The 121,896-nt window shown below is 46.8% G+C and overlaps 1 protein-coding gene and 2 pseudogenes across 8 annotated transcripts; 2 read left to right on the top strand and 1 right to left on the bottom strand.

The window, feature by feature from the left end:
- Positions 1-7,873: 7,873 nt before the first annotated feature.
- Positions 7,874-106,228, bottom strand: Smarca4 (SWI/SNF related, matrix associated, actin dependent regulator of chromatin, subfamily a, member 4). 8 transcript variants are annotated; one of them, XM_041657702.1, is made up of 35 exons: positions 105,951-106,228; positions 85,184-85,436; positions 83,105-83,237; positions 81,828-82,232; positions 81,490-81,588; positions 80,118-80,376; positions 78,916-79,042; positions 78,260-78,433; positions 75,622-75,795; positions 74,261-74,428; positions 74,106-74,156; positions 67,281-67,411; positions 67,086-67,143; positions 60,326-60,447; positions 56,529-56,679; positions 52,814-52,977; positions 46,249-46,315; positions 45,194-45,304; positions 43,576-43,818; positions 41,511-41,624; positions 40,871-40,978; positions 39,778-39,864; positions 38,336-38,382; positions 36,894-37,060; positions 35,104-35,267; positions 32,406-32,633; positions 32,002-32,100; positions 31,655-31,732; positions 31,058-31,276; positions 24,640-24,902; positions 11,800-11,908; positions 11,579-11,680; positions 10,733-10,865; positions 10,489-10,631; positions 7,874-8,217 (listed from the first exon to the last, which is right to left on the bottom strand). In XM_041657702.1, exons 2-35 carry the CDS (start codon positions 85,403-85,405, stop codon positions 8,185-8,187), a joined length of 4,953 nt encoding a protein of 1,650 aa, XP_041513636.1. In that variant the 5' UTR covers positions 85,406-85,436; positions 105,951-106,228; the 3' UTR covers positions 7,874-8,184. The 8 variants fall into 8 exon arrangements, with proteins under 8 accessions (XP_041513636.1, XP_041513634.1, XP_041513637.1 ...); XM_041657700.1 differs by having other exon boundaries at positions 85,184-85,433; XM_041657703.1 differs by having other exon boundaries at positions 11,800-11,905; positions 85,184-85,433.
- LOC121451357 lies at positions 94,778-95,768 on the top strand (annotated as a pseudogene).
- Positions 101,828-102,901, top strand: LOC121451902 (annotated as a pseudogene).
- Positions 106,229-121,896: the final 15,668 nt, after the last annotated feature.

Genomic DNA, 121,896 nt, shown 5'->3' with positions numbered 1-121,896 from the left:
AAACCACCTTTGCTGCTCCAGTAAAATAGCCACAACTTCCTGGTGGCTGTGTGGTGTGTGTATGGTGTGTGTGTGTGGTATGTGTGCGTGTGTGGTGTGTGTCGTCTGTATGTGTGTGGGTGGGTGTGTGTATATGTGGTGTGTGTGTGTCTGTGTATGTGGTGTGTGTATGGTGTATTGTGTGGTGTGTATGTGTGTGTGTGTGTCCCAGTGACCCCGCACTGTTCGGATAAAGCAGTCTCAGCCTGTTGGGCTCACTTTTCTAGTACGTGGTTCCTGTGGTTGTCTCCTGAGCTGCCCTGGACAGCAGAGTTTGCTCCTGTAAGTTTTTGCCCAGTGTCTTGTCCTTCCATTTGCCCTCCCATCACCAGATTGAGAGAATTATTGAACTTGACCTGAAAAGTGTTTGCCGCCAGCCTCCACCCAGAAGTCATGCCAGCAATGGAGCACTGCTATATGATCTGACCTCTTCTCCCATCTTGCATCTCCTTCCCCTCCATCCCATCCCATCCTTCCCTTCCCCCTCACTACTCCCCTCTTCCTCCTGACTCCCCTCCCCCCTTCTTTTCAGTGCTAGAGAACACTACCTAATTCTACCCAAAGGAAGAAATGCACATCATTTTGATCTCAATTATTTGTTTAAAATGTTTGTGTTTGGGGGTGTAAGCCTGTGTATGTGTGCCAGAATAGTGCACCAAGTGTCTTCCTTGATGTCTATCCACCTTATCTTGAGAGCTGGTTTGAATCCAGCACTCACTGACTAGATAAACTGGCTGAGGAGTCACAGGGATGCCCTGGTCTCCCTGCAGGGACCTGCAGGCACATACCCCCCCCCCCACCACATATACCCTCACACACATATACACACAGCACACACACATACCACATATACCTCCACATATACACACAGTACACATACACCACACACACCCACACACATACACATACCCCCATACACACATATACCCTCCCCCCGCACCAGCCAGTCTCACCCCAGGGATCTACCTACCAGTGTGCCGCCACAGCTCGGGGCTTTCTGCACATTTTGTGGATCAGATCAAGTCCAACTGCTTGCACAATTATACTACACTGAACTGTTCCCAGAATTCCTTGTTGGGTTTTTCTGAGAAAGGAGGACCTTCGTGTGCTGTGTAAAATGTGTGTGAGGTGCACATGCGTGTGTATGTGAGGGTGCACACACCCATGTAAACAGAGGCCAAAAGAAGTTACCAAGTAAGTGGGCCTCTCTGCCTGCTCTACAAGAACGAGTTCCAGGAGAGCTGGGGCTACATAGCAAATCCCTGTCTCTCTTTTTTTTTTTTTTGGTTTTTCGAGACAGGGTTTCTCTGTGATTTTGGAGCCTGTCCTGGAACTAGCTCTTGTAGACCAGGCTGGTCTCGAACTCACAGAGATCTGCCTACCTCTGCCTCCTGAGTGCTGGGATTAAAGGCGTGTGCCACCACCGCCCGGCTAGCAAATCCCTGTCTCAAAATAAAAAACAGTGACCAGCTGGGTGGTGGGGCACACCTTTAATTCCAGCAGAGGCAGGTGGATCTCTGTGAGTTTGAGGTCAGCCTGGTCTACAGAGAGAGTTCCAGGACTGGCTCCAAAGCTACAGAGAAACCCTGTCTCAACACCCCTCCCCCCAAACTATCTCTGCTGTTTCCCCCATATTCTCTTGAGACAGATCATTCACTGAACCTGGGACTCAGCTAATAGTAAGCAAGTCCCAGCAACCCTACCTCAGCTGCCCCCAGTGCCAGGGTTACAGGTGTGTGGGCGGCTGTCTGCCTGGTTGCAGGCGTGTGGGAGGCTGTGTGCAGTCTGCAGAATGCAGGTGTGTAGATGGGTGGCTGTCTGTGGGGTTAACAGCTGTATATGTGGCTGTCTGGCTTTTTTGCGTGGGTGCTGGGTATTTGAACTCAGATCTTCATGATTGCACAGCAAGCTCTCTGACCCACTGAGCCATCTATCTACCTAGCCCAAGACTTGATCTATGTAGCTCAAGATGGTATCAAAATCCACAATCCTCCTGCCTTAACCTTTCTAGTACTGGGGTAACAGGTGTGTGTATCAAAAATAAGTTAATGAATACCTTCTTCCTCCTCTTTTTCTTTTCTTTTTTCTTTTTTTGGTTTTTTTCGAGACAGGGTTTCGACAGGGTTTCTCTGTAGCTTTGGAGCTAGCTCTTGTAGACCAGGCTGGTCTCGAACTCACAGAGATCCCCCTGCCTCTGCTTCCCGAGTGCTGGGATTAAAGGCGTGCGCCACCACCACCCGGCTCCTCTTTTTCTTTCCCAGATGGGGTTTCTCTGTGTAACAGCCCATGCTGTACTGAAACTCGCTTTGTAGACTAGGCTGGCCTTGAACTCACAGAGATCCACCTGCCTCTACCTCCTGAGTGCTGGGATTAAAGGCGTGCACCACCATGCATTACTGATTTTTTTTTCCTTTCCTCTTTCTCTGACAAGGTTTCTCTGTATAGCCCTAGTTGTACTGAAACTCACTCTGTAGACCAGGCTGGCCTTGAACTGAGGGAGATCTGCCCGTCTCTCTCACCCGAGTGCTGGGATTAAAGGTGTCTGCCACCACCGTTTGTCAATTCTTATTTTAAAAAATCTTTATGTGTATGATTATCTTGCCTGATGTAGATGTGTGTGCTGAGTGTTTGCCTGGTACCCTCAGAGGTCAGAAGGTATTGGATCTCCTGGAGCTGGAGTTATAGACAATTGTGAGTTGCCAAGTGAATGCTGGGAAGAGCAGCCAGTGCAATTAACTGCTGAGCCATCTCTCCAGTCTTTTTTTTTTTTTTTTCAAATTAATGTGGGCTTTTGCTACATAGCCCAGCCTGGCCTTGAATTCCTCAGCTGAAGCAGTACTTTTGCCTCAGACTCCTGAGCAGCTGAACTAGTTGGCTGTACATCAAAAGTTGCTTATGGTTATTATTGTGAGCACACAAATACCACAGCATGTGGGTGGAGCTCAGGGGACAACTTGGTGCAGCTGGTTCTCTCCCTTCACCAATACACGGGCCCCAGGCTTGTGTGGGGGCATCTTAGCCTGTGGAACCCAGTGAGATGAGGGGCTGGCCTCAGGGAGCTGAGATCAAAGGAGGTGATTCAGGGCCATGTGAAGGTCACAGTCCTGGCTTTCTTCTGCATTCCTGCCTCTCAGGTGATAAGGACACTTACTCAGGGTATAGGGGCAGGGAGGGTACCCAGAAGACCTCTGTGACCTGTGAGGTCAGGGAGCTTTTGCTCAGCTTTACAGAGAGCTGAGGGAACTCTTGCTGCCTGGATGCAGAGGGCTATTTAGGAAGGTTTTGTTTTAGTGTGCCATTGAGGGGACACGGGCCATCATGGGAGGAGGACACGATGGCAGGAGCATGAGGCAGGGATGAGCTGCTTCTCAGCCACTTTCTCCTTTCTAGTCAGTCTAGAACCTCAGCCTATGGGATGGTACCACCCACGTAAGTGTTAGGTCACCTAGAAACTATCACGCCCAGCCCAGAGATTTGTCCTCAAGGTGATTTTTTTTTTTTTTTGGTTTTTTTGAGACAGGGTTTCTCTGTAGCTTTGGTGCCTGTCCTGGAACTAGCTCTTGTAGACCAGGCTGGCCTCGAACTCACAGAGATCCGCCTGCCTCTGCCTCCCAAGTACTGGGATTAAAGGCCTGCGCCACCACCGCCCGGCCTCAAGGTGATGTTTAGACTGTCAAGTTGCCTGCTTCGATGAAAAAGGCTGAAGGGAAAAGACAAGCCTGCCAATTTTCCCTCTGTTTTAAAATACGATGTCCAGAGTGGGGTGTCCTAAGTCCTAACATATACCTTGCTGTATGACTTTTCCTGGGGAAGAGGTGAATAAATTGTATTCCCCCCAGCTGGAGAACTGGTGCTACCTACGCCCACCTTAGTAAACCATGGCAGGAAGTGGGGCAGGTGTTGGCTCCTGTCCAGACTGAGGTGGGTGCCATAGAGGATTCCTGAGCTGAAGAGAAACCTGCTGTGACTCGGGTGTCTCCTGTGGTTTCTGGGGAATGTAGTAATACGAGCGGCGGGGCTGTGTCCCTGGCACCTGGCCGCCCACATGGCTAGCTCTAGCTTATGCCCCGAAATAATTACACGGAATCTGTATTCATTTAATCACTGCTTGGCCCATTTCTATCTAGCCTCTTCTAGGCTAATTCTCACATATTAATTTAGCCCATTTCTAATCATCTGTGTAGCGCCCCTAGGTGTGCTTACCGGGAAGATTCTAGCCTATGTCCATCCTGGGTCGGAGCTTCATCGCCTGGGAGCTGGGAGCATGGTATCTCTGAGGTGTCTGCTCCCGAGAGGAGAGCTGTGGAGTCTGAGCTCACTTCCTCTTCCTCCCAGCATTCTGTTCTGTTTACTCCTCCCACCTATCTTCTAACCAATGAGGGCCAAGCAGTTTCTTTTTATTTAACCAATGACCTTCCTCCATCAGGGGAACATACTAGCTGGGGTGAGAGCAGGAGCAGGGTCTAAGGAAGAAGCGAATGGGCTGATTAGGTGGGAGATGCTGGGGTAGGAAGAGGAAGGAATAGGAACTCAGACACCAGTAGGGGCTATTAGGTCAGGGTCAGATACTGCTTTACTGTCTCCATGGACTGGGATGGTCTGGGCTGGAACACTCTGGAACCCTAGGGATGGACATGTGTATGTTCTTGAGCCATGTGGCTACAGGGCCGGAAGGCCATTGGCCCATGCAGTTCCATCCAGGGCTGGATATGGCCACAGTGCAACGTTGGTGTAGTGGCTTCTACCCACCTTGCTGCTTTGCTAGCCCAGGGGTGAGCCCCCTTGAGCATGTCGGTGCAGTGCTGGTCTCCAGCAGACCTTCAAACACTAGTGGTCAAAGCCTCAGCTCTTATCTAGAGTCCCCTGAAAGAAGTGAGTGCAAAAGAGAAGAACAGGAGAGGAAGTGGGGGGAAGGGAGAGGAGGAAAGGGGGGGTAGAGATCCCCAGAGGAGCATGAAGGTCATCAGAGCCTAAACCTCAGAATCCCTGGTGGGTTGCCACTTTGCGTGTTTTAGATTTTTTGAGACAGGATTTCTCTCTGTGGCTCTAGCTGTTTTGGAACTTGCTCTGTGACCAGGCTGGCCTCAAAACTCACAGAGAGCCACCTGCCTATAAGGCGTGAGCCACCACTACCCAGCCTTGTTTGTGGTTTTAAAGACTTGATTTTTCTGTCTCTGTGTGCGTCCTTGTTGAGTCCAGAGAGGGCATCTAATTCCTTGAATCTGGAGTTACCAACCTGATGTAGTACTGGGAACTGGGCTCTACGAACATTCTAGAAAAGAGCAGCAAACGCTCCAGACCCTTGTTTAGGGTTTTAATAAAGGGCTTTAGGGCCTGTGAGATAACTCAGTGGGGAAAGGCAACCAACCCTGACAACCTGAACTTGACCCCCAGGACCCACATGGTAGGAAAGGAGCAATTCCCACAAGTTTTCCTCTGATCCTTTGTGCACACTATAGTACATAGCATTTGGGAGGCAGAGGCAGGTGGATCTCTATGAGTTCGAGGTCAACTTGATTTACAGAGCTAGTTCTAGGACAAATGAGGCTACACAGAGAAAATCCTGTTTAGAAAAACCAAATAAATAAATAAAAAGAATCCAACTATTTTTAATTTTTTTTTTTTTTTTTTGGAGACAGGGTTTATCTGCGCATTGACTGTCCTGGAACTCACTTTGTAATCCCAAATGCTGGGATTAAAGGTGTGCACCACAACTGCCTGGCTAGGAACTTTGCTTTAAAGAAAGATTGTCGGGTGTGTGCACGAAGGTGCCCTTGGATGTCCGAAGACAAGGTTATGCAAGGCTTGAGTGGAGACCAGGCCTTCAGGAAGGAAAGGTGAGTGCTCTACCCACTAGGTGACACAGGGCTCCTTGTGTGGAGGGGGAGTTTCACAGTGGACATGAACACCAACTGCCCATCACTGCTGCTATTTTTCTAGCAATTGGCCTGGTGTGCTTTATTGTATCAACAAATGGTTACATGCTCACTGTGTAAGTCACACCTCTTCCTAAGACATTTCCACCTTCCAGATTCAGTACCCCTCCTCCAGAACCCAGAGGCACTCCAACCCCTAGCGCTCCTGAAATACAGGCCTGGATCTCGTAATCATGGAGAAGTATTACCTGTGAATGAAGACTCCCTTACACGCTGGAATCTGGACAGCTCAGGCACTGAGTGGGACTAGCAGGGGAGGGGCCTGAAGGGGCTGTCGCCAACCTCAGGCAGAGGGCAGCTTGGGACTAGGCAGGCCTGCCACTCTGACCTCGTCCTACATGACCCATGTCCCCATGACACCTGGCAGTGCACATGATGTGTCTGTACCAGGTCATTTCCCTTATAAATCTAATACTAGTTTATTGGCTCTCAGATGAGAAGAGGCAGGTACCAGCCTCATAAAATGGCTATTTCAATTATGTAGTCAACATCATAGAAAAATGACGTATACAGTTACAACAAAAGAGGACTGCTCATCTCTGTAAACAGCTGGAATACGGCCTAAACAGTTGGGACGATGGCAGCAATTTCCGACCACAAGGTAGCTGGATGTGTGGGTGCTGGTGCTGGTTCTGACACTGAAGAGGGGCCAGCTCCAGACTTCTGCTGGGAGAAACACAAGGTCACACAGAACCTGTCAGGCTCACTTTGGATTTGCTGCTGTTTAAAATGAACGGTATTATCATACTCATGTGTTGGTGTGTTATGTACATTATTTTTTTGAGACAGGCTTTAGTTATTTATTTATTTGAGCTAGCTGTTGTGGAACTTGTTTTGTAGATCAGGCTGACTTCAAATTCAGAGATCCACCTGTCTTTGCCTCCTGGGAATAAACAGATTCTATTCTATTCTATTCATTCATTTATTTTTGGTTTTTTTTTTTTGAGACAGAGTTCTAGCTGTCCTGGAACTCACCATGTAGACCAGGCTGGCCTTAAAGGCCTGAGTATCCAGGTCCAGCAAGACCCAGATTTTAAATGCCATTAAAAAACTGTGTTTATGGGCTGGAGAAATGGCTCAGTGGTTAAGAGCACTGACTGCTCTTCCGAAGGTCCTGAGTTCAATTCCCAGCAACCACATGGTGGCTCACAACCATCTGTAATGAGATCTGGCGCCCTCTTCATGCAGGCAGAATGTTGTATACATAATAAATAAAATCTTTAAAAAAAAAAAAAACTGTGTTTATGCCGGGCGGTGGTGGCGCACGCCTTTAATCCCAGCAGAGGCAGGCGGATCTCTGTGAGTTCGAGGCCAGCCTGGTCTACAAGAGCTAGTTCCAGGACAGGCACCAAAGCCACAGAGAAACCCTGTCTCGAAAAACAAAAACAAAACAAAACAAAACTGTGTTTAGCCAGGTGGTTGTGGCACATGCCTGAAGGAGCATGGAGGCTCTTCTCCATGACTGTCTTAGAGCACAGTATGCTGGACTGGATTGGGGCCTGGCCTGTGGCTTTGAAGATACAGGGACTTTGTGCTGCAGACACTTTTACCTATAGTGCCATCTATCCAGCCCAAACGTGAGACTGCCCATGTGGATGTGTATATGAGCAGCATGTGCATGCATGTGCACATGGCTAGTGTGTGTTCATATGCACATGCAGGCCAGAGACGGACACTGGACATCTTCTGTGATTCATTTCCACCGTATACATTGAGATGAAGGCTTTCACTTGAACCCAAAGCTCACTCATTTGGCTTGCTTGGCATGTGTGGGTGGTAAGGATGCACCTTTGACATGGCCAGTACTTTGCCCACGAGCTAGTCCCAGCTACCAAAGGTCTTTGTTCTCTGTGGTCCAGACCCTACTGTAACAACAAAGAGTACAGAGAGGCCAGCAGTGGTTTGTCATTGGTTTAATTTATTACGTCTGACTCCAGTGACACTGACATACCCGCGGGGCCTGCGGACCTCCCGGAGCGTCGGCTCTGTCCAGTAAGATACAGTACAGTTAATGCTGGTAGAGACTCAAGGCCAGACCAGGGCCGACAGACAGGCCTATTCTTCTCTGCCTATAAATGTGGAAGATTGCATGTGTACAGTTCTCCAAGTCCGAAACTACATCTGGTGCTACCCATCACTGCTAAGGGCTACTCCATCTCGGCTGGGACGTTCGCCTCGGGGTCAGGACTCCGGAATGGGAATGTCTGCTTCAGTCCTCCTCGCTGCCACTTCCTGAGCGGTCCTGGAGGAAGAGGGGACAGGGTCTCAGTGGCCACCACCTAGGCACTCTCCTGAGTGCTGGGGAAGAGCCTGTGGATCTCAGATCCCAAGGAATAAAATACCTTGACACAGCAGAAAGAAAACATTAAAACTTGGGCCCTGCCCTGCAATATGGCAGCCCTGTTACGAGTAGGCCTGTTGCATAGGAGAGAAACTGGCTTGGGGGTGTAGGACAGACCACTATGGAATGCTCCAAGAGGCAACTGGCCCATTACAGCTATTCTGAGTATGAACATTTGTCCTGTTTTCTGACGGCCATTTTGGTGTTTGTCTAATGCAGCTCAGACCAGCCTCAAATTTGCTATGCAGCCAAGGATAACCACGAGCTCCTGATCCTCCTGCCTCTACCTCCCAAGTCCGGGGATCACAGGCCTGTACCACTATGTCTGCAGTCATTTTTATTTAGTTATGTCTTTTGGAGACATGGTTCCTCTGTAGCTTTGGAGCCTGTCTTTGTCGACCAGGCTGGCCTTGAACTCACAGAGATCTGTCTGCTTCTGCCTCCTGAGTGCTCGATTAAAGGCATGTGCCACCACAGCCAGACTGCAGTCACAATTTTATTAAGATTTATTTTTAGGGCTGGAAAGATAGCTCAGTGGTTAAGAACTATCTACTCCTACAGAGGACCTGAGTTCAGTTTCCAGAACCTATATAACGGCTCACAACATTTTCTAACTCTAATTCCAGGGGACCTAATGCCTTCCTCCTAACCTCCATGATCACCATGGATACTCATCGTACACACACGCAGGCAAAATACACATAAGAACGAACAAACAGATAAGAAAGACTTGGGTTTTGTTTTCTTTTGAGCTAGGGTCTCTATCTTGGCTGCTTGCCTCTGTCTCTTTATTGCTGGGATTGAAGATACAGCACCACAGCCGGCTTGTTTTCACTATGTAATATTCAGGTGTGTGTCTGTGTGTGGGCACGAGTATGTGCACTCAGGCTAGAGGCCTGGGATCCCCTGGCACTTGAGTCACCCCCGAGTGCTGGAAACTGAATTCTGGGTTTTCTTTTTTTTTTTTTAATATTTTTATGGTTTATTTAACTTTATTTTATGTGCATTGGTGTGAAGCTGTCAGATCCCCTGCATCTGGATCTTCAGACAGTTGTGAGCTGCCATGTGGGTGCTGGGAAATGAACCCAGGTCACTGTGGAAGAGCAGTCAGTGCTCTTAACCACTGAGCCATCTCTCCAGCCCCCGAATTCTGGGTTTTCTACACAAGCAGTTAATACTTTTTTTTTTTTTGATTTTCGAGACAGGGTTTCTCCGTAGCTTTTGGTTCCTGTCCTGGACCTAGCTCTTGTAGACCAGGCTGGCCTCGAACTCACAGAGATCCGCCTGCCTCTGCCTCCCGAGTGCTGGGATTAAAGGCGTGCGCCACCACCGCCCGGCAGCAGTTAACACTCTTAATCTCTGAGCCATCTTTGCAGAACTTCCCCATTTTATTGGTTTTTCCAGACTGGGTTTATCTCTGAAGCCCCGGCTGTCCTGGAACTCACTCTGTAGATCAGGCTGGCCTCAAACTCAGAGATCCCACCTGCTTCTGCCTCTCGGAGTGCTGGGATTAAAGGCAGGTGTCACCATTGCGTGGCTCCATTTTAATTTTTAAAATATGTGTATGAGTGTTTTATTCACATGCATGTCTGTATATCATGTGTTCCTCATGGCTACATAAGCTGTAAGAGGACATGGGATCTCTGGGGACTGGAATTATAGATGGTTATAAGCCCCTGCATGGGTGCAGGGAATTGAATCTGATTTTTCTGGAATAGCACCCACCTTTCCAGTCCTCTTTATTTTTAACTCACTGGTCCTATGTGGAAACTGTCCCATATAAGCCAAGGCAGAAGCTGAGGACCCAGCCTGTGTCCCATAGAAGGCTTCACCAAACAGGAAGACTTCCAATGTGTTGGCACCTGTCTGGTGGTTCCAGTAATTCTAGTGATCCTGGCTCTCCTCAGACATAGACTTGTCTTGTCCTATCTAGCTGCTCTGCAGGCTTCACCATAAACCCAAAGTCCCCTGCTCTGGAGCCTGTGTGCTACCAGAACTAAGCACACCGCTGCTGCCTGGCTATGGGCCTGGGTCTGCACTGTAAGCTGCTAGACATGGCTGTGAGAACATTCGAGGTTATAGAATGCTGAGCCTGAGTTTACCCATCTGCAGAGTGGCCTGGACTTGGGACTGGCCGGGGTGTGGCTTAACTAAGGGCTGCAGTGCCCTCACCTCTTCCTGTTCCTCCTCACTGTCGTCGTCGCTTACAACGGGCTTGGCCCGGGACCCCCGGCTTGGCCGCCGCCGACCCCCCTTCAGTCGATCCTGGGCCTTCTCCTTCCGGCCCAGTTTGATCTTTACCTTGACAGAGCGGGCTGAGGGGACATAAGGAAGTAAGCTGTTAATTGAGGCAACAGCTGGCACCTCAGGTCATCTGTGAGCCGCTGCAGCAGCTCTGCCCCTTTCCCTCACTCACACTCAGACTCGGAGCCTTCCTCCTCGCCCTCTTCTTCCTCCTCACTTTCTTCGCCTTCACTGTCATCCTCCTTCTCAATTTTCTGCCGCACACTGGTGAAGACAGACTGCAGGACGATGGAGTCCTCGTAGATCTGTGGGGACACAGGGCTCATGTCACTTTCTACTGGAGCTCTGCTGTTCAGCAAGGCCACACCACAACCCTTCCCTGGACGACAAAATGCCAGGGCTGGGAGGCTTGTGCACTGGCCAGTTTCTCCCTCACTGACTCTACTTTTCAAGGCCCTGATGTCTAAAAGATGAATTATATCAGAAATACACAATCCTATTGGCATGGTATTTCCATGATCTACAAAGCAAAACCCATCTCCTGGAAGCCACCTCTCCCTACCAGAGGCAGATTGGAACCACTGTCGGGGCATTTCCCTACAGAAAAGACTCACGGCACAGTATGCCTTTCAAGAGAGTAAACAGGAGTAAATATAAAACTGCAACACAGGCTGGAGAGATGACTTAGGGTTAAGAGCACCATGCTCTGGCAGAGGACTCAGGCTCAGTCTCTAGCAGTCACTGTGTGGCTCACAACTGCATGGAGCAGTGGATCTGATTCTCTCTTCTGCAGGCGCCAGTGTAGTGCACGGACACCCTCACAGGCAAAACACCCATATGTAAAATAAAAATAAAACTGCAAGACAGACAACAAGGCTGGGAGGCAGCTGCATGTGACCCCTTTACTACCGAGAAAAAGGACACTGCTTTCAGTAACAGGAGCAGACCAAACTGTTCAAACCCCATTATTTGCAGGGGGATGAAGGGCAGGTGGCACAATGGCCATGCGGGTGCTCACCAAGGAACCCTCGAGGTTGAACGTCTGAGCATTCTGGCAGAGCAGCATCACATCCTTCTCCAGGTCATTGAGGCTGCGATACTTGTGGTTGCGGATGCGTTCCTATGGGGAGCGAGGGAGGCCTTACTCTGGGCAGCCATGACTTCCTGTCTGCCCATGCTGTGACTGCTGGGCTGACCTGGCTGTCCTCCCAGAGCCCCAGATTCTTGGCACCCACATACCTTGATCTTCTTGAAGTCCACAGGTTTTCGGATGAGCTCATAGTACTCAGGAAGCTCCTTGCGCGAGGGAAGCTGGATGAACACCTCGCTGAGCTGTCTTCCACTACTGCTGCAAGGTGACACGGTGTGTGTCACTCCCGGGCGTTGGCCCATCACCCGAGAGAGACTTTACACCATCACACAAGGACAGAAGAGGAGGATTTAAAGACCGGGGAGTTCTTTTATCTTTTTGGGACAGTGTCTCATCATGCAGACAAGGCTGGATTTAAACTCAGAAATCACAGCCTGCCTCCTCCCCAGTGCTGCGACTGAAGGTGAGCACCCCCTCCATTTAACCTGGCAGCTATTTAAGTGTTTGAGGCCTTCTGAATGCTCAAACATTCCTGATGGATAACCAGGTCCAGTGGCAGGACGCAGTCTGGTACCGTCTCTAAGCCTAGCTCTGGAAGGAGTGTCACACCTCCGAGCACTCTCATCCCCATCAGTAGTCTCACTCTGTAGACCAGGCTGGCCTTTAACTCACAGAGCTCCGACAGCCTCCTGAGTGCTGAGAGTAAAGTGTGCACCACCACACCCATTTCACCTTAATTTCCATTCTATGCTTGAGCACGGAGAGCATTACAGGAACCTTCCAGAGGCCACAATTCCCACATGCATCTCTCCTGCGGGTAGCACCAAGCCAGAGGCCTTCAGAGTACATGGCACAAACCCCAGGACGAAAGAGGAAGAGCGCAGCTGTGTCCTGGGTTCTCCAAAGGGACAAGTGCTGCTTCATACAAGGATGAGCTGCAGCTTAGCATCACCCTGACTGCTGTCCTGAAGTACTAACCTTAGTAGCCCCTACAGCAAGTGGTGTGAGCAGGCTGTGCAGAGAGCCTAAGGGGGCACATGGGGTCATGCTCACTAGCAGAGGGAGGGAACCAGACTCCCTAGGGTCTCTGTGTGGCTGGTGTAAAGGGCCAGAATGCACCTGCCCCTCATCAATCACCTGACAGTTGCCCAGCCCTTCAGAGTTCCCAAGTGGCAGATAAGCCACTGAGTGAGGCAGAGGAAACCATGCCCCCCAGGGCCAAGAGGGTGGTATTTGTAGGGAGGAGAGAGTCCCTGTGGCACTGAGCTCCACGACCACCTCTCCAGCACCCCTCTATCCTTCATTATCTTTCTTCTTCTCAAATAGCCAGGGTGGCCCTCCAACTTGCTGCGTTGCCAACAATGACCCTGAACTTTACTCTTTTAAAAAACCCTAAATTCAAAATAGGCTGGGGTGGTGGTGCACACCTTTAATCCCAGTGCTCAACAGGCATAGGCAAGAGGATCTCTGAGTTGAGGCCAGCCAGGGCTACACGGTGAGAACCTATCTCAAAAAACTAACCAACAAACTGAATGCCATGCTCCAGTGGATGCCCCATACCTATAAGACGATGGGCAGCACAAATGGGACTTGGTGGGTTATAAAAGGAAGATAATGAGTTAGGGTGTGGGGTAGGAAGTGAAAATGATCAGAATACAAAAAGTTTTTGTTTTGTTTTAGAAAATTCTAAATGGCTATGCCTGATGGAACTCACTGGTAGAGCGTCTGCCTAGCATGCAGAAGATCCCGGATTCCATCCCAGCACCACAAGAAGAAGAAGAAAAAAATCTCAGTGCATGGAGATCACAACCCCTGATACAGGCACAAGAGTCCCTAGAATACAATAGACAGGAGGATGCTTTGTCCCTGCATGGCACATGCTCTACAGAGCAACTGCCCCTGTACCACAACATCAATTCAAATTATGCTCCTGCTGGGAAAGCAAGCATGAGAAGTTCCAGCTTTGTTCCCTTTGTTCCTCCATCCAGCATGGAGTGGGGTGGGGGTATAGGGAGGGAGGGGAGGGGAGAGAAGGGAAGGGTACATATAGGACTAGCATCTTCCATCTCCTTCAGGGCTACATCTTCAGTACTAGCCCGTGTATGGGCCTCAAGGAGGCTATGGCACATGCCCTCCAGCCAAGACAGAGCTGTCTGTAGTCTCCAGACAAAGGATGCAGTTAGCCTAGTTTCCTGCACTAGCATATATGCCTGCTGTGGGAGCTTCTTCTTTGCAACGGCAGAGCACTGGCCAGGTTTCCTCAACTGACCCTGCTGTGCAATTTCCTAAGCAGAGCCTTCTTGATGCAGCAAGGATTCATTTAACTCTGTTCCTTAGCAAGAACTGTTTCACACTAACACAAGACAGGTAGGCAAAGACACAAATAGGAGTTGTCAAGTTGGTGGGGCCCAGGAATTCAAGGCCAGCCTGGACAGCTCAGCAAACCGTCTCCATAAAAAGATGTCCCCAGTGTGGCAGGCTGGCTGAAGAACGGTGCCACTGTTCCCTCTATCCTCTGCCCCTTCTTTTTTTTGAGACAGGGTTTCTCTGTCCTGTAACTCGTTTGTAGACCAGGCTGGCCTTGGTTCTCTGCCTCCCGGTGCTGGGATTAAAGGTGTGCGCGCCTTCCTTCATCTTTAAATCTAGTGACTCAAACGCAGAAGGAAGAGTCTTGAGCATTTGGAAACAGTTCATTTCCCCTTCAGCTCTGCTCAGTGCCACTTCCATAATTCTGAAGAGACTCCTGCCTCCAATTCCCCATGATGATGATTCATGGGCATGCATGCCTATGAGGGAGGGATTGCCTTGACTGTGCTATTCGATGTAGGAAGCCCCAGCCTAAAGTGGGCAGCATCATTCCCTGGGTGAAAGTCCTGAACTGAGCAGGAATGGAGAAGCAGAACAGAGGACATGTGTTTATTTCTCTCTGTTCTTGACTGTGCTTGTGATGGGACTAGTTCCTGTCTTGATTTCCTTCTCAACAATGACAGATTGCCCTGAACCATGATCTAAGGACACCCTTTCTTCCTTAGTTACTTCTTGTCATGGCATTTTATCACATTAACAGAAATGAAACTAGGCTAGGTGACAAAAGCTGTTGCAGCCATTCTCCTGTGGTCTGAAGATGGTACTCCCAGAGAGTAGCTGTCCCTCTAGAGCACTGGTGCTCATCTTCCTAGAGCTGACCTTTAATACAGTTCTTAATGCTGTGGTGACCCCCCAACCATGCAAGCATTCTGTTGCTACTTCATAACTGTAATTCTGCCACTGTTATGAATCATACTATAAATATGCGACCCCAAAGGAGTCGGAACCCACAGGCTGGGAACCACTAGCTAGAGACTGGCAAATTGTCTTTTTTGTTTCTGAGGTCCCTTCACCTACATACCCTGGGTGGCCTGCAACTCACTATGTAGCCCAGGCTGGTCTCAAAATCACAGAGATCTCCCCATTATGCCACCTCTTCTAGAAATCTTCAAAGCACCCATCTGAGCTCTCTGTGCTCTGATACTGCTGACGGTGCATTCCATGCTATCCTGCCAGCGCTGTCTATCACACAGCAGCTGGCAGCACAGCTCAAGGCCACCTTTCATCCTGATGAGCAGCGAAGGATGCTGATAGCAGCTCTATGTGGATAGAAAACTCGGCTTTGAGCAAGTTAAGTCACGCAGCTCACCAGGCAAGCAGACACTTCCCTTTGTGCAGGAACCTCACATGGTGATACTACGCCTTAGATGCAAGCCAGGTGGATGATGGTCCTCTGCTATAAATCCATTTGGAAGATTGACAACTGTGATCAGACAGACTATGGATGGTACAAGACTCTTCCTGGGAAGGAAACATAGGTGCATGTCCCAAGAACCCAAGGAACAACAGCACCCTTGAGGAATAAGGGCCCACACAGCTCCCTTCCCTTTTCAGAAACATGAGTGAACCCTAGGACTGTGCACAGGTAAGGCAAGGCACTTGCTGTGAGGACCTCTCGGATTGTCAATGCCATCATACTTTGGGGGCTAAAACTTCACAACTGTGATACAGTACCATGCTGGATCCTTCTCCATTCCCGGGCCCACTTGCCAAGCTTCCTAGCCAGTGAGAGGTGAACATACTGTAGTTTGTCACACACTTGAATAGCCTTCCAAGCTCTTTAAGACTGCCCACTGACATGGGCACTGAATGCCCCTCCCCAGGAAAGCCTATCACACACCTCACCTTGATGCAAATGTAACCTCTGGCCCAAGGTGCTGGCTCCATCCACACATTTCTCACGATGCTGGTATTCAACCAGCTTTACACATTCTAATCAAATGCTCGGCCATGGAGCTACACCCAGAGGCCTATGATCATGCCATCCCTGTGTCCTGGAGTGGTTCTGAGGGTGGGGGTGGAATTAGCTGAGTCTATTCTCCTTATGTTGATGTAGCATCATGCTGAGAGTCACAAGTGACAAATCTTGCTACTGCTAACAGGCACTGGGGCGCATCACTGGGTATTAAGAAGCCAGCAGCTGGACTGGGTGGCAGTGGTGCATTAGGGAGTCAGAGGCAGGCAAATCTGAGTGTGAGGCCAGCATGGTCTATAGAGAGTGTTCTAGCACACTCAGGGTTACAAAGAGAAATCCTGTCTCAACAAATCAACACAGAAAAACAAAAATAAACAAAAAAGAAGTCAGCAGCTGCTAGGGTGGTGGCAGCACACATCTTTAATCCAAGTACTCGGGAGGCAGAGGCAGGTGGATCTCTGAGTTTGAGGCTCTTCTGATCTACAGAATGAGTTCCAGGACAGTGAGGGGTACAAAGAGATGAAACCCTGTCTTGAAAAAACCAAACCAAACCAAACCAAACCAACAGCTGTCTGGATTGGGTTGGCTGGTGGGCATGTCTGTGGAAAACTCTTGACTGTGTTAACAGAGTGGTTGGACCCTTCCATTGCAGAAAATTTCCTAGACTGTAAGCATGCAGAGAGTGAGCACATGTGCATTCGGAGACCTGCTCATGACCAGATGTAATGGAATTGGATGTCAGAAGTAAATGGTCTTGACGTCCCTGTTCTGATGAGCTGTGACCTGGAACTGTGAGATACAAAACCGCTTTCTCCTTAAGCTGTATCTTCAGGGTGTTTTATCACAGCAACAGGAATAAAATGAGGACACATATTGGAAAAGGAAGCGCTTGGTCATAGGAAACCCTCCCGGGCAGTAAGTTGGCAGCAGATGGATGGCCTGGGGCTATGACTGCTTTTTCTTCCGTAGCCATTCTGCAGTGAGGCTTATGACCTGGCATCTCTATGGTCCGACTCATGTTTCTGGGTGCACAGTGAAGCTGAGCACCATATTGAAGGCTGCTAGCACTCTGCAACCTTTCTAGACACTGTCAGAACCTGGATTTGTTCATCTATCTGGGAAGGGGACTTGAACTCGCTTATTGCAAACACTTGTTCGATGTGTGGCTCATTTCAATCTCTTCAAGGTGTTCTTTGTCCTGCTGAAGAGGCATCTCAGCATCAGATTGGATAGACATGTACTTTGAAAACATCCCCACACTACTAGCTGAGGATTGGTCACCATATGTTCTCTCCAGTTGTTGTCAGCATTCCCACCCAGTCCTGCCTGCCTGTCTCCTCACTCAGGGCAAACCATGAGCCACAAACTGAGACGAGCACAAAGGAAGGAAGATGTGCAGGAGGTTGAGGAGCCTGCGCTGTCCCTTGCACACCACCTCACCACAAGGAAGATCCACTGCAGAGCTCCCTGCAGACACCATGTGTCTATCCATGCTTCTCTGTGGGGTTTGCCGACGAATGCTTCTGTAGGATGAGAACTGAGGGAAGGGGAACCTGAACCTACCTGTGTCTGGATGGCATGAACGAGCTAGGAGAGCCCTCTTTCAACCAGACACAGGAGTGCAGACCATGACCATGGCTTCCCTGTTGAGTTTCATTGCTTTATTAACAGCCAATGATGTGGGCAACAGTTGGGGGTGGAACCACAGCTGCCGCTCTGCTTCTCTGTCAGCTCCTAGAGAAGATACTGTCCTACTTTATCACTACAGAGAGGGACACTGTCTAGGCCAGGGTGCAGTCACTGAGGTTCTACCAGGGAGGACTCTGAGTTGGTTTGCAGGCCCTCTTGGGAGTCAGCAGCCCATGTGGGGCCCTCGACTGTACTGCCACCATATGGGCTGGGCCTTCGTCCACACCAGCTCAGGCGTTCAGGAACAGCTATTGTCAAAGTCTTTTCTTTTTACTTTTCAAGATAAGGCTTCTCTGTGTTGCCTTGGCTGTCCAGGAACTCATCTCGAACCTAGAGATCCGACTGCCTCTGCCTCCCTAAGTGCTAGGATTAAGGGTGTGTGTCACCACAAGTGACAAATCAAGTCTTTTAAAGACAGAGTCTTGTGTCCCAAACTGGCCCTGATCATTTCTGATCCTTCTGTCTCCACTTCCTCAATGCTGGCGGTTACAGGCGTGCACTTCCAGGTGCGGGATGGAACCTAAGATCTTATGCATACTAGGCAAACACTCCGGCTTCAGATGCACAGACCAGCCCTGGAACCAAAGTTCTTATTATGGTAGCATGCTGGTTTTTAACAATGGAATCTGAGCCTAGGGTTCAATAAGTCTGGAAGACCTTCCACGGAGTTCAGTAATGTATAGGACACAACTTCAACACCTTCATTTGATAGGTCCTGAGATGGCACTGGTAAAGGCAAGCGGAGAATGGAACAGGAGATGACAGGCGCACGGTTATGCCAGGAAAGCATCTGAGAATTAGGAAGCAGAGCAAAGGGACAGCGAGGCTAGCCATGGCTCTGTGGGTTGACTGAGGTTAGAGGCAAGACGAGGGAAGCCCAAGGTTTGTCTGCAGTACTGAGTAACAGCAGCCCAGACTGAATTTGTCAGCATTCCATCTGTGACTGTGGAGCAATCTTGCTGTCAAAGGACACCTCAATCCTCTTCTGAGGCATCAGGAACTTGGGAGCCAAAGAGTGATGGGGTATTCTGGACTAGCAGAGCATATGGACTGGGAGTAACTGGATCTGAGCTCATTACATAGAGGGTGACTATACACCATATGTGGAGACTTTGCGAATGTGACCTGGGACCTTCTACCAAATGGAAGGCCTTCACAGGGACATAGGCTGCTGACTGCAGGGAATAAAGCAGGAGGGCGAAGGACCCAGCTGCTCCAGACTCCATCCAGTACCCTATCTGTCAGCCCCGCCTGTTTGCCTGTGAGTTATGAACTGATCACTGGTCTCTTTATCAGCCACCTGCTTTCCTTGGTGTAGGAATGTTTGGCCCAGGGCATGAAGCCCAAGATGGAATCTGCCTTCTAAACAGAATAGATGGAGCTTTTTCAGGTAGATTCTAAGGTGAATTCAGAGTCTTAGGTGTCTAGACAAGGAAGCAGGCCAAGGCTCTCCCGAGCTGCAGAGTGGGGTCTGTCTGTGGCCTGGCCAGGGCTCACCTGATCTGCCAAAGTCTGCTGCAGCTTCTGGGCCAGGTGCTAAGCAGATGGTGCTGGCCACAAACCTAGAACCAACAGGCAGCAAGCCCAGATGTCATTCAAAGGTTTAGGAGCTGGAAAACCCTGGAGCTTATTTGGCCCATCTCCCTCCATTACTCAGGAGGACAGGTTTAATCACAGAAGTACCTCAGGCAGGCAACAACCCACAGCTTGGCTTTTTTTTTTTTTTTTTTTTGCTTGCATAGAGCACAGCCTCTCTCTTCTGAAAAGCATCTGCCTCCTGTCTCTTTACACTGAGTAGGGGCTGGAAGGAGACAGTATGGCTTGCTGAGAAGTCCCAGGCAGTGCTGGGTATTTCTGGGCCTGAGGCTTCATCCTACCTAGCTTCACTTTCCCATATGCCTGACCTCTCAATCTTGTTTCTTCATTTGGAAACTGAGGTACAGGAGTAGAACAGAATTTTAAAATCTACAACTCAAAACTTTTAAACGTGTGCCCACCACCCTGGAGTGTCAAGTGCAAACACTACATCTTTTTGTCATATAACACACAATGCACAACTTGTGGAACAAACATGTTGTTACTATGACCTCAGCACCAGTGTGGAATACACAGTCTACACAGCGGCAAGGGCTCTGAGAGGTGTACAGCCCTGGGAACAGTCGAGAGGTCCAGGATGCTCCCCTGGGCCAGCTGGCTGAGATGGCACCCTACAGTGCTCTGGAACCTAATCCTATGCACTTGAAAGGAGCTGATTTGTGCCCTTGCTATTCCATGGTCCAGGACAAGGTACAACCTAACTCCTGAGTCCATACTTAATTTTCATCCATGTTTTACTTTCAAAGTAAAAAGTTCTTTTTCCCACTTCATTTTGACTGGCTGTGTGCTGCAGTACTAGCTGGGGATGGTGCTCGGCTCTGCAGGAGGCAGGCACAGCTTTCCTCTTAGTCTGGCAGGTTCTAACACGAAGAGAGGACTGAACTGCAGGGATCCTCCTCTTCTCCCGGGACTCTGTTCATGAGCTCAATTCTGCCTGCCTGTGCACCGACTCAAGAGTCACACAGTTCAAGCTCCTACCCACTGTGTGCCATAGCAGGAAGGTATACTGCAAGTGGGTGCTATGGAACCAAGGTCAGTAGGCCCTGCCTACTGGCTACCAGCACCTATGGGAGAACATAAAAAGGAGACAAGTTTAGTTCTGGGATATTAACTCAAGCTGGGCCAGAAAGCCACAGCCTCAATGGCCAGCAGCACTGACATGGCAAGGGCTTCCCTGCCTCTCCATAGCAGTTTGTCTTGAAACCAGCAGCACTAGTTCCTGGAGGCTGCCAAATGGACGTGCAACCTAACCATCACCCAGAAGCAGGTCTATGGTCTAGCTCAAAATCATTCTTTGGTGTCTGTCAAGTATTAAGGCGCCGGGCAGTGGTGGTACACACCTATATTCCCAGGACTTGAGAAGCAGAGGCAGGTGGATCTCTGTGAGTTTAAGGCCAGCCTGGTCTACAGAGTGAGTGCGAGGACAGAACAGGCTCAAAGCTACACAGAGAAACCCTGTTTTGAAAAACAAAACAAAAAACAAACAAAAAAAAAAAGCAGTTTTGATGACAGGGCTACATAGAGAGCATTTGTCTAAAATAAAAAATAAAACTAAGTTTGATGCTACAATGTTATTCTCCCCAGCATATCTGCAACGGGGTAAGAGATATTAGGCCTGACTTGTGAATACTGCCTACCATGCCAGAGACCAGAGCTGGCTCAGAGCCTTCTGGATGACGAGTACGTCATAAAGAATCTGTAGCCTCTGCCCTCAGGTGCTGACATTCTGGAGGGGGTAGGGCTCCGTGATCCAGGCTGGTGGCTCTGGGACAGACTGACTAGCAGAGGTGGTAGATACAGAGGCCAGCCATGTGAGCAGCCAGCCACGCATACACGAGAGAGCCCCAATGAAACCCCCGGTGCCCAGGAGCATCCCTGGCTGTCTCTACATTTGCAGGGAAACTGGCAATGTCTGTGATGCCACCAGGAAGGGAGGGACAGTGGGGAGAGGCCTCTCCAGAGAGCTGCTGCTACTAAAGGCCTTCCATCAGTTACCGCAGTTGTGGACACCCTTGGCCGCTCTCCCCAAGCTGTCCCACAGCTGTGCTCATCTTACTAGTAGCAAATTTAGTTAAGTGTCAGACATATCCACAAAATGAGTCAATGTTGTACCTAAACATCCTTTTGAAATTCTCTGGCATATGAGTTAAGTTTCTGACCAGGAAAATGAGGCAATGTTGACTTTCCTCAGGTGACATGTGACTGTAGCCATCAGCACCCCTTGTTAGGGTGAAGGGACCTGCTTCCAACAATCTGTTACAATCCTGTTACACTCTTTCCCCCTGGGGAGCTCTGGGCTCCATGACACTATCCAACCTAGATGGGAGGCTACTTAGAAATAGGCATCAAGCTCCAAGACATCTTGCCCCCAGGGTCAGCTATAAGCACAGTAACACCCCAGCAAGGTGCTCAGCATCAGGTTGTATACTTACCACATCCAAGGAGTTTGTGCCCTGCAACAGAGCCATCTTGACAAACCAACTCTGAGTCGTCACCTTACTAACCAATCTGTGCACTGGAGCCTGCTTATTCTACTGCTGGGTGAGTCACCTGTCATCTCATGGATAATCACATGAGGGAAGGAAGCTTTCTCAGTAGGGCACAGAATACACGAATAACAAACTGGTTCCTCTGAAAACAACCAATGCCTATGAAGTCTCTTACACACGCCCCTCCTGTATTGTTATGTACACCCCTACCATTTCAGACAGCTTTCCAGGCAGACCCCACTTGAAGGAACTGCTGCCCACGGCCAGCACCATGGATAGGTTTGGAACCTCATCCAAACTGAAGTACATGGTGCTCTGCAGACAAAGGCCCTCTAGGTAGCAGCAATTTCTGCTTTCAGAGCTCTCAGGTTACAGTTGCCCTGTGGATGGACTCCTGCCTAAGACTGCAACCCTGCTGCTATGGACTTGGGCCATAGTAACTAGCACAGAGGAAACTGCACACCGAGCTCAGCTGAGAGGATGAGGTTGAGTCATTTCAGGACCTTGCCATCAACGGCCAAAAATCTGGATATCCTGGCAGGGGCAGTCTTTCAAATTCTCAATATTAATTGGAAAAATTATAATTTTATTTTTAGTGTTTTTTATTTTCTTGCTTGGTTTTTTTTTTTGAAACGACATCTCTCTATGTAGACCAAAACTAGCCTCACTCAGAGCTCTGTCTGCCTCTGCCTCCTAAGTGCCGGGATTAAAGGTATACTCCAGCAACGGCTCCATTTTTTTTAAAGTTACTTATTTGTGTACATGTGGGAATGTGTGCCACAAGAATACACATGGAGCCAGAGGACAACTTGTGAGTCAGTCCTTGTCTACCATGTGGGTCTCAGGCATCAAATTCAGGCTATTGGGTTTGGTGGCAAGGGCCTTTTACCCATTAAGCTACCTTGTGGCTCATTTTTGTTCTTTTCTGAGACAGGTTTTCACTATGTAGCTCAGGTCGGCCTCAGACTTGTGATCATCCTGTCTCAGCCCATCCCCATTTCAAAGCTGGGCCCACAAAGGTGTACCAGCACCTAAGTTACCCTGGCTTTTGTGTGCATTGCCTGATATTCTGATGTATCGCAGAGACCCTGGCACTCACATCTCATGGTGAGTGGGTCACCAGGAAATCCTTTCAGGAGGCATGTCTTCACACCCTTGTCCATGTTTGTATCAACTTATCTTCTCAGTCTGGAAAAAGCCTGCATTATTGTAAGGGAGTCACCTTGTGCTGAACTGATTTTCTGAACTCTAATTTCTTAGCCTTTAATGATGGATGGCTTGCGTCCCCCTGAAGGGAAGACTCAGGATCAAAAACTAACTGGTCAGCACTCGGGAGGCAGAGACAGGCGGATCTCTGTGAGTTAGAGGCCAGCCTGGTCTACAAGAGCTAGTGCCAGGACAGGCTCCAAAGCCACAGAGAAACCCTGTCTCGAAAAAAAAAAAAAAACACAAAAAACAAAAAAACCTAACTGGTGGTTTCTCCTATAACACTTTTACCTTTCTCAGTTTTACAATCATAATCTATTTCAAAGGAGAACATAAGAGGGTCAAGGGTTACCGCCTCTCAAGTGGCTATCCAACCTTGGCAGGGCTCACTTCAAAGGCCACCTTGCTGTCCCACTGACCTTCAGCAGTCTCCTTCACTTTAGCTTTAGGTTTCCTCAAAAGAACTTAAAATTGTTAGAAGGCACATGTGCACAGACACACAATCATACACACAAAAAAATTAAAACTTAAAAAAAAGAATTAAATCACAGAGGCCAGTTATTTCCATTGGATTTTTACACACTCCATATCTAAAACAAGTATTTAAGCGAGCAAGTCTCTCTCCACAGTACTCCTCCATTTCCTTTCTGTGTGGAATCTGCCTGAGAGGTAACTGCAGCAAATCAGGGCTGTCACTCTTTTCCATCCACCCCTACTACATTTTCTACTACATTTTCAGATCTAGCTGGGGAATGGGTGCCAAGATGTGTATAATGGAGTCAATAATGGACAACCTGGTTTTCTCCTTTCACCAACTGGGTCTTGGGTATCAAACTCAGGCCATCAGGCTTGGTGACAAGCAACTTTGTCCCTGAGCCATCGCTCTGGCCAATCTGTGCTCACTGATTTAGGCACTACCACCACTCTGAACTATTGCGCTTGTGGACTCTTGGCAAACTCACTTGCTAACTCTCCTTCTGGATGACTCATACTTCGCTTGAGTCAGAGAAGCAAATTTTTCTGTCCAGAAAAAATTTCAATTAAGGGGCCGGCACTGGCCAGTGTGCATTGGAAAGGTAAATTAAGACATCATGCAATGGAAAGATTAGCAAGTCCCAAGCTTCATGCGTCCATCTCCTGCTAGTCAAGGCCTGCACGGGAACCACAGTTCCCATGAACAGTAGTCTGACAGCTTTGGCCACAGCTGAAAACATGGACTACCTCATGTGTGGCAAATCTTATCAGACAGGCTTCCCTCCAAGAACGAAACCTGGCAAGAAACAAGACAAGGCCCACAAACTCTCAACATCTCAATGACCCTTAACACTGGGAGAGGGAGAACCAGACACACAGCAGGAACACCAGAGGCTGCAGTCCTATGGCCTCTTTGCCATGATTCACCCAGCCACAACCTCTCAACATCATTGCCATTCCAACAGCTACACCTACTGCTGCTACTGCAGGGCCTGTCCTTCCAGACCAGTCCTTCCTCAGACAGACCAACAGCATATACCACCTTTGCTAACACATACATGCCTGCCTCTATCTCCTGCCACCCGTTCCTTCCCTATCACGGTGGAAGACACCTGTGTGCATCCCTGCTTCAGATCATAAGCCCTCTGAAGAAGGGTGCCAAAACATAGGCCTTCAGTGTTGATGAGTGCCAGGTTCTATGCTCTACGCTTCAGACACCCAATAGGGACCCCTCTGTTGTTGCCTCAGCTTACCTGTCCTTGTACTTGATCACGGCATCCACAATCTTCTTCATCTTCTTGGTAAGGTTAGGAGGGTTTGGGGACAGTTTCTCTGCAGGAGGCCGTCCACGCTTCTTCTGCTTCTTGCTTTCCTCATCTTTGTCACGGCTGCGGGTGCTGGTGGTCGGGGTGGAGGAGCCGGCCTCGCTGTCCCGCTTGCGCTTGCGTGAGGATTTCTTCTGCCGGACCTCCTCTTCGATCTCCTCCAGCGTGCCCTCCTCGATGGCCTTCAGGGTCAATAGTGGTAAAATAGGACAGCCAGCACCCAGGTCGACAAAGAAGAGGCCACAATGCACGCTCCTAGGGCCCGGCTAGGGAGGGAGGTGGCCCCCATACTGATGTTCTTCCAGCATGGCTGGCTCAGGGCACAACATCTACTGGGAACCCTGACTTATCTCCTATAGGTAGGAAAGGCCGAGGCTCTCTTCCACTTTGATGCCCCACCCAGTGTCCATTCAAAAGATTGACTATATAGGATCATGAATGGGCCAGGCAAAAGCCTAGCCACATGGATACAGATATTTGGAAGACCCTTCTCCAGGCTCTGTCACCATCTACTTAAAAATTTTAAAATTAATTTATTGACCGACTATGTGTATTGTGTATGCATGTGTGTGACAAGTGGCAGTGGAGATGGAATTCAGAGAACAAGGTATGGGAATTGGTTCTCTCTTTTTATCATGTGGGCTCTAGGGATTGAATTCGGAGGTCATCAGGCACAGTGGCAATCACCTTTACCTATTGAACTACCTCACTAGTGTCCTGTGGTGGTTTCAAAGAAACTGTCCCCAAAAGGGAGTGGCACTAATAGGAGGTGTGGCCTTGTTGGAGTAGGTGTGTCACTGTGGAGACGGGCTTTGAGGCCTCATAGCCGCTTAAGTCATGCCCAGTGAGAAAGACACTTCCACTTCCTGTTGCCTGTGGGTCAAGATGCAGACCTCAGCTCTTCTTCAACACCAAGTCTGCCTGCATGCCACCATGTCATAGCATGGTGATGAAGGACTGAAACTCTGGAAAGGTGTTTATTAACTTTCCAGAGTTAATAAACTCTGGAATTAAATGCTTTTCCTTTTAAGAGTTCCCGTGGTCATGGTGTCTCTTCACACTAGTAGAAACCCTAAGACATGCCCCCATCTACTCTTTTTAGCTGTTGATCAGTACAGAGTACAGTGGCATCAGGTGCTCTCGATGCCTCAGATCCCTCACTCAGGAGCCTCAGTGCAGCTGTGGGGCTGCAGCACAGGTTTATTGTGTTGTATACACTTCTCCTTTTACTACTAATAGTATTGTTGCTTATTTCCCCCACCCTAAGTTATGGGTAAGGCCTGTGCCAACACACCCAGCTTTCCTGTCTTTTCTCACTCTACTTTGTGATGCTAAGGATGGGATACAGCTCTCAGGTAGGCTAACTAAGCAGTGTCCTGGAGCTGCCATGCTAGTGCACAGTCAGCCTGTCTGCTCAATCTTTCAGTGTACTAACTGCACTAACGTAATTCAGACAAATCCTTAGGCACTTTAATGTGTCCTTTCTTTTTCTTTTAAAAGAGATTTACTTTTTTTCTGTGTTTGAGAGAGATCCCATAGCCCAGAACAGAGAATCAGAATCCCTGGAGCAGGAGTTAATGGTAGCTGTGATGTAGATGCTGGGAACTGTAACTTGGGCCCTCTGAAACAGTCATCGTAAGTGCCTGTCACACCGAGCCACCTTTCCAGCCTCACCTTACTGCTGTGCTGGGGATGAGACCCAACGTGAAGGGCAAGCCAAAGAACAATAATTAACTTTCAGAATATTCTAGGGGACCTTGGGATCAGGAGAGAGGCCTGGATCCAAAAGACCTAGCAGGTCACTGTTTTACATGTGGGATTGTGGTGTCCAGGCACAGGGCTGCATGCTGAAGTCAGATGAACCCTGGCTCTCAGACAGTCATACAGCTCAGTATGGTATGGCCAAACCCCACAAGAAGAGTGACAATTGAGCTTCAATCTGAAGCAAGGAGGAGACAGGGAAAGTCTCTGAGCCAAGAAAGCAGCATTAGGGCATGTAGCAGCTGGTGAGACACACCTGTGAGCTCTGCCGCACCCAGAAATGACTGTTCCCCAAATTCATGTCAACACAGAACTTCAAAACTTGATCTACAAGGTCCTTACAATCTGTTAATGATTTGTTTAGGCAGGGAGTAGCGGTGGTGGAACCCTGGGCCTCAAGCCTGATAGCCTGACTGAGATGCAGCACCAGCCCTCTTCTCATTACTCTTAATCGCGCGCACTCACGCATCAGTTCTCCTGGAGCTGGAGATCCAGCGGGTTGTGGGCCACTTGATGTAAGTTCTTTGCAAGAACAGCCCATGCTCTTAATCACTAAGTCATTCCTCCATTGCCCTCCATTCTGGTGAGACAGGGGCAGGAACTGGAGAAAGGTGGCCACAAGTCAAGAGCTGCTGGAGTCCCAGAAGCTGGAAGAGCCAAGGATATTGCCGAGGGCCTGAGGGAAAATGACCCTGCTGGCAATTTGCCTTCAGTTTCCCAGGTTCTCCAACACACAGAGAGAGTGTTTCAAAACTGTGTTGAATGGCACGATCACGGTACTTAATCAGAGCAGTCTCAAGTACAGGGGTCAGTCCTGGGCAGTGGTCAAATAAGCTGTAAGATCTGGACAGAGTGGCCTGAAGAGTGGCAAGAATCAAATGCCTACTGGCAGCGTGGAAAAGGGCTGGGGTTAGAGATTTCACGAGTGTGAATGGATTTGTTAGAGACACAGTCTTTAGTAATCCAGGGTGGCCTTGAACTTCTGATTCTCCTACCTCTATCTCCCAAGTGCTGGGGTGACAGGCATGTGTCACCATACTTAGCTTTATAACTATAAATGTATTATAATGTAAGATGTACTCACTGGCAAAATAACGGTTTTTAGCAAATGCTGCCAAACAGCTGGATATGCATACCAGGCATTCCAACTAGGCCCCATTTCTCATACTTATAAAAACCCAAAACGGATCAGAACTTTTTTGTTTGTTTATTTCTTTTTCAAGACAAGGTTTCTTTGGGTAGCTCTGGCTGTCCTAGAACTCACTCTGTAGATCAGGCTGGCCTCAAACTTGAAGACCTCTTTGCCTCTGCCTGCCAAGTGCCAGGATTAAAGGTATGAGCCACCACCACCCGGTTTACAGACCTTAATGTGTGGAATAAACATAAGGGCTGGGAGATATCTCAGTGGGAATGCATCTGTTTTACAACCTAAGGACCTGAGTTTAGATGCCCAGTACCCACATAAATGGAAATGATGGAATGCATCTTCAGTCCTGGTATGTGTGGGGTGTGTGGAGACAGACTGTCCTTGAGTTTATTGTCCAGTTAGTTTAGCCAAGAGAAAACACCAAAAGGGACTAGACAGATGGCTTGGTGGTTGAGAAAGTACTGGCTGCTCTCCCACAGAATCTGGGTTCTATTAGCTACACTCACATGATGGTTCATAACCATCTATAACTCCAGTTTCAGGGGATCTGATTGATGCCTTCTTCTGGCTTTCATAGGTAGAGACATACATGCAGGCAAAACACCCATATACATATATACATAAAACACATATATACATAAAAGTAAATAAGTCTTTAGGGAAATAAAACACTAAGAGACATTCAAATTCATGATGTTTTTTTTTTAAAAAAAGATTCATTTTTATTATTTTATGTATGTATTTTCCCTGCATCTATGCCTGTGTACTACATGTGTGCCTGATGCCAGAGGAGGTGAGGTGGTGAGCCTCCATGGGTGCTGGAAATTGAACCCAGATCCTTTTGCAATAAGTGCTCTCAACCACCGAGCTAACTCTCCAGCCCCAGAAGTGCTCTATTTTAAAAAGTAAAACTACAAACCTCTCAAAACAAAAGGCAAAAAGTCAGGCCTGTTGGTACACAACTAGAACCCTAGCACTTGGGAGACTGAGGCAAGATCACCATGAGTATGAGTTTGAAGACAGCCTGGGAGTCTAAAACAATTACCAGGCTAGCTAGGGTTCTAACAGCTATAAGTATAAGTATAAGTATAAGGATAGTATAAGGATAAAAACAAAACAGAAAACAGGGATAAGTCTTTGTGTGCTTGAATTTGGCAAGTTTTAAATATATAATCAAAACATAAACAATAAAGAAATAGCACCACCAAGGTGGCTCATGAGAGTTCGCGACCAAGTCCCATATCAGATGGTGGAAGAGAACAGACTCCTGTAAGTCCTCTGACTTCCATGAGTGCCACAGTATGTATGTGCCTGCACTCACAAACAAATCTCATATGCATACACAACAATAACAAATAACCTTAAAAATGAAAAACCCTTTGTGACGCTAAGGTTATCAAGAGGGTAAAAGGGGGAGGAGGGCTCAGGGATTAAGAGCCCACATTGCTTTTGCAAAAAATCCCTAGTTCAATTCCTAGCACCCATGTCAGCTGACTCACTTCCCTGTTCCAACTCCATCTCCAGCAATCAGTTACCCTCTTCTAGATATGGTGGCTCGTGAGCATGAACAAACACACACAAAGAGATTAAAAAGAACGAGAGAAGAGGAATCTACTGCTATGTGTGTCTATAAAAAGAAATTTATGGCCTGGCGGTGGTGGTGCACACTTTTAACCTAGGACTCGGTGGAGACAGGTGGATCTCTTGAGTTTGAGGCCAGCCTGGTCTATAGAGCAAGTTCTAGGATAGCCAGGACTGTTACACAAAGAAACCTTGTCTTTGAAAAAAAAAAAAAAAAAAAACAAAACCAAAAAAAAAAACAAAAAACAAACAAACAAAACAAAACAAAAAGAAAGATTTATAAGATCTATTGGGGCTGGCAAGATGGCTTAGTAAGTACTTGTATCTGGTTCCCAGGATTCACACAGTAGAAGGTCAGAATTGCCTATCAAGTTGTCCTTTGACCTCTACACATGCCATGCCATCCCAATATACATATGCATATACACACATTTCAGATAAATAAATGTAAACCTAATTTTAAAAAAGAGACCAGGCGGTGGTGGTACACACCTTTAATCCCAGTACTTGAGAGGCAGAGACAAGCCTCTGAGTTTGAGGCCAGCCTGGGTCTACAGTGAGTTCCCAGATAATAAGCTCTAAACAGAGAAATCCTGTCTTAAAAAAAACAAAAATCCTTTTAAAAAGAGAAAGAGTAGGCACTACTATTGTGTGTTTATAAGGCCACCTACTCATGAGGCTGAGGCAGAATGACTGTTTGAGCCCATGAGTTGGAAATCAGAATGGGCAACACAGTTAGAAAATTTTCTCAAAGGGGTAGGGGTGGGTGGTAAGGGACATGAATAGATAAATTTATGCAGAAGATACGGGAATGGGCAAGAAGCACACAAAACATACAACCAAGGCAAGAGGTAAAAGATGTTAGCGAGGATGTGGTAAGCCCAAGGATTGGCACATGTGTGGCTGGCCATCTGTTCTATCAATACCATTCCAAGGTACACACAAGAGACAAAAAGACAGGCCCACATATAGTTACCATATATCAACCAAAACAGCTCCTCAAATGAGGCAACACAAACACCAACCAATGATGGAAAGACAGCATGAGGAATTCTCCACAATGGCACACACTACCCAGCCCGGGTTGTCCTGGAATTCTCCTTAATCCTCTTGTCTCAACCTCAGGATTATAGACCTGAGCCACCACACTGGCTTTCCTGCTGTGCTCTCCAGATGAGGTTCTTCTGAGTTCCCAGGCCCAGGCCACATAGCAGGGACACATGGATCATGCTTCAATTGCCACTTGCCTAATCCTAAAGAGCTGCTTCCGGGCTGTGCTCTTAACACGACTCCAGGGCTAGATTGGGAATCACAATTAATAGCTTACGCTCCTAATATCAAATGCCAGTCTTAATGCCAGACACTTGGGACTACTCAGCTATCTGCAACTCACTCACCATCTGCAACTACTGCTGCATGGACAGCTGCACCACACCAGAAGGATGTTGCCCTGCCCTCTGTGTACCTATGGGCGGTCAGCTCAGAAGCAGGCAGGGACTTGAAACCTCAGCTTTCTCCACAGTTGGACTATGAGCCCAGTTCCTGGCCACCTCCAGGTAAACTTGCTGACTGTTTATCAGGGTCTCTCATCAGTCAACCACATGAAGAGGCAAGTACCCATACGTTGAGAGCCCAGGAGAGCTGACAGCACGCTAGGTGCTGCACAGTGACAACAGCATGGCTGTTCCCTGTGGTAGCTATAGAGCTAGGAACTATAAAGGTCCTTAGAAGCCATGCAGTGGTCAATGTAGCCAACAATGTGGGAAGGCGCCAGCTGGGATGACCCAAGAAGGCCCGGCCTCTGCTCCCAGCCCTGCCTGGCATGGTCTGTGTCGCACAGCCCTCTCAGGCATGTACCTTGAGCCACTGCTTCTCTGTCAGTGAGTCGCTGTAGTCCACCTCCTTGCGGTGGCGGGAACCACGGCCAAACATCTTCTCCTCTTCCTCCTCACATGTGAGCCGTTCTACCTCAGCATCATCCTTGATGATCCAGGATGGGAGCTCATCCTCTTCCATCAGGCGTGGCTTCCGCTTGGGGTTGCGGGCCTCTTCACGCCGGCGGTCCAAGTCCATGCGCTGTGATATGGGGTGGTAGGCAGAAAGGTGGAAAGAAGTCAGCACAGTGATCAATAACCCTCGGTGTGGGGCTCACAGGAACCAGCTCACTGCCTGCAGGAACACTAGGTGCGGAAGAGTTATCCAACACTGATTCATTTTGGAGACTGACCGGACCTGGCTGCTACAGCAGACTGTTAAGAAGGAGCGTTTGGGCTAAGAGCCCACAGGGTCTGAGGTCATATATAGAAATAGCAGTACAGTGTCCCTCACTATCCCTACAACATGAAGGTCAGCTGAAGTCATAAGAAAGCTACATAAGTAGGAACAACAGCTCCAATAGCTGCAGGGATAGCACTATCATCACTGAGTCTGTGTGGTCCCAGCCCAGGTGCTCACCATGAAGAGGTCAAACTCTTCTTCATGCCGGGCAATCATCTGGTTGACGGTCTCATCATCAGGTACCTCATCTTCCTCCTACAAGATTGCAAAGCTTTAGTTTGACTGTGGTGGGGCTGGGCTGGGTGGTGGCCAGGCTCAGAGGTGAGCAGCGGTGTCCATCCATAGGAGATGAGCTGATGAGCTGGAGGTCCCAGGCTGGCTGCGGTGGAGGCTCCCACGCGTCAGCAAGAGTCACACACATACACACACGCACACGCACGCTCTGTGGGGTCAGGCCCTTGCTGGCCAGTCTCAGCGAGAAGCCGAGAATTGAGTGGGCGTGGAGACTGAACTACCCCTCTCACCTTTAGAGGTGGCTCCTCCAAGTCGGGGTTGACGCCCGCTGGCGGAGGGGCAGTGTGGGCGAAGCTGGCACTGCCGCTGCCCGTGCTGCAGTGTCTGCTCTGTGGATAAATACAGGACTTCAGTCTCCAGGGCTGTCAATGCGGCGTCTGTCACCAGCAGTTTAGAAAAAAACCCACTTCGAAGGGAAAGCAAGTGCGCATCCTCTTTCTGCTCAGCCCACACTCCCTTTACTCCAAAGGGGCGCGCAAAAAAAAAAAAAAAAAAAAAAAAAAAAAAACCAAAAACCAAAAAACCAAAAAACAACCAAAAACAAAAAACCAAGAGTGCAAAAAAGGTACAAAACTGAAAACGAAAGCCTCATGCATCCACCACTCACGCTGGGCCAGGATGGCACCACGCTCACCTCATCCTGCTCCTCATGCTCCAGGATGGCCTGCAGGAAGGCACGCCGCTCATGGCTTGATGACTTCTGGTCAAACATGCCTGCCTGGATAACCTTCTGGTCCACATTCAGTTTGTATTTGGCAGCGGCCAGGATCTTCTCCTCCACACTATTCACGGTGCACAGGCGGAGCACACGCACCTCATTCTGCTGCCCAATTCGATGGGCACGATCCTGTGCTTGCAGGTCCTTGGAAGAGGAGGTGGGTCAGTATGAGGAATTCTAGATATCATGTTTAGCACTGGCTTGGAGCTTCATGAGCCAGGAACCCAAGAATGGAACCTGTGATCTGTCCTTAGAGGCCTGGAGGAGCCCTGTTTAGCCCATAATAGCTGTCTACTTTCCTGAGACCCAATGAATACTATCTTTTAAAAACAAACAAACATCTATTTTAAGAGAGAGAAAGATAGAGAGAGAACGTGTAACATATAAATACCCACTAGGCACAGAGGAGGGTGTCAGAGAACATAGAAATACTGTGTGCTACCTGACACAGATGCTGGGAACCAAACTCAGGTGCTCTGCAATTATATGCTCTTAATTGCTGGGCCACCTCTCCAGCCCGATAATTCTTTTTTGAAAAAGTCACCCTAGGGTAACTCGTAGGGTTACACTCTTGAGCAGCCCTTGCAAAAGCTCCAAGGCATGGCCATGTCACAGCTATGGGAATGGCACTTCTGGGCATTCTGGGCCTGGGGCAAACATTTTTGAGCCTCAGTACAGGCAGCGCAGATGGGTATGAGGAGTACGGTACAGGAACTAGAGTAGTCAGCTCCTGACAGCATGGCAGTCAAGGCTGCAGTATTATTTCTGTCATTTCTAGCAGAGTAAGACTGCCTGCAATTAATTCTCTTTGGGCCAGAAGCTGTGTGTGACAAGCTGGTTATCAACAAATTTTTCTCAATTAGAGACCACGACCATCAGAACAGAAGGGACTTGTTTGACAGTTGGCCCCCAGGTACAACAGGATGATGACTGGCAAGACTGGGCTTGATGATGTGCCCCTGGCTGGCCCTGAAGTGGCCTCTGCTTGACTTTTTTTTTTCCCCCTTTGGTTTTTCGAGACAGGGTTTCTCTGTGGTTTTGGAGCCTGTCCTGGAACTAGCCCTTGTAGACCAGGCTGGTCTCGAACTCACAGAGATCCGCCTGCCTCTGCCTCCCGAATGCTGGGATTAAAGGCGTGCGCCACCACCGCCCGGCTCTGCTTGACTTCTATTATTACCTGAGCATCTCTTAGGAATTGGCCCATCAGTAGCATCTGGGGGGAAACCACACTGACACTCATCACAGAAATGACAGAGTGACCACCTAGGCAATTTAACCATCACATGGGTCATTTCTACTAGGTCTGTCAGGCTGTGGCAATGACATGCCAGAAACTATCAGTGGGAGGGAGTCATCTACACACAAGCAGCCTGCACGTGAATGGAATGCCTTATAACTACGGCAATCACTTATTTTAAGGGCTGATCTAACTAGAGCAGTGGTTCTCAACTTTCCTAGTGCTTTAATCCTAATCTTTAATACAGATTCTTCATGTTGTAGTGACCCCCGACCATAAAATTATTTTCATTCCTACTTTATAACAGTAATTTTGCTACTGTTATGAATTATACTGTAAACAACTGTTACAGATAATCTTAGGTGACCCCTGTGAAAGGGTTGTTTAACCCCTCCCCAAAGGATCATGACTTGTTGAGAACCACAGGTCCTTGCAAAAGTGTCCCAAGAGGACAAAAAAGGCTCCCTAGGGGCTAATTAATGGTCACTGAATAAATAGACAGAAAATACAGACATCTGTCTGTTGAACTAGAGGATAATATAAATGTCTTGGAGCTCTTAGATTCTGCTGGGCACTTTGCAGCAGAGGAAACCGTCAAAAAGCTTTACATGTCTCCTCTGGAGCGGTGACGGGCAATGATGGCCAAATGGGACAGAAACATACAACTACACATCAAACACATCACTATTGTGTGTGCCTGGTAGATGCAGAATGATGATGGGAATGGGGACTTCAGTTCACCTTACATACTAGCATGTGCATTGCAAACTAAAACAACATAGTAAACCTATATGAGGCGAATTTGCTATTCATCTTCAAAATGTTAAATGTATGAACTGCACGCCCTGGCGTCTTCTGGCAGGGGGGCCCCAGACCAAATGCGGCTAAGAAGCAAGAAGAGGTAATGAACAGAGCACAGAGCTTGCCCAGGTCTGGTTTTACTGAATGGGACTGTATGTGGGGTTCAGGACGGGTCTAGAAGGGCTGTGCCCCAGTGACAAGTAATCATCAGTCCTGGAGACGAGGCTGTTTTCTACCTTTTTCTCAGTTGTGGAACCCAAGAACTGTATGGTAACTGTAATGTTGTGTGTGGGGCCTGGAGACTAATGTGGGCCAGAGAAGAACTCTACCTCTGTGCTAGTTACTGCCCACATACCTCCAGGAATAAAAACATGGAGACTGGAAAGAGAGTCCTCCTCAGGCAGGGTGCAAAGTCACTTCCACTTTGAGGAGCAGGAGAGGAATCTGCTTGGTTTGCTCCCTGACCACCATGGACCAGTGAATGTACTTCTCACAGCTCCCAGGTTAGGGAGAGCATCAGGGAGGAAGTGGACACTAAGAAAGGAGGTATCCCCTCTCCACAGCCAGTGCCTTTACCTGGTGGGGATTCCAGTCACTGTCAAAGATGATCACAGTGTCGGCTGACTGCAGGTTGAGACCCAGCCCCCCGGCACGAGTACTAAGCAGGAAAATGAAGTACTCAGAGCCAGGCTCATTAAAGGTTTTCAGCAGCATGCCCCGGTCCTCTGCTTTTGTAGTTCCTGATAGGCACAGAAGAAGAAGGTCAGGAGGGTGCCCAGGGGTGGGATATGCAAAGGAGCTTGTGCCCTGGCATCAAGAATGGTGTTGCAGGGGACAAGAGCCACAGCTGTCCTCTACAGGGTGAAAGGATCAATGAGAAGGACTCGGAGGCACAGTATATCATTACTGAATGTCACTATGCCTATCTCAGCAGATAAAAAAATGGGCCCCACAGGCCAGCCGTGTCCTGTATGGCACGAGCCACTGGAAGAGGAAGATGATGACAGACTCCCGGGGCATCAGCTCCAGATGCAATGCCTCCTGACTCTTGTTCATGCTCTCTGTATGAGGACAGACATTAAGAGGCTGACAAGGCTGACACTATACCCTGACAAGGATCACAGTACCTCAACATTAATGGCCTGGGGTGGTGGCATGAGCCACTAGCTACAGGACTGGCACTCACCCTTGACCTTCTTGCAGTCAGTTTGGCTGGCTTAAGAGGAAAAAAAATGTATGCACAAGAGCTGTGCCCACTGCAGCCTTCCTTAGGCTCCTAGCTAGCAAGGGGCTAATAGGCCTGCACCTCATACTTGGCACTCATAGAATAAAGAAGCCTGCCCTGTGGCGGCATTTCACTGCATTCTGGCCTTTCCCTGCTCTGCGGGCAGCTATGCTGCCTGTGGCCTTCACACTACATGCAGCAAACACAGCTGAGATCAAATAGATAAAAATCCTTACTCCTTGAGAGGACAGGAGGGGGAAGCTAAAGAGGCCCAGTCGTTTGGACCTCAGCAACGTTTGGCCAGCATTGAGATACATGAACACATAGAACAGGATGTTGGCCCTGGGAAATTTTGAGGGGCTAGGACAGGTAGGTGGTGTGCAGTTCTAGTCAGCATGCTCTAGATGAGGCTCCACAGAGGCGGACAAAAAGATGGAACAACCAAGCTCAGGTTGGTGGTCCCTAAAACCTTAATGAATGCAGTAAAAAAGGTCCAGAGGATAAGGAGTGACGTCAAGGGGAAGGGGGGGCCGTCTACTGTGAGACACACCCAGCTCCTGAGCCCAATAAAGTCTCTGCAAGGATAACTGAAAGTTGCCAAGTCTTATTATTACTGAAATTCCCAGGCTGACAGTGTGGAAAGTAACTTCAGGGCCTCCCTGATCACTTGTTCTGTCAACAATATGGATGTCTTCCTCCCTGAAGCATGTCTTGGAGACCAGGGAAGGTGGAAGGACATATTGTGACAGCTAGTACATAGACCATGTTGGGCAGTGCCTGACCTTGCCTGCAAGCAGGCTATGGTTCTATTGCAGCTGAGCCTCTCTGCTGGTGATACTGGGATGAGGCCAAGATGGAGGAGAGCATGCATCTAGATGCAGCTCTACAGAGCCAGAATAGTGGTGCTCTTATGTTCATGCCCGTGTAACAAAGGTTTATGTGACTTCTGCTGAAATGGGACCACTAGAACCTGCTGACACTGAACCAGCCCTGCAGTGAAGACTCCAGCGAACAGGAGTCTAAACAAATACCATCAGGTCAAAGCTGCTAGGATGTTGTTGGGCTCAGAGTATCCACTGGAGTGCAAGTCCATGTAACCAGGTTAGGAATGAATCTCTCAAGTAGATGGTCTTCCACTCACCATCAAGCCTGAGGTATTTGAAGCCACGGTATGCAAAGTAGTCTTCCATGATGGTCATGAGGGAGGTCATTTGGCAGAAGAGTAGCACTTTATGGTTGGTTGCACGGAGTTTGGGTAGAATTCTATCAAGAAGTTCAAATTTCCCTGAGGCACGGTACAGGTCCAATCTAGGGCATGGAAGAAAGAGAGGTGAAAACATTCAAATGGTCAGTCACAGGTGTGAGCTCAACAATGGTGTGCGTGGATTCTAGGCTGCCTAGGAGACTCAAGGACAAGGGAGGGGGTTTACCCAAGCAGACCCACCCATAGCTACAGCTAAACTCAGGTCACGTCACTAGAGACCATGTACATGTCATTTCACCAGGTCACAAGGAGAATAAAGTAAGTGTGATTAGATATGATGTTCAGAGGGCCAGGGAGTTGGTTCATGGGTAAAGTGTTTGTCCTGTAACCCTGCTGACCTGAGTTCCGTCCCTAGAACCTATGTAAAGGTAAAAAGAGAGAAATGGCTCCAGAAAGAAACAATGCTGAGAGGGTGGATACGAGCTGGAGTGGTTCCAAGGATGCTGGGTCTGCCACCCTCTGGTTAGAACAGCTCACACTAGGAACTGAACTCCAGACTAAAGAATCCCAGGATTCTCTCATTTCCTCTAGCTTTAGACATACGGAAACAGGCAGAGTGGCAAGGATAGTGGGACAGAACAGGGTCTGAGATATACTATAAGACAAATGACATAAATACATACAGGTCCATAGGACTTTTTGAAGCTAGGCCTGGTGGTGCATACCTGTAATTCCAGCTACAGCACGAGAGTGTAAGACCAAAGACTGTAGAGGCCCTACCTCTAAATCAAGGGGGTCGAACTAGCACATGATAATGAAGCATTTGCCCGGTATGGTGAGGCCCAAGACCCAATCTAGCGCAACAGCAAAGAGCAACAGTGCTCTTCTAACCCTATGTTACGCTCTTACAGGCGAACAATGCAAGGCTGGAAATGTGGCCTCAACTCCAAGAATGTACTCAACAAGGCTCTCAGTGACACTCTAGAGCTGGCATCCAGGGCTACTAGTTTGGACTGACAGAAGTGTGGTCTGGAAGCAAGCATGGTATCTCATACCAATGATCCCGGCACCTGGAAGGCTGAGGCAGAAGGACTTCAACTCTTTCAGGAGGGAGATGATTAGCCATTCTGGGCTACATAGTTACATAGGCACCTAGACCACACATTGAAACCATATTCCAACAATCCAAAAGAAAGAGAAGTAGAACCTGTGCCTAAGGTTACACTGTGGACAGCAGAGCCATTGTCCGGGGGCCAGTCTAATAGCACATTCTGCCTCATACCAGATAAATGTTAATCACAGCAACAAAGCCACTGAACAAGACTACAAACCCCGCTGGGCAGACTGCTGCCCACCCCCAGAACTGGGAAGCTTCTCACCCTTGCACGATGCCGCCGGTGAACCCCAAGTGTTCAGAAAAGGATTCCTGCAACAAGACAAGAGATGGATCAGTGCCAAGGCAGGAAGGGGCTGCACAGTCAAGCCCATAGTCCAAGCTGCTATTGCAGAGGACTGAGAGTTCACAGTGGTGGTCACTTGTGTCCTGCAAGGGCACCGAGTCCAGATATGGATGTCATTGGCCTCAGTGCACCAAATGCCAACCTCATGCTTTTCCTGCGATGGACAGGAGGACCACATGATATTCGGTCACCAATGTGAACACCTCAGACCACCCTGAAATGGAACTCCAAGGCATCATAGGTCTAGAGTGACCCTGAAACTGTATACCAAGAATACAAACACATGTGTGCTTTCTGGGAGCAAGAGTCCAGATTCTTCAAAAGCACAACTACTCATAATGACTGTGGATAGTGGCCACAGACTTGACTGGTGTCCATGATAGCTTTTCATAACCAGGTGTGGGAAACCCTGGCAGAGATATGTGTAACCTCAGGAGTAGGAACACATCCCAGAGAAGAAGTCTCCTAATCCACCTAAGAGGTGACTTTAGAGTGTGGAGCTTTAGAGACATTCATTTTTAGCCCCGTGATGGGTTTGCTAAGCACCTGTTGGACAGGGCACACCCAATGCTAGAGCATGTGGTTACATGCATGACCCTTGGCTACATCCACAGCAGCACAGACACATACATACATACATACATACATACATACATACATACTAAACTCCAACAAAAGGAAAACTCAATGGAGACAGATGTACAAAGAGTGGCTGGTGAGAATCTTAAGCCTTCTTCTTTTTTTTTTCTTTAGAGACAGAGTTTCTCTGTGTAGCCCTGGCTGTTCTAGAACTTATTCGGTAGACCCACCTTTGCCTCCCGAGTGCTGGGATTAAAGGTGTGCACCACCATGACTGACTACTTTTTTTTGTTTTGTTTTGAGACAGGGTCTCTATACATAGCCCTGGTAGTTTTCAAATTCCCTATGTAGACCAGACTGTCTTTGAAATCATAGAGATCCACTTGCCTATGCCTCCTGAGTGCTAGGATTAAAGAAGTGTGCACTGTAACCAGTTCCTTAAGCTATTCTTAAGAACATCATAAGGTCCAAGGAGACATATGCCTTTGTCCCCAAAGCCCCTGCTGTACAAAGAGGACCTGAGTTTGGATTCCTAGCACCTAGGTAGAAGCCAGATGTGGTGGCTGATGTGGCTAACCCCAGAGGTGTGGAGGTAGAGGCAGATGGATCTATGAAGCTCATTAGTTATTCTGTCTAGCCAACCAGTGAGCTCAAAGTTCAATAAAAATTACTATCTCAAAAACGAAGGCAGAGATTAGTAGAGGAAGACACTTGACATCAACCTCTGGCCTCTACGTACACGCACACACATGCACACAGGCATTAGGGACAAGCAGCCTTACCTCGATATGCTGGAACATGTAGGGGTGGTTGCAGATCTTGCGAAGCTGCATGATAGTGTTCATCAGTGTCTTGGTGCCACCTTTGCCCTGCAGGGACACATGAAATGGTCCAAAATGGGGTCCTGCCTTTTGGTAAGATGAAGGAGGCAGGAGATTGGGGCAGGGTGGTAGGAGAAGGGCCCAGAACAAGTTGGATACTGGGAAGGAGGGAGCAGTATTGTGTGGGGTCCCTGAGAAGTCCTAAGAGACTACCTGGCACAAGGGATGATTGGAAGCAAAATGTGGCAAACGGCTTAGGGCAAGCACAGGCACTTTGTACAGTTATAATGAGAAGGGAGTTATCCTCTATGTCAGGAACGGAAGCAAGGAGTACAAGGCTAAAAAACAGCCTGAGAGGGGCTGGAGAGATGGCTCAGAGGTTAAGAGCATGGACTGCTCTTCTGGAGGTCCTGAGTTGAATTCCCAGCAACCACATGGTGGCTCACAACCATCTGTATTGAGATCCGGTGCCCTCTTCTGGCCTGCAGGCATACAGGCTGAACACTGTGTACATAATAAATAAATAAATCTTAAAAAAAAAAATACAGCCTGAGAGAACAAACAATAGAGACATATTGAAACTATGGTTGGGGTGCAGGGTACAGACCAGAGGGATTGGTGCTTCCCTATGGGACAAGCCCAGATTTGTTTAGAGGTGGAAGAGGACACTCTGAGTGTCAACAAGAGAGGGCTGGCCTGCCCCCTCACTCTTTCCAGTGTCAGCACACCCTCAGCAATACCAAGAGGAAGGCCATGAAGATCACGACTGCTGAGATAGTAGAGCTCCCTAGTAATATTCTAAATCTAGATCAGTTAGCCCCGTGTTTCCTATTGTCATGAGAAAGGCAGTGTCTCAAACAAGAGGAACTCCAGAAAGCAGTCCAGTGAGCATCCTCAGAAGACAACCAGTATAAAAGCTGTGACTGATTGACTGCCTGAGGGACCAGGGCCAGGAGAGGCCTCTGGGCAGGATGCTCAATGCTCGGAATCCCATGGTGCTCTCGACCACCCTCCCCTCCAAAGACAATCAGGGGAACGGGGACCTGGAACAAACCTTTTTGTCCTTCTCAGAGCCGTCGGTCAACAGCACACCTTTGGCCTGCATGTGACGGTAGAGCACACGTTGTAGGGCTGACATATCACATTTGATGACATACTCCACCTGTGAAACAAAGAGTACTCTTGAGGCCATACAATCTCAGACTGAGTCACCCGTGTCACCAACTGGAGCCTTGTGACCAGCACTCTGATTAGGATATGAGGTTGAGAGAGGAACACCAATACTCAATACTGGGGAGATTTGGAATGAAGAGAAGACAGACTAGATTCTGGGCCAAAATGGGTAAGCTGTTTACATTCTGGAGGGCTCTCCACAGCTTGCTAGAAAATAAAGGGTGAGGTGAACTAGACAGGCAAGCCAAGTATGGCTGCATGGGGCAGAGAGCCCATACCACTGGCAATGCTCAGTAGATCCAACCTAAGGCACGGGCTCTTGCTATGGACAGGAATCTGGGCATGCATACAGCAAGCATGTGTGAGACAGGGCTCAGTTCTGACACACTGCCCTGGCTTTGCAGTAGTGTCAGTCACCACTCCAAGCCTGGTGGAACAGGGCCGGGGGGGGGGCACACCTGACTGCCCCTACCTTAGAAATGCCCTGCAAATGGCACCCTGTGACTTCTGCCAACACCTACCTTCTCAGGTAGCTGGGCTTCAACTTCCTTTTTGAGCCGCCGCAGGAGGAAGGGCCGCAGGACCTTGTGCAGGCGACGGATGATGAGGATGGTCTCCTCTTCATTCAGGTCCACCTGGGTACCAGATAGTAAATCACAACACTGTCTCCAGAAGAGGGAGGAAGGGCATGGGAAGGGGCAGCTATATTACAATAGCAGCTGGTACTTGTGCTACTTTATACAAGGACGAGCACCCTCTTCCTGGGAAAAATCTGCGGCCTTCGGCAATTTATGTATTGCAAAGAGCCAGGTACGATGCTCTCCTTATGCCTCCCCAACTCCAAGAACATACATAGCAGCTGGCTGCAGGGGTCCCCCTAAGCTGTTACCAGCTTGTGTTTACAACCACAATACCAGCTGACCAAGGCACTCCAAGCAGGTCTGACTAGTGTCTAAGGCTACTCCGACATCAGGGCCACCCTTTCCCCTCTCTCAGTCTGAGATGAAGTGCTGAGTAAGAAATACTGTCTATCTAAGACACCGCTTTTTTTTTCTATTCTGTGTGTGTGTGTGTGTGTGTGTGTGTGAGAGAGAGAGAGAGAGAGAGAGAGTGTTGTGTGTGTGTGTGAGTTTTTTGTTTTATTTTTTCGAGACAGGATTTCTTTGTAGCTTTGGAGCCTATTCTAGAACTCGCTCTGTAGACCAGGCTGGCCTAGAACTCACAGAAATCCATCTGTTTCTGACTTCTGAGTGTGTCACCATCGCCCAGCCCAAGCCATCACTCTTCAGCTAAGATGATACATTGTTTAACACATAAAATGTTTTTCATTAGCCGGGCGGTGGTGGCGCACGCCTTTAATCCCAGCACTCGGGAGGCAGAGGCAGGCGGATCTCTGTGAGTTCGAGACCAGCCTGGTCTACAGAGCTAGTTCCAGGACAGGCTCCAAAGCCACAGAGAAACCCTGTCTCGAAAAACCAAAACCAAAAAAAAAAAAAAAAAGTTTTTCATTTACTTATTTGTGTGTGTGGCGAGGGTAGGGGTGGGGGTGGGGGATGTAGACCCCAAGGAGGTCACAGTTGACTCTGATTCTACCTTGTGGGTTCTGGGACTCAAGCTTGGGTCATTAGGAATGGTGGCAAGTACCTTTAGTTGTTGAGCCATCTTGTTAGTCAGGGTTCCATTTTATTTATTTACTCATCTTTTTAAATGTATTAATTTAATTTTTGGGTTTTCGATAAAGGGTTTCCTCTGTGTAGTCCTGACTGTCTTGAAACTTGCTCTATAGAGATCAGGCTGGCCTCAACCTCAGAGATCCAGCTACCTGTCCACCACCAAGCCTCTCCTAGGAAGGAGAGACAACTGAGCTTTTCTGTTGCTCTCTGGTCATCCCTTTTAGAGCTTCCTCTTTGAGGAAAAGAAGCCCAACTATAGATTTGGGCCCTGGCTCTGTAAAGGGCACTTCTGAGAAGAGGCTCTTTCATTATCTGGATTGGAAAGAACTTCAATTTCCCTTTCACAAGGCCTGTTGCCTCACCATGTCTCCAGGGAGGAGGGGGAACTTAGAGATGAGAGCAAAGGATGCCTTTCTATAACCTCAGAAGGCCTTAAGAGGAATAGATGACAGCTGTCATCAGCTTCTGGGTTTTGCCCAGGCTCACAGGCTAGTTGTTTAAGCCTTTCATAATGCATATGGCTTGCTTTAAAATCCACCAGCATCAGTGCTGTGGGCTAGCTGCTCAGATAATGATGTGTCTTCACACAGACGACCTGCCCTCCCATATGAAGAGTATGACCTTTAGACTTAGTTACACCTCATAGCAACTGGAAAAAAGACTAGCTGTAGTGTTCTTTGTAAACAAGGTAAAATCAAAGCTAAATTTTCTGAGCTCTGTAATACCCTCACAGCAAGATCTGATTCTCACGGAAGCTCCACAGTTTCCACTGGGACATTTGATTGCTGCTCCCCTGGAGACCTGGTGACTACAGAGGCTCTGTTTTTATGTGGCCAGAGGGCACATACAGTCAGTCTCAGGGTGGCCGAGCCTAGGCTCCTTAGGAGCCATTTTTTACCCCAGGCAAGCTCACCTTCTCTCCTGTCATGGCAAAGGGTGCATTGAACCACTGTTCGAAGGTGCTGCAGCTCTTAAAGATAGTGGGCAGCAGGAAGTTAAGCAGTGCCCAGAGCTCGGGTAGCTTGTTCTGCAATGGTGTACCCGTAAGAAGCAGGCGCCGAGGGGCCACATAGTGTGTGTTGAGGACCTGTGTCAGCTTGCAGTGGTGGTTCTTCATGCGGTGGCCTTCATCCACAATCATGTACTTCCAGCGGATCTGCAAGGCCAACAGGAGGTAGAAAGAGGAGGTAGCAGAGTTGTCAAGTGACCAGCATGTCCAGCAGGAACCACAAGACACAGACTCCAACACAGGAAGTGAGGACACATGGGTGAAGAGCTGAGATAAGGCTGTGCTATCAGGGACAAACAGCAAAAGTACTCTGGTTTTCAAACAATGACAGGAAATAGTGCTCAGCACCTCACCCTGCAATGGGGAGGCACCTGAGCATTGGTCACAAGTAGCCATGCCCCTGCAGCAGGTGGCACACACACAACAAACAAATGCAGCTCCCAGGTAGGGGCAGTGCCAGACCTTTCCTCCCTAGAGTCTGACAGTGACTCCAAACTCCAAGGACAGGGTTAGACAGAGTGAGGTTTCAGGTAGGAGCCCCAGGAAAATTCCTGGCTATGTCTCTTATGATCACAATCAATTCCATCTCTCATAACAAGCCTGTCCGAGGTACCATTTGAAGATACAGAAGCTCTACATAGATATCAGTGTGAACCACTGACAGGATTGTCAGCTGTTTTTCAGGGACTCATGCATGGCTTAGGATTTGGTTTTGTACACTGGAGTTGGCGCCCTGTGGAAGGCCTATATGGTAAAAGGCTGCAATGGGATAACTCCTTGGATCTTGATATACTCACCTGTCAGCCTAGGAACCCACAGTAAGTGCACACATTGCTAGCATTTTGCAAGGAAACCTGGCTATGGGTAGAGCTCCCATCCCCAAGTGAGTTCTTTAATACTTTCTGCTGGATTACCAGCTGTGGGGGCCTAGCCCTGTCTCCCAGCTTCCATCCCAGTCCACCCTAGGAAAACAAGCTTGGACAGATAGAGATTGGATAACTTCATGCCACTTACAGTTGTCAGTAACATCAGACAGAGCCACAGCCACCCTGGACAGGGGCCCCACTCTAGCCCAATATATATCCACCACAATGCTCACCCTCAATTGTTCCCCGCAGTGTCCACCAGACCCACAGTCAATGTTACTGGACAGCCAAGCCCCAGGGAGAGGCCCACTAGGACCACATACAAGGGTGGTCTTGTGTCAAGCCAATAGGACACTCAAGAAGGTCAGGGGACAAGTGAAGAGGCTCTCTGCACAGAGGTTGTGGGAGATGGGTGAGGGGCACTTGTCCATGTTCTGTGGAGAATCCTTACCTGACCTAAGGCATGCTTCGGATGTTGAAGGAGCCAGAGCATGGCTGTGCCCTACAAAAGCACGCAGCAACTGTGTTTTGCTCTATGTGCAGATGAAGCACTGAGGGATTCCTTGCAAGGAGCTATGACACAAGCATGCTATCAGGCATCAAGGGCATAGACAAACAGCCTGAGCTCTAGGCTGTATTTGGTGAGGATACGCTACCTTGGCCAGGATATGTTTGTCTTTGATGATATATTCATAGGTGGTCAATAAGACATTGAACTTTCCACTACGTAGCTGTGGGACGAAAGCTCGTCTTGCCGCTGGAGAGCCCTGTTGAGACAGGATGCAAACAATTTAAGGCTCCTGAAGAAGGAAGATGGCCCTTGTCAAAAGCAGCCAGGGACTGTGCTAGGCAAGACTGCTAGCCTGCTCTGATCCTGCATGTACAACACCAGCTGCAGGAGAGAAATGGACACAAAGCACCTTGGGAAACTGTGCTGCCCACACAATCATCAGTCACATTCCTGGTGTCTGATCAATTCCCCTCTTCCTTGGTCCAGAATTTAGGCCCCTAACCTGGGAGACAGGTCCTTTCCTTCACATGGCAACAGCCACTATAATCACTTCATCCTGCTCCCTACTGCCTAGTCCTTCCTCATTTCTAGAACCCAGTCTCCTCCATGACTCCTTCCTAACACATCAAGCTATAACATACAGAAACAATGTCCTTACACTACAGGCACAGGACAGAGCCCAAGGCAGAAGTAAACAGTGCTATGCTCTGGTGGACTGGTGCCCCTTCAGTCTAAGTTTCCAATGCCCACACCTGTGGGCTAAAGGTCCCATCCCAATCATTCGGCATGAAGTTAGGCAGAGAGTTAGGCACCGGCCTGGCTAGGTACCCAGGACACTCATCATCATGCCACATCAATGGTCTATGTTCGTTCTGCTCCCATATACAAAAGGGTTTTAACCAGAGTTCTGGTGAAGACAATTCTTCAGTGAATTTATCCATGTCTGTTATATATGCTGAAACCATGTTTCACATGCTCCACAATTGGAATATTTAATTTTGACTTTAAAAAAAAAAGCATCTATGTCACAAAATAAGTTAACATACATTCTGCATTACCATGTGAGTATCAAATAAGCACCAAGCCTGGGAGCTTTGTGCTTCTAGTGCATAATGGCTTCTTTTTGCGCTCCTTCACCATCCCTGCCCATGGCTGTGTCTCCTAAAAAGTTGGAAGACACCATTTCAGTCTGTGACATACCTTGTAGGAAACCTTTGCCACTGAGGGGGCCCACTTGTCAAATTCATATGCCCAGTTTGACAGCGTCCTGCAGGGAAAAGAAGGGACAGTCAAGTTCTACTAGATGAGCCAACAGTGAAACCAACAGGCCTTGTATTCAGAACTATCATAGCAAACTCAATGTGTCCCATGGGAGCTTTGTGCACAGGGCTGGGGAAGAGTTGGGTGGCAGCAGGAAGAGAGAAAAAGACACTGGGTTCCAAATGGGAAGAACAGATACACACAAAGATATGGTGCTGGGAAGCTTGCCCAGGGCAGAGCCAGAAGTAGGTCTTAGGGAGCCAGCCCTGTCTCCAGTGGGCATGCAAGGGCCTCTTGGTGAATGAATATGTGAGACACTACAAATTTGCTGCAGCCAGGGACTGTGGTTTAACACAACACAAGGAAATACAGGAGACATAATGATCCTGCCACCAACTTAGACCAAAAATAGAAGCTATAGATGATTCTGTCCCAAAAGGGGAAAAGCAAAAGCAAAGGGTAAGCAGACCACAAGCACAGGGGAGGGGACAGAACCAAGACCTTTCCTCAGGACAGACCTGAGAGCCTTCTTTCTTGGAGAATCGTAGGAGGTTGAGCAGGAGAGAGAAATGGCTGAGGAGTTCAAGAAAGAGCCTGTGCCCAATTTTTGATTTTCCTACCAGAAACTCCGTTCCTATGCTTTCCAGCGACTGCCTAAGTTCCATCTAATGAGAGTTCAAGATGCTGGGGTCTCATTGGCATAGGGTTAATTTAGCTCGACTATGCTACTGAGGCCCTGACTCTGCCATCCTTCTAGCAACGTAGGTGAGATGAAGGGACAGTGCAGTCACTTTGCAGCCCTAAGGCAAGCAGCCTACAGACAGCTCTCACGACACAAGTGTGAATGAAAAGAACACTTAAAGGCAGTGGTGGTGCATGCCTTTAAACCTAGCACTCAGGAGGCAAAGAGGCAGTCTGGTCTACAAAGTGAGTTCCTGGACAGTCAGGGTTACAGAAAAATCCTGCCTCAAAAAAACAAACATGTTGTGAGCAGGGGAGCCTGTCCCCAGTAATCATCTGACATGTGGCGGCATGGGTGGAGGAGAGATGCTACCCCCATACTTGGGACAGGTGGAAGAAGATCTAGCCAGCTGAAGCGCTCAAGACAGTGGCCCTTGTACCTGGACTGGGTAACACAGTGAGCTAGCCCTGATGACACTACATCAGTGGTATGGGAGAGCTGACCCTGAAGGCACGGAGACAGAACTAGCCCCACCACTTGCTCACTGCTACAAGGGGTGAAGTAGCCAGGACAATGCTGGAGAGCTCACCCTGGTGGTGAGGACAGGGGCGAACTGGTGTGCTGATCAACCTTGCAGCTGCCTAGGCACAGGACCAGGGTTATGACTTGGCCTGTTCCAACATCCAGGCAATCTATGATCTGCTGGAGCACGTGAAGGGGCCTGACCTGCAGACCTAAAGCTACAGGATCTCCACAACACAGGGAAACAAGAAGATATCTGTGAAGAGTCCTAGTGAAGGCCCAGCCACCAACAGTGTAATAGAAATCAGAGCTCTTAAACCAGACAAATCACTCTATGCAATGAACACTTGTAAGTAAAGATATATGGACAAAGGGGTTTATTGTGTGACTCACTGTTTCCATGACAAGATTATTATTGTTGTTGTTGTTGTTGTTTTTGAGACAGGGTTTCTCTGTATAACAGTTTTGGCAGTCCTGGAACTCACTTCATAGAATAGACTGGCCTCGAACTCACAGAGATCCACCAGCTTCTGCCACCCAAGTGCCGGGATTAAAGGTGTGTACCACCACTGCTTAGCCAAGACGAGATTTTCAAGTTGTTCTCCCTTTAAATTTTGTTTTAATGGAAAATGGCTAAATGGGGGGAGGATAGTTGCAAATGGATGGGGAAATGAATGGGATCAAGATGCATGATGTGAAAAACACCGAACTTTAAAAAAAAAGATAATAGGGGCTGGAGAGATGGCTCAGAGGTTAAGAGCATTGCCTGCTCTTCCAAAGGTCCTGAGTTCAATTCCCAGGAACCACATGATGGCTCACAACCATCTGTATTGAGATCTGGTGCCCTCTTCTGGCCTGCAGGCATACACACAGACAGAATATTGTATACATAATTAATAAATAAATATTAAAAAAAAACTTTAAAAAAATAAAAAGATAGAAGATAGATAGATAGATAGATAGATAGATAGATAGATAAGCAGATGACAGACAGACAGACGAAACTTGAAAAGTGAGGAGAGGCTAGAGGGGCTAGCCTGCATTTTCACATTTACTGTTTGTTGGCCATTTGTTTGTTTTGTGAGACAAGGTTTTTTGTGTAGCCCTGGAACTTGCTCAGGACTCATCGAGACTGCAGAGTGCTGGAATTAAACCACCACCAAACAAACTAACAACAAAAATAACAAGACCCCAACCAACTAACCAACCAATCAAACAAATAAGCAAAGTTAAAAACACTTCGGAACCTGGGATGTCTGGTAGTACTGGGAACCATTGGGCCAACTGCATGCCCCTTAGGGAATACTAGTGGCTGAGCTACTATGGTCTTCCTGCTATTGCAAAGCATGATGGAAGTCGAAGAAAGGCACAAAGAGAAGGAAGGCTTGAGAGCCATGGATACCTGCAATAGGAGGGAAAAAACCAGCATGTCATGAGGAGCCTGGGGATCAGGACACATACAGAAATGTAAGAAAGGCAAGGAACTCAAATGTAAACAGCGGCGCAGAGGCAGGTTGGGACAGCTGGATATACACTCCAAGGTATAGGAAGTGTGTCTAGCCAGGAGGAGGTGGGATGAAGAGCATGAACACGCCTGGACAGGAACCACAAGACTGGAGGTCAATCCAGAAACACACCCACCAAGGAGGCAGCAAGGAGCTCCTGAAAGGTGGCAGTACAGTGCTCTGCTGATTTGAATGACAATGGACACACAGGCTATGCTTGAATATTCAGGCTCAGTAGCTCAAAACTATTTAGGAAGGACTAGGAGGTGTGGCTGAAAGAGGTAGGTCACTAAGGGGCTGGAGAGATGGCTCAGCAGTTAAGAGCATTGGCTATTCTTCCAGGACCCAGGTTCAATTCCCAGCACCCACATGGCAGTTCACAATTGTTTGTAACTTCAATTCCAGGGGAATCTGATGCCTTCACACCAATGCACTTAAAATAAAAGTTAAATAATTAAAAAAAAAAGTGTGTCACTGGAGGTGAATTTTGAGATTACAAAAGCCCAGATTATTTCCAGTATCTCTCTCGGTCTCATGCTTGTGGGTTAGTATGTGAGCTCTCAGGTGTTGCTGGGACCACGCTGTTGCTGCCACCACTAACTCTCGGAAATCCTATGCCAAGCTAAATGTTTTCTTTGATAAACTGTCTTGGTCATAGCAACAGTAAAGTAACAAAGACAGGTTTTCATTACAAGCTGTGAGCCTCAGATAAAGCAGCTGCCTTGAAGTGGGAAGCAGCTGTTTACTGCAACTGTCAGAGACTCGCAAGTCAGGAGGAGCCAGGAGAGTGGTCTCCTATATCTATTACTATAGGCAATTTTAAGGTAGTATCATTTAGGTGTTGGGAACTGTACTCTGGTCTCTGGAATAAAAATCAAGCACTATTAATCCCTGAGTTGTTTCACTATTTCCTTTTGTTTTTCTTGAAACAGGGTCTCATCCTATATCCCAGACAAGTCTAAGTCTGGAATATCATGCAGCCCAGGTTGGCCTCAAACTTGCAATAATTTTCCTGCCTCAGTCTCATGAGTGAGTACACAGTATGATTTCAAATACTGAGGCTCCTTAGGGAATGAGCTGACCCAGAATTGGGACAGGAAATGAAAAGAGGAACCAGGGGAAATCAGCTAGGACAAAGAACAAGAAGTATTCTAATACCAGGCAAGGCCTGCTAAAAAGATAGGAAAGTCAACTAAGAGAAGTCAAATCTGAACAACTGAAAAAACAAAAGAAATGAATCAGTGTTAATGTACAGACCAAAGCATCAAATAAACACTCCTGTCCTCACTGAAAATAAATGGAGTGGCAAAAGGGAAGAAATCAGAATGCTACTTGTGACATCCATCTTGAACAGCTCCATATCCACAGCCCTGAGCATCCAACACAACAAATTAGTAGAGCTGGGCTTGGTGGGGCATGCCTTTAATTCCAGTACTAGGGAAGCAGAGGCCAAGGTTCTCTGGGTTTGAAGCCAGTCAGGTCTACATAGTGAGTTCCAGGACAGCCAGGGTTACATACAGAGAAACCCTGCCATGAATAACATAAAAACAACAGAGTAGTAGAGAAACCACAAGCACTCAGAAGTGTTCCTGCCTGAATGGCATGGTCAGGATTGCAATGGGCATGATGTGAGCAACATAGACAGGAGAGAAACTGAGGGTACTTCACTTCCACAGTTATAGGCATAGTCTAGCAATGGAAAATTTCAAACCCACAATGAGGACGAAGCAGAAGCCAATGAAATACGCATGCATACAGGACACTTGCCTAGCATTCTGAAAACCTGGCTCCACACTCAGCACCTCTAACAAAAAGTAGTGCAGAGGCACTCAGGAAGTTGAGGCAGAATCTTTTTTTTTTTTAATTTATTTATTTATTAAAGATTTCTGTCTCTTCCCAGCCACCGCCTCCCATTTCCCTCCCCCTCCATTGAGGCAGAATCTTGAGCTCAAGGCCAGTCTGCGATACATGAGTCTATCTTAAAATAAATGACAATAAAAATGTATCAAAGTTCGAATTATGGAATTATGGATGAACTATGACAGGCCAGAAGCATGGAGCCCTAATAACTGAGCCTGGACCAAGTCACAAACATTAAGAGAAAACTGGTGGAAGTGACTGAGGTTAGAGTGCACTCTGGGGCGCCATGCCAGTGGTGGCCCTCAACTGTGACTGAGCCTGAGGAAAAAGGGGAACTGAGAGGTAAGTATGAGGGCCTCTCAGTGTGTCTGTGACTGCGGTCACCCACCACCAGAAAAAAAGGATGAAATTTCAGGAAAGGAATTAAGCAAATGGAGAAAGAGGCAGCTCTTCCTAGTGAAGTACAATAAGAACTTGAAGAAGGAACCACGTCTGGAACAGCCCTGGAACAATCACTGCTGGCAGGACTCATACTGTGCCTGCTGTGATGTCTGCAGCATCAGAGGAAAAGGGGCATTAGCTCGAGCCTGGTGGCTACCACTAGACATTTAACTAACAACACAGGGAAATACTCAGCATGACAGTGAAAGCGCCTGGAAGATACCTGGAAGCTGGGTCGAGGTTGCCATTCCCCCTTGGAAAAACACAACCCCCAGAGACTTCAGATAAACCCTAACCAAGAGATAAACTTTCTGTCCAAGTCCCAAAAATGACAAGTTTGTAAAGAACTAAGATTTGAGACTAGTGACTCTGGATGAACATATGATTGAGATACACTACTTGTTCGTTTCCCAAACGCTCAGACTGAATAATCACATAGAAACTATATTAATTACAACATTGCTTGGCCAGAAGCTTAGGCTTCTTATTAACTAACTCTTACATCTTAAATTAAACCATTTCTAGCAATCTATATATTGCCACGAGGCTGTGGTCTACTGGTAAGGTTGCTAAGTTTCCAATGTGTCCTCCTTCATGTCCTTCTACGTGGCTTGTCTGTCTATCTGTCTCTCCTCTCCTCTCTCTCCTGACTTCCCACCTGGCTTTACTCTGCTAAGCCATTGGCCCAAATAGCTTTATTCATTAATCAATGGTAATAAAAACATATTCGCAGCACACAGAGGGGGTCCCACATCATATGGTGGTGGTGCTCAGGGGCTGCACTCTAGGATGATGCCAGTCACAGAAAGACAACAGAATCAGACTATCTGCCTAGGCCAGGGACTGATTCAGGGTCAGAGTGTAACACAGGCTGGACCAATGAGATCTAGCCCAAGGGAGGGTTGAGGCAGATGAACTGCTTTAAGCCATCAGATTTCCAGCACACTGAGACCAAGAAATGGTGAGTGGGAGACTGCAGAAGGGCAGAACGTACGTATGGGCACCTGTGTTATATATGCCAAGCTGAGATGTATTGTAAGAGGACACTGGACCCTACACAGGGCACAATACGTATAAGAGAGTACAAAAGCTTTTGCTTAAGAGTCAAAAGTAGCCCTACCATTCCCCCAAGAGGAGCAAGGAGGCACTAAAGAAATCTAAGAGCTGACCCATGGGATATGGGTGGGCTCCCCACACCTGCCCTCAGTTAGAGGCAGACAGCAGTGGGCTGGTGTGTCTCCCAAACAGATGTACTGCAGCCCTCATACTCAGAACTCAGATGTGACTGAAACAGGGTCTTGTCCTAGTCTGGACCTAAGAGACAACCATGTAAAGACAGACAGAAGGTGGCCACAATGTGAAGACAGCTGCAAGAAGGCCACAGAGAAGCTCCAGACCAACCCCATGCCACACTCTGGACAATCCACTTCTATCCTGCAGGAAAAAGAAACCCCTGCTGCACCCAGACTGCGACCAGAGTCAAGATCATACATACGAGAGAGGCACAATGATGAGGAAGGGCCCGTTGATGCGCTTGTGCTCCATGAGGTATGTGATGAGCGCGATGGTTTGGATGGTCTTTCCCAGCCCCATCTCATCAGCCAGGATGCCATTCAGGTTGTTGTTATACAGGGACACCAGCCACTCTAAGCCCTTGATCTGTAAGGGCAGAAATGTGAGGACCATGTTCACACAACAAATATGCCACCTGTAGCTCCTCTTCAAGGTACTCTCCTGTGGACTGCCCAATTTTCCTGATGTGCTCACCCAGCCATACTTATTGTGAAAGTGCAGAGGACTATGCTAAAGATGGTTATGATTTTTTTTTTGTTTTACTTATTTATTTTTGGTTGTTTTTTTTTTTTTTTTTTTTTTTTTGAGATAGGGTTTCACTGTATAACAGTCCTGGGTGTCCTTGAACTCACTCTGTAGACCAAGCTAGTGTCAAACTCTCAGAGATTCACCTCCTCTACCTCCTGAGAGTTGGGATTAAAGGCATGCACCATCACTGCCCAGCTATTTATTTTTTATTTGGAAGTCATCTCAGCATTTACTGCCACCTGACAATAATATAAGAGCTATCAAAAGAATAAGACTGTTTCTTCTAGCAGAAAACACCTTTATACCACTGCTGCCTCACCCATGTCTTACTACTCTATCACCGCTAGCTAGAACATGCTGTGTCTGTCACAGGCTCTCCTATCAGCATGATTCAACTCAGTTGCTTTCTTGCCTTTGTTGTAGACTGAATCTCTTTTGCATCGTGTATTATATTCATGCAAACCACTAACTAAACCCTCTCTTTCAATTGTCCATAAAGCACGCCTGAATCCCAGATCTCCTTTACACGTATCTGAAGATGAGGCTGGTAGCTGCACAATTACATTCAGGCCCTGGCCAAGGCATGCTACGGTAGAAGTCACAGAGACCACACAAATGAGATGCCACCTCAGAAATTAACCTATTAATAAATGAATTCTAATTGTTTAGACGTATGTCATCATTTTATGTGTATGAGTATTTGCCTGTATGTATGTATGTATGTATATAGCATTATGTGTGCCTGGTGCTTGTGAAGGACAGAAGAGGGTATTAGATCCCCTGAAACTGGACGTAGATTTGAGCCACAGTGTGGGTGCTGGGAATCAAACTGAGGTCCTTTACAAGAGCAACAACTGCTCTTCACCAATTGAGCCATCTCTTCACCTCTAAATACTTTCTTTAGGACAGGATTAGGAAAGAGAAGCTCAGAAGTAAGACGTGCTCAAGAGTGGGCAAGGAGACCTCAAGGGCTCTTTAGTGTGGGCAAAGGTGACCTAAAACTTCTGCTTTGAATGTGTGTGATGTATAGATCATGTATGAACGCACAGTATGTGTGTGGAAGCCAGACACTATTTATCAGCGTTCTCTGTCACTTGCTGCTTCCTCAATATTTACTAAGATAGGATCTCTCACTGAACCCAGAACTTTATGATTTGGCAAGACTGGCAAGCCAGCTTGCCCTGGAGATGATGTCACCATCATCTTTTCTTTTAGTTCTTCAAGACAGGGTTTCTCTCTTGTAGACCAGGTTGGCCTTGAACTCACAGAGATCCACCTGCCTCAGCCTCCTGAGAGCTGGGATTAAAGGCATGCGCCACGATCACTGGCCTAATCCTCATTTTTAAGTAGCAAGTGCTTTATTGACTCAGCCATGCCTCTAGCCCACTACCTAAAACCTTCTCATTCTCAGGAGTGTGGTGGGGCTTGCACATATGTATAGTGGACTAAGAGCGAATGGCTAGCTCTCAACAGCCAGCAGCACTGCCTGGCACAGAACAATGAACCACACAGAAAAGCCTGCCACTCCATGGGATACTTCAGTGCCAGAACCATTAGTGCTTCAGGGGAATGTGAGATGAAAACATCAAATGACCAATGACTACCTAAATGTTATTGTAATGTTAGTAACAATACGAAGGTTGAAGAGGTGATCAAGGGATACACTGCTTGCCTACTCACACAAGTCCATGGGTTCCAGCCCTAGCACCACACACAAAAATTTATTACATGGATGTATTACACGTGTGTGCACTTGTGTGTCAGTCAAAGAACAACTTGAAGAAATTATGCCTTCTACCATGAGTGTAAGGGATTGTACTGAGGCCACCAGATTTGGCAACAGGCATCATCACGTACCAAACAATCTTGCAGCCTCCTCCCAGATGCTTTAATTTTTTCTTCTTTATTTTTGTTTTAAAATTTAAGACAGGATCCCACTGTGTATCTCTGGCTGGTCTGAAGCCCATTATGTAGATAAGGCTAGCCTTACATTTACAAAGATCTACCTGCCTCAGTCTCCCAAGTGCTGGGATTAAAGATTTCATTTTTGGTTTTTCGAGACAGGGTTTTTCTGTAGCTTTGGAGCCTGTCCTGGAACTAGCTCTTGTAGATGAGGCTGGCCTCGAACTCACAGAGATCCGCCTGCCTCTGCCTCCCGAGTGCTGGGATTAAAAGTGTGTGCCAGCACCACCCGGCTCGCAGATATTTCTTTGTGTGTGTGTGTGTGTGTGTGTGTGTTTTGAGAGAGTGTAGCTTTGCCGTATTAGAACTAGAGCTATAGAAAAGCCTGGTCACAAACTCAAAGAGCTCTGTAAACCTCTGCCTTCTGAGTGCTGGATGGGACTAAGGGTGTGCACTAAGGCCCTGCATAGGCTATTTTTTTTTTTTTTTTTTTTTTTTTTTTTTTTTTGATTTTTCGAGTCAGGGTTTCTCCGTAGCTTTTGGTTCCTGTCCTGGAACTAGCTCTTGTAGACCAGGCTGGCCTCGAACTCACAGAGATCCGCCTGCCTCTGCCTCCCGAGTGCTGGGATTAAAGGCGTGCGCCACCACCGCCCGGCTTTATTTTTTTTTTTTAATAGAGGATTTTTCAAAGTATGGGAGCTTTCCAACTGAATATAACATAAGGAAAAAAGTTTGGACTTTTTTTTTTTTTTTTTTTACATATTAGGAGGACCGGGCAACTTGCAATGCTATTAATTAATTACACTGGCCTGTGGCGTTCCAAATGCTGATTAGCCTCTGGAAGCTGCATAGACATAGAGTCTAAGAGTTCTCCTAGGGAAAGTGGGCAAGAACAGAGACCACAACCAAACAAAAACAGGAAGATAAAATCTTTGAATGGAGTGAGTAGGCTCCCTTGTAGCAACTCAGAGATGCGACTACTCTCAGATATGGAAAGAATTTCCCAGCCAGGCTGGTCTTCTTGCCTTTAAAGAAAACCCTCCCACAATAAGGGTCATTCTCTGCTCCCAGAACAAAGTCCTGCTCAGAGGTCCAGGTGATGATGGGTCTTGAGGTGTGACGCAGAGCATCCACAGAGGCCCATCCCGCATTGAAAGGCTAAGTCCTTTGTGCATATAATGCTCCTCTGCCTGGAACACCTGTGGCGTACTCAAGTTTTAATACCTTCTGGCAGCTAACCTTTCTGACCATAGCTGCTTTAGACCAGGAAACTATCTGGGTTTAGTGCTATACATCTTTCATTAGGCAGAAGCAGATGGATCTCTGTTGAGTTTGAAGCCAGAGTGGTTTACAGCATGAGTTCCAAGCCAGCCTGGGACACAGTGAGACAAATCCTGTTTCTGAGAATACAAAAATTATGGTTCTTCAGGAAAAGTGAGTATTGCCTAAGTATAGCCACCCGTCATTCCTGCTGCCTCCTGCCTTACCTGATACTGTTTGAGGACACCGTTGACCATGAGGGCTGACTGCTTGTCCACTCTCTCTGTGACAGCATGGGCCACAGCATAGTAGGACTGCAGACCACGAGCAAGGGCTTGGGACACACCGTACTCATCATCCACATCTTGCTTGGCATTCCTGGAGGGGACATAAGCTGTGTGAAGATACACACTCCTTTCTGTGATAATATACTTCCATTAGCTTCAATTAGCTGCCTCTGTCTGTGACTTATGGACTAAACTGCGAGAAACACAGAGGTGGGAATCACAGTAAAACTAGCAGCTGATCACAACCTAAGGACCAGATGATTGCCTCTGACATGACACAGGCTAGTGAAGGTCTGCCACTCACCACGACAGAAGGTACTGGTGCTTAGGAGCAGCTGCTCACAGAACCAGCACTTTGTACCTGTGTGCTTTTGAGATACAACCTGAACTTACCTTGCTGCTGCTGCTTACATCCATCTTTATCTTCTTGAGACAGGGTGTCAGTATGTAGCTCTAGCCGGCCTCAATTTGTCATCCTCCTGCCTAAGTCTCCCATTTCAAAACTGGTTCATGAATTCTTTTTCTTCATTTTACATTCTGAGGTTTGAAGGGACCGTTTATTTGTATGAAGGATACACACGAGCCATCACATACATGTGGAAGTCAGAGACAGCTCACTCCTTCCAAATTTGGGGACCAAATTCAGGTTACCAGGATTAACATCAAGGACCATTACTAGTCATCTCACTGATCCTTCACTTTTCTTCTTCTTCTTTTTCTTTTCTTTTTTTCTTTTTTTTTTTTTAAAGACAGGGTCTCACTATTGTAGCCATGGCCGGCCTGAAACTAGCTACACAGACCATGTTGGCCTTGAACTTGTTGCAATCCTGCCTCCTGAGTGTTGGCATTACATGCATCCAGTTCATTCCTGGCTCAATAAATTCTTTTTCTTTTTTAAAGATTTGATTTTTAATTATGTGTATATGAGTTGCAGGGGTCTGTGCTTATGAGTACAGGTGCCTGACAAGGCCACAAGGTGGTATTGAATATTCTGGAGCTTAAGTTACAGGCAGTTGTGTAATTCTGTATTTGACAAGAACAGTATGTGTTTTTGATTGCTGAGCCGATCTCTGGTCCCTCTTTTTCTAACAATTAAAAGCCAGTGGTATATGGGTGGCATATGAAGGCGCCACCAAGTATATGAAATCAAGGGAATCAAACTCATGTGGTTAGAACTGGCAGTTCTTTTACCAGGAGTCATCTTAATGGCCCCTTATTTTTCATTTAGAGTGATTTAAACTGCATGATGTAGCTATACTCACCTACACCTCCAGCATTCAGGAAGGAAAATAATTTTAGAATTGAAACCAGCCTGGGCAATAGAATGAGATCTCATCTCAAAATTTAAAGAAGAAAAAAAAATTTAAAGTCAGGCATAGTGGCACACACATTTAATCCTGCCTCTCAGGAGCCTGAGGCTGATGGATCTCTGTGAGTTTGATGTCAGTCTGGTTTACACACTAAGTTACAGGACTGCTTGAGCTACACAGTGAGAGCCTATCTCCAAAAAAACCCCAAAAACTTTAAAATAAAAACAACAACAAAAAAAAGGAGTAGTTCATGTTCAAGACTATCTCCGCTACAAAAAAATAAATAAAAATAAAACACAGAATTAAAAAAACAGAAATTTCAAGTGATTTAAATTCACTGCCATTGACTCATGAATCCCAATGCTCTCTATGTGGCAGTGTGCGTCCACTCACTGTGTATGCTGCTGCTTCGTTCTTATCTTTTTAGCAAATAGCTACAGCCAGGTATGATGGCGCCAGCAAATAATCCTGACAATCCAGAGGAAGAGGCAGGAGGATCTGTGTGTTCCAGGCTAGCCTAGTCTACGTGCCGAGTTTCAGACAAACCAGAGGCAGACAGTGAAACTCTGGCTAAAAACTCCTAGGGAACAGTCACATTAAGCTATCGTTTTCTTGCTCGATGACTGCTTTAGAAAAGGTCTCATGTGTGCACATTTAAATGTGTGTGTCCCCGTGTATAAGGAGGGCCAAGCATTCTTCAATTACTCTTCACTCAACAAGGCAGAATCTTTAACTTTGAATTCAGAGCTCACTAATATGGCTAGTCCAGGTAGCCAGTGTGATCTGGGGATCCTAGCTCTCTGGCTGCCATGAAGTGGAACTAAGGCAGACCATCTTGTCCACCCAGCATTAATGAAGGTGCTAGGAACCCACAATCTAGTGCTCATACTTCCTGTAATCAAGCCCTTTCCTTACTAAACCATGCGTGTCCCCAGCCCTTGGAGGGGAGGTTCTTCTCATGTATGTCTCATGTAGATTTGAAAGTAGAGGTCGAACATTCCTTTTCTTTCTTTCAAAATCTTTTTTCATTTTTTTTTAAAGAAAGACTTATCTACTTTATGTGTATGAATACTTACTTATATGTATGTTTGTGTACTATGAATGTGTCTGGTACCCATGGAAGTCAGAGATCCCCTAGAGTTGAAGTTACACATGGTTATAAGTCATCATGTAGGTGTTGGGAACTGAATCAAGGGCCTCTGCAATGGCAAGTTAACTAGCTAAGTCTCTAGCCTGCCCCCCCCCACCCCAGGTTAAGCATTTATTTCTTCTTCCTCTTTTTTTGTTTTTGTTTTTTGAGTTGAGATTTCTTGTGTAGTCCTGGATCTCCTGGAACTCAATGTTTAGACCAGGCTAGCTTTGGGGCGCTGGGATTAAAGGCATGTGCCACCACCTGGTTGAGCAGTTCTTATCTGAAATTGCCTTGTGTTTAAGATTTTGGAGTTCTTTTCAGTTGGTGAGATATCTATAGAAATCTTTTTTTTTTTTTAAATCTTTATTATGTAGTGTGTTCTGCACTGTTTATCTGCAGGCCAGAAGAGGGCGCCAGATCTCATTACAGATGGTTGCTGGGAATTAAACTCAGGACCTCTGGAAGAGCACTCAGTTCTCCTAACCTCTGAGCCATCTCTCCAACCCATTTATATAAATCTCAATAATTTCACAGTTCCCAATCACGAAATAAAACAGTACTGTGAAAATGGAACCATTTGGAGTTTGGGACATTTCAGATTTGAGTAACTCAGCTTTTATTTTATTTCTCTATAATGGTCCCCCATCAACTTCTCACTAAAGAGATCAAATCTTAATTTTCAACTGTGCTTCCAAGAGCAAAATTTTTGTAGAAGAGAGAAACTGCATGCCCAGCACCAGGGGTGAGTCCAGAGCAGAGAGCAGATCATGTGACTACACAAGACAGTAGCACCTCTCTGCATCTGCAGACACAGGGCCACACCCCAGATAGATGCTTACTGACAAAAGATGCACACTACTGTCTATATATTTGTGTGCAAACAAAACAAAAAGGATAGAGAACGCAGCTACTCTCTCTGGAAGATGATACAGGGCTGGACACAGGCTTCTGGGAGGAAACTTCAGGAAGCTGCTGGAACAAGAGAAGAAGGGCAAGTCTGTGCTCTCGCCCAACTATACTTTGAAAGCATATTAACAAGGAATCATTTTCTATAACAAATCACTATAGAGACAAATGAAATCTGTAGGAAACAAATGTGGTCCTACACTGGTTGCTGAGAGAACTGGGGAATGACACCTAAGGAGAGGATGATCAAGTCTAAGGCCAGTCTAGGCTATGTAGTAAGATCCTGACACAAAATAAAAACAATGGAAGGGGAAAGCGTGGGACTTTGGCCACTTGTTTTGGTGCCACTTTATAGAGCTTGCAGGTGAGGACAAATGGGGACTCCTTACTCAATAATGTGTCGCGCATCCACCTCAGAGACGTCATCGCTGTCTGGGTCTGGAATCTTCTTCTTCTCCTCCACAGGCAGTGTAGGGGGCTGTGCGGGTTGAGGCTGCTCTTCCTCCTCCTCCTAGCAAGAGAGGTGCCATGTCACCCAGCTTGATTCCCTAGCATCCTGCTGGGCTCCCAGTGAAGAGATGCTCATATAGCCTTGTTCCCCCCAGTCCAGTAGTGTCTATGTCTTAACTGCCCTTCCCTTTGAACAGCTAGATTATTGACTTGAGTTTCATGGCAGCTTGCAGGTTTTTTGCAAGGGTATCTTGGGGCGTTTCTATGCCTGTTGCTCTCCAATGCAGACTCCACATGGCTCCTCGAATCATGCCATGCCTTTAGTGTCTACCAACTCAAGCAGCTTCCCAGTTCATAGCTGACCTCACTGAGCATGCATGTGCTTTACCTCCAGTTCTACGGACAGGCTCTCACTCGTCTGGAGACAACAGGCATCTTTCCAATACTTATAAATTGATTGAATGTTACCTTCCTTAAAGGGCCTCCTTGCAGTTACAGAGCAGATAACACTGGGACTCTGCATAGCATGTTCAACAAATATATTCAATGCATTTCCCAGTACTGAGCCATTCTTGATCTACATGAACCATAGCAAATTCTTCTCCTCTACTATCACAGAATTGCTACAGAGATTTTTAAATATTGTATGTAACTGCCACATGCCTCTAACCCTGGCTACACAGGAAACTGTAGAATACAGACTATAAGTTTGAGTTATCTGGGCAATATAGCTGAATCTTGTTTCAAATAAAATAAACAACCAGGGCTATAGCTCAGTTCTAAAGTATCTGCCTAGGATGTGTGGCGAGGTTCAATCTCTATGGTACAAAATGTGTGTGTTATTTCATAACTATCTGCTAAACAGTTCTAATAAAACTCTGACAAAGTTTTGCCTGCACCATGCAAACATAACTCAAGATCACTGGGGATAAGGGGGTTGCTAACACCGAGTCTGGAAAGGCAGCAGCCACCCAATGAGTCACAGCATGGCTAGAATTACACAGGAGTTGGTCAAACAGCTAAAGCAGGAGGAAGAGGTCAGGATATTCCCTTTCTAGAGACATGAACTGAGCAAGATTGAAAAAATGGCTATTCAAGCTTCAAGAGTTAGGCAGGGCACAGCACATTCTAACATTCACCGTGGAAATGCTGTTAACTTCTGGGGAAAACAGGGCACAGGGCTGCAGCTTATTTATTTGAAACACTTCAACTAGCCCACCCATTCCTAATATGAAGTCTGCTGTGCTAAGCAGCCATGGAGACAGACAAAACTGACAGGTTCTATAACCAGTCTGGTAGAAATAAAAATATTCTACAAAAAAACAAACACACACTTGTGTCTCTCAATCTATCAGACTACCGAAACAACAGATTACAAAGAATGGAAGTTCCCTAGGCATCTCCTGCTGGGAGAAAGGAAGAGCACCAGTCACAGGAGCAACTGATCTCCCAGAAAGATTCACCCACTTGTCAGGCCACCTTACAGAATGAAACTGAAGCTAAAAACAGTGATATCTGGGACCATACCAACAGATACCTGCCACTACTGGTTAGCTTCGGTCAACCCAACACCAACTAGAGTCATGTGAGAGAAGGGAGTCTCAACTGAGTGGTATCAGGTTGGCCTGGGGCTGTGTTTGTGGGATGTTTTTCTTTATTACTGATTGATGGGTGAGTGCTCAGCCACCCTGGGGACAGGTGGCATGGAAGTGCTTTTACTGGGAGTCGAGAAGCAAGCCAGTAGCCAGGCTCCTCTGTGGTCCTGCTTCACCCTCAACTACCTCAGTGACAGACTGTGCTCTGGAAATTTTAAGAGCAAATGAACCCTTTCCTCTCCAAAGGTCATGGTGTTTATCACAGCAGCACAGAAATCTAAGACAGTTACCATGATTCTGGAGAGGGTAGGGATATAATCTTTCAAAGGAGCTAACTGGGAGTCTCTGAGTTTAAGGCCAGTCTGGTCTACATTCTAAGCCAGTGGGGGGGTGGGGGGGTGGAACAGAGCTAAGTAAGTAAACAAGAAATAACAAAGGCTGTCAGGTGTTCCAGCCTCTTTCCACAGACAGTGAAAGGTAACCCAAGCCGGAGTAACTACAGCGTGTGCAAAGCTGCTGGAGGAGTTAGGCTTTTGTTCAATGAGCACAGAATCAAAGAACAATGAGATTATCCACTTCTCACTCTGACAAAACCAAAATAATTCACAGACAAGTCAGAGACACAACAAGAAAATAAATATCAAGACAGCTTGGTATGAAGGCCACTAAAAAGTCAAAGACAGATAATCTATAAGGCAAGAGATACAAACAATTGGGTGGTGGAGGCAATAAAAAAGAGAATTGAAATAGCAGGTGGCTGAATTCTCATCTAAAACAAGAAGCCAACACAAAAGGCTACTAAATGGTCTGAGAAGTTAAAAGCATATACTGCTCTTGTGAAAGAGCCAAGTTCAGTTCCCAGTGTTCATGTCAGGCAGTTCATAGCTGCTAGTAACTTTAGCTCCAGGGTCTGTGACGTCCTCTTGTACTTACAAGTCACAACTGCATACAGAGATACATGAACATGCACAGAAACAAAAACAATGAAACAAAAAGGTCAACCAAGAGTGGAATCACAATGCTCAAACTGCTTGAAAGAGGAGGAAGCAGGGGAGGAGTTATAAAACACTATTTCTATGTTTAACTAAACTGCCCTTCCAAAATACAAAAACACCCCAGAAAAAAAAAAAAGACTGAATAGCACCTGTTGCTGGCATACAGGCCTTATTAAATTTCCTTAGAGGGCTGGGGTGTGGTTCATCAGTAGACCACTTGCCTGTATGCATCAGGTCCTGGGGGCCAACCCAGCAGACGTGAAAGATTTAGAACCAAACAACCACTAACACAAAATTTCAGGACACAAAAGTGAAAGGCATGCTCTCAGGTAATTTAAATCCATGGAAAGAAGCAGCACCCGAAGAGACAACAGAGATGAGAGCCCACTGCAAACACCTGCAACTCAGGTCCAAGGAATCTGCTACCCTCTTCTGGTTTTGGCGTACACACACAGACATACATTCACACAGACAGAGATAAAATAAATCCTTGGAGAACAACCCACAAATAGCATCAGAAATGGTAAATATATAGATTGATGTAAAAGACTATAAATATACTTTCATCTATTTCTTCTATGCTAACATCTTTCAAAGGATTCAGGGTGCATAAAGCATTAATTTAAAAAATGCTGTGCTACATCCCAGCACTCAGGAAGTGAGACAGGAGGTCACAGGTCCAGTCAGTAGGAGTGTCACATCCACTGGAGCTGGACCACCACGAACCTATCAAAAAAATCCAACCTAAAAACTAATGTAATGAAACAAATGCCTACTGTAATGAGAGATTACAAAGAAACTACTAAATAATAAAAGCAAAGCTCAAATGAAAATTTGCAGAAAAAGTAAGTCAGCAAACTGATAAAAGATAGTACCAGGAAAGGAAGAATAAAAAAAGATTGGGAGGCAGGAAGGAAGGCAGGCAGGCAGGCAGGCAGGCAGGCCAGGCAGTGGGTAGGTGGAGCCGTGCTAGTGATGCACACCCGAAGCCCAGCACCTGGAATCGTAATAAAGCCAAGGCAGCTTGGAATATAAAGCAAAACTGCCTCAAATGCTCACCTGCACAAACATGCAAGAACAAAGACGGGAAAATTACAAAGAAATCAAATTAACCAATAGCACAGTGGTTTGTAAATGTTACATAAGCCTCCAACCCAAGTTTTATGCCTGGAGACCACTGTATGAGAGACCTAACTACTGCAAGCTGTCCTCTGATTTCCAAATACATATGGCATATGTGCCTACCCTCACCCACACAAATCATATACACATGATAACAAATTTTTAAAAAAGTTCAGATTCGATGACAACAAAAATAAAACACTGGGATTCTGAGTCTGGATCCCCACCCACTGGGCAAGTCTGTCCCTTTGTGTGCTATGTGTATGTGGACATACTTTTGTTTTGAATAAAGCTTCCCCGAGCACCAAAAACATAAACATAAAATAGTTGCTGGAGCTAGGGCTCAATGGTAGAGAGTACTTCCCTAGAATGCGTGGGGCCTTTTCTAGCCCCAATATCAAAAACAAAAACACATTGGCAGAGGCAGGTGAATCTCTGAATTCGCGACCAGCCTGTTCTATATAGTAAGTTCCAGGACAGCTAGAGCTATTATAATATAGAGACCTTGTCTCAAAAATACCAAAAAGCAAACAAAAAAACAAATCAAACTCATTAAAATTTCAGAGACACACAACAATGCTTATCTAGCATGTATAAGGCCCTAGGTTTTTGGAGTGGGAAAATTGAAAAGTAACATTTATGAAGTCAGGTGTCATGGCATGCAACTATAATTACCAATATTTAGGAGGTTGAAGCAGGGAGATTTAGAGTTTGAAGCAATCCTGGCCAAACAGTTCAAAGCCAGCCTGAGTTATACATAGTGAGAGACAATCTCAAACCAAAGTTTTTGAAATATAGATCAAGGGTGCATAGTGTTAAACATAGAGGTTTAAACACTATTTATATCCCAAAACAGCCTTACTCACATCAATAATTTAACTCTAGATCAATCAACAAAGTGTGACAAACCATCAAAGAACCAAAATCCGGAATGCAGGAATCATCACCTCTGACCCTTCAGTATGATAGAGGTAGTCAGAAACCATTAAACACAATGTTGGAGGTTGGGGATACTGCTAGGTGGGTAAAGCACTGCACACAAGCGTGAGGACCTGAGTTCAATCCCCAGAACCCACATAAAGCCAGGTACAGCAGTACATGTCTGTAATCCCAGTGCTCCTAAGGTGAGTTGGGAGGTAGAGATAGAAGAATCCCTGGAACCTGGGGGGCCAGCTCACCAGGACTACACAGCAGTCAACAAGAGCCCCATTCTCAAGGTAGAGGAAAAGATGAGATCTCAGGTTATCACAACTTCTACACAGGCACTGCTACATGTATGTATATACATGTATGTGTATATACATACACAGAAAAAGAGTAAGTAATCAAGCATACTAGAAGATATTTGTAAATTATACACTAGGTCAGAACCGTATTTAGAATAAATAAGGTCTGAGAGCTTATTAGAATGGCAGCCCAATTAAAACCAGGCAAGACTTGAAGAGACTTCCCCTGAGGAAGATGGATGGATGGAGCACATGTACATATGAGGATGCTTAACATCACTACTTACTAGAGTAACACAAATCAAAACCAAATGAGATGCCACCACACACCCACTAAAATGCTCATAAGGAAAAGAACAGACAATACAAAGTGTTGGTGAGGACACGAAGAAACCGGAACCTGTGAAATGATACAGTCATTTTGGAGAATAGTTGGCAGTCTCTTAGAAAGTAAACATAAACTTACCACATGACCCAGCAATTCCACGCCTAGGAATCTACCCAAGAAAAATGAAAACATATGTCCACACAAAACATGTTTGCAAATGTTCACGTTATTCATTATAGCAAAACTGGAAATTTAAATGTCACCCAATTGGTGGATGGGTAAACAAAAAATGGTATAGTCATACAATGGAACACAACGCAGCAATAAAAAGAACAAGTTCTTGGTACACACCACACATGGACGGACCTCAATGACATGCTACACAATGGTGCTCCAATTCCATTTGCAGCGTATCCACAAATGGCTAATCTAGAGATGGAAAGCAGATTGGTGAGGGGTATGGGGGTGTACCGCTGTAATCCCAGTAGTTAGGAGGACAGTGAGTTTGAAGCTACCATGGGCTATACAGGGAGACTCGTACAACGAGAAATAAAAAAGCAAAACAGTTTTGGGGCTTCCTGGGACAAGAGGGGAGGGAAAGCAGACAACCACAGACAGCTTAAGGGTTGCTTTCTGGCTGACCACACATTCTAACACTAGTGTGAGGGGCTGATCCACAGTCCCAAATGTTCACTAAGAAACTAGACTTCAAGGAAGCTGTTTAGATTAGAACAAAGCGTTCTCGGCTGGGCATGCTAGCACTCCTGTAACTCTAACTAGCATTCAGAGCCAGGAGGAATGTACCAGAATGTGTAAAATAGCAAAAACCCTATCTTAAACAAACAAATGGATTGTGTATGTGTGTGTGAGTGTGTGTATTCACCTAAGACTGGGGAGACTCTTACTGGGAAGACAGGTGGCACTCAAGACTCCAGCTGACATAGAAACCACAAGTCCTCTAACATAGCACCACAACTCATGAGGGAAAAGCTGGAGAGGATGGCACAACATCCACCTAATGCTGTGGGGAGAGGAAGGGAAACAAAACCCAGGGAGCAAGGGAAAGAGTCATCAAGAGGCATGAGAGAACACTGGGTGGCTGCTGCACATATGGAACAAGCACACGTGACCATAAATCACAGCACTGACCAAGAATGAGCAAAAGCAGCAAAGCATTCAGAAGAGTGATGCTGAGTGCTTGAAATGCGGCTGGTGCAACTGAGGAAATGACTGAAACTGGATTGGCCCTAAATGGAAACAGTCCACAGGTCAGCAAAGCTGTGAAGCACCCTTCCAGCCAAGCCCAGGGTCTCGGCTGCCCCTATTACACCAGGCCCAGCCAGCACACAGGGCACAGGGGGCATAGCCCACAGGGTGATGGGCACAAACAAGGTGGAAGGCCCAACAACAGGAAAGATAAAGCAGCTTCTTACCTCCTCCTCCTCTTCAGAGCCACTTTCTTCACTATCTGACCTGGGAGCGACTTCATACCTGGGAAAAACAGCAATGAACAGATGCAGAGTCCCTGCAAGGAGCGGCTTTACTCTCCTTGAAACCTGGTCTGATCCCCAAACGCAAGCAATTATCGTCCCAGCGGCCAAGTTCCATGAAGGAGGCACCCAACTCACCCTGGGTTCATCTCAAGCCAGGCTTCTAGCTGCCCGGCTTTTGGGGCATCCGTGCCTGTGAGGATCTTGCCACTTTCTACATGGATCACCTTCACAGGGAGGTCACTCATCTGGCTGGTCTCATCCAGAGGCTGAAAGAGAGTGACTGTCATGACCAACGGCTCCCCAACTCCCACCCTGGGATCTAAAAAAGCCACTTAGAAGGGCTGTAATCCTAGCTGTTGGGAAACGGAAAAAGAGATTCTAAGTCTGAGGCCAGTATGAACTACATAATATCAGAAAACAAGAAAAGAAGAGACACAGATCACTTTTAGAAAGGTTAAAAGTAACCAGGCAGTGGTGAATGCCCTTAATCCCAGCTCTCAGGAGGCAGAGGCAGGTGGATCTCTGAGTTTGAGACCAGCCTTGTCCACAGAGTGAGTTCCAGCAAAACCAAGACTACACAGAGAAACCCTACCTCAAAAATCAAAAACAACAACAACAAAAAAAGAAAGTGCTGAGACCTGACACTTTATCCTAAAATTTTAATCAAGTATCCTAAAGTGAGTCTGAGTCTTAGTTATCTCAATTGTTTTTTAAATTTATTATTCTATGTGTATGGTTATTTTGCTTGCATGTATGTCTGTTTATTATGTATGTGCCTAGTGCTCCCAGAAGTACCTAAAAGAGGGCATTAAATCCCCCAGATTGAATTACAGCAGCCACGCCAGTGCTGGGAATCAAAACCAGGTCCTCTGTGAGACAAATCAATGACCCCAACTGCTGAGCAACTTCTCCAGTCTCCCAGGAGGCTGGGAACAGTGACACTGGTACCATGAACTCACATGAAGAAGCACTACAGCTGCCTTAGCATGATTCCCTGAAGCTTAGTTCTCCAAAGCAAGATGGCAGCCTTAAGTTCCCCACATGGCGAAGAGTAAGTCGCTTTTTAAGCACAGTGGCTCACACTTGTAATCTGTGGTCTGAAGGCTCAGACAAGAGGCTGAAGCATGCTGGGTGGTAGCAGCACATGCCTTTAATTTCAGCACTCAGGAGGCAGAGGCAGGTGGAGCTCTGGTAGTTTGAGGCCAGCCTGGTCTACAGAGTGAGTTCCAGGACAGGCTCCAAAGCTACAGAGAAACCCTGTCATGAAAAACAGAAACAACAAACAAACAAACAAAAATAAATAAATAAGGGGCTGGAGAGATGGCTCAGTGGTTAAGAGCACCAGCTGCTCTTCCAGAGGTCCTGAGTTCAATTCCCAGGAACCACATGGTGGCTCACAACCATTTGTAATGAGATCTGGCACCCTCTGGCGTGTGGACATACATGGAGGTAGAATGTTGTATGCATAATAAATAAATAATTTAAAAAAAATAAAGGAGCAAAGAAAAATAAATAAATAAATAGATAGATAGATAAATAAATAAATAAATAAAAAAGAGGCTGAAGCAAGAAGATTACCAGCCTGAGCTAGATGGTAAGACCTTGTTTCAAACAACAAAAATAAACTAAGATACTACCAACTACCACGAAGTGGCTCTGTGCAGCACTGTGCCAGCCCGCATTCTTCTACAGTAGTCACTCAAGACAACATCTGTGCTGGCTAATGTTCTGTCAATGCAACAGAAGCCAAGGTCATCTGAGAGCAGAGAACTCAATGAGCACATGCTCTCCAAAGACAGTCCTATGGGTAAGCCTGTAAGTCACCATCATCACTAAAGACTGATGTAGGAATGCCAGTCACAGCCAGGGGTGCCACCCAGGGCAGGTGGTCCAGGGTTCTATAAGAAAGCAGGCTGAGGGCTGGAGAGATGGCTCAGCGGTTAAGAGCACTGGCTGCTCTTCCAAAAGGTCCTGAGTTCAATTCCCAGCAACCATATGGTGGCTCACAACCATCTGTAATGAGATTTGGCGCACTCTTCTGGCGTGCGGGCATACATGGAGGCAGAATGTTGTATGCATAATAAATAAATCTAAAAAAAAAAAAAAAGAAAAAGCAGGCTGAACAAGCCAGGAGAAGCAAGCCAGTAAGCAGCATTCCTCCTGCCTTCCCTCAGTAATGTGCAACGTGAGATAAACCTTTTCCTCTCCAAGCTGCTTTTAGTTGTGAAGTTTCAGCACAGCAATAGAAACCCTAAGACAATACCCCAAATAAAATCCCCCGGAATGGCCATCTCCAGGGGAACAGCCACAGCAGTATGCTTGAGGCCAGCCTAAATTAACAAGTGTGCGCTGCTCTGGCCTTCCTGAGATGCTTGGGAAAAAGTCCTTGCTTCAGAGAACAGGACGAAGGCAAGTCCCCTGGAGTCATAAAGTGAGAATGATGGCTGGATTAATTTAGCTCGGCTGTACAGCCCGACCTTGAGTGTGCAAAATTCCAGCTTCTATCCCTGGTAAAAATTAAAAGCCAGGGAAGGGGACAGCTGATTTTTCATGCTTTTCCCCCTTCCCTGCCATGAAAATATAGACAGCAGGTAGGATGACTCCACAACCCAGGAAGAAAATCCTCTCCCAGGAACACATCTTGCTGGCACTTTCATTATTCTGCTCCCACCTCCAGAACGTAACAGAATACTTTTCATGTACCCAGTCAATACTACTTAGCTACTAAAGCCGGAGCCAAGCAAGGCATCAAAATATACAGGGCACAATATACTCATAACAAACGAAAGGGCAACAGACATTAAAAGAACTTGCATATAAAGAGTTAAACACAGCTGGGCGGTAATGGCACAAACAGGCCTTTAATCCCAGCACTCAGGAGGCAGAGGCAAGTGAATCTCTGAGTCTCAAAAAGACTAATTAATTTTTTTTTAAAAAAAGGTAAGGGTGGGCCTGGAGAGATGGCTCAGTGGTTAAGAGCATTGCCTGCTCTTCCAAAGGTCCTGAGTTCAATTTCCGGCAACCACATGGTGGCTCACAACCATCTGTAATGATGTCTGGTGCCCTCTTCTGGCCTACAGTCATACACGCAGACAGAATATTATATACATAATAAATAAATATTAAAAAAAAAAAGGTAAGGGTAATTGTTATGATTTTCGTCTCTAAGAGACGAGCCACACCCACTCCCTCCCCCATCCGCTGAGGCAGGCTGATCTTCAGCTTCCAGCCTGAGCTCACTCTCTTTTCCCACTTCCTCTTGGAGAGGCAGCTTTGCTTCTGCTTCTCCCTACTTTTCCACCCCCCCTCTCCCCCCCCATCCTCTTCTTCTTCTTCCTCCCTCCTCTAAGTAACAAATACCCAATTCTATTCTGTACGATATATCTGTCCACGTGTCTCCCACCCGCTTGCCACTGGGAATCTGTGTCTTCAGGGGACTCACTGTCGCCTGCCCAGCCACTCGTTGCATAGCTGGGTCTGCACGGCTCTCCCGGTCAGGGAACCTCACTGTCACCAGAACCAGCCCGCCCTGCAGCAAGATGCTCAGGACTCACCAGCATTTTTTAAAAAAATCATAAAAGTAATAATATAGTGGTCCATATCTCTCCTGCCATAACTCCAGAGTTGAAGATTGGAAGTTCAAGATCATCTTTGGCCACACAGAGATTTCAAGGTGAGCCTGGGCTAGATGAGACCCAGCCTCAACAGAAGAAAACAAGGGGACTGGGGAGTCACACAAGCTTAGAATGCCAGCACTGGGAGGCAGACACAGGAGGATCCCAGGGGATACCCTAACTGCTGAGTTCTCAGTCAATAAGAAACCCTGTCTCAAAGGAATGGGTAGGGCTTCTTACAATGACACGCAAAGCTGCCCTTTGGCCTACACACCTGCAAACACACTAATTCACAATACATGCGTGTGATAAACGTAATGCAGAGATGCAGTGAGGTTTCAAGTAACAGCTTCAAGAGATAAATGACCGCCAGGCAGGGTGGTACACACCTTAATGCCAGCACTCAGGAGGCAGAGGCAGATCTCTGTAATTTCAAGGCCATCCTGGTCTACAGAGAGAGTTCTAGGATAGTCTGAGCGGTTACACAAAAAAAAAAAACCCTGTCCCGAAAAACAAAAAACAAACAAGAATAAGTGACCTAAAATTAAGAGTGTCACTACTTCAAACATGCAAACACAATGAAACAAAAGGTTCCCCCCCTTTTTTGTTTTTTGGGACAGTTTCTTTGTGTAGCCTTGGCTGTTCCAGAACTAGCTCTGTAGATGAGGCTGGCCTCAAACTCACAGAGATCCACCTATTGAACCATCACTGCCCATCTAAAAGATCCTTGCAATAAATACATCTCACAGAGAGCTTGCCCAAACACCCGTGGAATGGAAAGCATCCAAATGTGTCTTTGTGCTCACAAACATGCACTAGGGCAGCAGTTTTCAACCTGTGGATTGCATCCCTTTTGGGGGTCAAAAGAACCTTTCACAGGGTTTGCCCAAGACCATTGGAAAATAACAGATATTTACGAAATGTAAAATTTGTAAAACAGCAAAATTACAGTTATGGAGTAGCAATGAAAGTAATTTTATGGTTGGGGGGTCACCACAACATGAAGAACTGTATTAAAAGGTTGCAGATTAGGAAGGTTGAGATCCATTGCTCTAGTGAAATCTGGACTCTTAAGCATACAGGGTTGTCCCCCTTCGAAGGAAGGGATTAAAAAACCTCCTTTCTGACCCAAAAGCTGGAACAGATACTCTTTCTAGCCTGATGACCTTTTTGTGCTATCTGCTGTGACTAGAGACTTTTCTAGCATCTAGATGGGCCCTCCAACCTTCCCACCCCCAGATCCTTATCAGAAATTTGTTTTTCTCAGTCAATCCACAAAACCTATCTTTATGGACTTTACAAGTAGGTTTTTTTGGTTGTTTGTTTGGGGGATGGGGTGTTTTGAGGCAGGGTTTCTCTGTAGCTTTGGAGCCTGTCCTGGAACTAGCTCTTGTAGACCAGGTTGGCCTCAAACTCAGAGAGATCCACCTGCCTCTGCCATCACCGCCCGGCTACAAGTAGTTTTAATGCAGTCATATCTGATCTGTATTAGGTTTAATTTGTTCCTCAAAGAGATTTATGCATGATTTGTTGTACATGCAGGATTGAGTTAATCGTTACAAGAATAAGCTGTAATTTTGCTATACTTAAATACGCCTAAAATAAACCACTTGGGTTATGAAGTATGAACCAACACTGGCTGAGTCATGTTGAGCCGAACAGTCTTTTTGATTGCTGCATTACTTTGATGACTGGGAAGGTCACAGAGCCCTGCATGCTTGCATGTATCATAAGTGTGCTTTCCTGGAGAGTATCTGGAATTTTTCCACCAAACACACGCCTTTCAAATGAGGGGGAGTAGCTACTTTTCAGGAGGCTTTAGACAGAACAAGGGGCATGTGTGTGACCTGACTTGAAAAGATGTCAGCCAGGCAGGAACTGGCAGAGAGCCTGGGGCTTGCATAGAAAACTCCCAGGAGAGGCAACAGCCTAGTTGTGAGGCCGGGTTTCCATCTGGGAAGGACTGAGAGGTTGCTTTCACATAATTAAACTTTTCTAATTGCTTTTTGTAAAACAGGATAGTGTATAGCCCAAGGTTTTGACCTTATGGTGATCGTTCACTTTGGCCACACACACATTGGACTCACAGGCAGGCAACACAACGTCTACCTTCTGGGCTGTTTCTTCTCTCACTCCTTTTCCTCCAAACACAGAGTACTGGAATGAGCTCAATGGTAGACAGATTCCCTACTCTGCACAGGCGATGGGTTTGATCCATAGCCACCCTACCCCCTAACACACACCACAGATGCATGAATGAGACTACCTGCCTTTGAATGGGAATGGTGTGGATAGCATCCCCTCTCTCAAAGCAGACAATGCTGTCTGCTGACTTCCTAGAACCACACACTAAGTGCATAAGCAAACTGAGCGAATTCCAAGGAGAGTCAAAACAATAAACCTCAAAACACACTCCCCAACCAATTGAAAACAAAGGCCGGTCTAGCAGATGAGACTTCCTAACAGGGAGTCAGAGTGGATGGCTATTCTGTGTGTGGTAGAACTAGACAAATACATTAAACCCATGATGGCTGATAGGAATGGAACTACTGATTTTAGAAAAGAAGGCAGAAGAGCAATTGGGTCAGAAATGAATGTATCTTCTGGGAACAAACAGCACATGCCTGGAGTCCAAGCTGCCCAGAAAATGCCTGATGCACATTTGAGGGCAGGCATGTGCACAATGCATAGTAATAAATGTAATCTTTAAAAAACGGTTTCTTCAGCCGGGCGGTGGTGGCGCACGCCTTTAATCCCAGCACTTGGGAGGCAGAGGCAGGCGGATCTCCGTGAGTTCGAGACCAGCCTGGTCTACAAGAGCTAGTTCCAGGACAGGCTCCAAAACCACAGAGAAACCCTGTCTCGAAAAACCAAAAAAATAAAAATAAAAAAAAAAAAAAACAGTTTCTTCATTTCGCTTTGTTTTTCAAGACAGGGTTTCTCTGTAGCCCTGGCTGTCCTGGAACTCGATCTGTAGACCAGACTGGTCTCAAACTCAGAGATTCAACTGCTTCTGTCACCCAAGTGCTGGATTAAAAGTGTATGCCACCACCACCTGGCTTAGAAAACTTTGAAGTATTAAAAAAAAGAACTAAATGGAAGGAAGACAATCAAAAGTGCAAGTTCAGCCCTGCGTGAGCAAGATGATTCAGTGTCTGCCATGAGAGCCTGACGATCTGAGCTCCACCCCAGGAACTCACAAGGAGGAAGGAGAAAACCTACACCACTATCACCCCACTAAAGAAATAATAAAAATGTGATTTCAAACATTTTTAAATGAACAAACTGAAAGAGACACATATCACAGGGTTGGCTAACATTTTTGTAAGAAAGCCCCACTTCTCACCTCGCCATCTGGTCCAATAGCAGGTGTCTGTCCTTCAGCGTTTTCCACCTTCTGCAAATAAGGAGACAAGGTCAGCCTGACCCTGCAGGCCCAGGCCACTAAGCATACAGCCAGGCCAACTAAAGGGTGCCCATTCCTAGTCAGGCCCAGCAAACCTTCTTTTTCTTTTTCTTCTTCTTCTCTTTGGCAACCTGGGCGGCTTTGTGCTGCCGCACCAACTCTGTGAGGTTGGCCACATATTCGTCTGTCTGCTGCAGGAGGTAGGCCAGGCGTTTGTCCTTCTTCTGGTCAATGAGCTTCCGGTAGCCCTCCTCATCTTCAGCCTGTAAAGCCAAGACAGGATAGAACACAGGCCTGAAAGGGTGCACACCTGAGGATTTAGGAGGGCTGCTGCACCCACCCCAGCTCCATACTGAACCTCAAGGGACCTGTCAGGCAACACAGGTCCTGCCATGAACCCTTCACAGAGGGCATAAATGAATTTTAGACTCCCTGTCCAAAAAATACATCACAAACCCCAACCTTCTTATCTGATCTGGGTTCTATCGCCATGACTCTCAAACCATCTTTTCTCTACCTGATCTAGATCTCCACAAATCTCAGCCTTGACCTTTACATATCTTTTTATGAATGAACAAGAGCAGAAGCTGGGCACAATGACATGCTTGTAATCCCAGCACTTAGGAGGCAGCAGCAGGTAGGTGGGTCTGAGTTCAAGCCTAGCCTGGTTTATATAAAGGAGGCTAGACAGGCTTATAATGAAACCCTGTCTCAAATAAAACAGAAAGTACTATGTAGCAGTTAACATTCCCTGGGTATTCCTTCCATAATCTATTTCTTCCCAATGGCCTGCAAGTCTCACATGATCAACTTCGCAAGCTTTTGGACCCTGTGTCCCATTTTAACACCATGAGGTTCCAGGGTCCCAGTGGCGACTGCCTGTAGCTGTACCTTGTGTTTGGTGTCCTGCTTCCTTGCCCTTCTCGTCTTCTCCTTGGACTCTTTCTTCTTCTCCATAGTGCTTTGCACTGTACACTGGACCCGACCCTCAACCTCTGCTCCAAGTCTGTCTCACAGCTGCCCAGCCCAGTCCTGCCCCAACTGTCTCTACTCTGTCTATTCTGTTCCTTTCCAGGGCAAACATGAATCCAATAGAAATTATTTTGCTCCCTTCTATGTCCCTAGAGCAGGTAACAGTATCTGTCCAGTTAGCAGCTACACCATGATGAAACATCGGCTAGATTCATCTGGGTGTAGAGTCTTCATTGTACCTTTCATGGCTCTCAAGAGGCTTAGAGCAGGAGGCAGAGAACTCAGAGCTATCCTGCCCTAACAGTCAGAAGGAATAAAGGTGAAGGCCCACACCTCTGCCTCCCACATCCATGTGGCTCTTCCTTCAGCTCTAATTCTATACACTAAGCCACAGAGTATCTAAGCATAATCCTGGGTGACTACGCCCAGAATCTGCTATACCCAGGACCTGCAGGTGACCAAAATCAAGAAAACAGGTGTATACCATGAGTCTCCGCATTCGCTCCTTCTCGATGCGCTCATTTTCTTTCTTCTGCTCCCGCTCAGTATTTGCATGGTAGGTGGCCACAGCCTTGGTGAGTTTCTGGAGTTTGCCTGTGACTGATCTGTGATATTCCCTGAAGTCCTTTGCATGCTGCAGGATGCTGTTGAGGTACTCCTGCAGAAAAACATCATGGAGGGGTGGCTAAGTTCTAGTTCAGTAAGGCTCAATTGTACCTACAGCTTGTTTAAAGACAAAGGAGTATCTAGAACTGGCTCAGTGGCAGAGCGCTTCTCTTGCATACATAGAGTTTTGGGTTCCATCACTAGCATATCAAAGAAAATGGAGGGGGGGTACCATCCACATAATAAGGCTACTATGTTCAGTTCTGCTTATGACAAAATTTGCTGCTGGCCCTTGTGCAACAATAACAGGGGCTCTTAGACACAACAGTCGAGTGTATCAAGTGAACGCTCACCCCCGTCTCTCTTTTTGTGAGGGAGGGGATAGAGACAGGGTCTACTACATAGCCCTGTCTGTCCTGGAACTCACTATGTGGACCAGCATAGCTTTGAATTCAGAGAACAACTTGCCTCTGCCTCCTGAGTGCTGGGATCACCGGCATATACCACTACACCTGGCCCAAGTAAAACTCTTGCCAAGGGCAACTTGACATTATAAATCAATTTCCAAAACATGTTCCCACCTTTTACTCAGTTGTGCCCCTTCAAGGAACTTATCCTGATATAGCAATACTCCAAGACTGCCAGGGCACCTTTTAACTCTGAAATGTAAAAAGTTAGATACACATCTGAGTGTAGTGTGGTACACACCTATAGTACCATCACTTGGGAGGTAGAGACAAGAGGATCACTGAGTTCCAAGGCATCTGGGCTAAAAGAACCTAACTCAAGAAGGCAAATGTTTTGCTCTGTGTTCCAAATAGGGATTCGGTGACAAAATTTATAGGAAAACTGGGCAATATTCAATAGATGGAGTACAGATCAATTTATCTAAATTCTACTGAAAGGGTAAGTAGTTAACTTTTACCCACTGAGCCATCTCAACAACCCAGGTACTTAACTTCTCATTAATACACATACACAGGTATTTAAACTTCTCATTAATACACAGGCACACACACACACATACACACACATAGATACAATCATAAATAACAAAATGTTAACCATAATTAATACTGAGTATTGATTTTAAATTTTCTTACATGCAGTGCTGGAAATTGAACCTATGGCCATGTGGTGTGTGCTGGGCAAACACTCTATTAATGAGAAACACCCTGGGCTCAGGTTGCCCTAAAATCTGTGATACTTCTACCTTAGTTCCTGGGTATAAAGATTACTTACACCATGGTCATCCTGGAATAAATAGTTATTGTTTTAAAAATGTAGCAACTATGAATAAGAAACCACAGGAAGCTGAGGCAGGACTGTTAAGTTTGAGGCCAGTCTGGGTTACATAGAGAGTATGATAGTCAGGGCTACAAAGCAAGACTGTCTCAAAAATAAATAAACAAAGCTGAAAGATGACTCAGTGGTTAGGAGCACTTGTTGGTCTTGCAGAGGACCTAGGTTCAATTCCCAGAACCCACATGGTGGCTAACAAACATCTGTAACTCTAATTCCCAGGCATATGATGCTCTCCACTTCTGACCTCCTTGGGTACTTGGCATGTATGTGATGTACATATATGCAGGCAAAATAAATATGCATAGGGGCTGGAGAGATGGCTCAGAGGTTAAGAGCATTGCCTTCCAAAGGTCCTGAGTTCAATTCCCAACAACCACATGGTGGCTCACAACCATCTGTAATGAGGTCTGGTGCCCTCTTCTGGCCTGCAGGCATACATGTAGACAGAATATTGGATACAGAATAAATAAATTTAAAAAATGCATAAAATAAACCTAAATCTATTTAAAAATAAATACACAAGAAAACAAATGAGCAGACTGGATTCATTCATAAACCTACTTGACTGTAGATTTTTTTTTTTTTTTTCGAGACAGGGTTTCTCTGTGGTTTTGGTGCCTGTCCTGGAACTAGCTCTTGTAGATCAGGCTGGTCTCGAACTCACAGAGATCCGCCTGCCTCTGCCTCCCAAGTGCTGGGATTAAAGGCGTGCGCCACCACCACCCGGCTTGACTGTAGATTTTCATTTCCTTGATGGACTTTGTAATAACTGAAGTTATTCAGTCTCTTGTGGTTTCCCCTTCCTTGCTCAGAGCAAAAGTCCAAATACTCCATACCGCACAGGGCCCTCACTCACTTTATCCACTACGTCCTATGGCTCACTTTGCTAGCTACCCCGATCCTTGATTCAAGATGAAACAGGGAAGCATGTTCTAGTTCCCACTGCCCCTCCTCAGTCTGGCACCCTCACTCAAGTCTGCTATCTCCCCTCATGAAAACCCCAATGATACCCTTTCACCTTAGGTAGCTCCTTCTTCTCTGTCCTTACTCCTCCTTTCCCACCTCTCATCTGTCCAGAGTGACCACTGCTCATCTTCTCTTTTTGTTTGGCTTGTGTATTGGCACACTGCTGTGCCCAGAGCACTCTTATGCTAAGTCATAGGAAAACTGACTAGAAAGAGTGCACCCCAAAGGCCCTGTGGCAAACACACCTGATGTTTCTGGCGGCGCTTTCGCTCTTGTTCAATCTTCTGCTGCTTCTCCAGCTTCTCAGTGATGCGGGCCTCCCGCAGTGACTGTCGTTTGCTGCGCTTGTAGGCCTTCGCATTGAGGGCTGTCTCTAAAGCTGTATCTCTGCGCATGCACACCACCACCTCCTGGCGCAGCTTTAGGGTAGAAAAGGAGACACTGGCATCAGGCATGATGGGTTTATAATGCCTGTGGTGATGCTTACAAGGGATGACCACATGCTAGGCAGATGATATTGCAACAAACTGCCAGAATGCAGGACACCTGGGAGGTACCACAGGTGAGACAAGCAAAGAGCAGAACATAAGCAATCTGGACTTTTTCACAGCCACACATACAGTTCCTGGGGGATGTGTAAACCTCAGGAAGAGATGCACCGGTATCCTGCCTTCCAGCTGACAACTGCAACCTCAGGAGCCCACACCTGTGTATCCACAGGGTATACACAGCCAGGTCTTGCTGCAGTGTGCACCATGACAGTGAACTAACTCCCCTGAGATCCTAATAGCCCCAACCACACAGGTATCCCAGGTAATATCCTTCCAAGCACTCTCGGAACCCAGCATCCCCACTGTCAGAAAAGGCCGCATAAGCCCAGAGTTGAGGCCATCAGACCCACCTGCCTCTGAAAATTCAGCAACCTAAGGGCCTTGAGTTCAATGGTTGCTTTGGTTCGCAGGTCCCCAGCCAGGGACCCAGGAAGATTTTCAAGTTCCTGAATTCGGTGTGCGATTCGAGCCTGCAGCCTGGGCAGAGACAGGAAAAGGACAAGTGGTGAGGACTATTTGTCTGAAGGAAGTCACCTGGTCTTTAAAGCTAGAGACTATAAAGGATCTGTCCCTCAAAGGAGGCAGACCCAGCCCAGCTGTAAGAGATGATGCCTCAGAAAAGGACAACATTTACAACACAGAACAGATGCAAGCAGTCTCAGAGTGCTCTTGGAAACAGGCCTGCTGGGATCACAGCAAGCCCAGGACCTGATGGTGACTGTACTCACTGGTTTTGAATGCCAAGTTGACACAAGCTTGAATCACCTGGGAAGAGGGACCCTCAACTGCACAACTGCCTTGATCAGATGGGCCAGCCCACTATGGGCGGCTTGAGTCCTAGAAAGTAGGTCTGAGCTATAGAAGAAACTATGCGCTAGAGACCAAGCAGTGTTACTCCACAGTCTTTGCTTCAAGTCCTGTTTGCATTCTTGCCCTGATTTCCCGCAGTAATAGACTGTTACCTGGAAGTCTATGGTGAAATAAACTCTTTTCCTTTCCAAATTGCTGTGGTCAGTATTTTATCACAGCAATAGAAAAGCAAATTAGAAAAGTGACTTAGCTAGGTGCTAATCCCATGTGAGCAACCATGTGAGAGCTGTGACATCAGGCAACCCAGCCCCAGCATAAGACACAGGGCATTGGGATCTATATAGCCCACGGGCATCAATGTTTTGTGTACAGGTTAAGAAGATACCACCCCCTCTTAGTAACCCTGTGTGGGAAAAGTCCCCTACCTATTTTCTTATTTATAGAACACCTATGTGCCAGGGCAGAATATTAGCATTGAACAGAGGTCAAAATGTTGCCTGTTCTCTTGTGGCTCAGTCCCATTAGAAGAATGGCTATAAAGGAATAAAGCAGTAAGCACTCCAGCAATGTCAGAGCACTAAGTGCAAGGAAGAAAGGGAGCAGAACCAGGTTGCTCAGCAGTGAGGTCTGGATGGCCAGAAGTGCACAGCCTGTGGGACAAGAATGAGCCTAAGAAAGAGATGAAAGAACATTCTCTGGTACCTGGCAATCAACACTGGCAGTGTAGTCACTGGGTGCTCACCTGTACTCTCGCTCCTGTAGGATCTCCACAGGGTCCAGGCCCCGGGGCTTCTGGATAGGGGTGATGCGGCTCTGCTTCTGGTGCAGGGGCACCAATGGAGCAGGCTGGGCTGGCTGCCCTGGGGACTGTGTTTGTGGTGGCATCACAGGTGAGGCAGCAGGTGGGACAGCAGGAGGTGCAGGTGAAGGGCGGCCTGTTGGTTGGGGGGGAATCAGCTTCTGTGGGGTGCTTGTGGGGGCAGCAGCATTGGCCATGGGTCCTGGAGAGGCAAGCGGGATATGCTGCTTGAACTCGGGCTGGAGGACTGCTCTTTCAGCCCTCCTACTTCTTACTGGGCCAGAACCTGGACACGCCCATCCTCCAGCCAAGTTCTCCCACACCTCAGACCCCAACCACCCAGTGTTTGGTTTTTCTGTGCTTGGCTTCACAGGGACACCATGCCTGTCTTTCCTCTAAAGTAGTTCACTCCTCCCTTTTAGAAGCTTTGTCTCTGCCATTTCAATTATCCTTGGTCAATGGCAGTCTAAAAATATTAAATGGAAAACTCCAGGAATAAATGATTGCGAGATATCAATTGCATGCTGTTCTAAAGAGCTACACCCAAATTCTACTTCTCCATCATTTACCGCTTCCTCACAACACCATTGTAGAGGCAAGTTCAGAGCACATTGTCCTGAGTGCGCTCCTGCTTACTCTAAGACTGATGTGTTTTATCATTTACTGTTTAATGAATGAAACTTCATCACAGGGAGTGTTTAAAGAAAATACACAGTATACATGGGGTTTGCTGCTATTTGCCCATCAAGTATCCACTGAGTCTTGGATAGCTTCTCTCTCAGATGAAGAGAATTCCACATCCAAACAAACCAGATTTTAATAAACAATGATCCACCATGGACCCCAAGAGAGCAGGCAGGGTCCACTGTCCCAACCCAAATATAGACCCTGAAATATCCAACTAAACTTTTCAAAGACACTTATGAGAGGACAGGGCCAAGGGCACACACAGTCAGCAGACACATCCTCCACTGGGATTGATCTCTACAGAGAAGGAAGCCATGCTAGACACCCTCCTCCCCTAAGCTCAGAAGCATCCTGTCTTGAGCAAGCTTGCCTGTTGTCACAATTAAAGCCAGCCATTCTTCTTGAGTCCCATAGTAGACACATTCCCTGCCTTCCTCTTCTGCTAAACTAAGGAGACTACAGGACAACCTCCACCCACAGGGCAAGTCCTCTGCAGACCCCAACTGAGCCCCACAGAAAAGTCCGAAGCCACTTCTGGGGAAAAGGAATGGAGCCCATCTCTGGGATCCAGCATAGCTCAGGCTCATTACAGGAGGTGGGACATGCCACCAAGAGAAAAGAAACTCACCTTCAGGCCATGGCTTGGGAGGTCCTCCAGGGGGCTGACCAGGCATCCCAGGAGGCACACCTGAGGGTCCTGGAGGAGGCATGTTGGGCCCTCCCATACCTACATTCAAGAAAACAAAGCACCATAAAGGCCACTGTGTTCAAACCTGCTGGCCTACGCTCATGTTAGCTCAGGGAACACACCATAAGGTCCGAGAGAGGGACAAAGCATATTTATCTCGACATAACCCTATCTATCTCAGTAGTCCCAGATAACAACATCTGGGAGGCAGGGATGCCTGCCATTATCATCCACACTCAACACCCTCCCCATTCCAGAGGCAGGGATGTAGGCCTTACCATGGGGTCTACTGTAATTTGGAGGGGCTGGTCCTGGACCAGGCCCAGGGCCAGGGCCAGATCCAGGCCCAGGTCCTGTAGCAGACACTGAGGGTGGAGGTAGTGTTGGCATCTGCTGCTGCATTCCAGGCATTGGCCGCTTGCCTTGCACAGCCATCTGCAGGTGGTCAGGCAATGGCTGGCCTCTGGCCAACATCTTGTAAGCCATTATCTGAGCTCTGAGTTGATGTAGCTGGTTCTGGTTAAATGGGGTTGGGCCTCGGTTTTGCTGCCCCAAGGCCTGGGGGTCAGAACCATCTAATGGGGCCCCTCCTGGCCCAGAGGACATCTGAGGGCCTGAAGATGGGCCACTGGCTGGGACGGGACTGGAGGCATGTTCAGAGCCACCCAGTGGTGAAGGGTAACCTGTAGGGAAAGAAGACTAATTCAGTGGTCACTTGGCAGCACATATACCTATGACTGCTAAATCACATCCACACCACCCGGCATTCCTAGACATAGTAGCCAGGCAACACCACTCTCCTGAGTCAAGCAGCACCTAGAGGGTGGTGGCTAAGTTATAGCCTCAGTCCAGCAGCCAATGTAGCTGTAAGCTTGGATGTTTCAGTAGGATACAGATGATCAATGCAAAGATAAGACCTGCAAACCAAGCTCCATCAAGCCTACCTTCTGGCCAGGCAAACTACCTGGCCATTCCTATGAGGCCCCAGGACCCAGTACCTTGCTTGCTCCCCCTAGAACATGGAGGACCCCACAAGTCACCTACTACAATCTCCTCATGTAGAAAAGTCAGCTTGCGGGGGGCTGGTGGGATGGCTCAGTGGTTAAGAGCACTGACTGCTCCTCCAGAGGACCCGGGTTCAATTCCCAGCACCCACATGGCAGCTCGCAGCTGTCTGTAGCTCCAGTTCAAGAGAATCTGACATCATTATACCAATGCGCATGAAATAAAGTTAAATAAAGTTTTAAAAAAAAAGTCAGCTTGTCTAAGGCAAGGTCCTGAGGCAACACTGGAGTTGCTAGCCCGCAGGCCCCACCATGCTAAGCCCTGATCTCAAATACCATGCTGATCAGCCATCTCTGTTCCACCAGTTCAGTCTTCGAGGCCTGCTTAAGGCAAGAGACTACACAGAGCACCTCACCTGGGAGGCCCCAGGCAAGCCCTCCCCACAGCTCAGCTGTCCTAGCTGTCCTCGAAATTCCCACGGAAGAAAGTACACTGTGGGCTGCAGGTGTATGAACAACAGGAAGCAGAAAGGGACCTAGACAGACTGTACCTTGGGAATGCTGGTCCATGGGACTAGGTGGGGGTCCCATACCTGTGTGGGCCCCTGACCGCATGCCCATCCCTTTCATCTGGTTGTATCGTGGGTCATCAGGCATGCCCTTCTCATGCATCGACTCCATAGGCTATGAGAAGTGAAAGGACACAGGTCAGTCAAGTACAGCAAGAGGCAGCCGAGCAAAGTACCATCAGGAAGACCACACAGAGGTCGACCTAAGGGGGCCATAAGGCTAGCTCTGAGGCACAGACACCACAGCTTCTGGGTGTCAGGACAAGAGAGACAAAATCAAGCTGTTGGAGAAGGTGACTACTTAGGCATGGAGCTCTCTTCTAAGCCAGTGAGAACCACAAAGAAAGCATTCATGCCACAGCTCCCAGCAGGATTGTCCTGGCTCATTACTCCCTGTGCCAAGAAGCATGGCTGCAAACCTAGGGCTAAAGTCCTCATCCTTGGAGACTATAAATCAAAGGGACATACGAACAGGTCTGCACACAGACTGGACAACAGTGAGATACCAGATGCTCCACTATCCTCAATAGCTGCCTGCCAGCTTGGAAAGAAGCTATTGCAGAGGTATCCTGCCACTGAGCAGAGCACAATAAAACAGGATCCTTGCATTGTAGAGGGGAGGCTGACACATGGCACCTTTGGGAGTGGGCATACCTCCCAGGGAAATGGCTACAGCAGCCGGTTATAGAGGGGCATTGCTTAAGAACCCTCTGTGAACTGGGCCTGGTTAACAAGCATCCTGCTCTGCAAAAAACTCACAGACGAACATGTGATGAAGCAGAGTGACACAAAACCACTGTTCAGTACAGCTGTAACAAAGGAAGCTGGGACAGGGACATAGGGGCAGCTTCCTATGGGTCCATAGGTACACACCCCAAGGCCATAGGCAGGCCCCCAAGACTGTTCATGTTGAACAACAGCCTTGCTCCAGCATAGGAGGAGCTGTGTCGGTGAGGTGCTGTCATCCAGGACTCCTGTCAGAGGTAGTAGAACATGTGAGCAATGCTAGGAGAAGAAAGATAGGGAGAGGGGATGTGGCTGACATGCTGCAGGAGTCCGTAAACCAGAAGGTGGGCTTGTGCATATGCCCCACAGCTTCCTTCACAGAAGGAAAAGGGCAAAGCAAATGCTATACTACTAAGACAACAGAAAATAGTCCGGAAAATAGGGAGCCAGAGAAGGGGATGTATTGGAAGCAGAGCACAGTTAGCACACAAGGACAACCCAAAAAGAGGGATGAGACAGGCAAGGGAGGGCCTTCCTCATTTGTGGATAGGGATCAACCCAAACCGAGTTGCAGAGGTGTAAGCAAACACAAGGAAGACCCTGCAGGGAGGCAGAGCAGTTGACAAAGCTGCCATGGTGAAGCCTAGTGCAGCTTCAACTTTATCTTCTCACACTCTCACCTCCATGGGCTCAGATTATTACTCGCAGCCAGCTCTAAGAGGAGGCCCAGGTAGTAGGACAGAGAGTTACTTGGCAGCCTTGCTGGCAAATTTACAAAGTGGGAAGAAGGCAGTCCAGAGCCTAGATTCAGTAGCAGGTTGAGCACTCAGCACTGCTTCAAGCATGCAGGCTACCAGTGCAGTCAGGAGAGAAGCCTCAGCCGGGCGGTAACGGCACACGCCTTTAATCCCAGCACTACGTAGGCAGAGGCAGGCAGATCTCTGTGAGTTCAAAGCCAGTTCTAGGACAGGAGCCAAAGCTACAAAGAAACTCTGGCTTTAAAAAAAAGAAGGAAGAGAAGGAAAGCCTAAGCCTCCTCTAAAGATCTGGGAATCCCTTTATTAACAAAAGAAAGCTCTGGCACACTGTTCCCTAACAAGTATGGGAAATGTAGGGTGGATGGCTGCTCAGCCTCCTGGCTCAGGACAACTGTCTGATCCCTTTGTTCACAGGAGCAGACAGGGTGGGAATCTGAACCAAGCCAAGTCACCTCCACAAAAATCTGTCCCTTCTAGCCTGCAGGGGAGGCTCCCGCAGCCTTGTATGGAACACCAAGGTCCCAAGCTCAGGCAAGTCTCGAGAAAAGAGTACCAAATGAGAGCACAGCATGCCTACCTTATGCATCTGGTGCATGTTGTCCTGAGGGTATCCTCCAGGCCCCTGGGTAGGCATGGGATGTCCTGCTGAAGGGGGTCCTGGGCTAGGCCCCATCATACTGTGGGCAGAGCCTGGTGAAGGGCCAGGGCTAGGGCCTAGCATTGCACCAGGTGAGGGGCCAGGGCCTGGGGAAGGGCCAGGCCGAGGAGTTCCACCCAGGGGCGGGTCTGGAGTGGACATCTTCACAAGAGCTGTAGGCAGTAGTCTCCTGCTGGAAAGAAATCCTGGTCATCCTGGGATCTGGGACATCAGTTCAGTAGGTCAAGAACAACAAAGAAGGGCCCAGAGGCCAGCCAGAACCAACCAGTCCGCAGTGCCCCACGCTGCAAGCCCTATCCAAACCTCTGTTCCAAATCCTTCTTCTATTGCTTTTGGAGAAAACACTGTATCTCAGGAAGAGAAATCAGATCAGAAAGGAGGACATGATGCTGCAGGTTCATCTCCCCAGCAATAGGAAGGCAGAGGAACTCTGGTCTACATAACAAGTGGGTCAGTCATCCAGGGCAAGTGGTGTGGGTACTGTACCAGCTTTATCTAAATATCACATGATGGTTAAAGAACAGACAGGAGGGCCAGGTGGTGGTGGCGCACACCTTTAATCCCAGCACTTGGGAGGCAGAGGCAGGCAGATATCTGTGAGTTTGAGGCCAACCTGGACTACAAGAGCTAGCTCCAGGACAGGCTCCAAAGCTACAGAGAAACACTGTCTTGGAAAAAAAAACAAAAAACAAAAACAAACAAACAAATGACAGGAGGACCAATGGAACCGTATAAGACCTGAATATCAATCCACACACCTTCAAACACCTGATTTTTGACAAAGCAGCAAAAATTATCAAATGGAAAAAAGAAAGCATACTTAACAAATGGTGCTGCCATAACTGGTCATCAACATGTAGAAGAATGAAAAGAGACCCATATCTATCTCCATGCACGAAACTCAAGTCCAAATGGATCAAAGACCTCAACATAAAGTCAGCCACACTGAACCTTATAGAAGAGAAAGTGGAAAGTACACTTGAACGCACTGGCACAGGAGACCACTTCCTAAATATAACTCCAGTAGCACAGACACAAGAGAAACAATAAATGGGACCTCCTGAAGCTGAAAAGCTTCTATGAAGTGAAGGACATGGTCAACAAGACAAAACGTCAGCCTACAGAATGGGAAAAGATCTTTACTAACCCCACATCAGACAGAGGACTGATCTCCAAAATATACAAAGAACTCAAGAAATTGGACACCAAAAGATCACATAATCCAATAAAAAAAAAATGGAGTACAGACCTAAACAGAGAACTCTCAACAGAGGAATCCAAAATGGCTGAAAGACACTTAAGGAAATGTTTAACATCCTTAGTCATCAGAGAAATCCAAATCAAAATAACTCTGAGATTCCATCTTACACCTATAAGAATGGCCAAGATCAAAAACACTGATGACAACTTATGCTGAAGAGGTTGTGAGGTAAAGGGAACACTTGTGCATTGCTGGTGGGAGTGCAAGCTGGTGCAGCCCCTTTGGATGTCAGTGTGGCGATGTCTCAGAAAATTAGGAAACAACCTTCCTCAAGACCCAGTAATACCACTTTTGGGTATATACCCAAAAGATGCTCAATCATGCCACAAGGACATGTGCTCAACTATGTTCATAGCAGCTTTGTTTGTCATAGACAGAACCTGGAAACAACCTAAATGCCCCTCTATAGAAGAATGGATAAGGGAAATGTGGTACCAAGGAGAATGTGGTACATTTACACAGCAGAAATAGATAACAACATATTGAATTTTACAGGCAATTAGATGGAGCTAGAAAACACTGAGTGAGGTAACCCAGACACAGAAAGACAATTATCACATGTACTCACTCATAAGTGTTTTTTAAACATAAAGCGAAGAAAACCAGCCTACAAATCACAATCCCAGAAAACCTAGACAACAATGAGGACCCTAAGAGAGACATACATAGATCTAATCTACATGGGTAGTAGAAAAAGACAAAATCTCCTGAGTAAATTGGGAGCATGGGGACCTTAGGAGAGGGTTAAAGGGGAGGGGAGAAGTAGGGAGAGGGCAGAGAAAAATGCAGAGCTCAACAAAAATCAATTTAAAAAAAATAAAAAACAAAAAACAAAACAAAACAAGAAACAGACTGATGAATCTGATCTGGGTGTGATCAATAACTACACTTAGAGGTTACACTGATGTGGTCAGAAGGAGAATATCCTCCCCTTGCATCAAAGATCAACTGGGTCCCAGGAGACTATCTGGGGCATCATCTGTTCTCTTATTCAGGGAGGTCATAGAGACAGACAGAAACACAAACAGAAAGAAAGACAAATACACACCATCAATGAGCTCTAACCACCATCCAGCCCACAGAGAAGAGAAGTCAGCACAAAAGGAAAATTCCCTCTATACTTTTAAGCAAAGCCACAGTCAGGTCCCATGGCTTTATTCCCAGCACTCAGGAAGCAGAGACAGGTGGATATCTCTGAGTTTGAGGCCAGCCTGGTCTACACAGTTCCAGACCAGCCAGGGTGACATAGTGATCCTGTTTCAAACAATAATAGCAGCAACAGCAGTTGCAGGAAGAGGAAGAAAAGAAAAAAGAAAAAGAAAAATGCTGCCCAGATATAAGACTTCAGACCTTGGCTCACTAAAACACCTACCTACAGCCGCGAGAGACAGGTTGGCTGCTATTTTAACCTAAAAGTTAAATGATGACTAAACTTCCCTCTCCCTCTCTAGAAGCCATCTGGGAAGAACATCACACACAGCTATCAAAGTGCCTGAAAGCTTATCTTCAGTTCATCACTCGAGAGATGATGGAGGAAGGTCATTGGTTAAATAAAAAGAAACTGCTTGGCCCTCATTGGTTAGAAGATAGGTGGGAGGAGTAAACAGAACAGAACGCTGGGAGGAAGAGGAAGTGAGCTCAGACTCCACAGCTCTCCTCTCGGGAGCAGAGGCCTCAGAGAGATGCCATGCCCCGCTCCCAGGCAGACGCATGCTATGAAGCTCCGACCCAGGATGGACATAGGCTAGAATCTTCCCGGTAAGACCGGTGCTACAGTTTATTAGAAATGGGTTGATCGGGATATCAGAATTAGCCAGTAAGGGCTAGATAGAAATGGGCCAAGCAGTGTTTAAACGAATACAGTTTGTGTGTTGTTATTTCGGGCATAAGCTAGCCAGGCGGCTGGGGTGCTGGGAACGCAGCCCCGCCGCCCCTATTACTACAGAGAGATATCTTAGAGACCACAGAAAAACTGGGAGCAGGCTATTGGGAGCCCATTAAGTAAGAGATTTTAATAGGCCAGGTGGCGTTGGCGCAAGCCATTAATCCCAGCACTCGGGTGGCTGAGGCAGGCGAATCTCTGTGAGTTTGAAGCCAGCCTGGTCGACAGAACAAGTTCCAGGACAGGACCCAAAACTACAGAGAAACCATCTTGGGAAAAGAGAGAGAGAGAGAGATTGAGATTGACCGAGAGTCTAATAGGGAGCAGGAGAGATGGCTCAAGTTTAGAGTACTTGTTCTCTTACAGAAGACTAGAGTTTGATTCCCAGCACCCAATGGAAGTTTTTTTTGTTTGTTTGTTTTGCTTTGTTTTATAAACAGGGTTTCTTTGTGTAACAGTCCTGGCTGTCCAGTCCCTTGTAGACCAGGCTAACCTCAAACTCACACAGATCCACTTGCCTCTCTCTCTGCCTTCCTAGTGCTGGGATTAAAGGCGTGCACCACCACCCAGCTCAATGGAAGTATTTATTTATTTATTTATTTATTATGTATATAGTGTTCTGGGCACCAGGTCTCAGATCTCATTATAATGGGTGTGAGCTATCATGTGGTTGCTGGGAATTGAACTCAGGACCTCCAGAACAGCAGTCAGTTCTCTTAACCTCTGAGCCATCTCTCCAGCCCTCAATGGAAGTTCTTAATCATCCCTAACCAAGTTCCAGAGGCTCTGATGCCCTCCTCTGACTTCCTTGTGCAGCAGCACGCACATGGTATACAAGCATACATGCAGATAGACAAAACACTCATATGCATTAATCTCCTTAGTCTGGCTTCTCCTGGCTGTCTGGCCTTGTCCCACTATCGCTCTTGTCTTCACTCCTCCCTCTCACCCTTCTCCAGGCACCAGTTAAGAACTTCCTTCCCGGGCTGGAGAGATGGCTCAGTGGTTAAGAGCATTGCCTGATCTTCCAGAGGTCCTGAGTTCAATTCCCAGCAACCACATGGTGGCTCACAACCATCTGTAATGAGGTCTGGTGCCCTCTTCTGGCCTGCAGACATACACACAGACAGAATATTGTATGCATATTCCCTTACACACTTGGCTCTTACACAAGTGAAACTACCAATGCACTTCTGGGATCACTGATGCAGAACCACTGGGGTACCCTGACTGCCACTATTGGGGTTCAAATAAAGTCTTGTGGGAGATATAATCAATTTGTGACATGGGCACACGAACATCTACTGCTGATCTTTCTTGATAAGAGAATTTGGAATGACAACAAATGAGAAAGAACATAGGAATGTCTGCAACCTTCCTCAGTTTCTAGAGAACAGTTACCATAAATGATGTTCCATAACCTCAGATCTGCTTTTCTTAAGACAAATAGCACCGCTGTGCTTTATATAACCTTGAACTTGGTGCTTTGTAAAGCAGGCTTCTCTGCTAAACTGAAAACTCTGTAACTCTGTTATCAAAGAGCTGTAATTTTTAAAAAAAGTCTTTTGCCAATTGCACTTCAGTGGTTGGTTGCCATTTGAACACTTGGTTTCCTGCTTCCCTTCTTGTGACTTAAATCAGGATTTGGCCAACCTCTCCAGCCACTCCCAGCCCCATTCACCTGGAGGATGTCAGATGAGCTGTCATTGCGATTTCATAAGAGCAGTTAGGGTTACCTCTTCAAAGGGTGGAGATGATGAAAACAGGAGATAAAATTTGGCCAGCAATATATGATAAAAAGACCCCAAATAAAGTAACGAGTTTCTCTCTTGACTAAAAGCCATAAAAGTCTTTGGGCACCTTAAAGCCTCCTCTCCTTGCCAAAACAGAGATGTCACAAGTATTTTAGGTGCCCTAATCTCTGACCTGGTTCCTAAATGAAAGGTTACATCTGTTGTGGACTATCCCTTTACACTGTGTGAAGATGTATCACAGTGACTGGTTTAATAAAGAATTGAAAAAAAAATAAAGAGTTAAATGGCCATTAGCTGGGCAGAAAGAGGTTAGGTGGGACTTCTGGGGACAGAGAAGAGAGCTCTGTGAAGAAGAAAGGAGGAGTTGCCAGCAGAGGCACAAGTAAAAGCCACGAGTAACGTAGCAAGACCCAGATGAGTAGAAATGGGTTAATTGAAGTTTTAAGAGCTAATGGGATAAGCCTAAGCTATAGGCCGAGCTTTCATATTAAGTCTCCATGTCATTTTTTGTGAGCTGGAGACCCAAAGAAATATCCATCTATAAATGACATCTAACATGGAGGCTCAACTATTCAAACATAGGGACTGAGAAAGAAAAAAAAAAAAGGCGGGCGGTGGTGGGACACGCCTTTAATCCTTAACCCCAGCACTTGGCAGAAGCAGGCGGATCTCTTTGAGTTCGAGGCCAGCATGGTCTACAGGAGCTAGTTCCAGGACAGGTTCTAAAACTACAGTGAAACCCTGTCTTGAAAAAAAATTTTTTCTGGACAAAGAGCCTAGTCCTACAGTCCTGCAGTCTCTCAGGTAGGCTGGTGCTTAGTGGCATATAAAGGTGTGGCTACCTGCTGCTGCCTGTGGGCTGAGCCACCATAATGGTGACTGACTAGCAATTTAAGAGTTGTCTCATGTGACCAAAGAACACTGCAGATGCTTAGTAAGGACAAATTCAGATGGGGGAGGGGGGGAACACCCTAAACAGGTTACAATGTATTTAAAATTATGAGTAGGCTTAAAGAAAAGAAAATGGGTATAGACAGCCATAGGAGAAAAAGCTGATAAAGTCTTTAAAGAGAGAAGAAAATAATATAGAAAGCATAAGCCATGCAAAGATGAAAAATGCAGTGTCTGGGCTGGAGAGATGGCTCAGTGGTTAAGAGCATTGCCTGCTCTTCCAAAGGTCCTGAGTTCAATTCCCAGCAACCACATGGTGGCTCACAACCATCTATAAAGAGGTCTGGCGCCCTCTTCTGGCCTTCAGGCATACCGACAGAATATTGTATACATAATAAATAAATAAATGAATATTTTTTAAAAAAAAAAAAGAAAAATGCAGTTTCTAAATCCTATACGGTGTTGTGTTAATTTTGAATTTTTTGAAAGCTAATGAACAAGAAATGACACCTGCTGAGACACACTGGGTTGTAGAAGAGACTGCTGCGTTAAACCAGCCTAGACACTATAGGGATGCCTCAATTTAGAAGTCAAAAAATGTATTGCTTTGAGAAACAGGTTATACTTCTGTTTCCACAGAAAATGAAACACTGGATTTGTACAAGGTTAAAGAGGATCAGGTTTGATCAGGGGAGCCCCCTCTGAAAATCCTGGTTACATACCTAAGAAATAAACCTAAAAAAAAAAAAAAACAAACAAACAAAAAAAAAAACTACAAGACAGGTGATATATAATTTACCTGCTCAAGCATAAAACAAAAAATTCTGTTCACACATATGTACGTTACCTTTGAAAGATTGTGTGTTTTCAGAGCAAGGGGAACAGACACCTATGAAAATGGGCGGCTCAGGGGATCCAGCCTCTCACAGTGCCTCTGTTGCACTTTCCTCAGAGTTCTACATCCAGAACAGCTTCAAAGCTGCTGGCTGAGATAGTTCAGCCTCACAGACTTCTCCAGCCAGACTTCAGATAAGCCCTACATTTTCCCAACACACTGAGACTGGCCAAAATCTAGCTCTCCCAGGACCTGACAATTAACTCAGTTTTCTCAGGATCCCCCAATGATGTCATTGCCCACAAACAACAGGAAGCAGTCTAGAGAACACAATGCCCACATTCCCAAGACATGGGGTGGATGGTTTTAGGTTATTCAATGATTTATTGATGTTTGTCTCATTTAGGGGGGTTGGTTACAAATTATTACTGATCATGGTTAGGGAAAAAGCTAACAAAGATTAGTTTCAGGGATCACTTTCTGAAGGGAAAAAGGAGGATATAGTATAAAAATATGGGATAAAAGGGTGGGTTGTTAATGTACTTTTGAACAACCACTGGTTTCAAATATTTTACACTGGTATGAATTTTTGTATACTGATATAAAGTTAAGATTATTTTGGTTATACTGTGTATGTTTCTACTCCTGTTTAAGGTAGTGTACCTATACAACACATTTTAAAATGTAAACTTTTAATCCCTAAAAGCTATTTAGGATAATAAAGAAATACAGGTTAATAAGTCTACCAAACCTAGTCATGTTAGATATGTTTTCAAGGTCAAACAGAGATATATTTTAGATAGATCAGGTGATCTTCAAACACTTCACCCCTTCAAAATTACTGCTTCACAGAAAAATCTGTCATATATTCTTGTGAAATACCCCTTTACACTGTGTAATAAAAATTTTTTAAGCCATGAGAAAGTAATTTCTTTGTAGCCACCCATCCAAAAACATTATTGTAACAACTCTGCAACTTGAGACAGCACCTGAGATACAATGATACAATTCTCTTTTGTCTAAATCACCTTTCCTGATGATACAGCAATACAGTCTTAACACAGACACTTAGAGAAGTGGGGGAGGGAATCAAAAGTCCTTTGATCCCAAACCTTGCCTTCAGTTGGTTGGAGAAACTATCTCAGGAAGAGAAATCAGACCAGAAAGTAGGGCATGGTGGCCCATCACACTTCCCAGGGTCAGCCACAGGGTTGGGAGTGAAGAGGGCTGGTGGCTCCTCAGGTGCATGGGATATGAGTAGGCACAGGCCAGCAGGGCGGCTGCCAGGACCTCCTGGTGTACCCTTCAAAACAGCATTTCTCAGCACATAATAGGCCAGCTTTCTTACAGTTTATTTCCCTATGGCTGATTTTATTAATTAAACCTTCAACACAGGAATTTGAATGGCTCTGTAAGGTCAGCCAGGGCTACATAGTGAGAGTTTGTCAAGAAAAAAACAAACAAACAAACAAAAAAACCCATTGGCTGTACAAATACGAGGACCAGAGTTCAAATCCACAGCACCTATGTAAAAAGCTAGGCATGGCTGTGTATGCCTGTAATACATTAATAATAAATTAGTAATAAAGCATTAGAAGATGAAGACGAGTTGATTAGCTTAAAAAAAAAAAACAAGCTTCAGATTCAGTGAGAGACCATTAGTTCAGGTTTATTCTAGGTCTCAGAATAAAGAATCAGTCTGGGAAACTGTCTTCAAAAAAACAAAACAAAAAAAAAATTAAGAATTTCAATCTACAAGGATGAGATAGATTTTTTTTTTCTAAGTAGTGGATAAAAAGTCCAAACTGCTTCTGGGGTGGAGAGTTGGCTCAGATTGGCTGCTCTTCCAAAGGAATAAAGTTTGATTCCTAGCAGTCATATGGCAGTTCCAGGCAATCCAACATATTCTTCTGCGCTCCACAGGCACCAATCACAAAAATGGTGGACAGATACAGTGTGCAGGCAAAACCTTTATAAACATATGTATATATGCTGTAGAATATTCCTTTCCATTGTGTGAAGATGTGTTACTGTGATTGTTTTAATAAAGAGCTGAATGACCAACAGCTAGGCAGGAAGAGGTTAAGCAGAACTTCTGAGGACAGTGCGTTCGAGGCCAGCCTGGTCTACAGAGTGAGTTCCAGGACAGCAGAGCTGTTACACAGAGAAAACCTTCAGGGAAGAAGAAAGGAGAGAGCAAGACATGAAGGAGGAGAGGTAAAAGCCATGAGTCACATGGCAACACCGAGATGAACAGAAATGAGTTAATTTAAGTTATAAGAGCTAGTGGGACAAGCCTAAACTACAGGCCAAGTTTTCTCCATGTGGTTATTTGGGAACTGGCAGACAAGACAGAGAAAAAGACTGCCCGCTGTACGCCATCTCTCTCCCTCCCTCCCCCCCCCCCATGGTTATTTGGGAGCTGGCAGGCAGGACAAGAAAAGACTGCCCTCTTGCTCCCCCCCACACACACACATGTGTGCGCACACATATGCACATGCGCACACGCACACACAAAGTTTCAAATGCTTTAATTCAGTTTTAAGTTTTGTTTTTTTTTTAAAGGATCAAGTGTTCCAACAGTTTTCAGGCTAACTAGAGGAAAAAACAGAGTAGGGTATCCTCTAGCCGGTTGTGGAAAGAACAGATGTGACAGCTACATTCATAGCTCTAGCTACTGTAAAGGCTAAAGCTGGAGGATAGGAGTTTAAGGGTAGCCTTAAACAAAAGACCAGAAGCAGCAGGACCCCTCTTCTTCGAACCAAGTCCTCCACCTGCCAACTCCCCTCTTCCCTTCAGTCAACTCTCGCCTCCAGTGACCAAAGACTTGGCCACTCAAAGTCCAGCTCCCCAAATTGCTGGAACACCAGTATGACTGAAGATGCATTAAAATGCCACTCTCACCATCAGGGTACTTGTGCATGGAAAGGATGCTGGCAGTGACATTGGAAAGGAAAGAAAATCTGTTAAGATTCTTGAGAAGAATGGTACACATATCAACATCTCAGAAGGAAATTGTCCTGAGATAATTATCACGTTGGCTGGATCCACTGATGCCATTATCAAAGCCTTTACTACGATCATCGACAAACTGGAAAAAGTCATTAGCATCTCTACAACCAATAGCACTGCTGCCCATAGACCTTCAAGTTAGCTTACAGCTGGTGGTCCCTGCTAGTCAGTGTGGCTCTCTTTAGAAAAGGCAGTAGCAAAATAAAAGCGTATAAGGACTAGCTAAGGTCCAGGTGGCAGGGGATATGCTCCAACTCAACTGAGGGGCAATCACTCTTGCTGGCCCTCTAAAATCCATCATTAAGTGTTACAAACAGATCTTTGAGGTCATGTTGAAGACTGTCTATTCCCTTCCCACCAAGGGTGTAACCATCCTGTGCCAGCACAAGCCCTTGAGTTCTCCAGTTGTTTTTGCAGGCCTATACCATTCAAGGACATATGCCATTCCACAGCTAGATTTTACCAAGCTGCACCAGATGGCAATGTAACAGTCTCATTTTTCCATGACTCACGGCAATATCAGATTCAATGCAGGTTTGGGTGTACCTGCTCAAACTACTTCTCATGAATCTCTAAATGATTTGATTGGCTCCATAATTGTGTGTCAAGTAGTTAAAAATCAATGAGATCCATAAGATCTGGGGTGCAGATCAAAATTTTTCCAACCTAGTGGAAGGATCTACTGACAAGCAGGTTACCTCACTGGATCTGCTGCCAGCATTGTCCTGGCTTAGTTTTAAATCAGTATCAGGCTTTTTCTTGGAGACAGGTGGTACAAGGAGTGCAGATTCATCCATAATCCCTTTCTATTGTTCTGTACCACCCATGATCCATCTGTGTCATTTCTGAACAGAGGTTCCAGGTTTTAAATAGTTTGCAAATTTTCAGCTTCTACATACTTTATCATCCACTCATGTTTTGTTTGTTTGTTTGTATCAGGGTTTCTCTATGTATCCCTGGCTGTCCTGGAACTCACTCTGTAGCCCAGGCTGGTCTCGAACTCTCAGAGATCCACCTGCCTCTGCCTCCCAAGTGCTAGGATAAAAGGTGTGCACCACCACTGCCGGTCCACTCATGATTATTTTTTAAGATTTTATTTTTTATGTATACAATACAGTGTTCTGCCTCCATGTATGACTGTATGCCAGAAGAGGGCACCAGATCTCATTGCAGATGGTTGTGAGCCACCATGTGGTTGCTGGGAATTGAACTCAGGACCTCTGGAAGAGCAGTCAGTGTCCTTAGCCCCTCCACTCATGATTTTTTTTTTGGTTTTTTTTTTTTTTGAGACAGGGTTTCTCTGTGGTTTTGGAGCCTGTCCTGGAACTAGCTCTTGTAGACCAGGCTGGTCTCGAACTCACAGAGATCCTCCTGCCTCTGCCTCCCAAGTGCTGGGATTAAAGGCGTGCGCCACCACCGCCCGGCCACTCATGATTTTTTAAGTAAAGCATTTTAATTCCTTTTCCTGTTGTTACCTTGTTATCCATGTTTTCTAAGCTTCTCCCCCCCCCCTTTTTCTGGAGGTAGAGAAAGCTAATGAAATTCTGTTTGTTATGGCAATGTAAGAGTGGAATATTTCCATTTAGTTCTATGATGCAAGGAATTAAAAAAAAAAAAAGATGGCTGAGCGGTGGTAGAGGCAGGTAGATACCAGTAAGTTTGAGGCAAGCCTGATCTACAGAAAATAAGTTCCAGGACCGGGCGGTGGTGGCACACGCCTTTAATCCCAGCACTTGGGAGGCAGAGGCAGGCGGATCTCTGTGAGTTCGAGACCAGCCTGGTCTACAAGGGCTAGTTCCAGGACAGGCTCCAAAGCCACAGAGAAACCCTGTCTCGAAAAAAACAAAAACAAAAACAAAAAAAAAAGAGTAAGTTCCAGGACACAGAGTTCGGACAGCCAGGGATACACAGAGAAACCTTGTGCCAGAAAACAAAACCATAAATAAACAAACAAATAAATAAATAAGGGCTGGAGCTTTAAAAACAAAAACAAACAGAAAAGTCCTGACAACTAGGAACCTAGGACCAACAAACAAAGAGCACTGACTGCTGCTCTTCCGTGGACCTGGGTTCTGTTCCCAGCACCCATATGGCAGCTAACAGTTGTCTCTGACTCCACACACAGATAGACATGCAGGGGAAATACCAATGCAAATAAAATTTTTAAAAAAGAAAACATTCCTCCTATGGGCTTCCCCATTTCCTAGGCAGCTGGAGGAGCAACACAGAGCTGAGGCAAACCTGCAAGCAGCACCAGAAAATGCTAGCTCACTATCTCCTTACAACCCCAAACCCAGCACAAGCCAAACTTCCCTTTGTCAATCAGCTGAGAGCAAAGCTGTTTGACTGCTACGGCCTCTCAACGTGACTCCTAAACAGACTTCATTTTGGGTTTTTTGTTTTGTTTTTCTCTTTTTGGAGACATTATTTCATTGTGTAGCCCAAGCTAGGGCTCTGGATTCTGCTGCCCTTAACTCCCATTGACAGGGTTACACAGGTAAACCAGCACCCAGTTTAATAGCACCCTTTGAGGGCCAGGCGTGTTAGCACACACCTTTTATCCCAGCACTTGGAGCAGAGGTAGGCAGATCTCTGAGGTAAGAGGCCAGGTCAGCCTGGTCTACACATTGAGATATGTGCAGAAAAGCAAATGCAACATAGACCCTGTCCCAAGGGGAAAAAAAAAAAAGAAAAGAACAAAGAAAGAAAGACCAGCTTTTAGTTACTCATTATTGTGGGGGTAAAAATACCATGACTGTAAAAGCAATTTAAGGCAGAGAGAATATATTCTGGTTTATGGTTCTAACGGACTAAGAGTCCATCATGGTGGGCGCGCGCATGGAAGCAGGAGCACGGAGCTGTGAAATCATGTCTTCGACCATAAACACAAAGCAGAAAGAGTAGGACTATGAACTCTTCAATCACTACCCAACTGATCTACTTCCTCCAGCAAGGCTACATCTCCTAAACCTCCCCAGGCAGCACCACCAACTGGGGCTCAAGTCCTCCAACGCTTGAGATTATGGGGAACATGCTCATTTAAACCACCACAGAAAGTACAAGAGGCTCTTAAAAGTGTCATTTAGGGCTAGAGAGACGGCTCAGTGGTGAAGAGCACTTGCTGCTCTTCAAGAAGGCCAGGGTTCAGTTTCTAACACACACATATCTAATGTCCTACAACTCCTGTTCCAGGGGATCTGACATCCTTCTGGCACCCTTGGGTACCTGTACACATGACACATATATACACATACAAATGCAATCTATAAATAAAAACAGCACTTGCTCCTCAAGCTGCTGTCTCTAAACATGGGGCTGCAGAAAAGGTAGAAAGTGTGCAGAGCTACCTACCATCAGTCAACCAGCCTGCAAACACGGAGAAAGAACAAGGAAGGAAGCTCTGCACAGGGAACAGTAACCAAATGAGTGCATCAAGATAGGGGCAATCAGCCTCTGCCTACCTCACTAAGAAAGCAACTGAGGGATTGGGAAGGCGGCTCAGTGAGCAAAGCAGCTGCTCTGAAAACACTCAGGTAAATACTAGGTAGGTGTGCCCACGATAGCAAAGGGGCTCAGAAGACTAGCCCAGTGAGGTCTGGTTTCAAAAGCTCAATATACAAGGCAGACAGAAATTAAGGAAGATGTCAACCATGGGCCACCACACACACGTGCCTGCACATCTGCAAGTAGACATAGCTGTAAAAAAATAAATAAAAATGCAGGTGGACAGTGCCACAACTGTAATCCCAGCACAGGGAAGTGACAGGACCCTGGGCTCACCAGTCAGTCTAAACCAGTGAATGAACATACTCCAGGCTGAGACAGAGTCTTGTTAGGGGCTGGAGAGAGCTCAGTGATTAAGGACACTTGCTAAGCCAGGCAATGGTGGAGCAAAACTTTAATATCAGCACTCAGGAGACAGAGGCAGGAGGATCTCTGTGAGTTCAAGGCCAGCCTGGTCTACTGATCAAGTTCCAGGACAGCCAGAGAAACACAGAGAAACCCTAATTGCAGCTCTTACAGAGGACCTGAGTTAAATTCTCACCATCCATAAGTTGGATGTAACTCTAGCTCCAGGGGATCCAATAAATATCCTTTTCTGGCCTCTGGGACACTTGCATTCACATACAAAAAGCCAACACAGAAATTTCAAATAAATCTTAAAAAAAATTAAACTTAGAAAGTGTGTATGAGAGACTGAAGAAATGGCTCAGAGGTTAAGAACACTGACTGCTCTTCCAGAGATCCTGAGTTCAATTCCCAGGTCTCACATGATGGCTCACATCTATCTGTAATGAGATCTGGTGCTCCAAACACTATATACATAACAAATAAATCTTTAAAGAAAAGAAACTGTGTGTGGTACTAAGCTCTTACATCCTTTCTATTTTCACTCACTTGAATGCCACTTAAGATGAACACCCTGAGAGAGTCAGATTGGTCTCAGTCCTCAGGGAGTTCTCTGAATTGAACAGTGCAGGGGTGGGAGTGGGGCTACAAGGCTGGAGCACAGACACTTAACCTCTCCACCCCTAGGATGGGCATGCCACCACTGGCCAGACTGTGCCCACTCCCCACATTTGCAGTATCTGCAGCAGGTTACACAAACCTGTCCTGTCTATCTCCCTTTTTTTTTTTTTTTTTTTTTTTTTTTGGTTTTTTGAGACAGGGTTTCTCTGTAGCTTTGGTGCCTGTCCCGGAACTAGCTCCTGTAGACCAGGCTGGCCTCGAACTCCCAGAGATCCACCTGCCTCTGCCTCCCGAGTACTGGGATTGGATTAAAGGCGTGAACCACCACCGCCCGGCTCCATCTCCCTTTTCTTGATTAAGACTAGTTCCAGCCCATTAGACCTCTCACTAGTTCCCACTAGCCTGCTGTATTCACAAATAACATAGGTGGGGGGAAGCTACCACCAGGGGCATAGAAGACTGTAGTTGACAGAGAAGCAAGGAACAACAGGTCACTGAGACTCCAGGCACAGGACACTGGAAAATGAACAGCAGTGGCTACCACCAGCATCACACACAGCCACCAGGATTCCAGGTCCAACTTCAAAGGCACAGTGAGATGGCCCACAGTGCAACTCTCCTGAGACTTTTAGGACAGGCAAGAAACACATCAGATGTCCCTGATCCACACACACACCCCAACTATCACAGGTGATACAGCAACTGTCATGAAGCCACCTGCTTCCTGAGCCAGTGAAGCATACCTAACTGGCAAAACAACTTAAAACTGACAAAGAGCCATACTGTTAAAAATGGGCACATGTTGCTTGCTTTTCTGTTGTTGGATCTGATGCTTTTGTTTGTATTTTTGAGACAGTCTCACCAGATAACCCTAGCTGGCCTGGAACTATGTAGATCAGACTGGCCTCAAGTTCATCTATCTCCACCTGTCTTTGCTTCTGAGAGCTGGGATTAAAGGCAACACCACCACACCCAGCTTGAGCTTGTACTTTTGATCCTCCTACCTCTCCTTTCCAAGTGTTGGGGTCACAGGCATACACTACCATACTGGTTTACACAGTGCTTGAGGTGGAGTCTCAGACTTCAAGCACTCTACAAACCAAGCTACACCTCCAGCAACTTTAACACACATTGAATGGTGAACACATGCAACAAAAGCTGAACTGTTAGCTGGGCACAGTGGCTTACACCTATAACCCTGGTACTTTGGAGGGCGAGGCAGAAGGACCTCAACATGGAGATTGACATGAGCTTCACTTCAAGTACCAAGCCAGCTAGACTACATGAGACCTAAACAGAGCCCACATCCACTACCCAAAAATCCCACCACTTGGGAAACAAGGGAAGGTGTTCAAGGTCAAGGTCACTCTCAGGCATGTAATGATTTTGAGGCCAGCCTAAACTATATGAGTCTATTTCATAAGTTCTAGAAACATCTTGGGGTGCAAGGACAGGAAGGGGTCAAGGCTGATCTGTCTGCTAACATCCATTTGCTTATTTCTAATACAGTGCCTTCCTGGTGGGAAACAAAGGGAAGCCAATGAGGGCCCCCTTCCTTTTACGAAGCTGTGGGAAAGTCAAGCCCCAGACAAAGCCTTCCCCTAACATGCCACTCAACTGTACAAACAGAAACCTTCACAGCAGCAGCTGCAGTTACACAGGAAACAGCAAAATCACTAGTTACCTTAATGAGCTTAACACTTCCTCTAAGAGATGACATCAGTAAGATCTCTTGGTCTTGACATATCCCAGATTATACTGCCATTTTCATTCAGAGCTTTTAAACATCCCTTCCCCCCCCCAAAAAAAACCAAAAACAAACAAAAAAACAACAATAAACAACAACAACAACCAAAAAAAGAAAGCCAGGTGGTGGCGCAGGCCTTTAACCCCAGCACTCAGAGGCAGGTGGATCTCTCTGAGTTCAAGGCCAGCCTGCTCTACAAGAGCTAGTCTAGGACAGGCACCAAATCTACACAGAGAAACCATGTCCTTAAAAAAAACAAACAAACAAACAAAGAGTTCATGAAACAGAAATGGCTCAGCTGTAAAAGTGTGACATAAGAATAAGAACCCATAGTACTCTAGAGGCAGAGAGGCAGGTGCATCTCTGTGAGTTTGAGGCCAGCCTGGTCTACAAGAGCTAGTTCCAGGGCAGGCACCAAAGCTACAGAGAAACCCTGTCTCGAAACAAACAAAAAACCAACCAACCAAACAAACAAACAAAAAATAAGAACCCACATAAATGTTGGAAGGAAAGAACCAACTCCAGAGAATTGTCCTCTGACCTCCATAAGCCACTGTGACACACTCTTCACACATTACACTCATTTTATGAAATAACTTTTTTTTTTCAAGACAGTTTCTCTATGTAACAGTCCTGGCCAGTGACTGGCAGTGGGCTCCCGGCGAGAGCGCCAGCGCCGAGGACTGCTAGGACTGCTTGGCCGACAGGGGGATGAGGAAGCAGGCTTTGACGGAGCCCGTCGCCTTGGAGCATGAGCGCTGCGCGGCCTCAGGCTCATCCTCCTCCGGCTTGGCGGCTGCAGCATCGACTGCTGCTTGAAGCAGAACCTGCGTCTGGCGGGCAAGGGGGTGACGCGGGCATGAAGCAGACGTTGGGCAGACGAAAGAGACTGTGGTTCTTACTGAGGAAGATAATTCTCTGTGTTCTGGGGTTCTACACTGCCATTCCTTTTCTTGTCAAACTGTGTCCTGGGATACAGGCCAAACTAATTTTCTTGAATTTTGTGAGGGTCCCCTATTTCACTGACTTGGAAAAAACCACAGGATCAAGGTTTGAATCATACCTGCAATTACTACCTCCAGCCAGAGGATGATGTGACTATTGGAGTCTGGCACACCATCCCGTCCACCTGGTGAAAAAATGCGCAAGGGAAGAACCAGATGTGGTATGAGGATGCTTTGGCTTCTAACCACCCCATCATTCTATACCTGCATGGGAATGCAGGCACCAGAGGAGGCGACCACCGTGGAGCTGTACAAGGTGATGAGTTTCCTTGGTTACCATGTGGTCATCACCTTCGATTACAGGGGTGACTCGGTGGGAACACCACTGGAGCGAGGTATGAGGTATGATGCGCTCCATGTCTTTGGATCAAAGCAAGAAGTGGTGGCAACCCTGTGTATAATGGGGGCCATTCACTGGGCACTGGAGTGGCAACGAATCTGGTATGGCACCTGAGAGAGAGATAGACGCCGCCAGATGCCCTCATATTGGATTCTCCATTCACAAATATCCGTGAAGAAGCAAAGTCACCCATTTTCAGTGATATATCGAACTTCCCTGGCTTTGACGGGTTCTTCCTCGACCCCATTACAAGCAGTGGAATTAAATTCGCAAATGAGGGAATGTGAAGCCCATCTCCTGTCCTCGGCTCATCTTGCATGCTGAGGATGTCCCCTTTCACTCAGACCTTGGTTACAGACATGAGTACATCTACAAGAGCCCTGGGCTTCCACGGATATGAGGGAATTCCTAGGGAAGTCGGAACCAGAGCGCCAGCACTGAGCCTGGCATGTGAAGGAGCATGAAGACCCACCCTCCTTCCCTTCTCCCCTGGCCAGCAGTCTGGTACCTAGTAGCCCAGGGTATCGCTACCTGTGGTGCTCAGGAGCCCAGTGTGTACCTAGAAAGGACTCAGACCCAGCAGGCAGAGGCTCCCCAGACGGATCTGTGAGGAAAACACGGTGGCAGGCAGGTGGCCCTGACATGTACTTTTGGGACTCCATATGCCTTGTGTGGGGCACAGGGAACCTGGGAGGGGCCTGGGAGCTCAGGACCACTCCCTCTGGCACCACCATTTAAACTATGGGGAAATGATTCCTTCTGCTCTTCCTGGCGTACAGAGTGGACTCTAAGTGGTTCGGTTTGTCCCCTTCAGCTCGTGTACCTGCTTGCCTTCCTCAGCTGACCCTGCCTCTCATGGCATCTGCTCACCTGGATCTGCACTTCCTGCCATTCTGCCCACCTGTCTGGCTGTAGACTGAGCATTTATTTAAGAATAAAATCTTGCCGGGCGATGGTGGCGCACGCCTTTAATCCCAGCACTCGGGAGGCAGAGGCAGGTGGATCTCTGTGAGTTCGAGACCAGCCTGGTCTACAGAGCTAGTTCCAGGACAGGCTCCAAAGCCACAGAGAAACCCTGTCTTGAAAAACCAAAAAAAAAAAAAAAAAAAAAAAAAAGAATAAAATCTTGGTGGTGGTTTTTCTTAAATAAAAAAAAAAAAATGAGGCTGGGCGGTGGTGGCGCACGCCTTTAATCCCAGCACTCGGGAGGCAGAGGCAGGCGGATCTCTGTGAGTTCGAGGCCAGGCTGGTCTACAAGAGCTAGTTCCAGGACAGGAACCAAAAGCTACAGAGAAACCCTGTCTTGAAAAATAAAAAAAAATAATAAAAAAAAAATAAACGAAAGGAAGGAAAGGAGGGAGGGGGAGGGGGGAAACAGTCCTGGCCCCCTATTCACTCTGTAGACCAGGCTGGCCTCAAACTCATTTACATTCAATACACAAGAAAGAGAGTGCAAATGAGACTGGGGCTGGCATGGGCTTTTGAGCCTCAAGGCCCACCAACAGTGAAACACCTCCTCTAAAAAGGTCACAAAACTTAAACCTTCCCCAAAACAGGTCCAGCAAGCTTTCAAATACGTATGAGCTTCTGGGGGCTATTCTCATTCAAACCACACCATCACTGTAAGCTCTGCGTTGTTCCCAGCACCACAAAATAAAATAACAACAATGAAACCAGAAGACTAACTTTTAATGTCATTTCACTGAAGCCCATCACCAGGTGAGGTGGCACCGGTCACACCTGTTTCACAGGATGAATGCCAAGACTCAGGGGTCTGCATATGAATTAGAGCTCTGAAGAACTACCTGGTGGCAAGATTGCTCACCAGGCAAAAGCACTTGCTGTCAATCTGATGACCTGGAATTCAATCCCCAAGACCCATGGGCAAAAATCTGCTCCTCCACATATCACACAAAATTAAACAAGTTGTTTTTTAGATTTTAACACTTTTATGTGTATGAGTGTTTTGCGTGTATGTATATCAAGATTGGTGTCTAAGGAGGTAGTGAACATCCGTATGGGTGCTGGGAATTGAACCCAGGTCCTAAGCAACAAGTACTCTTAACCATGGAGTCAACTTTCCAGCCTACAAAAAAATGTTTTCAGTTCAAAAAAAGTAGTAACGGCCGGGCGGTGGTGGCGCACGCCTTTAATCCCAGCACTCGGGAGGCAGAGGCAGGCGGATCTCTGTGAGTTCGAGACCAGCCTGGTCTACAAGAGCTAGTTCCAGGACAGGCTCCAAAGCCACAGAGAAACCCTGTCTTGAAACACCCAAAAAAAAAAAAAAAACAAATAAAATGAATGAATACATCTGCAGCCAAGGAAAATGCCCTCTCATTTCCAGCCCCTTGCCCTGAAGACATGTGTCACACAGTAAGGACTGACTATCCGCGGAGCAGTCAACGACAGTGCAAGAACACTGGCTGAACACCTCTCATCCCAGCACTTGGGAGGTGAAGGCAGGAGGAGGAGGAGGAGGAATTCAAGGCCAGTCTGGGCTACTTAAGGAGTTGGAGGTCAGCTTTGGTTCTATGAGATCCTGTCTCCGAAATCACAATAATAATGATGATAATGCAGGAACTATTTGCCCAGTTTTTCCCTTGTACAAAGGAGGAAACCAACGGAGCAGAGAGAAGAAGCGACTTTGCCTAAGGCCACACAGCCGACGCTGACAGCCGGCGCGGGGCATCAAACTCAAAGCCAGTCTGTCAATTCAAACTAAACTTGTTTCCAAATCCTGCGAAGCAGCCGGAGTCCCTGCAAGTGGGGAGGGCATCAAGTCGATGCCTTCGATGCTTTAAAATAAAAAGCCCTATCTGGAAAGCAAGGAAGGGAGGGCCAAGGGACTCGAGAGAAAAACAATGCCTCCGTGAGCAAACGTTCCTAGGCATCTTTCAGTTTTTAGGAAAACATTTCAAAGTCACTACCTGCAAGGAACGGAAGAAGTTATTTACTTTTCCTTCAAGATCTTCAGTAATAAAATTTGTCAAAACAAGAGATGTCTTGGGAACGAAGAGGGTTCCTGACTGCGTCCAAGCCACTCTGGACATCAATATCTGAGGTAAAATGTTGCTCCAGACGCCCGACCACAGCGCATTAAGATCGCACCCGTTACAAACAGGACAGAAAAGACCAAACAGCTAGCCATTGTTGAAAGTTGGGGTCACAGAAATTAAAGTTGAGAGATCTGAATCTCTGGAACGCCAAAGGGAGGGAGCTTTGTCCCAAGATCTCACGAGAACGCGCGCGCGGCCTCCACGAGGCCCAGGGCCACCCGCCTCGCCGGCCACGGAGCCGGGAAGCGGCCGCGGTCTCGCTGCACTGCGGTCTGAGCCGCGCGCAAGGCTTCTTGACCCTCGGGCGCCGCCGTACCCCGACCCCGCTCGGGTCGCCCGGCTTCCCCCTCCCCCTCCCGGCGCCTCGGCTTCATTCAAACCGTCTTCCCCAAGCCCCGGGCGCCTCATTTCGCCTGCGAGTCTCCGTTCCTTACCCGGAGGTACCGGCGCCGTAGCCTTCCTGGCGCCTCCCCCAACCCTCCACGAGGGGTCGGGGACAGAGTGGGCGTCTCGCTTCTCCTCGCGAAACAAAGAAGCTGTCGCCGCCGCTGCCAAGCGAGGGGAGAGCCTGGCGCGCGTGCCCGCTCAGCTCCGGCAGGCCGCCCCCCCAACACACGCAGCCCGCGCGCCTGCCACGCGCGCGCCCGCCTCCCTCCTACCCAGTCCACGACTCCGGCTTCCGCCGCCCGCCCGGCCTCGTGCGCGCGCTAGGCCACCCTTCCGCTCCCTGTGCGCACGCGCAGGAGTTCGCTGCGCGCACGCGCGCCGGTCCTCTGAGGGAGCGAGGGGGTGGGTGGGTCCAGACGCCGCACAAGATCCTGACGCACCGCCCCAGTGGGGCGCTGGGCGGCTCTGCGCATGCGTACAGCTCCAAACTGGGCCTCAACCCGGGGAGCATGCGCAAAGGGTGCACCACTGCGGCGAGGACTCAAGGTTGGGGGGAGGGGACTTTGTGGTCCTGATGGGAGATAGGCGTGATGAAAGCGAGCCCTTAGGCTCGGAAATGAGCACCCAGGGTGGAAACTGAAGCCGAGGAACGGTCAGACTGCCCAAGGACTGTACAGAGCCCACACGAGGCCAAGGGCAGGCCTGGGAAACTCTTTGATCCTGGCGCTGGCGTGGCCCTGACTGCTCTGCAAGGCTCTGCCCTGGCCACATTTCCTGCAGAACCTGCTGAGGCCCATTAATTAGCTTTCCAAATATATATTGAGCTGTCATCAGCTCCTAGCCGCCCTCGGGTTCAGAATCGGTGGGTAGCAGGATGAGTGCGTGAAATGTGCAGTGTGTGAGGTGGGCACAGCCAGGTCACAATTTTCCTTCCCGTTCCTAAGAAGGAAGGACGGTAGAACTTGGTGCAAGTGTAGAGATTCCAAGCCTCTACTTGAGTTTGAAAAATATTTGGTGGTTGGGGCTGGAGAAATGGTTCAGAGGTTAAGAGCACTAACTGCTCTTTTAGAGGTCCTGAGTTCAATTCCCAGCAACTACCATGGTTCCTCACAGCAATCTATGATAAGATCTGGTGCCCTCTTCTGGCATGCAGGCTACTTAGAGGTAGAATGTTGAATAATAATAATAAATAAACATTTAAAAAAAAAAAAAGAAAAAATATCTGGTAGTGATCAGGCATGGTATCCCACGCCTTTAATCCCAGCATTCAGAAGGCAGAGACAAGTGGATTTTTGTGAGTTTAATGCCAACCTTTTTTGCTTTGTTTTCAAGACAGGGTTTCTCTGTGAGGCCCTGGTTGTCCTGGAACTTTCTGTGTAGACCAGGCTGGCCTCCAACTCAGAGATTCTCCTTCTGCTCCCGGAGTGTTGGGATTAAAGGTGTGGACCACCACCACCTGGCCCTACTTAGTCTCCTACATAACAAATTCCAGGACAGCCAGAGATTCAAACATAAAGGCTGGGTTTTTTTCTTTTCTTTTCCTATAAATAAAGAACAACAACACAATGTTTTATGTCAGGAAATCACTGGCAGTGATCCCCCGGCTACTGCTTCCCAAGCCACCAAGACTGGCAGCCTATGGTATTGAATTTATTTAAGGATCCGGAGAGATGAGTCAGCAATTAAGAGCATTGGCTGCTCTTCCAGAGAACCTGGGTTCAAGTCCCAGACCCACATGGCAGCTCAGAACTGCTGGTAACTCCATATCAACTGATCCGACACCTTCATACAGATAATGCAGGCAAACAAGTGCACATGAAATTAAAAATAATTTTTTTATTTATTTATTTCTTTTAAACATAGGCTGTTTTTGTTTTTTTTTAAAGATTTACTTATTATGTACACAGTGTTCAGCCTCCATGCCTGAAGGCCAGAAGAGGGCGCTAGATCTCGTTACAGATGGTTGAGAGCCACCATGTGGTTGCTGGGAATTGAACTCAGGACCTCCAGAAGAGCAGTCAGTGCTCTTAACCACTGAGCCATCTCTCCAGCCCCCAAAAATAATTTTTTTTAAAAAAAAAGATTTATTTTAAAATGGGGCTTGAACTAGAGAGATGGCTAAGAGGTTAATATCACTGACTGCTCTTCCAGAAGACCTGAGTTCAATTCCCAGCAACCACATGGTGGCTCACAGCCGTCTGTAATGAGATCTGGTGCCATCTTTTGGTGTACAGGCATACATGCAGACAGAACACTGTATACATAATAAATAAATCTTTTAAAAAAACAAGAGCTGGGCGGTGGTGGCGCACGCCTTTAATCCCAGCACTTGGGAGGCAGAGGTAGGCGGATCTCTGTGAGTTCGAGACCAGCCTGGTCTACAAGACCTAGTTCCAGGACAGACTTCAAAAAGCTAGAGAAACCCTGTCTCGAAAAAAAAAAAAAAAAAAGAGAGAGAGAGAGAGAGATGGGGCTTGGTGACATTTGCCCTTAATCTCACCAGGTCAGTCTGTGAGTTGTGTCCAAGTCATCCACATAGTGAGTCCCAAGCCAGTCAAGGTTATATAATGAGACTCTTCTCAAAAATAAATATTTCGGCCGGGCGGTGGTGGCGCACGCCTTTAATCCCAGCACTCGGGAGGCAGAGGCAGGCGGATCTCTGTGAGTTCGAGACCAGCCTGGTCTACAAGAGCTAGTTCCAGGACAGGCTCCAAAACCACAGAGAAACCCTGTCTCGAAAAACCAAAAAAAAATAAAAATAAATAAATAAATAAATATTTCGATGACTGATGAAATGGCTCAGCAGTCAAGAGCACTTGCTTGCACAGAGGACCCAAATTCTGTTCCCAGCCAACATCTCAAGTGGCTCACAATTCCTATAGACTGATGCCCTCTTCCGGCCTCCTTAGGTGCACACACACACACACGCACACACACACACACACACACACACACACACAGCATAAAACACACTCAGCCTACAGATGACAGACACACAAATTTTATTTATTTATTTTAAAGTTTTTCAAGATCAGGTTTCTCTGTGTAGCCCTGGCTGTCCTGGAACTAGCTCTGTAGACCAGGCTGGCTCAAACTCACAGAGATTCACCTGCTTCTGCTTCCCAGTTGCTGGGATTAAAGGTGTATGCCACCACTGTTGGTGATTAATTTTTATTTTTATGTGCATTAGTGTTTTGCCTACATATATGTAAGGGTGTAAGATCCCCTAGAACTGGAGTTAGAGACAGTTGTAAGCTACCATGTGGGTGCTGGGAATTTGCCCAGGTCCTCAGGGAGAGCAGCCAGTGCTCTTAACTGCTGAGCCGCCAGTGCTCTTAACTGCTGAGCCATCTCTCCAACCCCCTAATTTTTAGTTTTATTTGTTCTGTGTGTGAAAATTCAGATCCTCTGCAAGACACTACACTTCTAACCACTGAGTCATCTCTCTAAGCCCCTCTGGGGGGAAAAATGTGTATTAGTGTTTTGCCTGTATGCATGTATACCACGTGCATGTGCATGGGTAGTACCCAGGAAGCCAGGTGGTATGACCTGACATGCAGGCACTGGGAACTAAACCGTGGTTCTCTGTAAGGCTTGCTTTTGTTTTTCGACAGGGTCTAGCTATACAGACTGAACTGGACTTCAACTTCAATTACAAGTGTCCACTTTACATACTAGAATTTGGTTGCTTGTTCGTTTGTTTGAGACAGAGTCTATGTAACCTTGCCTGGCCTGCGACTTGTAATATAGATCAGGATGTCTTCAGATTCATAGAGATCCACCCGCCTTGTCTCCAGAGTGCTGGGATTAAAGGCCTGTGCCAGCACTACCAGACATACTAGATCTTTTTTTTTTTTTAATTTATTTTCGAGACAGGGTTTCTCCATAGCTTTTTGGTTCCTGTCCTGAAACTAGCTCTTGTAGACCAAACTGGCCTCGAACTCACAGAGTCCGCCTGCCTCTGCCTCCGAGTGCTAGGATTAAAGGCGTGCGCCACCACCGCCTGGCCATACTAGATCTTTTTAAGTGTCACATATGGGCCAGGAGTGTAATTCTTGCTTGTAGAGCTTACCTAGCATGCATGGAGCCCTGGATTCCATCACCAACACTGAGTAAACTAAGCACGTGGTACATGCCTGTGGGCTCAGAAATAGGAATTTACAGGCATGAAGATCAGTAGTACAAAGTCAGCCTCTGCTACAGAGTGGACTTGAGGTGAGCCTGGACTGTATAAGAATGCTTCAAAGAGGGCCGGGCGTTGGTGGCGCACGCCTTTAATCCCAGCACTCGGGAGGCAGAGGCAGGCGGATCTCTGTGAGTTCGAGACCAGCCTGGTCTACAAGAGCGAGTTCCAGGACAGGCTCCAAAACCACAGAGAAACCCTGTCTCGAAAAACCAAAGGAAAAAAAAAAAGAATGCTTCAAAGATAAACAAGAAAGAAAAATGGGGGAAGGGAGATGAAGAGAGGCCAGGCTACCTGGCTATTAACTGGGCAACTCTGCATCAGCAAATTGGGCCTATCCCATCCCCAGATGGGTACCCACCAGGAAGATCATAAGCAAGAGTCCACATATGTGCAGAAGCTGACTGGAGCAGGGTAACTGCAGACAAGTCTACTGGACCCCATGGCATGCCTTGTGTTCTCCTCCTTTAAAACTGATCTGATGGGGCTGGAGAGATGGCTCGGTGGTTAAGAGCACCGCCTGCTCTTCCAAAGGTCCTGAGTTCAATTCCCAGCAACCACATGGTGGCTCACAACCATCTGTAATGAATGAGATCGGTGCCCTCTTCTGGCCTGCAGGCAGAGTACTGAGAATACTGTATACATAATAAGTAAATAAATCTTAAAAAAAAAATAAATAAAACTGATCTGATGCCTTCTTCTGGGAGGAAGGTGTACATGCAGATAGAGGACCATATACATAAAATAAGTAAATACTTAAAAAAAATTTTTTTTTTTTTGGTTTTTCGAGACAGGGTTTCTCTGTGGTTTTGGAGCCTGTCCTGGAACTAGCTCTTGTAGACCAGGCTGGCCTAGAACTCACAGAGATCCCAGAGATCCGCCTGCCTCTGCCTCCTGAGTACTGGGATTAAAGGTGTGCGCCACCACTGCCTGGCTAGAACTCTTTTTTTTAAATTTTTTTACACATTTTTTAATTGATATTTATTGAGCTCTACATTTTTCTCTGCTCCCCTCCCTGCCTATCCTCTCCCCCCTTCAATCCTCTCCCAAGGTCCCCATGTTTCCAATTTACTCAGGAGATCTTGTCTTTTTCTACTTTCTACTTCCCATGTAAATTAGATCTATGTAAGTCTCTCTTGGTGTCCACATTGTTGTCTAAGTTCTGGGGTTGTGGTTTGTAGGCTGGTTTTCTTTGTTTTATGTTTAAAAACCACCTATGAGTGAGTACATGTGATAATTGTATCTCTGTGTCTGAGTTACCTTACTCAAAATAATGTTTTCTAGCTCCATCCATTTTCCTGCAAAATTCAAGCAGTCATTTTTTTCTTCTGTCTAGTACTCCATTGTGTAAATGTACCACATTTTTCTTATCCATTCTTCGATCCAAGGGCATTTAGGTTGTTTCCAGGTTCTGTCTATGACAAACAAAGCTGCTATGAACATAGTTGAGCACATGTCCTTGTGGCACGATTGAGCATCCTTTGGATATGTACCCAAAAGTGGTATTGCTGGATCCTGAAGAAGCTTGTTTCCTAATTTTCTGAGAAATCGCCACACTGACATCCAGAGGGGCTGCACCAGCTTGCACTCCCACCAGCAATGCAGAAGTGTTCCCTTTTCCCCACAGCCTCTCCTGCATAAGTTGTCATCAGTGTTTTGTTTTTTTTTTTTTTTGGTTTTTCGAGACAGGGTTTCTTTGTGGTTTTGGAGTCTGTCCTGAAACTAGCTCTTGTAGACCAGGCTGGTCTCGAACTCACAGAGATCCGCCTGCCTCTGCCTCCCGAGTGCTGGGATTAAAGGCGTGCACCACCACCGCCCGGCGTCATCAGTGTTTTTGATCTTGGCCATTCTTACAGGTGTAAGGTGGAATCTCAGAGTTATTTTGATTTGCATTTCTCTGATGACTAAGGATGTTAAACATTTCCTTAAGTGTCTTTCAGCCATTTTAGATTCCTCTGTTGAGAGTTTTATTGGATTATGTGATCTTTTGGTGTCCAATTTCTTGAATTCTTTGTATATTTTGGAGATCAGTCCTCTGTCTGATGTGGGGTTAGTGAAGATCTTTTTCCATTCTGTAGGCTGTTGTTTTGTCTTGTTGACCATGTCCTTCTCTTTACAGAAGTTTTTCAGTTTCAGGAGGTCCCATTTATTAATTGTTTCTCTCAGTGTCTGTGCTGCTGGGGTTATATTTAGGAAGTGGATCCCTGTGTCAATATGTTCAAGTGTACTTCCCATTTTCTCTTCTATAAGGTTCAGTGTGGCTGGCTTTATGTTGAGGTCTTTGATCCATTTGGACTTGAGTTTTGTGCATGGAGACAGATATGGGTCTATTTTCATTTTTCTACATGTTGATATCCAGTTATGCCAGCACCACTTGTTAAATATGTTTTCTTTTTTCCTTGATATTTTTTGCTTCTTTATCAAAGATCAGGTGTTCGAAGATGTGTGGATTGATATCTGGGTCTTCTATTCAGTTCCACTGGTCCTCCTGTCTGTTCTTATGACAATAACAGGCAGTTTACAGTACTGTAACTCTGCAGTAGAGTTTGAAGTCAGGGATTGTGATGCCTCCAGAAGTTCTTTTATTGCACAGGATTGTTTTGGCTATCCTGGGTTTTTGTTTTTCCAAATGAAGTTGAGTACCATTCTTTTGAGGTCTTTGAAGAATTTTGCTGGGATTTTAATGGGCATGAAATTTTTTTTAAATATTTATTTATTTATTATGTATACAATATTCTGTCTGTGTGTATGAGGGCACCAGACCTCATTACAGATGGTTGTGAGCCACCACGTGGTTGCTGGGCATTGAACTCAGGACCTTTGAAAGAGCAGGCAATGCTCTTAACCACTGAGCCATCTCTCCAGCCCGAAATTCTTTTTAATATACTTTTATTTTTTGTTTTTTTCGGTACAGGGTTTTTTTGTGTATCTTTGGTATCCTGGAACTCACTCTGTAGACCAGGTGGCCTCAAACTCACAAAAATCCACCTGCCTCTGTCTCCCAAGTGCTGGTATTAAATATGTGTGCCACCACACCTGACAGGCTGGAATTCTTAAGGAGCTGAGGATGGTCTTGAACTCCTGATCCTCTGTCCTCCTCCTCTGAAGTTCTAGGATGACAGGTGTGACCTGCCATGCTTCCAATAAGTTACCTTCTGACCATCCCATCACTTCACCTGTTCATTGGATGGCCAGAACTAGAATGATCTGTCAGCATGCACAAGGCTTCTATGATTTTAAAATCAACAAGATTTTGATTTTTTTAAAATATTTATTTATTATGTATACCATATTCGGTCTATGTATATGCCTACAGGCCAGAAGAGGGCACCAGACCTCATTACAGATGGTTGTGAGCCACCATGTGGTTGCTGGGAATTAAACTCAGGACCTTTGAAAGGGCAGGCAATGCTCTTAACCTCTGAGCCATCTCTCCAGCCCCAAGATTTTAATTTTAAAGACAAGCTTTTCACTATATCCAGGCTGACCTCAACCTCATGAACCCGTCTCAACCTCCGAGTGTTGGAATTAAACTGCCAAGCCCTACCCCTACCAGATGGAAGCTTTTATAGATTCCCACTCTTGTGGTAAGCCGAGTAGGCATGGGTGTGATGGAACCTGCCAGCAATACTAGCCATCTTTAGTTTCTCTTCAGATCCTCTGTTCTCTTATACAGTCCCACTTTCTTCCTGTAGCCTCATTCTGGTTTAGGGAGGAAAATGCATGTTTAGCACACTTGGGATCAAGGCACAGTTTGGGGAGTCCACCTCTTTCCTTCCACTCTGTTCCACCATCTGGGAATCAGTAGCAAGTCATCAGGTTTGGTGGTCAGTGCCTTATCTACTTGGCCATCCTGCCCTGCACCCATTCTTGTTTAAGATGGAGCCTTGTACAGCCCCAGACGGCCTCGCTGAAGGTGACCTTGGACATCTGATTCTCTTGACAGCTGAAATCATTGGTGTATACCACCATGCTTGGTGGATTTCGCTCTGGGGATCAAACCTGCAGCTTTGTTTTTGTTTTTTGTTATTTTTTGTATTGTTTTTTTTCAAGACAGGGTTTCTCTGTGCCCTAGCTGTCCTGGAACTCATGTGTGCCACCACTGCCCAGATAAACCTACAGCTCTGTACATGCTAGATCACAGAGCCACAACCTCTGGCATCACAGTGAAGCACCCAGTATGAAGCCTAGTAGGTGGGCCCTGTGAGTCTTGGTGAAACAGGTTACACCACCCTGAACTAGCTCAACCAGAAACCATGACTCACTAAAGCTTTGGGGCAGGAGAGATGGCTCAGTGTTTAAGAGCATTGGCTGCTCTTCCAGAGGTCCTGAATTCAATTAGCAGAACCCACATGGAAGCTCATAACATCTGTAACTGTAATTCCATGGGATCCAATGCCCTCTTCTGGTGTGCAGATGAACATGCAGACAAAACACTCACATACAAAAAAATACATAAAGAAGTTTTTATTTTGTTTAGTTTTTCAAGACAGGGTTTCTCTGTGTAGCTTTGGCTGTCCCGAACTCACTGTATAGACCAGACTAGCTTTGAACTCAGAGAGTTCAATTCCCAGCAACCACATGGTGGTTCACATCCATCTTACAGTGGGATGTAATGCCCTCTTCTGACATAAAGGCATACATGCAGATAGAACACTCATATAAGTAAAATAAATAAATCAAAAGACAGAAATTTCCACTATGGTCTTCTGGTTGAACATTTTGTCCCCAACTGGTGGCATAGTTTTAGGAGGCTGTGAAAACTTTAAGAGGTGGGACCCAGCTGAAGGAAGCAGATCACTGCGGGGAAGTTATCTTGTCCCTAACCATCTGCTTTTTTCTTGGTTTCCTGTCTGTGCTGGCTAGTCTTGTCAACTTGACACACAGAGTTAGCGGAAAAGCAGGAACCTCAATCGAGATATGCTGGAGTCATCAGAGGAAGGAACCTCAACTGAGGAGCTGCCTCCATGAAATCCAGCGGTGACGCATTTTCTCAGTTAGTGATCAATGGGGGAGGGTCCAGCCCACTGTGGGTGGTCCCATCCCTGAGCTGGTGGTCTTGGGTTCTGTAAGAAAGCGGCCTGAGCAAGTCATGAGGAGCAAGTCAGTAAGCAGCACCCCTCCATGGCCTCTGCATCAGCTCCCATTTCCAGGTTCCTGTCCTGACTTCCTTTGATGAACAGTGATGTGGAAGTGTAAGCCAACTAAACCCTTTGCTCCCCAACTTGCTTTTAGTCACAATGTTTCATTGTAGCAGTAGAAACACTAAGTAAGAGCACATCTTTAATCCCAGCACTCTCTGTGAGTTCAAGGCCAGCCTGGTCTACAGAGTGAGCTGCAGGACAGGATCCAAAGCTACACAGAGAAACCCTGTCTCGAAAACCAAAAGAAGAAGAAGAGGAAGAGGAGGAGAAGGAAGAAAGAAACAGTAAGACATCGTCATAAGATCTGGCTGTGAGGCATTTTCTTTCTTCTTTCTTTTCTTTTCTTTTTTTTTTTTTTTTTTTTTGGTTTTTCAAGACAGGGTTTCTCTGTGGCTTTGGAGCCTGTCCTGGAACTAGCTTTGTAGACCAGGCTGGTCTCGAACTCACAGAGATCCGCCTGCCTCTGCCTCCCGAGTGCTGGGATTAAAAGCGTGCGCCACCACCGCCTGTCTGGCCTCAAACTCTTAGAGAATCCATCTTCCTCTGCCTCCCAAGTGTTGGGATTGAAGGTGTGCACTACCATTGTCCAGCTAGATATTTTCTTTATTAGTGATTGATGGGGGAAGGCCCAGCCCATTGTAGGTGGCTCCATTCCTGTGCTAGAGATCCTGGGTTCTATAAGAAAGCAGGCTGGGAGCCGGGCGGTGGTGGCGCTCGCCTTTAATCCCAGCACTCGGGAGGCAGAGGCAGGCGGATCTCTGTGAGTTCGAGACCAGCCTGGTCTACAAGAGCTAGTTCCAGGACAGGCTCCAAAGCCACAGAGAAACCCTGTCTTGAAAAACCAAAAAAAAAAAAAAAAGAAAGCAGGCTGGCTGGGGGGTAGGGGTGGCGCATGCCTTTAATCCCAGAACTCGGGAGGTAGAGACAGGCAGATCTCTGTGAGTTCAAGACCAGCCTGATCTACAAAGCGAGTTCCAGGACAGGTTCCAAAACTATAGAAAAGCAAAACAAAAAACAGTCTAAGGAGGCTGGAGAGATGTCTCAGAGGATAAGAGCATTAGCTGTTCTACCAGAGGTGTTGAATTCAATTCGTATAAAGAGATCTGGTGCCCTCTTCTGGTGTGCAGGTGGACATGCAGGCAGAGCACTGTATACACAATGGGACGAAGGAGAGCAGGAGGGAGAGAGGGAGAGAGGAAGGGAGGGAGGGAGGAAACAGGCTGAGCAAGCCATGTAAGCAGCAGCCCTCCGTGCCCTCTGAATCAGTTACTAACTCCAGGTTCCTGCCCTGTTCAAGTTCCTGTCCTGGATTCCTGCAATGATGGCCCACCATGTGGAAGTGCGAGCTGGGTAAACCCTGCCTGCCCAGCCTGCTTTCGGTCAAGGTGTTTTGTCGCAGCATCACAAACCGTAAGACACTGTTCACCTTTCCACTGTTAGGGATGTAGACCTAAGTCCAGATGACACCTACCTAAACTGCCACGTTCTGCTGTACTGGAACAGTGTGGAAGTTTGAATGTAATTGGCCCCATAATCCCTTGCATTGAAAGCGACACTATTAGGATATGTGGCCTTGTTGGAGTAAGTGTGCTACGAAATAACCAATTTGTACACTGTAAAGATTTGTCACTCAGATTAATTTAATAAAAAGCTGAATGGCCGGTAGCCAGGCAGGAATTATAGGTAGGACAACCAATCTAGGAGAATGACAGGAAGAAGAACACAAGAGTCAGAGGAGATGCCAGCCAGCCACTGAGGAAGCAGGAAGTGAAGAAAATGAGGTTACAAGCTTTGAACCATGTGGCAAAGCAGAGATAAGAAATGTGGGTTAATTTAAATGTAAGCGTGGTAACAAGCCTGAGCTATGGGTCAAGCATTTATAAGTAATAATACGTCTCTAAGGTAGTTATTTGGGAAACAGCTGCCAGTTATTTGGGAGCAGGTGGTTGGGATAGGAAAATCCCGCCTACAGAAGTGTGTCTCTGTTAGGGTGGGCTTTGAGGTTTCCTATGCTCAGTATACCCTCCAGTCTCTCAGTCAGTTAACTTCCAGTTTCCTGCAAGATGTAGAACTCTCAGCCAGGCGGTGGTGGTGCACACCTTTAATACCTGCACACAGGAAGCAGAGGCAGGTGGATCTCTGTAAGTTAGAGGCCAGCCTGGCCTACAGAGAAAGTTCCAGGACTGGCTCCATAATTACTGGGAAACACTGTTTCGAAAAAGAAAAAAGAACAAAAAACAAAACAAAGCAAAACCATAAGTCTCAGCTATTCCTCCAGCACTGTGTCTTCCAGCAAGCACCATGCTCCCTGCCATGATGATAATGGACTAAACCTCTGAAATTGTAAGTAAGCCCTAATTAAGTGTTTTCCTTTAAAGAGTTGCTGTGGTCATGGTGTCTCTTCACAGCAATAGGAGCCTCACTAAGACAACCAAGGCCATATGAAAAATGACAGCCATGGAGAAGGGAGCAGTGTATAAGAGGACGTGTACAAGCACGAAGACCTGGCTACCACACAAAAATTGGATGTTGCCACACAGAAGCCTGTAACCTTGCATTGTGTCCAGGAGGATTTCAGGGTCTTGCTGGTAGCCAGTCTAGATCTAGGCTCAGAGAGACCCTGTTTCATAAATAAGGTGGAAAGTGACAGAGCAGAAAAACCGATGTCCTCTGATCTCTACCAGTGTCCATAGACCACACACAATCACTCACACACACCGCCCAAGGCTGCAAATTCTGGCCCTTCCCGTATGCATAACAATAGTCACAGAGAGCTCAGGCCTTCCTTCCAGAGCCTGCTCTCTTTGTTTGCTCCTCCATCCCAGCCTTGGGAAGGATGCCGACCTTTTCACCTGTTGGCTCCTAGCACATGTCAATCTTGCTGGCTTTCTCCTGTTGTATGATATTATTATTATTATTTTATTATTTATTGATTCAGTGTCTATGTAGCCCTGACTAGTCTGGAATTCAATATATACACCAGACTGGCCCCAGACTCAAAGGGATCTGCCTGCCTCTGCTTCCTGATGCTGGGATTAAAGTATACACCATCACACCACCTTTTTCTATGTGAGATAAAAAGACAGGCCTGGGTGAAGCAAGGTGGTCCACCCCTTTAATCCCAGCACTTGGGAGATAGAGGCAAATGGATCCCTGTGAGTCTGAGCCCAGCCTGGTCTACAAAGAGCATTCCAGGGCAGACAAGGCTGTTAACACAGAGAAACCCTGTCTCAAAAACACCTAAAATAAAACAAAACAGACAGGTCTGGTCTTCCCCAAGATAGCATCAATGTCAGACCAAAATGTATTTCGACTGAAGTTACACTTGGGAAACCAAGTTTATTGGATTTCTATGGTGTGGGTAATAGGGTTACAAGAACGTGAGTGTCTCTACAAGGATCCCATCACAGATGGTAACCCCTTCACAGCTGCACAAACAGGGATTCATTCAGCTAACCTCCTACAGTCTGTATATCCTAGCACCTCCCAAGACCATGAGCTTGCACTGCATACAGCTGGGGCAGATCTCAGGGGAATTGCCGGTGAAGCTCCTCAGCCCCTCCTCCGGTTTGAACAAACTCCTTCCACGCTTTTTGTTTTGTTTTTTCTTTAAGATTTATTTACTTATTATGTATGCACTGTTTTGTTCTGTCTGCATGTAGGCCTGTAGGCCAAAAGAGGGCACCAGATCTCATTACAGATGGATGTGAGCCACCATGTGGTTGCTGGGAATTGAACTCAGGTCTTCTGGAAGAGCAGCCAGTGCTCTTAACTGCTGAGCCATTTCTCCAGCCCCTTTTCTTTTTCTTCTTGTTTTGTTTTGAAGACAGTGTTTCTCCATATAGCTCTGGCTGTCCTGGAACTCACTCTATAGATCAGGCTGGCCTCAAATTCACGAAGATCCCCGCCTGCCTCTGCCTCCCAAGTGCTAGGATTAAAGGTTTGTGACACCATGTCCCACTGCCCCCCACTTTTCTAAGAAAAGTGTTTTTAATCTTTATGTGAATGGATATTCTGCCTACATGTGTGTCTGTACATCGTGTGCATGTTAGATCCCTTGAGACCTGAGTTGCCATGTGTGTGCTGCCTGTGTCCAGGTCTTCTGGAAGAGCAACCAGTGCTCTTAATTCCTGGTCTGTCTTTTCAGACTCCTCTCCTTCCACTTTTGAGAGGGCTCCAGGAATTGAACTCAGGTTGCCATGCTTGGAGGTAAGTTTCTCTTTTTTTTTCAGACAGGGTCTTCCTATATAGCTCTGGGTAGCCTGGCACTCATATAGGCCTGACTGGTCTTGAATGCACAGGAGTTTGCCTGTCTCTGCTTCCTGTGTGCTGGGACTAAAGTGGGACTTACGGTGTGCTCCACCACACCTGGCAAAGCAAGCGCCTTCACCTACTGAGACACCTAGCTGCTCTTATTTTCTCAGTCTGTTTTTTTTGTTGTTGTTGTTTGTTTTTTTGTTTTTCGACACAGGGTTTCTCTGTGTAGCACTGGTTATCCTGAGATCCTGGGACTCACTCTGTAGACCAGGCTAACCTCAATATTAGATATTTGCCTGCTTCTGCCACCCGGGTGCTGGGATTAAAGGCGTGTCACCATTGGCCAGCTATTTTTTGTTCCCCAGAATCAAAGCAGACTCTAATGAGACCTGATTAATAGGAGATGCTGGGGAAGAGACCACAAAGGAAATGACAGAGTGCCAAACCCACTGAGAACAAGCTTCAAGACGAGGGGCCCATTTTATTGATTTCATTATCGTTTCTGGAAGCCAGGGCCTTGTGCATGCTAGGCAAATGCTCTCACTGACATCACTGCCATCGTCTCCTGGGGTCTTGTTTCATAGCTCAGGCTGACTTTAAGCTCACAATGACCCTCCTGCCTCAGCGTCTTCAGGGCTGAGATAACAGGTGTTAGCCACCATGCCTGGCTTTGTACTTTTTAAGGAAACAACAATAGGACCAGAGTCTATACATGAGGGTTGGGTGGTGGTGGCACACGCCTTTAATCCCAGCACTTGGAAGGCAGAGACAGGGGGTTCTCTGTGAGTTCAACCTGGTCTACAAAGCAAGTTTGAGGACAGCCAGGACTGTTCCACAGAGAAATTCTGTCTCAAAAACAACAACAACAACAACAACAACAACAACAAGAGTCTATACATTAGCAGTTCTGTGAAAGCTGGGTCCCATTCAGCCCCGGCTGGTCTTGAACTTTATCACCACCAAGCTGTTGATGACCTTGAGCATAAGGAGCCTCCCCTTAGTCCTACTGAGCTCTCAGGGAAAAGTGCTGCCATTACAGGTTGTACACGACTAGACCCATGTAACAGTGCTCAGGCCGGAGGCTGGGACTCCCTGCATGCTAGGCAAGCTTCAGCTATTCCCATGGGACGTTTTCCATCTCTGGTGGTTGACTCCCTACAGATTCAGAGGGCTAGCTGTGCCTGTCAGGTGGGTGGCACAGGGGGCCGGCTCATAAAGCACATGGCTTTGATGGAGAGCAGGTATGGATGACCAGACTCTGCACATGTTACTTGGTTGGGCTAAGCAGCATTGGTGTGTGTAAGGCAAGCAGTTGGCCAAGGAGATGCCTCAGGGCTGGAATCTAAGGACTATCTTCCCCTCCAGGGCCTATGCATCACCGAGTGGTGTCTGAAGTCTAGGCTGTAGTATACAGGAAGGTGGACTGAGCAGATGGCTTGCTTCTTTTGCCAACGAGGTAAGACACAGGCTACAGGAATGGTGGTGGCCCTTCCCCGTGGCACCGACCTCTGCCACCACATACCATTCCTGAATGTCAGTAAAAGGATGAAGCAGCTCACATCTGTTGTGCTTCCCGCAACAGAAAGCACAGGGGCTTCGCAAGCCATTCCCATGAGGTCAGCAGGCTTGGACAAAGCAGCTCAGTTGTGAACTGCGTCTCTGGTGCCCTCTGCCTGGCTGTGTAAGAACAGCAGGAACATAGTGGCTCTGGACTGGCCCAGAAAGAGGAGATTAAGGTTCAATTTTATTCTGCCTGGGATCCTGGAGACAGGGCCCAACAGTTAAGAACAATGATTGTTCTTCCAGAGGTCCTGAGTTCAATTCCCAGCACCCACATGCTCACAACCATCTGTAATGGGATCTGATTACCTCTTCTGGTGTCTGTGAAGGCAGGTCACTCATATACACTAAATAATTTTTTTTGTTGGTTTTTCGAGACAGGGTTTCTCTGGCACGGGCTAAACAATTCATTTATACCACTGCTTATGGTAATTTCTTATGGGCAGGCCTGAAGGCCTCCAGGGCAAACATGGCCTTCCCACCGTTTCTCTGTAGCTTTGGAGCCTGTCCTGGAACTAGCTCTTGTAGACCAGGCTGGCCTCCAACTCACAGAGATCCGCCTGCCTCTGTGTCCCAAGTGCTGTGATTAAAGATGTGCACCACCACTGCCCGGCTTACATTAAATAAATATTTTTTAAAAAGAACATCCATCCTGGATGGAGGGACTGCTTGGCAGTTAAGAGCACTGGCTGCTCCTGCAGAGGACCTAGGTTTGGTTCCCAGCACCCACATGGCCGCTCACAACTGATTCCTGGTGATCCACTGTATTCTTCTGACATCCTTGGGCAACAAGTACATGAATGGTGCACATACATACATACAGGCAAAATGCTCATCACATAAAAAAGT

This window comes from Microtus oregoni, unplaced genomic scaffold (genome assembly GCF_018167655.1).
Source record: "Microtus oregoni isolate MIOR12 unplaced genomic scaffold, Mior012 000008F_ref0000371, whole genome shotgun sequence".
NCBI classification, from domain to species: Eukaryota; Metazoa; Chordata; class Mammalia; order Rodentia; family Cricetidae; genus Microtus; species Microtus oregoni.
The sequence above is the reverse complement of the archived record's forward strand: the minus strand, read 5'-3'. Positions and strand labels throughout refer to the sequence as shown.

What these genes read in the sequence shown, in the direction of transcription:
- Smarca4 (XM_041657702.1), bottom strand. Translation starts at nt 85,405, where the DNA reads ATGTCCACTCCAGACCCGCCCCTGGGTGGAACTCCTCGGCCTGGCCCT. An exon ending in AAATTACAGTAGACCCCATG is followed by an intron (nt 81,589 to 81,827) that starts GTAAGGCCTACA and finishes TCTTGAATGTAG; the next exon opens with GTATGGGAGGGCCCAACATG. An exon ending in GCTCTGAGAAGGACAAAAAG is followed by an intron (nt 39,865 to 40,870) that starts GTTTGTTCCAGG and finishes GTGTCCCTGCAG; the next exon opens with GGCAAAGGTGGCACCAAGAC.